A 144179-nucleotide genomic window follows, 5' to 3' on the forward strand; every position below is an offset into this window, starting at 1 on the left:
TACAGACATGTTGCCATAAGAAATTACAATTCTTAACAAAGAAATATGGGAAACGGTTTATGTTTATTAAATTAAATTATTAAAATATAAACATGAGAATGGACTTCAGTCTTCTCATAGAGGTCAGGTTTCCAGACAGTCGGAACTGCAGTAATAACATAGCGCTGCACTTTTTATCATGAAGAAAAAAACTTTAGGCATTTGACACTTCTCCCATGGTCACAAACCAAAAAAGTTTTTATTGGAATTAAGAAGACTATAAGAAATTACAGACAGAGTAAAATAATATAGTTGAATACAACTCTTAGAGATTAAAGAATAAAATCTTAACATTAGGATGAAAAAAAACTATAATATGCAATCTAATGACGAGATACAGAAAAATAGATAATATATATGTCTAACAATAATTAATTTTACGTTTTATAGTAAAAGATAGAAAAGGAAGATAAAAGAACAAAGAACAAAAGATAGGAGAAAAGGTGAAGAAATTAAAAGAAAGATAAGGAAAAAGAAGGAGAAGAAAGGAGGAAGGTATGGAAGTTAGAACAAAGATGAGTGTGAAGATAAGAAAGCAGTGAAAGGTATCCATAGTAAATCAGACTCAATTTTCGGAGATAACGATGAAGAAGAAACAGTAGATATTCTATGTTGATCACAGATAAGATCCCACCATGTTACAGACATCATTCAGAATGATCTTTGCAATAAGTAATTATAACCTTTAAGGTAAGTGCAATAAAAAGGTCAAATAACAGGTTTTAAGGAATGGTTTTGAAAATAATCTGCCATAGTAGTAAGACAAACATTTTGAATTGAGAGAGGGATGTAACATTTAAATACTGTTGAATATTTGGATGAAATAGATTTCCTGAAACTAAAAACATTAAAACAATATTATAATAGGTGTAATAATGTACCATTGGAGAAAGGACAGGGCCAACATAAAGGTGAAGCAGAAGAGTTAAATTTGTGAATACAAGTAAGAGTAAGCACAGCTCTGTTATACACAAAAGATGAAGATTGATTAATATTTTGCAGCTTTGGAGGTAGTAAAGGTTTTATGCCATAGTTTATCCCACTGTTAAGTAGATAGCAATACAGGAAGATCTTGCTCCCATGTCAACTCGATAGAGGATTTAAGTCTACCAGAAATAGGAGCAGATAACAGATTATATAAGAGATGCTTTAGGATTAGAATCACAAACAATTGGATACAGGTGTCAAAGGAATAAAAGGAATAGAATCAGGGGGAAAAATATTAGTTAGTAACAAAGATTGAAATGCATGTGAAAGCTGAGAATTTTGGGGTAAGCAAGAGTTAGGTAAGTCACAGAATTCCTGTAGTACAATAAAAGGAGTAACAGAACTTTGGGATATTAACTGATTAACTTTCAAGTACTTAAAATAGAATGATTTGTGACAAAACTTAATAAATTCACTGTACCAAATAGAGGAAGCAAGAAAAGATTAATAAAGATCAGATTATAAAAGAAGTGTACAATTAGTCAAAAATAACATCGTTAAAAGAGAATTCATGTAGCAAAGAACGTTCAAAATTAATCCAGCTAGATATAGGGGAATCCTGGTTGTTTCTGGTCAGGAATAAAATTGTCGAGTTAGAAAAGCAGTATGATATAATTTAAAATTAAGAATATGGATACCACCTTCTTGGTTAGATCTAATAAATTTTAGGACAATACAAGCATTTTTAATTTACCAGAGGAATTTGGTACATAGGGAGAAAATTTGGGAAAAGTAATAATTAGGAATTTTTCATGGAAGCATAGAAAGTAGAAAAGGGACATGCAGGACTATCATCATTTTAACAGTGTCCAATCTACCCCACCAGGATAAAAGGAGAGAAGATCAGGTATTAAGTAAGTTTGGGATTTTAAGTTTTAGGGCATTCAAGTTATAAGTGAGAGTATGAGAGATAGAGGGTGAGAACCAGACACCTATGTATTTAAACTTGAAGGGACACCACATAAAGTTTGTACTAGAGGACATATATTGATAGCAAAAAGAAATCAATGGTAACATTTCAGTTTTAGAGAAGTTTAATCTATAACCATATATTTTAGAGTATAAATCAATCTCTTGCGAAACGTGAGGTAAGGAGGACAGTGAATTGAATATATAGATCAAAATATCATCCGTATATGCAGAAAGTTTGATTTCAAGCAAATTGTAAAGAAACCCTATTGTAGAAGGATTACAATGAATATGTTTCAAGAAAAAGTTCTAAACAAAGTAGATATAGTAAAGGCTAAAGGGGACAGCCCTGTCTAGTGCCTCCATGTAAATTGAAATAAGGGGAAGAACATCCATTGACAGTAAAATAAGTATGTGGTTCTGAGTACAGTAGCTCAATAAAGGAAATTAATTTAGAGCCAAAACCAAACCATTGAAGAGTTCTAAACATAATTTGCCAATTTATATGATCAAATGCTTTTCCAGCATCAAGTGACAATGCAGCAAGAGTAGAGGGATATTTTTCTCCAATGTAAGAATATTAGAGAACATTCTAGCATTGTCTGAGGCAAGTCTGCCGTTAACAAAAGCAGAGTGCTCAGGTTTAATGAGAGAAGGACTAACACCTTCAAGGCTAGAGGCAAGGATTTTAGCACAAGTTTTACAGTCATAATTAATTAGTGAACTTGGATAATAATTTCTACAAAGGGTGTGCTCTTTCTCTGGTTTAGGAATAATAAAGATAAGAGCATCTAGGAAAGAGCCTTTAGGTTCAGATTTCAATAAAAAGGAAGCATTCAGGCAATTTAGGAGCAAAAAGAGATGAGAAATAAGTAAATAGCTCAATTGAGAAACCATCAGGACCAGGGGATTTGGATTTCTTTAAAGATTTAATAGAATCCAAAACCTCTTGGAGAGTTATGTTCTTTTCAAGAATATCCATAGTGTCTGGCATCGATAAAGGATTAGGAAAGCTGTTGAAAAATTCTTGGATATTATGTTCAGAGGGGTAAGTATCTTCTGTATATAATGATTGATAATAAGATTAAAAAACATTACCAATATCAGAGTCAGAGTGCAATAAAGTATTTGTATGGGGTATCGGATAAGCCCAATATTTTTCTTTTCAGATTTAACTTTTATAAAGTTAGCCAACATTTTGGCAGCTGTGTTTTGACCCCATGATATTTAGATTTTATTTTGAGTAGGATGTTACATGCATCATCAGTAGCTATTGTATTTAGGGAGGATGTAGCTTTTTTTTTTTACAGAGTTTTTATTTAGCGCGAACTTGACCCGAATCGGGTTTTTAGAGCGATTTATATAGCACCAGTTGCATTACATGAGGACACATTCAGTTTTTTGTTAGGCACGGGAAGATTAAGTGATTTGCCCAGAATCACAGGATGTTCAGCGTCGTTGGCGAGACTTGAACCCAGTCCCCCAGATTCAAGGTCGACCGCACTAGCCATAAGGGCAACTCCTCTGATTAGATCTTGTAAATGAGAATGTGATTTAGAAGTGAAGTAAGTATGTTCAAGTGTCTTAATATGTTGTAAAGAAGATTAGTATAGGGAGTTTAATCAGTATTTGTTTCCTGGCAGTATAAACAATAGTGAAGTCTCTAAATGAAGCTTTAAAAGCATCCCAGTTATTATCAACGGAGGTGTCAGTAGGTTGATTAAATTGAAAAAAAATGTAATAAAAGAGAAAGCTCCCGAAATAAAAGTTGGATCAGATAATAGGGAATTGTTTAATCTCCAACAAGCATGTTTAGTAGTATTAAGGGATAATTCAAAAGTAGATAAAACAGGGACATGAGCAGAAATACAAATCATACCAATTTCAGAAGATTGGTTAGAAGGAAGTAAAGATGTAGAGGTTAAAATATAATCAATTCTAGGCATAGTATGATGAACATTCGAGAAAAATTAAAATTCATATGTGTCAGGATTACAAGTTTTCCATACATCAAAGAATGTACCAGAGTCAGTAACAGATTGCAATGCTTTATGCGATTTATCTAGTTTAAATTTACATTTAGATTTTCTATCAGAAAATGGGTCTAACCAATCATTGAAGTCACCTGCCACAATAATGTTAGGATAACTACTGGAAGATCATTTTAATTTAACATTATGCCAGAAATCCGGACCAGATTTGTCAGGGCGTTAAACATTGAAAAAAGTAATTCGTTTTTGAAAGATTATAGCATAAACCATTACCCATAGTCCATTTGTATCACATTTGGTTGCTAAAAGTTGAATATTTAACGATTTCTGACATAAAATAGCAACATCACCCGGGTGTTTAACAGCAGGAGAAAAGGCAACTTGACCCACCCAGTGATGTCTAAGTTTAAGTGATTCAGTTTATTACAATGAATTACTTGAAAAGAGCAATATGAAAATTTGTTGCGATAAATGCTAAGGTACCTTTTGATGCTTGACGGGATGACCAAAATCATGAACGTTCAACAAGACAACTTTAAACATGTTGTTGGGGAGGAATAAGGATACAGGAATAATGAAGACACACGGCAAAAACAATGAGGGAAACAGAAAGACACCAAATATCAACGATACAATAACATGAAGGTGCTGCTAAAAAAACGAAAAATAGGTACAAATAAACACTCATACAATTTTACAGAACGCAGGAAGAGAAAAAAACAAAATGGAAGATATAATGAAATTAAAAAAATAAAGACAAAATAGAAAATGAATGGGCACATGCATCAAAGGAAATTGCATTCGCAAATGGTGCGCATCCCAAAATTCGGCCGTTTGCGAAAGCAATTTCCATTTTTGGGATGCATTACCATTTTTGAAATTTTCGCAATTTAAGAAATCGCAAAATTGTGATTTCTTAAATTGCAATTGCATTTAAGGAATCTCAAATTTAGATTCCTTAAATTCAATGCAACAAACTTTAAAAAATAGCGAATTCGCAAATAAGGGGAGCAAATTACCATGAAGTTGACCTTCATGGTAATTTGCGAAAACTTTGAAAAATGCACTAAAGTGCATTTTTCAAAGTTCCATTTTACACACACACATGCCCTTGGGGCATGTGAGTGTGCAAAATGTACTTCTTAGCCGACCTCAGGGGTGCAACAGGGTGTCCTGTGGACACCACTGCACCCTTGAAATTGCATTCTTAATTTGCGAATTTCTAATGGTGAATTGCAAATTAAGAATGTCTTTCCATTCATTCCTATGGGCCTTTAAGGTATTCCAGCAAGGATTTCCTTGAGTTCAGAGGTGAAGGCAGACATTTTGTGTTCTTCAGGTGAGGAAAGAGGCGATCCATATGAGAGTGGCTCCTTTGATGCCTATGTTCAGCAGCCTTGTGATAAGTGTGTGGTAGGAGACCATATTAAAAGCTGCTAAGAGGTCTAGGAGGAACAGAGCTGCAGTCTCTCCTTGGTCGAGTAGGGCTTAGATGTCATCAGTAGCTGCTATTGGGGCTATCTCAGTACTGTGGTTGCTGCAAATTCTGGATTGAGAAGAGTCGAGTAGGAGGTTCCATTCCAGATGAGAGGAGAGTTCTGTTTTCTAATACTTAGGCCTGGAACAGGAGCAGGGAGATTGGTCAGTAGTTGTTGAGTTCGCTGTTGATGGTTTCTTTAGTAGGGCGTTGAATTCTGCATGTTTCCAGTCCTTGGGGAAGGTGACAGTGGCGATTGAGGTATTGAAAAAGTTGGTGAGTACACGGCTGATTGTGACTTCACCTAGGTCAGAGATGTGGTGAGGGCATGGGTCGGGTGGGGCCCCTGAGTGGACTGAGTTCACAGTGGAGTCGGTGTCCTGAGAGGCAAGCTGGGTCCTTTCAGTTAGTCAGAGGTCTGTGATAGTAGCCAAGTCGCTGTATTGCTTGAAAAAGTTGGTGGCCTTGGGCTGGGGATAAACGTTTCTGTTGAGACTGGTTATCTTGTCATGGAAGACGTTTGGAAGATTGTCATATACTTCCTGTGAGTAGGTAATGTTTTTTGCAGCTGAGGGGTTGGAGAAATCTTTGATGATGTTGAAGAGTTTTTTGCTGTTATTGGAGCTTTGATCCGATGCGTGAGGCTAAGGCCTTTTCCTTTGATTTTCTGAACTGTCTGTGGTAGAGGTTGAGGGTTGTCTTGAAGGTAGTTTAGTCACTTGTGTCCTTTCTGGTGAGCCACCTGCTTCCTTGTTGTTTACAGTGTCGTTTGACTGTTCTGAGGTCTTCAGTGTACCAGCTAGTCTACTTGATGGACCTTCTGTGTGTGTTGTTGCTGATGTGAGTTATGCTATTGGCACAGTTGATGATCCAGTTGTTGAAGTTTCTAACTTTCTGATCTAGATTGTTAGAGGAGATGAGGTGGGTGATGTTAAAGGGATGAATCCATGTCCTATGAGATTTTTTGCTCCAGCTGCGGTGGGGAGCACCGGACAGACTATGGTCAGAGGTCCATGAGCTGGTGATGTTGAAGTGGATGATGGAGTGGTCGGTCCGGGTGGGTTCCATGGTAGGGCTGTACCCGTTGCAGTTGCTGGAGGTGATGATGGGGTCCAGCATTGCAACCTGCGGTGTGTGAGGGGTCATGGATAAATTGGATGAGTGTGAATTTGTTAATGCTGTGGAGGAGATTGGTAGTGTTAGTGTCATTGTGGTAGTTGAGATTGAAGCTGAGGTCACCAGGGGAAATGTAGTTGTTGTAATCTATGGTGTAAGGGGATAAGGTCAGTGGTGAAGTTGTAGAAATCAAGACATGGTCCAGGAGAACGGTCGGCAAGGGTGCCCCTGGTGAAGGTTTTACTGTTTGTTGGGAGTCAGGAGTTGAGGTGCTCCATGGCTAGGGTTATGTCATAATTTGTGGTGGTGCATTGGATTTATTTCTTGTGTAATATGGAAATACCAATCATTGAAGTCACCTGCCACAATAATGTTAGGATTACTACTGGAAGATCATTTTAATTTAACATTAGGCCAGAAATCCGGACCAGATTTGTCAGGGCGTTAAACATTGAAAAAAGTAATTCGTTTTTGAAAGATTATAGCATAAACCATTACCCATAGTCCATTTGTATCACATTTGGTTGCTAAAAGTTGAATATTTAACGATTTCTGACATAAAATAGCAACATCACCTGGGTGTTTAACAGCAGGAGAAAAGGCAACTTGACCCACCCAGTGATGTCTAAGTTTAAGTGATTCAGTTTATTACAATGAATTACTTGAAAAGAGCAATATGAAAATTTGTTGCGATAAATGCTAAGGTACCTTTTGATGCTTGACGGGATGACCAAAATCATGAACGTTCAACAAGACAACTTTAAACATGTTGTTGGGGAGGAATAAGGATACAGGAATAATGAAGACACACGGCAAAAACAATGAGGGAAACAGAAAGACACCAAATATCAACGATACAATAACATGAAGGTGCTGCTAAAAAAAGAAAAATAGGTACAAATAAACACTCATACAATTTTACAGAACGCAGGAAGAGAAAAAAACAAAATGGAAGATATAATGAAATTAAAAAAATAAAGACAAAATAGAAAATGAATGGGCACATGCATCAAAGGAAATTGCATTCGCAAATGGTGCGCATCCCAAAATTCGGCCGTTTGCGAAAGCAATTTCCATTTTTGGGATGCATTACCATTTTTGAAATTTTCGCAATTTAAGAAATCGCAAAATTGTGATTTCTTAAATTGCAATTGCATTTAAGGAATCTCAAATTTAGATTCCTTAAATTCAATGCAACAAACTTTAAAAAATAGCGAATTCGCAAATAAGGGGAGCAAATTACCATGAAGTTGACCTTCATGGTAATTTGCGAAAACTTTGAAAAATGCACTAAAGTGCATTTTTCAAAGTTCCATTTTACACACACACATGCCCTTGGGGCATGTGAGTGTGCAAAATGTACTTCTTAGCCGATCTCAGGGGTGCAACAGGGTGTCCTTTGGACACCACTGCACCCTTGAAATTGCATTCTTAATTTGCGAATTTCTAATGGTGAATTGCAAATTAAGAATGTCTTTCCATTCATTCCTATGGGCCTTTAAGGCCCATAGGAATGGATGGGGAGGTATTCTTCAATTGCGATTCTCAATTAGAGAATCACAAATAAGGAATTTTAAGAAATCGCTATTTTTATAGGGATTTCTTGATGCATTGCAGTTTGCGATTCCTTAATTGCGATTCCTTATTTTTCGCAATTAAGGAATCGCAAAATGCAATATTGATGCATGTGGCCGCAAGAATTAGAAAAAGAAAGAAGTAAAGAAACAGATCAAGGACTAAGGGGCATATTAGGTAGGTGTTTGCGATTCGCAAACGCCGAAATTCGGTGAATTTCGGCGTTTGCGAATCACAAACGGCGTTTTAATATGTAGGTGCCACTTAGCAAAATAAGGAATCGCAAAAAATTGCGATTCCTTATTTTGCTCAAGCATTTAAGGAATCGCAATTTTGAGATTCCTTAAATGCTATGTAGGGGTGCTTTTAAAATTGCGATTTTGGCTTAAGGAATCGCAAAATACCACCTACTTCAAGTAGATGGTATTTTGCGATTTACTGTCCAAATGCATTTTTTTTTTAAAACTCAAAGTGCCATGTAACGCACAGACATGCCCTTAGGGCATGTATGTGTGCCACATGTACTTACAGGCACATTCCAGGGGTGCAACAGGTGTCCTTTGGACACCCTGGCACCCTTGGAATTGCGATTCCCAAAATGCGATTTTCTCATACAAAATCGCAATTTGAGCATGTATCCCCATTCATTCCTAAGGGCCTCTTGGCCCATCGGAATGAATGGGACACTCATTCCTTAATTGCGATGTTAATTAAGGAATGTTAGAGATTCACAAAGAAATTGCGAATTATTACCTACATTCAATTTTGCAATTCTCAAATAGCGATTCCTTAAAAATCGCTATTTGAGAATCGCAAAATGGAAATTACCTACATATGCCCCTAAAGCCAGATCTGAAGTAAAAAGAAAGGAGAATGAGTACACACCATATCAGCACCAAAAGCAAGAAAGACAATGGAGAGAGAAATAGATGAAGATAAGAAAAAAAGAGTAGAGCAAAGTAGAATTAAATTAAGAAATCATCACGGAGAGAAGCCATTCAGGAAATGAGCACTTTCAGAACATTTTGCCTGATTCAAAAACGTAATCTGAGTCAAAATCCTAACTTCACGACTTTTTGTATTTACAAAAGGCATTTAGGAGTAGTAAAGTTAGGATTTTGTCTTAAATTTGTCTTACGTTTTGGTCTTAAGACAAAATCCTAACTTAAGTTTAATTTAAGTTTAACTTAAGTTAGGATTTTTGATCCTTAATTTCCCAAAAACTACTGAATGGATTTCCACCTAATCACAAAAAGCTGAGGGGCATATTATCAAGAAATGCGATACAATTATCGCTGCTTTAGCGGCAGGAAACTGCCGCTGAAGCGGCGATAATTGGCTTGATAATATGCCCTTGTGAATTTCCATAGTAGCCCAGGTTCTGGTGTTAACCTGGGCTGCTTTGGGAATTCACAAGGGCATATTATCAAGCCCATTATTGCCGCTTTAGCGGCAGTTTCCTGCCGCTTAAGCGGCGATCTTTTTATTGCCTTTCTTGATAATATGCACCTATAGTTTTCTAACCAAGGGGCCGATAACGATGGTGGATGGACTTCTGTTGGTCTGCCTCCATGCTGGGGCCAGTAATGCGGTGATCTTGCCATTGAGATTATAATGCAACTGCTACCGTGGTGGTCGCATTGTGTATCTCTGCCATTGCTGCTGGTGCTGCTGGCTGCAGCACCCCCCGCAATGAACTGTTCGGATTTCCCTGCACTATGTTCAGGCACCACAAGGGGCCTGCCACCGGATGCAGCGAAATGTAGGGGGGTACCTACCCCCCCAGTGCACACCCACTTCCCCCAACTCAAGTGGGGCCCGCTACGGGCCTCCAAATGCAATCCCCTCCAGTCTGTGAATGGCGGTTACAATGCCATACAACAGCTGGTAGAGAGGCAGCATTGCAATATGGCGGACAGTGCCTGCTAGGCACCGCCACCATATTGTGGATGCAGGGTGGATCTGCCAGGCAATCGTAGAGATTGCCTGGCAGACCCGTGGTGGACGACTTCGGGTCCACAAGCACATCACCCGCCATTGTGATTTGTCAGCAGGAAAAGTGCTTTACGATGGTGGTGAAACCGCCACTGGCAGGCTGCCGCTTGTGGTCACTGCCATCGTAATGACCCCCCAAGTTACAGCTTCCTACTACATTTGGTAAGTAAGTAAAATCTTTATTGTATGTTTACCTAAAATCTTTTACAAAGGGCAATGTAAATAACGTCATAAAATGACACCAAGTATAAAAATATAAAAAGACAATGTAAATTACAATATAAAATAGCACCAAATATAAAAATATAGAATGTCACAACATTTATCGCCCAGACAAAGTTGACAGCATAAGGAGATGCTACAACCAAGTGATGTGAGAGCAGCAAATAATTAGTGTGGCGAATGCAGGTTAGAACAACGCTGGGCAAAGCCAAAGCCAAAGCCAGGGGGTGCGTGGGCTTGCAGGGTTGTGCCATGCAAACATGCATAGAATTAAATTGTACGTGTGCGTGCACTGGAGTTGGTGCAACATATGATGCGAATTAAAAACAATACTCCTCTCAGATCAATTATGATGAGGTGTTAAAACTGGCAGTACATGTGATGAACATGAGTCTATGTGGTGTGTATTTATGCAAAGAGCCCCACTCAGAAATTGTACCATAGGTAAATAAGACGCTAAGTGTGAGATCAGACCCGCACGCAGGTTTCTTGAGTAGTGCACTCTTCATGCATACCAATGTGTTCCTCAGGGATCTAAGGTGCAAGTTTGAAGTTGATTAGTGCCAATCCATATGGGTGCTCCCCGAGAAGGTATTACTACAGCAACAGACAATGGGTGACTTGTATGTTGCGATCTTTTGTGTTCATTTCTTGGGTTGTTCGTAAAGTCCTTGCTGCTTGTGCCTAAAACCTGCAAATTCGTATGCGTATGAGGATCATTAGTACTGTGGTAGTGCAAAGGAACATTATGGCCTCTTTGCATGTTCTTACACCATTTTGCAGGAACATTGGGGCACATGCTTCAACATAAGGAGTTGCAATTCCTAAATATCGATTTAGGAATTGCAATTCCATATGCATGTATGAATCGCGAAATTAATTGCGATTCCTACACATTTCCAAATAGTGATTCGCAAAAAGAAAATCGCTATTAGCTAATGTCACTACATTCATTCCTATTGGCTTTTAGGCCCAGAGGAATTAATTAGAATGCATTAGCAATTTGTGTTTACCAAATTGGTTATCGCAAAATTGTGAATGCAATTGCAAGGGTGCCAGGGGGCCTAAGGCCCCCCCCGATGCACCTCCCAAAAAGTAAGTGTGCACATGTGGCATACACACATGTCCTAAGGGCATGTGTGTGTGCCACATGTCACTTTTGAGCATGTTTCAAAGATTTTGGAAACTTGAAGGTGATGGTAATTAGCGTTTTAGGAAAGGCTTGATGCAGCTCATTATTGGGAATCACCATTTTGTCTATGCAATCCCTTTGATGCATCGGAAATAGCATTTTATCAGTCGCAAACGTTTGTGACCAGTAAAATGCTTGATGCAAGTGGCCCATTGTTCTTAGGTATAATCATATCTGTCCCAGCAGGACTGGGCAGCAGCAAACCTCGACTGGTTATGTGTCATATTGGCACAAGCAGCATCCCTTGTGTCATGGCAATGTATGTTTCCAGTTGGCCCTTAAACCCATATTGTGTTAGAAGCCTGGTTCTCAGTATGTTCTGTAGGGCTTGCCTTTCCAGCCCTGCTTTCAGATATGGTTGACTTGCTGTGATTTCATGTGAGCAGACAAGGCCTTCTGTGCCAGGAGTATATCTAATCCGTTCAAGATCCTGCTCCTCCTTGGAATGTGCTTGCCTTGTTTCTTTAACAAACTTGTCAGGCGGGCCATTGTTGAGGATGTGTCTGTTATAATATCTGGGGTCAGGCAAAGTGACGCGATTGCCTTCATGAGATACCTGGCCCACTGGCTGATGTTGTCCTGGAAAAGTGATTTTAGCTCTTCCCTAATTGTGTCAGGACCTGCCTTAGTCACGCGATGGTAGAATTTGACTATACCTTTTTTGCATTCATTATCCATCGTTGAGATATTGATCTCCAGTGGAATCAATGTACTCTGTATTGAGTATGAAAGTTTAAATACCTTTTGGTAGGCCATTATGTGCAGTCACTCCAGTTTTTCTAAATCATCATAGAGCTTTGTTGCGTAGTTTACAATTGTAAACTACGCAATTGTGCCAAAGTTATAAGCAAAACAAAAAAGAATTTCCAATGGAAAACTGACCTAACTATAACTACCCTGTGGCTATGTACATCAATCAATCAAGTTAGTAGATTTGTAGAGACTTTCTTGTCACCCGTAAAGGTATTTAGGCAGTGGCAGGGTCAAGTAGATTCGCTAAATAGCCAGGTCTTCAGGGACTTTTAGAACTCTGGAAGAGATGGGGAGGTGCAGAGATAAAAAGGTAGCTTGTAGATCTTCTCTGCTAGGTAGAAGAAGGAATGACCTCCGCATTTGCTACATTGGTTCCGTGGGGGTGAGGGTTAGAGAAAGGTAATCTGAATGGAGGGGTCTTGTGAGATGATTCTTCCAGGGGAATTCAGGATAAGTCTGGCTGCGACATTCTGTATGCGTTAAGAGTATTGCCATAGTCCAGGCAGCTGGAGATGAAGGGCTCAGTTACATTGCATCTTGGGTTTTGGAGTAGCCATTTGAATATCTTACGGAGCATGCGGAGGATGAAGAAGCAGGAGGAGTAGATGAAGTTGAGCAGAATCATCATGGTTGCCTTATTGTCCAGAATGACACCTATGTTCCTAACATGGTCAGTGGGGGTATGAGAAGGTCCAGAGTTCTGGAGGCCACCAGGATGCGACGCATGGGGAGCCTTTGTTTCTGAAGATCAGTACCTCTCTCTTGTCCATGTTGAGCTTCAGTCAGCTGTCCTTCATTTAGTTGGCGACGTCTGTCATGCAGCTGTGGAAGTTTGGTCTAGGTGTTGGTGGTATTTTCAGAGAGGGAGAGGATGAGTTGTGAGTCGTCAGCGTAGGATATGATGTTGAGTCTATGTGTTTTGACAATGCTGGCATGAGGTGTCACATAAGTGTTAAAGAGGGTGGGGCTGAACAAGGATTCTTGGGGTATTCCAGCAAGGATTTCCTTGAGTTCAGAGGTGAAGGCAGACATTTTGTGTTCTTCAGGTGAGGAAAGAGGCGATCCATATGAGAGTGGCTCCTTTGATGCCTATGTTCAGCAGCCTTGTGATAAGTGTGTGGTAGGAGACCATATTAAAAGCTGCTAAGAGGTCTAGGAGGAACAGAGCTGCAGTCTCTCCTTGGTCGAGTAGGGCTTAGATGTCATCAGTAGCTGCTATTGGGGCTATCTCAGTACTGTGGTTGCTGCAAATTCTGGATTGAGAAGAGTCGAGTAGGAGGTTCCATTCCAGATGAGAGGAGAGTTGCTGTTTTCTAATACTTAGGCCTGGAACAGGAGCAGGGAGATTGGTCAGTAGTTGTTGAGTTCGCTGTTGATGGTTTCTTTAGTAGGGCGTTGAATTCTGCATGTTTCCAGTCCTTGGGGAAGGTGACAGTGGCGATTGAGGTATTGAAAAAGTTGGTGAGTACACGGCTGATTGTGACTTCACCTAGGTCAGAGATGTGGTGAGGGCATGGGTCGGGTGGGGCCCCTGAGTGGACTGAGTTCACAGTGGAGTCGGTGTCCTGAGAGGCAAACTGGGTCCTTTCAGTTAGTCAGAGGTCTGTGATAGTAGCCAAGTCGCTGTATTGCTTGAAAAAGTTGGTGGCCTTGGGCTGGGGATAAACGTTTCTGTTGAGACTGGTTATCTTGTCATGGAAGACGTTTGGAAGATTGTCATATACTTCCTGTGAGTAGGTAATGTTTTTTGCAGCTGAGGGGTTGGAGAAATCTTTGATGATGTTGAAGAGTTTTTTGCTGTTATTGGAGCTTTGATCCGATGCGTGAGGCTAAGGCCTTTTCCTTTGATTTTCTGAACTGTCTGTGGTAGAGGTTGAGGGTTGTCTTGAAGGTAGTTTAGTCACTTGTGCCCTTTCTGGTGAGCCACCTGCTTCCTTGTTGTTTACAGTGTCGTTTGACTGTTCTGAGGTCTTCAGTGTACCAGCTAGTCTACTTGATGGACCTTCTGTGTGTGTTGTTGCTGATGTGAGTTATGCTATTGGCACAGTTGATGATCCAGTTGTTGAAGTTTCTAACTTTCTGATCTAGATTGTTAGAGGAGATGAGGTGGGTGATGTTAAAGGGATTAATCCATGTCCTATGAGATTTTTTGCTCCAGCTGCGGTGGGGAGCACCGGACAGACTATGGTCAGAGGTCCATGAGCTGGTGATGTTGAAGTGGATGATGGAGTGGTCGGTCCAGGTGGGTTCCATGGTAGGGCTGTACCCGTTGCAGTTGCTGGAGGTGATGATGGGGTCCAGCATTGCAACCTGCGGTGTGTGAGGGGTCATGGATAAATTGGATGAGTGTGAATTTGTTAATGCTGTGGAGGAGATTGGTAGTGTTAGTGTCATTGTGGTAGTTGAGATTGAAGCTGAGGTCACCAGGGGAAATGTAGTTGTTGTAATCTATGGTGTAGGGGGATAAGGTCAGTGGTGAAGTTGTAGAAATCAAGACATGGTCCAGGAGAACGGTCGGCAAGGGTGCCCCTGGTGAAGGTTTTACTGTTTGTTGGGAGTCAGGAGTTGAGGTGCTCCATGGCTAGGGTTATGTCATAATTTGTGGTGGTGCATTGGATTTATTCCTTGTATAATATGGAAATACCTCCGCCATGCTTGTTGGTGAGGTCATGAGGGGTGATCTTGTATTCTTTGGGTATTGTGGTGGCGATGTCGGTGAGGAGGTGAGGTTGAGCCAGGTCTCAGTGAGAAAGAGGATGTTGGGTGTGAGGGTGGAAATTAGGTTCCAATTCTTGGTGGGGAATTTGCATAATGATTGTGTGTAGAGTAGAGTGCATGCAAGTTGGTGGTTTTGTTCAGGTGTGTCTGCATTGTGTTTGGGGTAGAGCTGGTCCATGGGCTGATGTGTGTGCTGTGCCAGGTGAAGTGCCAGTGGTCACAGGTGGAAGGGGAGACAGCGTTTACAACGCTGTCATTACATTGAGCTACTATTACAACGTAGTTGTTACAATGACTGCTTTGTTAGTACGAGATGCATTTACATCGCAAGTCATTACAATGACTTGCACTAGGGGGCACTGAGGCATTGGAAATGAATTCCACACCTTCCCTACTGTTGTGCAAACTGGAGTAGGAATAGTAATTAATATTATTCCTAAGTCCAGCGTGCCCCCTAGTGGAAGTCATTGTAATGACTTGCGATGTGAATGCATTGCGTACTAACAACGCGGTCATTATAACGACCGCGTTGCAAAAGCACGCAATGTATTACATCGAGATGTAAAGAGCCATATTCAGGTGGAAGGTCCTACTATTGCCATGGGTGGGCATGGTGGCAGTGTATTTTGCAGTGTCCGCTGTCGAGAGTCTAAAACTCGGTGATGGAGTATCTGTGTGGGGCAGGAGGACCAAGGGTTGTGGTGCTGGTTGCAGTCCAGGTGCTGACAGGCGCAGATGGCCTTGCCTTTCAAAGGCCTTTGGTGTACCAGAGGTGCAGTCATTATGCGGCCTGCATTAAGTAGATCCTGAGGTGGGTGAGGCTTCTGTTGGTGGGAAGAATGATGATAGGAAAAACCAGGGCAGAAAATCCAAGGCAGCGGTGATGTCAGATGGTCAAATGGTCAAATGGCAGCAGCAGGCTTGGTGCCCAGATGCCTACTGGTGTGGTCATGCTATGGCCTTCATTAAATATGTCCTGGGATGGACGGGGCTTCTGTTGGCAGGAATAATGGCAATGCTTCTGTTAGCAGGAAGAACGGTGAGCAGGAAAACGAGGGTGAAAAAAACCCAGGTGAGAAAACCTGGGCAGTGGCAGTGTCACTCGGCCAAATGGTGGCAACTAGATCAAGCTGGAACAAGCAGGAAATGGAAGCTAGAGGCAAGATGTAGGCTAGATGCTCATTTGCCTACTAATGCACTTGCGCTGCGGCCGCCGTTCATTAGGTCCTGGGGTGGGCAGGGCTTGTGTTGGAGGGAAGATTGGTTAGCAGGTGGGAAAACCCAGGTGTTACTTGGTCAAACAGCGGCAACTGGATCAAGCTGGAACAAGCAGGTACTAGAGGCCACAGGCAAGTGGCAGGCTAGGTGACCAGGTGCCTATTACTGTGGTTGCACTGTAGCCTGCATTAACTAGGTCCTGTGGTGGGTGGAAGTCTGTTGGTGGGAAGAACAGTGAGGGGCATATGTACAAGGAAAGTGGCAGAGTAAGGCAATAACCTTCCTGGCTTAACGCCTCACTCCGCCACTTCAGAAACGCAGGGCTGTACCATATTTACAAGAATATGGTACAGCCCTGCATTTCCTCCTACACTGGCACTACACTTTACAGCCTAGTGCCAATGCAGGCACCTTTCTACCATAGTGGAGAGTGTCTGCATGAGGGGGACAATTGTTTATGTGCACATAAACATTCTTTATATGCCACTTTGTAACTTCAATGTGTGTTGCATAATGCAGCACACACAGAAGTTGCAAAATGGCATTTAAAATAAATTATTGTTTATGTGCAGGAAGGGGGACCTTCCTGTACATAAACAATCATTGGCCTTTTTGCTGTTTTCATGTGTGCTGTACAATGCAGCACACATAAAAACATCAAAAACGAGGAGAAATGAAATATTTATCCTCATTGCACCAGGGTAGGACCAGGATTTCCCTGGTCTTAATTCTGGCACTCCCTCCTATTTGCGCCTCCCTTATAAATAGGAGGCCGCATCAGAATCAATGGGTGTTGCGGTGGAACGCCCACCGCAACACCCATTGCTCTTCCTTTCACACTAAGCATAGTCTGAAAGGGGGCCTCATTTACAAGGCACCGTTAAGCAATGTTAAGTGGCTTAACGCCTCACAATGTCACTGAAAGTGATATTGTGATGGCGATAGGAGCTTGTTCAAATGCCCCTGAGACAGGAAACCCAGGTGGGAAACCTGGGAAGTGGCTGGAAAAAGAAGGAACTTGAGGCTACAGGCATGTGCCAGGCTGCCTACCCAGGTACCTATATATGTGTATATTTGTAGCAATCAGGTCTACGTTTTGTGAATTGGGCCCAATGTCCTTAACGCTGATTCTAAATTCGACACTTCTGTTAGATTATATGATATTAGATGATAATTGAGGAATTAAGAAACATTTTTGTGAGGATTTGGGTGTATCATATCGTATGGCTGTGTGGCCTTACCATGTAATACACTAGCAACAACTGTCTTGGGTCCAGTCAGGCTAATTTACAAAAAAAAAATCTTCACCTCAACCCACCATAGCTGTGGCTGTGAGGAGCAAGGCTTAATCAAAGGAACTAGTGTAAAACATTTAACAGTACCAAACAACGAAATAGGAAAGCCACATAACATGAAAAAAATCCCACACTAATTTTAAAAATAGAATGTATTTTTATGGATTTCTAGAGACCAAGATGAGCAAAATTCACCAGAGGGTTCCAGAGATACAGAATTTTAAAGAAAACGTCAATCTTGAGTTAACCACAAACAAGCACTGGCAACTGCAAAGTTTGTAAAAAGAGTTTGACAACTCTGGTCCGGCTTGAGCAACCAAATCTCACAGGGAGAAGGTCTGGGGGCCTATTTGTAGTTTATAAACTCGGTGTCTTCAACCAGTCAAACATGAGTAACCAAAAGCTCCCAAACAACTTCAGAGTAGCTCACAGACATGAGTTCATGTTTAAATAAGCACAGGGTAATATTTTCCTTTTAAAGTTATACAGTTAACTGACCACCAAACTGTTTCCAGTCCTGTTCCAAATGTTACAGCATGACCCCATGAAATTCAATAAAGACGTCCTGATGCTACAGATGCAAGGGGGAGTAATGCTAAAGGATGCTCCGGGTGCTGTGTGGTCAAGGGGGGTACCTCTGCATTTATTTGTTAGTCCATGGGTCAGGTGGGGCAACTTTGGCCACAGGGGTCCGAGTCCCTCAAAGACCTCTTTAGAGCAGCAGAAGGACAGCTGCAGCTGGGCTACTGGTCACCATACATAGCCGTCCCAGTGATATTCTTTGGTAGAGGCCAATGAGCCTAGCTGACTCATGAGCAAATTTTGGCCATCGCGGACCGGTCTCTTGGGGCACACAACAGTTGTGGTCATTCTCCTTAAGTGGCTACTGACTTGACAAATTAGGTATTTCAACTTAAATGGCCCCAGTGCAGGCTCCAGGGGGTCAGCTGACTGACCCAAGGAGTCACCTATTAGGTCAGGGGATTGGGACGAACTTTTCCCCAAGCCAGGAGCCACAGGCAGAGTCCTCTCTTCACTCGCCCAAGGTGTGGCAGATGCTGTCCGGCAGACGATGCAGCCTCAGTTTGCCAAGTCCCGGGGTAAGCAGGGCAGTTCTACTTCAGTTTTATTCCCAGTTCCAATGTGATCTGAGGTTCAGGTTGCCAGAAGTGCCATATGTATCCCTAGAAAGTGCCCGGGGATTGATGCAATCACTAGCCAATGGGAAACCAGGTCTCCTCCCACTTAGTAATGTCTTTCCAGGTGTGTGTGGCATCTAGCAATACAGGAGTGAACTAGTCTGCCCACTAGCAAAATGTTGTGACCCTTCCTCAAATGTTAGGAGCTTGGTAACCCACCCTAGAGGGGTTGGTTCCTGTGTGCACAATGCACATAGCAGAACCAGTCTTGCACTGGTCTCCCCTCTCTATTTTCCTGCCAACCTGTCTATCTGAATAAAAGGAAGCCACAGGCACAGTTCTCTCTTCGGTAGCCCAAGGTGTGGCAGTGCAGTCCAGCAGACGTGCAGTCTCTCTTTGCCAAGTCCCAGGATCACCAGGGCAGTCCTTCTGCAGTTCTTGTCCCAGTTCTGATGTGATCTGAGGTTCAGGGTGCCATATTTATCCAATGAAAGTATCCTGGGTGGATGATGTGGTCACTAGCCAATGGGATACCAGGTCCAATTCTACTTGTTGTCTTTAAAGCTATGATTGGAATCTAACAATCCCAGAGTGCACTATTCTGCCCACTTTCAAGATGTCTGGACCCTTCCTCAGATGTTAGGAGCTTGGTAGTCCACACTAGAGGGGTGGGTACATGTGGGCTCCACACCCATGGCAAAATACGTTTGTGCACCGGTCTCCCCTCTCTGTTCCCCCACCAGCCTGTCTATCTGAAAATAGGGTGGCCACAGGCGCAGTCCTCTTTACAGTAGCCCAAGGTGTGGCTGGTGCAGTCCATCAGACAAGGCAGGCTCTCTTTGCCAAGTCCCAGGACCAGCAGGGCAGTCCTAATTCTGTTCATGTCTGAATTCCAATGTGATCTGAAGTTCAGGGTGCCAGAAATGCCATTTATATCCCTAGAAAGTGGACTAGGGGGAACATGCGGTCACTAGGCAATGGGATACCAAGTACCCTCCCAGTTGGTGATGTGTTTCCAGCTATGTGTGGCATCTAATAATCCCAGAGTGCACTATGTTGCCCACTCACAGGGTGCAAGAACCCTTCCTTGGATGTTAGGAGCTTGGTCGCCCACCCAAAAGGAGTGGGTACCGGTGGGCTCCAGGCCCATGACAAAACCAGTTTGTGCACTAGTCTTCCCTCTATGTTCCCCCACTAGCCTGTCTATCTGAATAAATGGCAGCTTTTCAAGAATGTGATTGCCTTTCGCCCACCAAAGGCAGATTCACCTTTCAAGCACGCCTTTTGGAAAAAAACCCTGACTTCCTCATTTCTGTTTGCTTTTTATTGAATAATGGATTCAAGGTAAAAAAACTAAGTAAAATGACAACTTCCAACAGACCCGATTTTAAGACTACAAACTAAAGAGACCATAACAATCTAATGCATGGCCATCTTATCCTCTTTACTTTTTTTTAATTAACTTTATTGGCATTTCGGAGTTGCGGAGACATCATTTCAAAGGAGTATACTGGAGTGAAATCAGACTCCACATCCCAGCCCCCCTCAACCAAGAGAACTAAAGGACTGCAATCCATGAATACCATATACAGAGCATTCCATTTCTCGGATGAGGGTATGAAAAGAGAAAGAAACAATGTTGCATATGACTTTTTTGCAATGGAGATACATAGGTATACATAATCCACCTCTTCATTCTTTCCAAGGAGACCCATTCCAACTTTCACCATGGTAAGGCCCATCCTAACTCCCCTTTCATCCCCCTCCCTCCCCCTCCGTGTCAGGTACCCTGAGTGACTACCTGTGAAGGGGAGGTAACACCTCACCCGGTAGCAGGTTGCTGTTGTTTCTAAGCCTGGGAGTCATTCACACTAATTCCCAGGAAGGCTGCAAGCTGTCCTGTGGCCAGTGAGCAAACTGGATCACAGAGTGACAACTTTCTAACCATTGTATTTCTCTAATAGTCACTTTAAATTTGACTTGGGCATCAAATTGTGTGTAATGCCATGATTAATTTGATACCTTACTGTACCATTTCAGAAGTCTCATTCAGAAGTTAGCCAGGCTGAGTGTTCAGCCGGTAACTCTGTGTTAGCCTATGGAGCTACAAACTCTACCACAGCATAACGACAATTTGGAAAGTGTTGCTACCTGGACATTTGTATAAAATACAAGTCCCACTTGATAGTATACAGCTCCCTGCCTTAGGGCTTGATATGTCTTCTTTAGTAGAGACCTATGTATCGTCAAGGGAAGTGCAGGCTTTGCCATTGGTTTAAATGGCAAAGTTGAACTAGCAATGTTACCAATGCCCTACCAGTCTGCAGTGGCTGGCTTGGAGCCATTTTGTACCTTGTCACCACAGGGTGGCACAATATGTGCTTCAGCCCTGGATGGACAATCTGCTTTATATGCTGAGGGTATCAAATACTAGGCACATATAAGAAAGTATATATCTGCCAATTGGGGCTGGCCAATTTGACAAATACTGTGTAAGGGGTTAAAACGCTGACACTGAGGTCTGGTGAGCAGGCCTCAGTGCACTCTCAGAGTCGAAACACCAGCAGCTAGTTGTCCAAATGGAGGTAAACACTTAAGGAGAGCCTGCAAAAAGCCTGTTTCCTCACAATTTTTTATTACATAAGTGGCTTCCAATTCAGAAAAATCACAGTTCCTGAGATTGCCAAAAAGTACATTTCTAAACCCCCTGTAAATCTCATTGTATTCACCACTGACCAAATGGGATGTATGAACATGTGTGTGAATTAGTGGGGTATATTTTTTGGGATGACTGAGAGTCTAGGTCATATGTACTTGCAGCGGAGGACACACCTTTAGCAAAATGTGGCACTGTTACATGTATAACACAAACATACAATATTTTTTTATTAAATGGACGAAATTTGAGGTGCAGAAAAATAGCCGCAGCTCCTTTATTAGAGCATGAGGGCATTACCCCCAACCCGAATTTTAATGTAAATAAATCTCCAGTTTAAATATTGTTTTCCAGCCGTGGGCGCGGTGCATTTAGTTTTTTTCTGGCCATGGGCTGGATTTATTATTGATGAGTGTGTGGGGCTTACAAAATACAATGAAGGTTCACCTGGTAGTAAAAACATACAATTCAAAGTGTGCATATCAGGTTGGCCAGCATCTGGATTGGCCAGGACTTGTGGCACTAATGCATTGCACAAGGAGTCCATGGAGAGAGTTGTGGTGGTTCCAGAGACGTCCCATCCTGAACATTAATGCTATGGCTCTTGCTGTTAAGGTAACTCCGGAGAGTGAGAAAAGTAAGATTCCAACTATGTACCTGTATACATTACCCTCATTTAAATATTTCATTTGACCAGTAGATGGCACCAGACAATCACATTTGCACACATTGCGAAACACATGCATAATTAATTGCAAATACATTTTTGTGTTATTTATTGGCTTGCATCTCAGTTTTCATTGCTGACTAATGCTTGCATAGATATTGAAGAACAATTGAGCAGTCCTCTTATTCTACAAAAAACATCTTGCTCTCAGTTAGACCTATAATGTTATAGGATACACCAGGGGTTTCCGGCGGCTGTTCCACCTACTGATGTGGCATTAGATAGGATCAGGGGTGTAGCTAGCATTGGTGGGCAGGTGCAGTGGCACCAGGGCTCAGTGAACCTTGATAAATGCTTTCGTTTACTACCCCAGTCAGAGGGGCAGCAAACGTCAAAGAAGCTATTTTACATACTTCCCCAGGACCAATGGCATCCTTGCTACGCTGCTGGACAGTATCAATGAATAATGCGCGACTCCCTTCTCCTTCCCCTCCTCCCAGGCCCAAAAGAGCACGTGTTCCACAAGCACTAAGTCATACGTCAATTCAATTACAGTTAGTGTTGCTGTACCACACCTAAGCCAGACTTTCAACACATTTATCCAGGGTCGTTTACGAATGTGTAATGCTTCCCCTGGGCTTCAAGCACCTCAATACATTATTAATGCTGGTTGTGTTCTCTGACTTAACTGTTATATTCCATAGAGGTACCCCAATATATCCTCTCTTCACCTATATTCTTCTCTACATTACATACATAACAGTTCTTAGGGATTAGACCTTTTACCTAGATATGGCACTGTACACAGAACGCGTGATTTTCCCTGGTAAAGACCTCGTACATTATGCATGAGGATTCTTAAAAACTCAGCAGGACTGGCATCTCCTGTATAATACCTATGTATGAAGTTAACTTCACGCTGCTCCCTGCTCAGAATTTGGTATCGTAGCGCTATACTGCCAGACTGCTCTTTGCCATTGAAATCAATAGCGCATTGCTCGCATTGCTCCTGCAATTATTTGTGCCTGATTCCTGATTATATTTATATTGTTGCGCTATACTGCTAAACTGCACATTAATTATTAATCAATTGTGCATTGCTGTCTTTGCCTGCTTAATTTATTTGTGCCTGATTGTGCCGATGCCACTGCCCATTTCATAGCCATTATTAAGGTTGTGCCCCAATCTCGTCCTGTTTGGCTTTTGGCTTACTGCCATTTTGTTGTTTGTTGTTGTGCTCGCAACCCGCTCCCGCCTCCCAGCTGCTCCTCCCTCGCTCCGCCCCCTCCACTATCCACATATGACAGACGCATTTGCGCGTAGCGTTCACGCGCAGCGGACGCGCCCCATGCGCGCCGAAGGTGCGCCAAAGGTAAGCCCGTCTACGCCCGTCCGTGCCTGGACCGCGCCCAGCGCCAGACCCCCTGGCCCCTGCAAAATCCACTCCACCCGCATAACGTACGACGCTGCAACCCTCTCAGCACTTAACCCCGGCCGACTCCCAAACTGCTACCAAGCCGCCCCAGGACATACCCATGGACCCTTCACCTGCCACTCCTGCAAGTTCGACTGCATCAGGACCCACACCAAATCCACAGACTCCAAACAGAGCTCCGACACTAACCACCTGAAGTGCATCCTGCTCAACACCCGCTCGGTCCACAGACACCCATCGAACTTTGGAACCTACTCGACACCACATCGCCGGACGTCGCCTTCCTTACAGAAACCTGGATGAACACCTCATCAACTCCCGACATCGCCATAGCCATCCTGGACGGCTACAAGATCATCCGAAAGGACCGCATCAACCAAACAGGAGGAGGCATCGCCATCATCCATAAGAACACCATCCGCATCACGACCAGTTCCGATGACAACCTCACAACCGCCGAACACCTTCACTTCCAGATTCACACCGACCCTAAAACCACACTCAGAGGCACCCTCATCTATAGACCACCCGGACCCCGCACACAATTCAGCGAAGACATCACTGACTTCATCAGCCACCACGCCCTCCCCTACAAGGACTACATTCTACTGGGAGACCTCAACTTCCACCTGGAAAAGAACAACGACAGCAACACCACCACCCTTCTGGACAACCTCGCCAATCTCGGACTCAAACAACTTGTTGACACCCCCACCTACTATGCCGGGCACACGCTCGACCCAATCTTCACCTTCAGCAAGCACATCTCCTTCAATCACACCACAGCTCTCCATTGGACGGACCACAGCTGCGTTCACTTCAACTACAAAAAGACTACCACCCACAACCAATTCCCCGGAGAAACTGGAACAAAATTACCACTGACCAGCTCTTCACATCGCTTCACCAAAACCCTCCTGCAAAATCATCGGACCCAAACCAAGCAGCCACCAACCTCACACAATGGATCACCCACAGCGCTGACGAATTAGCACCCTTGAAAAACCATCAAATCAAGCAAGGCAGCAAAAAAGCCCCCTGGTTCAATGATGACCTTAAGAAGTCCAAGAAGATCTGTCGCACCCTCCAGAAAGCCTGGCGAAAAAACCCAACCACTGACAACCTGGCCACCTTCAAGAACGCCACCCGCAAACACCACCAACTGATCCGATCCACCAAGAAATCAGCATTCAAAGTTCGACTCGACAACAACGCCCACAACAGCAAGGAACTATTCAACATCGTCAAAGAGTTCACCAACCCCACCGCCGGCACCAACGACGTCACTCCCTCCCAAGACCTCTGCGACTCTCTAGCCTCGTTCTTCCACAACAAAATCGCTGACATACATAACAGCTTTGGAGACCAGTCCACCCCACCCACCTCCGAACTAAAACCCCCCTCCAACAACCTTTGCGCCTGTAACCCAATCACCACTGAAGACACCATCCGCCTGATGAACACCATTCACTCAGGATCGCCAACCGACCCATGTCCCCACCACATTTTCAACAAAGCAGACTCCATTATTGCACCCCATCTCCGAGATGTCATCAACTGCTCCCTCAACTCCGCTACCTTCCCAGAAAGCTGGAAACATGCCGAACTCAGCGCCCTCTTGAAGAAACCCACAGCAGACCCCACTGAACTTAAGAACTACCGCCCCATTTCCCTCCTCCCATTCCCTGCCAAAGTCATTGAGAAAGCCGTCAACAGTCAACTCGCCGCCTTCCTCGAATCCAACGAATCCCTCAACCCTTCACAGTCCGGCTTCCGAGCCAAACACAGCACCGAGACCGCCCTCATCGCAGCAATAGACGACATTCGAACTCTACTGGACAACGGAGAAACAGCTGCCCTCATCCTACTTGACCTCTCCGCAGCCTTCGACACAGTCTGTCATAGCACCCTTATACAACGCCTCAGCAACGTCGGAATGCAAGGAAAAGCATTGGACTGGATCATCTCGTTCCTTGCCGGAAGAACCCGGAGAGTCCACCTCCCCCCTTTTAGATCAGAGGCCACCAAAGTCATCTGCGGCGTACCACAAGGATCTTCACTCAGTCCCACCCTCTTCAACGGATACATGAGTCCCCTCGCATCCATTGCGCGCCAAAACAACCTCAACATTATCTCCTACGCAGACGACACCCAGCTGATCATCTCCCTCACCAAAGACCCAAACACCGCCAAAACCAACTTACACGAAGGGATGAAAGAAGTAGCCGAGTGGATGAAGAACAGCCGTTTAAAACTGAACTCGGACAAAACGGAAGTCCTCATCTTAGGATCATCCCCACCTGGGATGACTCATGGTGGCCACCGACTCTGGGAACCACACCCATACCAACAGACCACGCACGTAACCTGGGCTTCATCCTGGACTCCTCCCTCTCGATGACCAGACAAGTCAACGCCGTCTCATTATCATGCTTCAACATCCTATGTATGCTCAAAAAAATCTTCCGTTGGATCCCCACCGAAACAAGAAAGACGGTCACCCATGCACTGGTCACAAGCCGACTGGACTACGGAAACACCCTTTACGCCGGAAACACAGCCAAACTACAGAAAAAACTCCAACACATCCAAAACGCCTCAGCCAGACTCATCCTAGACATCCCCCGCCAAGCTCACATTTCCGGTCACCTGAAAGACCTCCACTGGCTCCCCGTCAACAAGAGAATAACGTTCCGTCTCCTCACCCATGCACACAAAGCCCTCTATGACCTAGGACCCGAATACCTCAACACGCGCCTGTCCTTTTACACCCCCACCCGCCAACTACGATCGTCCAATCAAGCCCTCGCCGCAATTCCACGCATCCAAAGATCCACCATGGGGGGAAGATCCTTCTCCTACTTAGCGGCCAAGACCTGGAATTCTCTCCCCACCCACCTCCGCCTTACACAGAATCACCTCTCCTTCAGAAAACAACTAAAAACTTGATTATTCGATAAGTTAAGTTCCCCCCTCCCTCAAGCACCTTGAGACCCTCTGGGTGAGTAGTGCGCTATACAAATTTTAAACTTGAACTTCCTACTAAGTCCGACTAGTGACACAGAGACGCTGAGGTTTTTGCATGCAGATACACCAATCCTACAGTGTATGTTGTCTAAACATGCAGATGCTGTTTAGGTTTTATAGGAATTATGCAACACAATCATGATGGAAACTATTTTGTAAGTGATCAGTTAGGGTCTTCCACAATGCAGAAACTATGCCTCTCTCATTTAAGTGTGTCGGTCTTATGGATATTGTGTGATGAGAGCCCCAGAGGGTATCCCCTTTACTTATTCCAGCTTACTACTTTCCAGAGCATTGATATTCCATATTCTGCTGGACCAATCGTGGGCAGATGGAGAAAGTATTTAGTTTCCACCTCGTGTCTGTCTCCTTTGCTGCCAACAACATATAAAGGCAATGCCCTTTTCACCTCCATTCCATTCCATCAGGTCATGGGCCAAGTTATCACCACCCCAGGATCATCTAGTGTGGAGTGACCTACAAAACTATGGATAGGGCATTGTACTAATTTCTTATAAGAGTGTATCACTAGGGAATTCCATCACAAATGAATATCACCCACTGACATTGCTTCCAACAATATACTTGTCCAGTATAAATGACACAATATTACATACAAAAAACACAGTTGATGGACAGAATGCAGAACAATGTCTTACATTCACCCCAGTACAAAGATCTGGGCCTAAATCCATCGTTTTTTTGCACTCCACACCACCCTGGGTTAGACACTGGCTATATGCAAATCAGCTCTGACCCTGTGCCTCATGGGAACAGTCCAGTCCGAACTACCAAGCCATGTCTTTCCCAGACCAGAATCAAGCATCCAAGGACCGGTTTCTGGCTATCAGCCTTCTTCAGCCTGGATAGCTTGACTCCAGTGGTGTGGAGAGCCTGGGACTCACGTCTGAGTATACTCAGCACACTCGGGGTGAATATTGCAAAAAACACAGTTGATGAACAGAATGCAGAACAATGTCTTACATTCACCCCAGTACAAAGATCTGGGCCTAAATCCATCGTCTTTTGCACTCCACACCACTGGAGTCAAGCTATCCAGGCTGATGAAGGCTGATAGCCAGAAACCGGTCCTTGGATGCTTGATTCTGGTCTGGGAAAGACATGGCTTGGTAGTTCGGACTGGACTGTTCCCATGAGGCACAGGGTCAGAGCTGATTTGCATATAGCCAGTGTCTAACCCAGGGTGGTCTGGAGTGCAAGAAAACGATGGATTTAGGCCCAGATCCTTGTACTGGGGTGAATGTATGACATTGTTCTACATTCTGTCCATTAACTGTGTTTTTTACATTATTACATACAGCATTTCTTGATTCTGCACACTTTTTAGGGCCTTTTGTCTTTGCGTTTGCCACTGTTCTTGTGTTATAACTTCCTCTAGAGCTTCCCACTTGTAGGTCCACTGCGTCAAGCTCTGCATATTTGATAGCACTGCCTGACTGAGGGAATAAGGATGTCTTGTTGAGTCACACGTGGTGACTAGTTTCTTAAGAGGTGTTAAGTTCCTGTTATGTACTCCTTATAAGTGGACGACGTCACTCAATGCATTGTCTACAAGCACTGAAGCCTCATGAATCTCCAATGGTGAACTCTTTTTTACATGTATTGAAAGATTTGAACACCCCCCAGTGTAAGAGGTCTTCCAAAAAGCTCTAGTGTCCATCTCTCCATTATATGAAGACAAAGCTTGCAAAGTCAGGGTTACTGCATGTGAGGGTGAAAAGAGATAGAAATGTTGTAATCCAGGTTTGTTTTGACACATCATTCAAGATGTCTATTAATCAACCTATGACCTCAGGCACATAAGCCCCAGCTGGCTTCTATTTCCATGATCCCACTAGTGTATGTGTACTTTGCTTTAGCTCAAACCTAATAATTTCAGTTTAATTATGCTCACACTGACAAAGATTTGAAACTAATTTTCCTGATATCATGCGAGGGGATCCTTATTTCAAAGCCCTGAAGGTCAGATCACAATATATCCAGAAGATATGCCTAAGAAGGTGGAATCCTTCTTAGTAAAAGCACTGGATGCTTCTACTTTTGTCTCTAAAGTAGAAGACCTTTGCATCCTGCTCTCTGATTCTCACACAAGAGATTTTCATGATGGTTGGACTGCAGCAAATCATTAAATAGCATAAGGGGGTGACCCCTTTGTTAAGGTGTCTGCGGATGCTGCAAGATGTTGGTTCTTGATCAAGGCCTGGGTGGTAGATCAATGTTGCTTACAATATTATTCCTTGTTAAAAAGCTCTCTAGTCTCTACCTGGAGGAATGGTTCAAACTGGCAGTTGAGCAGTGGTGGCTGGGTTATTCGGGCACATGACACCCCAAAGCCAGGACATAAGGCACAACATCCAGCAAGCAAGGTGAACTGTGTTTGAGAAGGAGTGCACAGTGGTGTAGCATCCTCAAGTGTTAATCTGTCAGTGTTTACTTTAGTTTTTCTCACTGACCTAGAGCAGTATTCTAATTGTTTGCTTGATTTGATTTTCACTGAAAGTTTGTTCTCCATTTATTTGTTTTTATCGGGCGGACTTGCCACATTGGTTGTGTACCTCATTTCCTCCCATCTTCACTGCCATCCTGTATATTGGTGGTTTAGTCTTCCTAAGCCAAAGAAATAATCAAATATGCCGGATGATATACATTCAATGTCACTTGAAATTGCTGTTTTACTGGCCATATCTGTTATACATCTGCCGCCCTGTACTGTGTGTGTTAAGGAGAGCTTCATTGGGAACTGTACAAACAGTGATAGAAGCCATTGTCTGTATAACTTGCAAGATATACAGGTAATATATAAGATGATGAACAAGAACAATTTTAATTTAGTAAAATAAGGAACATTTTTATGTGTTTCAATATTTTAAGTCTACACTTTCACAATTGCTTTATAAACCTTCTTACTTACTCAAATTTGTTCGCAATTACACCATTTGCCCACATCTTTTTCAAAATGTTCCCAGGGAGAGAACCCCCCTTATGACTGTCAGGTTTGTTCTCTATGCTCACAGGGCACTCATCCCTTTTACGCCCTACCACTATCAAATGCCACCAACCATCACTGCAGAAAAACGTTCTGCCAAACTTTTCGTACTATAGAACAGTTTTCTGCACTTTAAAATTGTCTCATTTAAAAAAAGGCTGTCTTTTTCAGTTATACTTATGACACAGTGTCTACTGGTCAGTGGGCGTAAGGAGCCTGCTGTTTGTAAAAGCAACACTTTTAAATGGGAGAAAATCAAAATAAAGAGTTAACTTGATCATTAAGGTAACTAATCATTTTAATTATCTTCCTTTTAAAAGCATTCAGAAATATTATTTTGTTCACAGCTCCAGTATTGAATTGACAAGGACTTTTACTTAAGAGTTAAAAACGTCAGTGCTTCAGTTGTTCACCTCTGAGACCCATCTGAAATCTGACTGAGCACTGCCTACTATCAGGCCCAGCTATCTGCAGCCTGTTGATAATATTGTAAAATAAACACAGCTTTCTCTTAACTTTAAAAGGAAAATATAAGTATGTGCTTATTTAAAAATTATCTCAAGGCTGTGAGCTACTCTGAAGGTGTCTAGAAGCTACTGGTAGATCACGATTGCACCAGACTCATAAACATCTATCCATTTTCAGCAGTGTTATCCTACCCAAGCTTTTTATTTGGCTATCCCGGGTCACTTTCCTCTGTGTATTTATTTCTTCTCCTTCTCTCTCTGCTCTCCTAACCTAATACATTTGTATACAAGTTTAAAAATATTATAAAAAAGATAAGACAAAATGTTCTTTGTAAAGATCTTTAATACATATTCTAGTCACTAAGATACATTTGTATTTTGCAACAAATCTGCTTGGCATTACAGTAATATTTCATGTTTTACTGTGCTCCCATATAGTGACCTGTGTGTATCCAGAGAAGGTGCTATATTCTTTATTCATCAACTTGTTTGACTCTGAGGTCATAGAATGAGACTCCTTTCCAAATGCCCGAGACGACTGTTTCATGCCCAAAGACTGTGCAGACTTTAGCCGTGTAGGGCACGTCTATAGTGGCTTTCTTGGCTTTGGCAATTTGACGGACAGACTTTCCAGGTTCAACTTCAAAGTCTGATACCATTTTAAAGTTTGTCTGCAAAAAAAGAGTTGGTTCATAAATACATTTTAGACAGTTGTATCACATGTTTGTACTAGATTTTGCAAACAACATTAACCCTTTTTCCTGTTGGTGAGGAGATACTACAATGACTTGCATGAGGTGCCAGATAGCCAAAATTGAATTACCTAATTAAAGACATATTGGTTTATATAATTTGTAGTGGAATTTGTAGTAGTTCACTTTTCAAATAGACAGCTTATATATGAATAATGCTGAATGTGCCTTTATGTGCACTGCATTGGTTCGCATATGTTGTATTGGTTTGTATGCACTATACTGGCTGATATACAGGAACACTGGTTTCATTCATCAGTATGAAGGTTAAAGTTATGCTACTGGTACACAACTCAAGGGTATTGAATTGCATCATAAGGCATTAGGTTTAAAGAATACAGTTTTTAAACACAACATATTAGTTTCTATTACTAATTTACTAGTTTAATGCATTGGTGTATGCACGGTAAATACCTGTCTTTGTATAATACAATGAGATTCATTCACAATACACTGGCTATTGAGGAAATGTTAAACCATTTGTTCCTATGGGCCTAAGGGACAGATCTGCAACCATTATAGCTCTCGCAAACAGAGATTCGGCAGGCAGGGACCCACGGATCATTGCCTACCCTTACAAAATGGGGCTGCATTTTTTTTTTAAAGTTGCTTTATTGAAAAGTAAACTCAGACATGGTGGTCTGCAGTCCTCGGCAGACCACCATCCATGTGTTATTGCCCATTCCCAATGGGTCGCAAATTGAGAATATTGATGAGGCAAGGCAATTGCGACCCCATTGAGAATTGCTAATGTGTCTGAAACACATTAGTATTTATTTATCTATTTAGACTTTTACTTAGAGCGAACATTACCCAAGTGGGTATCGGGGACGTTACAGTAGACCAGGGTGAGGGAAACAGATGCAGCAGATGAAAGTAAGCTATAATAGCAGTCACAATAACAATACAGGAAGTAGTAGTACTATGGCGGGTGAAGAACACCCTCTAGTCCAAAAGGGATAAACAGTGCAGGTCATAGTGACAGGCGGCAGATCGCAAGTGCAACTCATGTGCATTATTGGTGCCAGGGCGTATGTATGTATGTATGTATGGAATTTGTAAAGCACAGGAATCACCCCCGTAGGGGTATCTCCACGCTATCATAGAGAGGAAGTCAGGCAGACAAAAACAGACTAGGATAAAGCCCTAAATAATTCAGTTTTTAGGAGTTTCCGGAAGTGGAGAAGACTAGCGCATTTGACTGAGAAGGATCAAGAATGGCGTGGGTGTCGAGGTAGACCATTAATTGAGTGTTAACATAGCTCTCCGTCATTTTGCTCATCAACGGGAGGAGCGAAATGGGGCGATATTTGGAGAGCACTTCAGCAGGCAGCTGCTCTTTCTTCTTAATAGGTAGCACTTGAGCGGTCTTCCAGTCAGGTGGCAGAATACCTTCGCTTAAAGAAGTATTCAAAATCTCAGCAATTGGGGCGTAGAGATCCTGAGAGCTCGAGCAGGCATTTGTTCATCAATAGCACTTTCACTTGTTTTTTGAAAGATGCAGGCAAAGGGTTAACTCTAATTTCAGAAGGAGGGCATTCAAGATTCTCGAGGCACGGCCAGAGAAGGTCCGATTGTAGGTTTTCTTAAATTTCAACAGTTTTAATAGTAGGGACGTAGCGCTTCTTGAGGTTCTAGCCCCGCCAGATAGCTTCAATTTATGTGCAATGTACCTCAGGGTCTTGGAGTGTAAGGCTTTGTGTGTCATGCAGGCAATTGTTAACCAAATTCTTGCCTTGAAAGGGAGCCAGTTTAGTGATTTCAAATCCGTTGTGCTGTGGTTATCATGTTTAGATCCAGAAATGAGCCTTACAGTTGAGCTAAGGGAGGCCCTTTGATCTAGAAATTTCATTTTAAGAGTCTCTTGTTAGTCGCAAGAAAATCGTAATTAGAGATCGCAAAATCGAATGTTCGTACATCTGGCCCCAAATGCCCATAGGTAGAAATGGTTTTCAATTGCCAAATTTTCAATTTCTTAATTCGAAATCACAAATGTATAATTTCAAAGCCAAGAATGACTACCACTTGATGAACACCCCAAAAAAAGTGGTGCACATGAAAAGCACACACAGGGCCTAGGGGCATGTGTGTGCTTTATGGTACTTCCAAAAAAGCATTTGGAGTGTTTTTTTTAAATTGCACATGGTTACCAGCGACTTGGATTTCCTAGATGCCCATTTCTTATTTAAGAAATGATGTGTACATGTGCTAAGAAATTGTATATACGAAATCCCTATTTGCAATTTCCTGTTTAGGGAATCACAAACTAAGTAGAAATCGCATTTTGAGATTTCCTATCAGCTTTGGTACATTAGAAAAGGCTGTTTTTCTAAGTGAAAACCCTTCCCTAAGGCTTTGGGAGAATGACGTGGACCATTGTATGTTCATAGAAAAGACTGTACACCTCTCACGAGGCTGCCCTAACAAATATGGCAGAAATGGAACACTTACAGGGGGGACATCTGTGAGCCACCGAGAGACCTACCACTATCAAACGCTGAGTAAAGCTTACCTGTCTGACGTCTTGTGCTACCTTCTACCCCGGTGGGGATAAGACTTTGAAGTGGAAAGTTGCCGATTGCAATATAGTACATGATATTGTCTGTAATGTGCTATTTATGTTTAATTTGTTATTAATAAAAAGAGCATTAAAAACAAAAGGGAAAAGGCTGTTTTGTATTTCATAACAGGCCCAAATTGTGATTCAGCCCATTAAGAAAAGCAAGAAGCTTGTGTGCATTGGGCCCTTAGTGTATTACTTCTGCAACTCTAGTTGCCCGTGTGTCTGATTTAGTCTTGATTTTGACTGGATATACTTTCTGATGTGGAGTGAATCCCTGAAACCGGTCCTAGGATGCTTGTTTCCAGTCCAGAGAGGACCTAGACTGGCAGTTCGGGCTGGACTGCTTCCATTGGTTGCATCTGGAAGTATCCAGGGCTTTTATTTAAAAACCTGAAAACCTGGTTCTTTCAACAGACTTAGCTTTTTTCCTCTCTGACTTTTAGCTTGTAGTGCGCCGGGACACTCCTTGAAGTAGCTGTAAGCAATATAAACGGTATATCATATCATATCATATCATTAAATCATTTTAGAGCCAGGAGGGGCTCCTAGATTGCTCAGGCAAGAAAGAGTCCTATGGAGCAGAGACTATAATCTAACTGAACTCAAATGGAAGTGACGTATCAAGCTCTCAAACATTTTTCAAGAACAATAGACAACAATTCTGTACTCCTAAGGACAGACAGTATGTCAACAAAGGCTTAATAAGTATGGGGACCCAAGGTTGAACTCCTTGGTAAAGTGTGTAAAACACATCTTTCAGGGGGCAAAGGCACATTAAGAGAGGGTTACAACAATTCATATTCAGAGGATTCTAAATGAGAAGGCAGATCAGCTAAGCAGGGTATTTCGTTCTTCTCAGAATTTCCATATGAACCCTGTGGTATTCATGAAGATTTACACGCGGTGTGTTTAGAAATCAGAGGAATACTTTGAGAAAGAATAAGTGACCTATTGTCATTGAGTGCTGACTCCTAAGCTGCTTGAGACATAACTTGCGGCATCATATACAATCCGATGATAAACTGCTTTAATGTTTGAATACAGAATATTGTGCACTGTTTGTAAATAATATTTCCCAATGAAAGCAGGAATTTTCTGAAGCTATAAAGATTAGGTTCGCTTTCAATCAAAAGCACTCTTTAAATCATGAAACAAGAAACCTGTTATGTCACACTGAGAGAAGTAACTTGTATGTGAGACTTTAGTTTCTAGGGGCAATTTGAGTTTCAACCAAGGACATTCATCTTGAGGGAACAGTACATCAGCATCAGGTTCATACACCCTGAAGAACAAAGGCTGGTTTGTAGAGAGCATAATTGAAGCCAGCACTTTCCAAGCAAGGTGTGTGTAGCAATTAGTGATCTGCTACTCTGTACCTGCAGACAAATGTAAACCAACATTAGTGGAGCCTGCTGTAGGGAAGAACTTCCAAATCCAGATCCAAGACTCCACATTTGAATCCAGCATTACATTACAGTTGGTATGTGCAAGCATGAGGTGATTGTGAGTCTTTTTTGTGGATTTGGGGTTTGATGTCAGGACTGCTAACTTCTCAGTTGTTTCCCTCACACAAAATAAAAGTGCACCTGCTTGTTTATTTTTTATTGTATTTATTGTTTTAGTTTATTATTTGTTGCCAGCCACCATGACTTCGCCATGTAGACACTGTAACTATATCATCAGTGTTGATTATGTGATCTCGGTGGACCGCTCTCTCCATGCTGCCTCAACAATCTCACAGAGAAAAGAAAAGCATTTTCATAGCTACAATAAGCAAGCTGTATTGCCATGTGAAACACTGAAGGAAAACCAGTGTCACAAAGTCTCACCACACAGATTGGCATTGCAGATCCTTCTCTTTGCTACAATGTTCCAACTTTAGTGGTGTCTCATAGTCCTGTGTTTTGAGGAAGCATTTCTTCCACAGAAGTCAGTCAAACATATAATCATCAACATAGTACTTCTTAGGGTGCTGAACACTAGTCGTGCTGTGGAAGGGCTTTTTCGCTTCGCATGCAAGTTAGGCCACAAGCCAGTAGCAGAATTGATTACTTTATATAAATCAAAATGCTTGTCCATTGACAGAGCAGTCAGTGGGCACCTTTCCTCAAGCAAGGTTCAAGGCAGCTGTCCTATCAGGATGCAGAACATCCAGGTTCCTGTTGCCAAACTCGACAATGAGAGTTGCCCATCAGTAGCCAACCGCTTTTCCTCAGTTGCTTTTGTTGGTTTTCTTTGGTGAGGTCTCCTGACACTGGGCAATGGGAAATTCTAACTAAATAACCTGGAGTTTTGCTTCATATGTATACTAAGTCTGTAGACAGCGATTTCGGACCAATTTTAGAATGTTCCCAACTTGTGAGTATTCCTTCCATATTGGACAAACCTATGGAGTGAATATAAATGATGGGTGGGCTGCAAGCTCCCTGTCAGGGAAACCTAAAATAAAAGAGAGAGAGGCTTCCTCACTTAGTTATTCCCCAAACTGTTGGGGGTTAACACATCTGAGAAAGAATGGAACAAGAAGGTAGTTAAGATCATCCCTACATTTCAAAAGGACACTTTATCTCCTATCCACCTTTGAGTATTGTGCTTTTGAAAAGATATAATGAATTCTTTAGATTAGAGCTGCAATTTCACACTTTTTTACAAGTTCACACTTTTGTTCTCTGGCATGTATGATGAGCCACCTACACATAGGCTATCCAAAATTGATTCAAGGGCTGAAACAGTCAAGCACAACACATATTCTGCACATTCGTCCTGCTAAACATAGATAGTGTAAAGACTCATACAACATCCATGTCCCTCTGGTTTGCACTCTGTATCAGAGCTGGTCTCTTCCCTTGGGGTCCTATTCCTGTTGAACAGAGTTCTCAATAGTGGAGAAGTCTGCAGAGGGAGACTGGTTTAGGACTACCTTTTCCTTTTTCACAATGGCAAAAGCAACAAACAGATGATCATCAACATAGTACTTCTTAGGGTGCTGAACACTAGTCGTGCTGTAGAAGGCCTTTTTTACTTTGCATGCAGGTTAGGCCACAAGCCAGTAGCAGAATTGATTACTTTATATGAATCAGAATGCTTTTCCATTGCTACTTACAGGGCAGGAGTATAGGGAGATCATAAAAGTAGACAACTAGTTTTTTAAAAGATTGTTGATGATCCCAAAAAGCGCCTCTACAGCACTCTGAGGTAGGGATAGATTGCATTGCAGATCGGATTAATATTGCCCCACTGATTCTTTGGGCTAAAGTCTGGCTGTCAGAAGACTTAAAGCTCACAAGGGAAATTATCAAGGATTGTATGACGCTGGATAATACTGAGGCTATCCCATGGCTTCATTATGTGAAAGGAAAATCCAATGAAACAGGCCTAGGGCATTATTATAATAATCCTGCCAGCATCGATACAAACATGAAACTGATTATAAAAGATGCATTTTTTGCGGCGCTTGATAATCGCCGGTGGCAATCAGGGCTGCATCCTCAGTTAGATCAGCCTCTTTTGCAACAGCAATTTTACTTGTCCTTTACCACGAATGCGCAACTCAGAGTTTTATTGACTAGGCTTTGGCTTTCCACAGTGCACTTTTTTAGTGGCCTTTTCCAAACAGGCTGGATGGTGCAATAACCTCACCCCTTGCCCTTGTGATAGTTCAGCACTGCAAAGCACCCTGTAATCTACTCTATTCTGCACACTTTACAAAGAGACATGGGCACGGTTCCTTATTCTACTTTTAAGAGAAACCCGACCCGTAATTACCAGGAGGGCTTTAATCTCTTACGCTCCTTGTCCTCTGCAGTTATTGGTACTGCAGTAACACATTTTATTAGAATTGCATTTTCAATATGGAAATGATATGAAATGTAAATGAAATGGGTGCTTTCCTTTTTAGAAACTTGAATTTTAAACTTTTTATAAATTGTTGCTGAGTATCTGAGTCAAGTGACATATCATTGCATACATGTTATTCATTTTTAATGTATTTAATACTTGTATGGTCCATTTTTGAACCGACTAAAGTTATTCATGACTCGACTTGACTACTTCTTAGTCCTATCAGTAGAAGGCCTTGGGGAACTCTTTGGGTTCATCCAGTGCAATTGATCTTCTTCCTTAAAAAGATCTGGGAAGAGTGAAATGCAAGAAGAATAATTTACTGACCTACATAAAATATTGATACCACTTTTGGAAGAAAGCATGCATATATTCAATGAACCAGTGTGTTTAGGGACTAAGGTTGTATACAGAAGTTAAGCCAACAACGCCTGAATTCTGCTAAAGTAATCCAAAAAAGGGATTGCAAGGAGGAACACAGTTTTCGCAGTAACAGGTAGAGCAGTGTAACTGTGCAGAGGTTTAAATGGTTCACAAATCAGAAAGGTCAATATGAGATTTCATTCCCACTGTAGCATGATAAAAGGAGCGGGGGATACATGTGAGAAAGTTCTAAATAAAGTTACAACAAAAGATGACTTGAACAAAGGGGGCTGATCATACAGAATATAAAAAAGGCTAAAAGTGGCCAAAAGCTAACTTAAATCATGCCCACAACATAACATGGTTGGTCAGGTCAAAGGACATATCAAGCAATAGAACTTCAGACATGTTTGCCTGTAAGGAGTCAGTATTCTCTGCTCACCCACAGAGGAATATGGAAGGAGTATAAATAGTGTATGATCAAAGGGTGGCAAGTGGTCCGAGTGACATAAACTACTTCTGCTGAAAGTTAGAAGGCTTTCAGCTAGCTCCAGCTGATCTTCTGCATCAAGGCATAGGATGTGAAGGTCCCGGTGAAACATGCTGCCCCACTAAGAACAGACCCCACTAAAGAGGAAGTCGAAGTGGATGGCTGAGGTCCAGGATCAGAGTTTCAGAATATCAGACCATTTGAGGCCACTAGAATCACATGTGAATGGTATTGACTCACTTTCAATAGAAAAGAATAGAAGAAGAGGCAGTGGCAGTAACACATACAGGTCATTAATAATGCGTACCTTCCAGACCATGGAAAGAATGCCATAATTCTAGGAACATGTTCAGAATGTGCAGAAAATTAATATACAAAGCCAAAGTCCCACCCAAACTGCTTTCACATTTGGAGGTACTTCATCCTTTTGTAGGCATACCTAAGAGACCTTTGAGGGTAGAACTGAAAAACGCAAAGCAAAGGCTTTGACCATTTTGCAAAGGGGCAAAAAAAGTCCACCCATTGCCTGCCCCTTATGGCAAAAAATTATTTAACAGTTTCTGTGTATCAATGCTGTAAATGGTCTACATGATGGCCCCTGTTGAATGTATCTCCTCAGAGGTACTCACTGTGTGCAAAAACCTCAGAAAACTAAAGGCATGTGAGCCCAAGCCACCCTGCTTGTTGCAGTAGCACATAGCAGTCACATTGTTGCTGAACACCTGGATCGAAATGTCACTGATTAATGGTACAAACTGCTTGAAGGCCAACCATATGGAACGCCAGTCCAAAAGATTTCTGTGGTGACATTGTTCCAACGGGGATCATAGACCCTGGACTTCCACTCTGTCCAAGCAACCTCCCTTTTGAGAGATGATGCATCAGTTACTATTTGATGCATCTGTTATCACTGTGGCCACTTGCAAGGGAGGACAGATTAGCCTGCCTCATGTCAGTTTAGTGCCAACCATCCATCACTGAAAGCCCCACATCAGAAATGCTGATCTTGGAAGGGCAGGGCTGGTGAGGCATAGAGGCAGTGGCATACCCACTAAGCTCCTGCACCATTTGGGCAATGTGAGGACATTTGTCCTAGTTACCACCAATTCAATTGGTCCAAATTGTCTGTCCAAGCATGGGGAAGATGGCATCTGATCCCTGATGATGAGACGCAGCTGTTTGGTGATTGAAGATGGACAGGCCTGCAACACTGCGGCCCCGGGAGGAAACATGGCACCAAAAGATGGGGAGCCGGGCGTGGCCTGTGGACAGGCTGTGCGGAGCTTAGACCGGGACCCAAGCGGAAGGCAGAGAGCGAGGGCAGAGAGTCGGCCACCAACAACAATGCACATTGGGACCAGAGCCCCACACGAATGCTCCCTGACAGTGTTGTAATGCGGTAAGCCCTTGAGGGCCCCGGAGGAAACAATTTCAAAGCCACAAATGAGTGACGGGCCGCTAGGGCACTTAGCTCTTTGAAATTTCAGGGTCTGGAAAATGTGGGATGATTGGAACCCCCCATGGTGGAGTTGAGATTGAGCAAGACTTGCATCGTCCAGTGAGAGCAGGTCCACGGAAACTGTCCAGTAGGCACCACCACTGAAATTAGGGTCTCAGATAGAGAGTCACTGCTTTGGCCCCAAGAATTTAAACTACTAGACACATAGTAATGGCTGTAGAGATGGGGAGCCCTGCCGCCCCCATCAGCCCCTGGCTCAGTGGAGGTGAACCTGCCAGGTACTGCAAGGAGATGCAGGGGTGATAAACAAGAGGAGGCACCAACACAGCACCCAAAGGAGGCCAGGGACTGATCCTCAACTCCTTCTCAGTAACAGACTACACCTGGAGAGATTGTCAGAGCCAGCTGTATGGTAAGAGGTGGACGGATCGGGTTGGAGAGTGGAGTATGCTGATGCCAATTAGACATTGGCCACAGGAACTGTGAGGACAGATGAGAGGTACTCGTGCACAGGGAGCAGTGGTTGAAATAATAAAAGCAGGTCATAACCCTGTGCAAAAAATGCTGCCCTGTCAGAAGCCACCCTGATTATGCGTACCTCACAATGAGATGGCAAGCCCGTCCAAGTAATCAAACACTCTGCAGGCAGTGCCAACAAACTAGAGGAGAAGACTGATTTTCATAACCTGGGAGCTGTGAAAAGGAGAGGTTGAGTAACAAACCCACGCGGCCACCGTGGGGAGAGGACGTACAGGGAACACTGGTGGGGCCTGCTCAGCTCCAACCGCCAGTAGTGGAGAGAAGACTGGGCTCTCACACAGCGATAATCCTAACAGCTGTTAAAGACACTAAAGAGGTGCTGAAAATTGAAATGGTAGTGTCATATAGTTAATGCTTTTCTATATATTGTGTTAAGTTAGCATGAGTTTATTAAATGTTTAAACAACATATTTTCCTTCGGCTTCAGTTTGCACACAGCACATAATTGTTATTGTAGCTTTCAACCTAGACGAAAGATGTGATTTATTGAGAATAATATGTTATTGCTCTGATATCAGTCATGCTTGGTACACTTGGTACACTGTCTGCACACTGAGATCTATAGCCTCTAAGAATAACCTAACACAAGGTTGCTGGGAGGCCTTATCCTCGCACCACATTAGACATAACACAAATAATGTTGCTGCCAACATTGGGCTCTACGCGGTTTTAAGATAGAGTTACTGAGAATGCAAAAACACACTTGATGGTGCTTCGCACGAAGAGAGTTGGTAGCTGATGATGTGATCTTCTTCTGCTGACATTTAGAGGTATGGGCCCGCCCCGCTAAAACCCAAATGAGACCTTCTTAGATATAATATAGTATGCTAAATAGGGTGCGCAAAATATAGGTGATACATATTTCTATAGATTTTTGCATTATAATATGCTATCACCAGTTCGCTTACTATGGACTAGTGACTATGCTGATAACTCTGATTTTTATAATATGTATGTTGGTATTATATAAGATACTGCGTTTGAGAACCTTGCATTGAAAAATAAATATTTCAAACTTGCACATGTGTTCTTTTACTCCCCGTTGTGGTTTGAAATGATTATAGAGCGAAAGAGTGTTCATGTGTTCCACGATACCTGAGGTACCCTAAGTTCATGTTCTGGATTGTCTAAGTCATTGGGAGTTTGTTATGACCAATGAGACACTGTAGCTAGCTAGGTAAGGGGATTTCTGATACTAAGGTGAGTTTTGGGTCATCCTAATTCACCCAGGTTATAGATCTCTGTGCACAGTTCTGTGGGAGAACAGAAACCCTGCTACATGGCGCCCAACGGTTGTTGGCCTTATATCATGACACTTTAGTAGTTTATCATTCTGACCTTAACTCCTTCATTCCCGTTTCCGGAAAACGGCGGTGTCGGAAAAACCTTCCTAATTTTGAAATAGGTCTTTTCAAGCTTGAATCTATCTAAAAACGGTTTCCTTGAATTACTACCCAGTTGTGCTACAAAGTAATCTTTGTTTTTTCACGTTCCTCTAACTCAAAAGAGGTCTGGGAGGGCCTAGAGAGCTGAGGGTATCGAATCCCTCCAGGAGAACACGAAGATCGCTTCACATCAGAATTGAGAAAAGCAAAGACACGACGCAAGCTGTGGAGGAGACTGACCCAGAGGCTGTGCCGGGACCAGGCGGAGATTAAGAGAGCAAAATTGGTGAAGGTGCTACACCGACAACAAACCTCAAATGTGGGCACAAGATGCGATGTCCTCAGGGCAGTGGGGGAGTCAAAGTCTGGGGCCTCAGGATAGGAGACACCGGCCCCACTGGTGACACTGACTTTGGAGTAAATAATACAATCTCCACAAGGGCACCGGCAACATGGGGGACTGCCTGTTCCCTACCTGGCTAAGGCAACAGCAGGTTGGAACTGCCTAGAATCATTGTGGAGGAGCACATGGCTGGGAGAGGTATTCGGTCTTTGTGGTTTCTGTCAGTGAGACATAATAGTGCTCAGTACACAACAAAAAAACTAAAACAAAAAAAAAATACAGACAAAGGAACTGTCCAATTAAAATGTTAGATTAAGCAGAAGAGAAGGTCATGGTATTGGTCAGACAGATACTTCTGTCTGTCCAATGCTGTGACCTTCTCTGCCATCACAACAAAAAAGGAAGGAACGACAAAGACACGTTTTTGTATCAAAGTACTCAACACAATCAAAGAACATTAAAAGAATCATTCATCAGAAAAGGGAGCTTATACACCATGAACCAGACTTTAATGATTTATTTGCCAAAAAACCCTTATTTGCATCGAAGACCCTCAAAGAAAGACTGAAACCACCATGAGAAATTTCTACAGCTAACTTGACTGGAATGAACCACTGCCATTATTCCATACATTGCAACAAAGTGATCGTTGGAGACAACATTTCACATCCCAGATCAGGGGCAATCATTAAATTACAACATTGAACCACCTGGGACTCAAAATTTTTTATATACAGCATCAAATGTCCCTGTGGTTAACTATACATAGGTAAAACAGAGCTCAAGGTAAAAATTAAGTATGGGCGGAAAATTTGTTCCGCTCGCGGAATTTGCGGATTTTCGACGATTTCGCGATCCGCGAATCACGCGAAATCACGGCAAAATCCGCGAATCCGCGAGCGGGACGAATTTACAAAATGGTTACAAAGAAAATACCTTCAACTTGGGCACCTGCTGTAACCCTGTAAGTGCTTCCAGAGCGGTGCCTCTTTGCCTACTTGCAACTATTCTCTGACCCTGCTCTGACCCTCGAAGCAGGGTCAGAGAATAGTTACAATTAGGCAAGGAGGCTCCTGTCACAAAAATTAAACCTCAGCAGGAAGCACTTACAGATATAAATAAAGCAGGTGCCCGAGTTGAAGCTCAAATTCAGCAACGCATTATTAATCAGCCCAGGAATCTAGTGAGCACGGTCGATGCTAGGCAGGTGTACTTTTTTCCCAGATCTACCTTCTACAATTAGCTGTAATCCGTGATGGGAGTCTAGGCATCCACAAGTTTCTCAAGCGCAATCCCCCTGTACTTCCAGTGACCAGCACTTACTGCTTTCTCCTCATTTGCTGCTCTGATCGGTCTTGAACCTTTATAAACAAGAGGCATGTGAACTCTCACAGAAGCCCGGCCCCACACACACTAGGCTATACAACCTCTTCCTGCCCTTTCCCCCACTGTGATGGACAGCTCACTTGAGGGACCTCAGCGCCTATGGGCGCGGTGGCATAGTTACAGACACACGGGGTCACTGAAGACAACTCTTCTGGGCCTTTACGCAGCTGTAGTGCAGGAAAAGCATGATACATTTACCCAACGAGGTAGCACTTACTGCTTTCTCCTCATTTGCTGCTAGATCAGTCTCTGACCCTTTATAAACAAGAGGCATGTGAACTCGCACAGAAGCCCGGCCCCACACACACTAGGCTATGCAACCTCTTCCCGCCCTTTCCCCCACTGTGATGGACAGCTCACTCGAGGGACCTTGGCGCCTATGGGCGCGGTGGCAAAGTTACAGACACAGGGGGTCACTGAAACAACTCTTCTGGGCCTTTACGCAGCTGTAGTGCAGGAATAGCACAATACATTTACCCAATGAGGTAGCAATTACTGCTTTCTCCTCATTTGCTGCTCTGATCAGTCTCTGACCCTTTATAAACAAGAGGCATGTGAACTCGCACAGAAGCCCGGCCCCACACACACTAAGCTATGCAACCTCTTCCCGTCCTTTCCCCCACTGTGATGGACAGCTCACTCGAGCGACCTCGGCTCCTATGGGTGCGGTGGCAAAGTTACAGACACACGGGGTCACTAAAGACAACTCTTCTGGGCCTTAACGCAGCTGTAGTGCAGGAAAAGCATGATACATTTACCCAACGAGGTAGCACTTACTGCTTTCTCTTCATTTGCTGCTCTTATCGGTCTCTGACCCTTTATAAACAAGAGACATGTGAACTCGCACAGAAGCTTAGCCCCACACACAATAGGCTATGCAACCTCTTCCCACCCTTTCCCCCACTGTGATGGACAGCTCACTCGAGGGACCTCGGCACCTAAGGGCATGGTGGCAAAGTTACAGACACACGGGGTCACTGAAGACAACTCTTCTGGGCCTTTACGCAGCTGTAGTGCAGGAAAAGCACTTTACATTTACCCAACAAGGTAGCACTTACTGCTTTCTCCTCATTTGCTGCTTTGATCGGTCTCTGACCCTTTATAAACAAGAAGCATGTGAACTTGCACAGAAGACCGTCCCCACACACACTAGGCTATGCAACCTCTTCCCGCCCTTTCCCCCACTGTGATGGACAGCTCACTCGAGGGACCTCGGCGCCTATGGGCGAGGTGGCAAAGTTACAGACACACGTGGTCACTGAAGACAACTCTTCCGGGCCTTTACGCAGCTGTGGTGCAGTATAAGCACAATACATTTACCCAACCAGGTAGCCCTTACTGATTAGCCAGTAGAGAGTACTCCAGTTGAGTATAGTGCAATTGCCCACAAATCCGCGATTTCGTGGGAAAATCCGCAAATTTGCGGATTTGTTTGCGAATTCACGCAAATTTGCGAACCGCGAATTTAAAAAATTCGCCCATACTTAGTAAAAATCTGAATCACATAACATAAGAGTACTATTAGGAATCATTGGACAGGATTGCATCATTCGATAACACAGTTTAGGTTTCAAATTATTGAAAAGGTAGAATAAGCTCAGGATTTAGTAATGCTCAAATTCTTTCTCAACAAGAAATCCATTGGATTAAACAGTTAGATACCCTAATACCTAGAGGTTTGAATGATCAAGTAGACATGTCATGTTTCTTGTAAACACAATTTCCAACTGCAAGTTAATGTACATTGTTTAACCCATGTATTAATAATAGGACAGCAAAACAAAAATGACCACAACATGTAGAGAGACCTCCTTTTCTTCTTTTTCTTCATCTATCATCAAACATTATTTTGGGTGCTTTTTTGACTGAAGCACATTTTTTCAGATTTGGGTTATAGGCCTACCAGCACAGCAGCACATTATTTTGGGAGCATTTTGACTACCGCACATTTTTTCAGATATGGGTTATACACTTTTCAGTACAGGAGCACATTTAATTTTGATTTGAGCACTTTTTATTTTTATTCTTCTGATTCTTTTATCAATTTTCACTTGTAGACTTCCACTATTCAACTGCTTCGTTCAGCAATTAGTTAGAGCAACTTAGATAATAATAGAGGGAAATAGTCAGATTCAGTAAGCGGAAGTCCTAGTCCACAATGATTAGGTTCATTGGCCAGTTAGGACTTGTTTAGCACAGTTGAATGAAGTTGTACATTTATAAAACTATTGTAGATGTGCACAAAGTAGATGGAAACCATCTGTTTTATAATTACTCTAATAGGATTACAGAGCAGAGGATGCCTCTATGAAGATGGCGACCATAGAACTACATTATAATGATCATTCATGAGTGCGGCAGGTTTAGTCCTACTTTCAAGTTAGGCATTTAAAATTAGTTCCTGAATGCAAGTTTCTGTAAACTCAATTACACGCGATATACTGAGAGCGTCAGCTTTTGCCAGGAAGAGAGGTGATTAGATTTGTTTGGAACATTGAACGGAGTTAGTATTACTGGGATTTGACAGTTCGATGGTTGATTTTGTGAATATGTATATTTTTAGAGATTACCATTTCAGCTGATCGGAGAGTGTCGTCGCTTTGGTTAAAGGGTGCCATTGGGCATTGAAAGGTTCAGCATTTCGTTGAGTGTCGCTACATCAGACACTAGAGCACATTTTTACTATAAACACACACGGAAATCTTTCGGGTATTAACTACGCTTTCTCATATTTTTATTTGATAGATATTCGCACTAGGTGAGTATTCAGGAGCCAGTAAGTGTTTAATCATACGTAGTCTATATATGGTAATACATGGGGAGAGAATGTGGCCTAACGGCAAGGGCGGTCGACCTCGGAGCTGGGGAACTGGGTTCGAGTCTCTGAAGGGACGCTCAACATTCTGTGATTCTGGGCAAATCACTTAATCTCCCTGTGCCTAACAGAAATTAAAGTTTCCATTTGTAAAGTAATGGGTGCTCATGTAAAGTGCTCTGATACCTTCGGGTCTAGTTTGAGCGAAATAAAACTCCACAAAAAAAAATTGGCATCCACATTAGCACCTGTTACGGTCATGTTGTTGGAGCACCAATACACAGCTTTCTGTTTTCAGAGTCGCAGTTTCAATTAAGTTCTATCTCGATTTCAGAATATTTTTGTGGTCACTCAGATGTTGAATCAGGGGAAAGCATTTAACACAGTGGTGTATTTTCACTTCTGATCACTTATCGGACACTTAGATCTTTTTGATTTTTTATAAAGTTCAGATTTTGCAACATTGACTTGCTTTCCTATTACTGAGGACAGGGTCAGTATTCCGATATAACTGGATGTTGCGCAAATAAGAATCAATTTGCCTTCTGTTAAAAATGCTGATGTCTGTATTATTCATTAATTTTTATAGCCAAGATTTCATTACAAGACCAGAGACTACCGTTATGTATATACTTTTAGTTGCTGCCCCAACATGCAGCCCTTTAAAGAACATTAATACATCATAAACATGTAGAATGTTTGTGAAGAATTATAACTTTCCAGTTCACAGGGCTATCTTACTCTTTTGTTAGCTTATCACAACATGACAAGTATAGCGTTCTTTTGTCTTCCTTATATTTATAACGTTTTACTTCTATTATGCTTTCATTACTTATAAATGAGTGCAGGTATCGCTTAATAATTCCTCAGACTGTGTGATTATTTGTAATCTATATATTTTAGTACTGGAAATGTTGTTTTTGACCGTTAGCGTCTACATAGACTACAGTCTTATGCAGGTTTCTTCATCTACAATAAATTATAGGTTTGTTCCCTTTCTAATTTCCAGCCTTACAATATATGGTTTCGAAAGAGAACAAGGAGGACCTTACTCACATGGGAACCAGGGCATTAAATTATAGCAAAGACCAACGGCTCCTGTGGTCTAATACTGATAATATATCATTAACTATGTAGCTAAATAGCAATTCAAAGCACACAACAAGGGCTAGCAGAGATGTCAAAAAAGGTTACACCAACAATTTGAGAGAATACTCAATACTGTTTATAAACCAAATCACAAATCACAAAATTGTACAATTATATACAGCTTGTCACATAATCATATAAACACAAAAAGAGAAAAGGTGCACAGTGTCCCAAGTGTACATGTGAAACCAAAAAAGTTAAATACATAAACAACATATATTAAGTACAGACACAGAGGTTTCTCATAGAATAACAAGTAGAAAGGAAAATGACCAAAATATTGATAATTAATTATTCGTAGTGTCTATATATAATCATAGGCACTAATTGTTGGTTCAGTTCCTTATGGCGTCAACGGCGTTTCGACCCTTAGAAATATGGGTCTCATCAGGACAGGACAATGGGGGACATCTGAATGATAGCTTGTTCTCTCACCATACGTGATAAAAAATTGTAAATGACTTACAGGTAGCCCAGCCGAGTACACTGTAGTGGTCAAAAAATTCAAGGGCGTGAAGCTTTCAATACGTAGAGGACGAGGACTTATAAATTCGAAAGGGCGCCTGATAGCGCACAGTATGTCCACATCATTGGACTTAGCTCGGATAAGTAGAGAATTATGGACAGGACGGTGCCTGAATCGGTAAAGATGCCACTGAATGGCGTTTCCGCAATTCAGCTTTGCTGGTCTCATCAGATGTCCCCCATTGGCCTGTCCTGATGAGACCCATATTTCTAAGGGTCGAAACGTCGTCAACGCCATAAAGCCATTGATAGACTTACATCAGGAAGCCCAAAGTGTAGCCCCACTACAGCGCAACACAGCAGCTCCTCTGACAGCCAACTTAAGCATACCCCAAGCTCTGCCAATAGTCATTAACTATAGCTCCCAGATGAAACCACCACCTATGCGCATACCTCAGGCATCACCTCCAGTAGTTGCACCACCCAGGCTAGTGACGCCACAGCCAGACATAGATAATTTGGATCTCCCAAACGTGCTTGAATGGGCAGAAAACAGGTGGAGAAGGCAGAGAAGAACAGAGATAGAAAGACTTGAAGTGTTAGGTAACCATGGGCGATCTGATGACATCCCACAAGAATATGATGTATCAGGTACAGCACGTCTGCACACAACCAGCTCTAGAGCACTGCACCGCATGGCCCTTAACAAGCCAACACCGTCATTGACCAACAGTCTGATGCCAAACTAGATAGTAATACTTGGAGAAGGGTCTGACTACTATGTCAATCCATTCTCAGATAACTTGGCAGGGTGGACAGAAGCTAATGTACCACAAATGAATGTCTGGCCTCGAGAAGGGTCTTTAGAGCCAGAAGCAATGGCCACTGCTGAAGAATGTATTTTGCAGGGGGCAGGAGACGATGATTGGGACTATGATTACATGTGCCAAGGCCTAAGGGTCAGGCAGAAATATGCATGTAGATAAAACCACACAAGTCTCACAGGGGTAACATACCAGCTGCCCCTGTTGTTTAAAAATGTCAATGACCCCCCTTTATGTCCCTTGGTCCCTTATGGACAAAGACAATTTGAAGAAGCAACTCTCACTCCTAACAGAGGGTGCTGGGAAGTGGATACAAGCCTTTGAAAAGCACACTGCAGGTGTTGTATTGGTTATTAGGAATGCAAAACGTCTGCTCACCTCCCTGATTGGAGAGGATGCAGAGCATATGTTTACACGCATTGACACAAGACTTTCCGCCACTAATGCAAAATGTGACGGTAATCCTTTCAATAAAATCAGACCAGCCATATGGAAACAGCTGCGCAGAAAGTTTCCTGATGTCCCAGACATCGGATCTCTGAAGTCACAAACAATGCAAACCAATGAGGATCCAGTGCAGTAGATTTCAAGAATGAAGGAAAAATGGCATCAGGAGTTAGGAGAGAAATGAAACGTGACTGGGGGTAACTGTAGATTCTTTTACCACACAGTTAAAAAGGGACTGCCTACCACAGTACAGGACAAATTAGAAGGAATAGTAGCGATGGAATACAAACCATGGCCAGAAATACAACACCACATCATTCATTTTTGCAAAATGAAGCAGGAGCAAAAAGCAGGAGAAAAAGAGGCAACTGGCAATTGAAAATGAAGCTGCTAAATTAGTACAGCAAAAGTTTAAGAAAAGAGAGGCTCCTGACGCATTTATAGTAGCCACACCAGTGAGTCAAATGACTGCTGTCACAAATTTTCCACAAAGTGCCCAGAATGCACTAGGAGGTGACACACAGGTAGCAGCACCACCCATGCAGGCACAGCGCATCAATGACTATGCACAACAACAGATATACACCAATGGGCAACAACAGCAGTATTATGGTAATGAGCAGATGAGGCCTACAAATACTGGGGTGCGGGGAAAAGGTAGAGGATTAGGCTGCTAAAGACCTGCACTACAGCCACGAGCACGACATTGTTTCTACTGTCAACAACCAGGACATTTTGTGAGGGCTTGCCATATTAAAATGCAAGATGAAGCGAGGTTAACAGTCAGAGGACACCCACAGCAAGCTCAGGTGCCGACACAATAACTTCAGCAGCAGCCACAGCCACTTCAACCCCAGGTAGTGTACTCCTATCCTTCTCCAGCACGGCAACAACGAATGCAGCAGCAGGTACAATTACAGGCACCTGTGATGGCTCAAATACAGCCCCCAATTCAACAAGCACAGCCACAGCTGCTTCAGTCCCAAATGCCTGTGTACCAAATGGTGCGGCAGAAACAATCACTTATACCACAGGGAGCCACAGTACTGCCCCCCACCAATTCATTTTCACAGGGGACCATCCAGCAGTACCAGGCTGGAGGGTATTCAAGTTAGGACAGCCCACAGATAACTCTAGTGTTTCGAGTGTTATCATACCTCACAAATATTAGAGAGGACCCAGTTGTCACGATTAACAACAACACGTATAGTTTCTTGATTGACACAGGTGCTACACATTCCTGTATCAGGGAAGGAGCACTGCTCATCTCCAATCAGAGCGCAAACACACAGGGTTTCTCTGGGGCAATAACAAGGGTCCCTTTCACCGAACCAGTACCAATAGAAATAGTAAGTAAATGTATTCAGTAGCATCTACTTTACTCAACACAGTCCCCAGTAAATATCTTGGGACGTGATCTCATGGCCAAGTTAAATATGACAATATATTTCAATGAGAGTGGCGCAATAACTTTCTCCATTCCAGATACACCACCGACCAGAATGATGGCTGTCAAACAAATATTTCTCAAGATATATAATATTTTTCGATCATAGGGCTGAAGAATGCCTTCTTCAGTGTCCCATTGCACCCTGACAGGCAGTTCCTGTTCACCATCTCCATAAGTTGACTTCAGCATATCACCCACAAAGCAATGGTATTTGTGAGCACCTAAACGGCCTGCTCAAAGCCAAAATAAGTAAGATAAGGGCCACAATTAGACAGAAATGGCTCTATTGCCTTCCCATTACTCTATTTACACTCAGAAACACTTCACAGTTCTGATCATCAACTCACACCTCACCAGCTTGTCACTGGCAGATCAGTGAATGTGATTGTTCCCTCCACCAGACCTGAAGTAGACACTGAAACCTCTTCTGAGATTGTGAAAGCTGAACTGTTTGACTATTTGTTTGCCCTAACTTGTGCTGCTAAGTTTCTTTCTATTCAGAAATCAAAGACAAAGTACAAGGGCCCTATTTATGAGGAACTTCCACCTATCAGCCCTGGGACACTGATCTTCGTAAAGAAACAACTCCGGAAAGTAGAAAGACCTCAAGTTTGAAGGACCATTCCAAGTGATAGACTCTTCACCCACTGTTGTCCGAATAGCCGAACGAAGGACATGGATACACCGGAGCCACGTGAGGATCCATCCGGCACCATCCAAGATTTAAAGGATGAACAAGAGGAGGGCATTGTGTTTCCACTGATTATCCAAGAGCATAAGCATGTAGATCGTATGGTGGTCTATGGACTGAGACGCAGTAACAGACCCACCCCTCATACTGAACTTTCATTTAAAAAGATAAGTACAGTCGCCATTATTTTCTTTGTTACATTTGTTGTTTCAATAGCTGTATTCCACTGGTTTGCAGTACGTTCAGAAGGTGAGAGAGGTGCTGCTAGCAATATTAGACCTACTACCACCACAGGGCACCCCATATTCAGGACACTTCCTGGTAACAAGCGAACTAGGAAAAGCACCAGCAGTAGCTATGACACCCATGTACAGCCCACCCTGACATGTTCCACACCCAATGCCGACCCTACAGAATGGGGCATGATTCTTGATCTCACCCTGAATCCCCCTGTGCCAGATACCACTAAACGGTCCTACCAAAATAAACAAAGCGTTAGATATAAAATGGTTCGCAAGAAAGTGCCAGTCAGGTATACATCACATACCCCACGTAAGAAGCACCGGCCCAGCCAATCTTAGACTGGGTCAGTGATCTCCAAACACAGTTGTTTACACTTTGGACCAGCACTCTATGCATGATTTCCACTCCCAGCGCCCTGATAAGCCAGCAGAGGATAATGGGGCTCACAACGCACTATTAGACAACATGTGGTACAGGGACATGAGGGAGGTTGGAAGAAAGGTCACAAATGAGTCCTGCTTTGTGAGTTCACACATTCCTCACGCTGTAGGTGCAGATAAATTGATCTTTCCCAGAGAAGGCCCACCTCCAAATGTCTCTTACACCTGTTTCTTTGCCGCATACGTAGTCAGATACAGCTACAGTCAGCCGAAATAGATGATACATTTGTGAATGCCACAGAGTGGGATAACAAGTATATTACGTTTACTGTTGTTACTGATCCATTGGAGTTTGAAAGGGTAATGGAGGTTTACCATGGTATGAAAGTGCCTTCCAATTTAATGCAGGTCTGGGACCATCACTTTAAGAGACTACGGTACTTCACCTTCCCAACGCCCCCATCAAAATGCCACTCACCCTAACATCACCAAGCCAACCATACCAATGCCAAATTCCCTTGTCAGTGGAGACCAATTCTGTGCCTGAAGGCGAATATTTATTTCAACAGCAAGTGGAATGGCCCACATGACTTGATATGTAAGGCAGCCTCCTTAGGAAGCCCAATTGTAGGACAAGAGTACAAACATTATATCAATCAGGTATTGGGAGGTATTGTGCTGAGATATGGGCACAGGAAACTAGAAGATACACTTTCAATGAGGGTACAACATACAAACCAAAAAGAGCATACAAGCTAAAAATCTCCTCTCCTTTGCTTCCTAGGTAACGGTACAGTTCCTGTGGGTCGGAACACTAATTGCAGCAACACACTTTTTAATTCAGACCTTCAATACGGCACCTCCAGCCTCATGGACATCTATTGGGCCTGCGGAGAACACATTTATCTGCAGCTGCCTCCCCACTGGCAAAGACGGTGCTCCATTGTCATGATTCATGAACTGCATCTGGTTGTTTCAGCAGCGAACATTTCCCAAAAATCCATACCCACCCGATCGCACGTGATGCCACCCTGCTCCACCACCAAAAAAGGGACATCAAGAAATATTCCTCAGATGGCCCATTTCACGAGATTCCACAAAAATGCTGCCTTTTCAACTATGCTGAAACTTTCTTCGGGGGCGCTATCCCTCTGTTCCAGACCAAAGTCAATGCCTGCTGGCTGCAGGTGACCAGATATGAGCTACTGCAGCTCGTCAATAACACCTGTGATGGGTTCAACACTGTGAAAAAAGAACTATGACCTTTGCGACTTATGGTTCTAGAGCACCGATATGTTCTAGATCAGTTAACTGCAATGAATGGTGGTGTATGCGCCAAAGTGGGGAGATCCTGCTGCACTTTCATTTTGGCCAATGATGCAGACAATGGAACACTTACAAAGGCCTTTAAGGACTTGGACAATTTGGGGAAACAGATGCATGAGGAGGGAGGTGCTGAAGCAGACATTTTTCCTAATTGGTTCAACTTGGACTAGATGCCTTCATGGCTGTCTGCTGTACTAACATTTATATTGCCTATCTTTTGTGTGTTGTTGCTGTTATGTTGCGGTACACAGATTTTAAGCCATTGTATTAAGAGATTCAGCTCTAAGGTAGTTGGGATGAACTACGCAGACTCAGGAGTATATGCAGGAATACGCAAGGAACAAGGGGAGGGGGAAGAAATAGCTATGTTAAATATAGTAGAGCTCACCATCCCTGACTCCAACACATTACAGGTTCCTCTTCATAGTCACTACCAGGCCCAGGCACCTGGTAGCCCCCCACTTTCCTTGGGGATAGACTTGGTACACCCATATGAGCCAATGACTGACCAATAAGGGGGACCACATGGAGATTTAGAAGCTGACCTGAGTAAGAGCCCTGAAAAGCCGCTTCTTCATGACACACCCTCGCCACTGCCCCCACCGCCAGCTACATATGCTGTACTAATGGTGTTCAAAAATGAACAAGAGGCGGGAAATGAGAGAGGGACCGATTTTTCCATATAACAAATACCCTGGGACATCCTTATTACTCAGCCAGCATAAACCCCTGTGAAGACCCTTCTGTTCAATATGTAGGCCTTTTGTTAAATTGACCATAGTTCAATTTTTCTGTATAGCAGGCTGAGGGCATGTCTGATCAAAATCTTATCCAGCTCCTCCCTCTGTGAGGCCTCCTGCTCCAAACAAAGAGTCCCCACCCCACCCGTGTGCGAAGTTCACTGTCTCAAAAGTTCAACATCCCCTTGTTCTTTCGACATACAGCAGAATGCATCCTGGGCCAGTACTTGAGATTAGGGAAGTGCCTACAGCAGATGTGTCAAGCTGAAGCGATGAATGTGGCAAGACACAGTAAGATGGGATGAGAATCTGTCCTTCCTGCCGCATATACAACAGCTCACTGCTGGCTGCCTGCACAAACTCAGAAATTTGCGTAAATTCCTGTCCCTGCTACCAGTGAATGTCGAAAAACGATTGTTCACGCAACAATCACATCCCGACTTGATTATTCAAATGGCCTCTTTCTTGGTCTGCCCAAATATGCGGTGCAACGCTTACAAATCGTGCAGAACGCGGCTGCGAGATTGATAAAAAATGTCCCTTATAGGCAGCATATCTCTCCGCATCTGCACGAGCTACATTGGTTGCCAGGGGCAAGCCGAATTAAGTTCAAGGTGCTTACCTTGGCTTTCAGAGCGCTAAAAGGCACCTGTCCCAATTATCTAAAACTTCGACTTCCCCGCTACAACCAAAATCGAGAGCTGCGCTCAAACTCATTGCTCAAGCTAACTGTCCCACGCGTGAGGAAAGCTAGACTTGGAGGCAGGTCCTTTTCGGCCGGTACGGCGAAACTTTGGAATACCTTGCCCCCTGCCATCCAATCTGCCACGACGGAAGCTAGCTTTAGGAAGCTCTTAAAAACTTGGCTCTTTGTGCAATAATCCTTATCTTCCTCCTGACTATTCGCTTTTTCTGCAGGACTCACTAGCGCCGGGACACCTCACCTGAGGTAGCTGTTCGCGCTCTACAAGCATCTGTATTATTATTATTATTATTAAGACAGGACGTGCAGATTTATATATGTATATTTAAAATCCCTTTACAATACACATTTTTCTTCTTGCCCGATGCAATTTTCTGACACGCGCGTAGCCTGAGATATGAACTTTCACCTAGCTTACGTGCCACTGTTACAAAAAAGGCGCCACCATATGTGGAGAAAAGTGCAAACCATGCTATAAGTGATATAGGTAGAAGTGGCCTGAGATGACGTTACCATAGACTTCTCACCGCCTTAAAGAATATAAAAAGGGGATCCACAGAAACATTGTTGGACTACCTTCTCGTCTGTATGTAGGTGACAGATTGTGTAGGTTTTCCCCAAGAGCTCTTTCTTGTTCATTTATTTTAAAGTGCACTGTTCTATTTTATATTCTGGTTGTGTGCGTTACATGGGAAGTAAACGCATCCTTGCACTTGGGCACACAATATGGTTCGTTGAAACACAGACTCCAATGAGATTTTTTAGCAGTTGATTATTTATTCATCAATCTTGCAAAAGTTTTTGTTCATGATTTCACAAAAATTTCTAACATGTTCATAGAAATGTTCCAGAGAGATACTCCATACTCCGATGCATTTCGGGCTGGTTTTGCCCTTTGTCAAGGAGTTCTGAAAGGAAAACAAACTCTTTTACCTTACGAATCATAAATGGTAGAACATAAAATGTAAACATTTAAATTACATAACAAGTGTCATGACATAGTTACTAGCAAAGAAATAGGTGATTTGCACAAAGAGGTGAACCCATGTGATGGCGTGAGCTGGGTGGAAACTGGTGAAAGTTAGGGGAAACGTGATAAGGTAAACGTGATACACTTACGTGTCACGGTCGTGAATACTTGGCTCTCTGGGGAGACAAGAAGAAGGGGGTTAAACGGGGTGAATGCCCGACGTTAAACGTGGTAACGCGGGTCTCACTAGGAGCTCCAACTTACTTGGGACTGAATGCAAACAGCAGCGGCTGATGTATTCTCGGAACGTTGGCTGGAAAGTTCACGGAGTGGCGGTGGAGTTCGCCGTTTTATAACACTACGCGGAGTTGGGTAATGGATGCAAAGAAGGGACTAGGGAAATGTGAAGATGGCGGCCATCTTGAAGGGGGGAACTGAGTGAAGGGTGAGTAACAATGCAGCAATAATAAATGTTTACAATGAAGGTGTGAGAACAGCACACACTAAAGATCAAACATGAAACACATATACCACAGGGGGTATTCATAAGAAGGCACTCAGTTCTATCCGGTCATTAAGGCCGTGTGGCTTCATTGACTGTAGTCTATATATCCAAGCGGTTTCGCGCTAGAGAAGGAATTTATTATTGCCTTTTCCTTCTTTTTTTGAATCATCTCAAGCACCAAAAACTTGAGTCGGGCGACGTTGTGGTGAAGTTCATTGAAATGGATGGCAATTTGCGATTTTTGGTTCTTGGTCCGGATGTTCGACTTGTGTTCGTTAAGACGAGTCTTTATTTTTCTGGTGGTTTTACCAACATAAACCATGCCGCACGGGCATTTCAGTAGATATATTAAGTTAGTGGAATCGCACGTGGCATTGACATGGAGTTTGATGTTGAATCCTCTCATTGGATGGTTGATGTTAAACACTCTAAGGAAATCAATGAGCGCAAAATACCCAAATTTCGTCGGGACACCCTCGACTACAAACTTGGGGAGGTCTACACCTGGGCCGATGTGTACGCACAACGCCGCCGCAATAAACCTTTCAATCAAAATACAGACAAGTCTTCTTCCGGTAGCGACAGCTCTAATCGCCCACCCAAAAAAACCACCCAGGAACGCGCCTCATCCAGAGAATCTCGAGACCCTAAACAAGCAATTCAATCAACTAATGAGGGCCCATCTACCCCTGGGCCTTTTTTAGAGTCTGGCCCCGACGAAGTGGACGACCCCGTCGGGGAAAAAGAACAAGAAAAGACTCAAGATTTAGCCCAACCTCAGGTCACAAAGAAAACCAAGAGGAAGAATCGTTAGTGATCAATATATCCGACACAGCACTAACTCCACATGAAACACAACTCTTACAAAAGGGCACTACATTTATTCCTACGACCTCTACGAACCTCTTAGAATTGGAACTTAGCACGTTCAAACTAACTCGCAAACTGCGACTCAGACATTTTTTTGAGAACGTACTTCCACCAAACACAGATACCAAACCGGATCAACTTCTTGGATTAAAAACCACCAGCACCTACATGCCACCATGTAGTTACAAAAGTATAGACATTTTTGAAACTATGGTTAAGCAAGACATATCTAAGATCAATTTCCGACAAAAAACCAAAGTCCAACATCACCGTCAAAGATAGAGACACCTTGAATAAGATTGCTGGCAATAAAACCATCAAATCCCTCAAAGCCGACAAAGGCGGTGCACTTGTCGTGCTCAGCACTAGTATGTATGATGCTAAGATCAAAGAACACATCAATGACCCAGAAACATACATGCGGCTTGACATCAAACCTGGTGTCCAAAGCACACGAGAATGGTACAATTGATGACCGCACAAAAAAATACTTAATCACCGAACATCCTAGAAGTCCGACTATCGTGATGTTACCAAAAATACACAAGAACCTCATCGACCCCCCGTTTCGACCGATCGTGTCCACACGGGGATCCATTAACGAATCTACGGGCACATTTTTGGACCGTCATCTACAACCCATTGTAACTAATCTTAAAAGTTACATAAAAGACACCACATCATTTCTTCAAAAACTTTCTGAAATAACACTCTCCAAAGATGAAAAGATTATCCTGTGCACCGCTGATGTCAAAAGTCTCTATACGTCCATTCCCCACGGCGGTGGGATTGAAGCTATTGAAAAAGCGCTGCTTAACAGCAACCTTTCAGAATCCCTTCAAACTTTCCTAATGGAACTTCTCATCTTCACGTTATATCACAGCTACTTCACCTATGAACAATCCCACTATCTTCAGATGTCTGGCATGTCCATGGGCAATTGTGCTGCACCGACTTACGCGAACATTTATATGTCAGAGTTCGAATCAACCTACATCTATGCCAATTCCAACTGGACAGAGAACCTCAAGTTATACGTTCGTTACATTGACGACTTATTTTTCATTTGGAGTAACACTCGTGACAATCTAGAATCAGCATTAAGGGACTTAAACTCCAAAGACAACCGCATTGCTCTTACGTGGGACATCAGTGAAAAAGAAATAACCTTTCTTGACGTGTTAGTAAAAATCACAGAAACTGGGCTAACAACCGATTTGTTTAGAAAGCCTACAGACCGCAACAATACAGTCCACTACACCAGCTTCCATCAACAATCACTCAAAAGGAACTTGCCATACAGCCAAATGCTCAGAATCAAAAGAATAGTTTCAAATCCTGAAACATGCACACAGAAAATGGAGGAAATGGCCAAAAGATTCATCAGCAGAGGATACCCTCAGGAATCGCTCGCTGAAGCCATGAAGAAAGCCAACGCTATCTCACGTGAGGACGCTCTCAAAGGCTCCTCGAGAAAAGATGAAAACAGAACAGTATTGGTATCCAAATACTCAACTTCCAGCATCAAATATAAAAAAATCATTTTAAAACACTGGCGCATTTTAGCATCGGAACCTGACTTTGGCAACCTATTTGAGAATCCACCCATCTTTGCATATACCAGATCTGAAAATATAAAAGAAATCCTATGCAAAGAACCCATTCAACAAACCTCTTACACTGGCACGCGTCCGTGCCACAATTGCAACAATTGCAACAACGTCATCATGGGCAATAACATCAACCATCCAATGAGAGGATTCAACATCAAACTCCACGTCAATGCCACGTGCGATTCCACTAACTTAATATATCTACTGAAATGCCCGTGCGGCATGGTTTATGTTGGTAAAACCACCAGAAAAATAAAGACTCGTCTTAACGAACACAAGTCGAACATCCGGACCAAGAACCAAAAATCGGAAATTGCCATCCATTTCAATGAACTTCACCACAACGTCGCCCAACTCAAGTTTTTGGTGCTTGAGATGATTCAAAAAAAAGAAGGAAAAGACAATAATAAATTCCTTCTCCAGCGCGAAACCGCTTGGATATATCGACTACAGTCAATGAAGCCACACGGCCTTAATGACCGGATAGAACTGAGTGCCTTCTTATGAATACCCCCTGTGGTATATGTGTTTCATGTTTGATCTTTAGTATGTGCTGTTCTCACACCTTCATTGTAAACATTTATTATTGCTACATTGTTACTCACCCTTCACTCAGTTCCCCCCTTCAAGAAGGCCGCCATCTTCACATTTCCCTAGTCCCTTCTTTGCATCCATTACCCAACTCCGCGTAGTGTCATAAAACGGCGAACTCCGCCGCCACTCCGTGAACTTTCCAGCCAACGTTCCGAGAATACATCAGCCGCTGCTGTTTGCATTCAGTCCCAAGTAAGTTGGAGCTCCTAGTGAGACCCGCGTTACCACGTTTAACGTCGGGCATTCACCCCGTTTAACCCCCTTCTTCTTGTCTCCCCAGAGAGCCAAGTATTCACGACCGTGACACGTAAGTGTATCACGTTTACCTTATCACGTTTCCCCTAACTTTCACCAGTTTCTACCCAGCTCACGCCATCACATGGGTTCACCTCTTTGTGCAAATCACCTATTTCTTTGCTAGTAACTATGTCATGACACTTGTTATGTAATGTAAATGTTTACATTTTATGTTCTACCGTTTATGATTCGTAAGGTAAAAGAGTTTGTTTTGCTTTGCTTTCAGAACTCCTTGACAAAGGGCAAAACCAGCCCGAAATATGGAGTATCTCTCTGGAACATTTCTATGAACATGTTAGAAATTTTTGTGAAATCATGAACAAAAACTTTTGCAAGATTGATGAATAAATAATCAACTGCTAAAGAAATCTCATTGGAGTCTGTGTTTCAACGAACCATATTGTGTGCCCAAGTGCAAGGATGCGTTTACTTCCCATGTAACGCACACAACCAGTTCTCTTCACGACGTACACGGACGGTTACGTCTCTTGCTGGAGCACCTTAAAAAACTAACTAACCCACAGTTAAAACATTGGCAATCTCACCACAAACTAAACCGCTGTGCGCCACGCTACTAAACCCCCGCTATTTTATATTCTGCCATATGAAATGCTATATATTTGCAATGTTATTTTCTAACCATTGTTTTCTCCTTTGTTACATTTAAAATGTTTATATTGTCTCCATGGTGCATTTGTGTCTCAGAGGTTTAGAATCTCTCTCTCTCTAAAAGTTTAAAAGATTTCATTCAGTAAATGCAAAATAATCCATGTGGCTATCTGAGAATGCAGAGCACTGGATTCAGAACTTTGTACTTTTTATGCCCTTATCTTGAAGTTTCTTGAAGTTGCAGCTTCTTAATAAAACTGTTAAACTTTCAGCCTCGGTTTCCATGGCTGACATATTTGTTTTCTTCATTTTTAGGCTCAAATTAAGGTGCCCCTTTTGTCCCTAACTCACTCGGTTCCCCAAGCTCTGTGCTCAGACCCCCTGCCCTCTTGCCCCTTAAATAAATCTCCTTCCAACATTAAGTAGCACGCTACTTCAGACCCCAAGATTAAAGGTTAATCCAGTAGGTATTGTTGGTTATAGTGATTACTCATGTGCTCTCCTGAAAACATTATATGCATTTACTCCAGTCACTTTGTGATGGATTATATTAATACCAGTTAGGCGAGATCATTAGTGGGGGCTCTGTGGTTGCAGGAGAATGATTGGTGAGATAGATAGGCTGGAGGATTTGCTAATGTTAGGTTACAGAGATAGGGTTTCAAGGAAGAGATGCGGTGATCTATGAAACTAGGTATCAGGCAATTGCAGAATTACAATAATAAGGTTTAAGGCAAAAAAGCATGTGACTGAAAGGAGTCTGTACTCAGAAATAGAAGGCATGCAGAGGATGGAATGTAATTAGAGAGTCACTCTGAAGAAAGACAGTATGTTAAGGCCATTTTTCAATGCAGGGATTTAGGAGTACAGTGGGAGAAGGCTTTCTGAGTTAGCAAGCAAAAAGAGAATGTAAGCTGTAGAAAGAAACAATATTATGCATAGTGCTCCATATTCAGGGCAGAAAGCTTAAACATGTGATTTTGAGTGTACACATCATTTAATCCTTAAGAGCCTGTTGTGTACCAAGCCTAGGAAAGGTCTTTTGAACACAGTCTGGAGTATACCAACCTTGGCACAGGGCATATATGCTGCACTAGGTAAGCTGGCCCGCACAGAAAAAGAAACATTTCCTTTAAAGATCTTCTCTCACTATTTTGTAAATTCCTTTTTTTTAACTTACTTACTAAAAATAGGTTACTTGGCACTGGCTGAGAGTGTCTTGCGAATGAACAGTCAGATTTATAACATGTTTAGTCGCCTAATCCCTTCTAAGTATATGTTGTGCTTATATGTGTATGTGGCTATTGTAGTATATGTATTCTTCTTGTTAGAGAAGCAGAGTGATGGAGGCCTGTGGGTTCCATTTAGAAGTCATTGGCCTGTTCATGTGCATAAGTTGGGTTTGATCTTGTTTTACCAGACAGTGTAAGTGTAAGGAGCATGGAATAAGAAATAAGGAGCAATTAATCAGAGTGACAATAAAGTCAACCAATGGCAAATACCAGGCAGGCTGCAAGATACTTCAGGTCCAACCTAAAAACTATTATTTTGAGCACCTAAACTAGTTTTAAAAGAATACTTATTTGGAGTTTACGAGTGATTGGAAGTGAACAGGATTGAGTAAAAGTGCATTTGTGAGTGTTTTGCGATTGTCAATGAGAGTGAAAGTGAGTGAGAATCTGAGTTTGAGTGGGTATGAAAAAATTAAAGAGTGCATTTTAAGGAGTATGTGATTATAGGTTATGCAAAGAAATGGAATTGAGTCAAGAATATAGCTATGCATCAGGTGCAGTTGCAACAAGGCCAAGAGTCGGTGAGTGTGAAAGAGTCAGAGTGTGTGTAAGTTTATTTGTAAATTAGATTAAGAACCAGTGAGTATGAGTATGTTTGTGTGTGATAACAGTGAGTGGATGTGAGAATGGGTGCTTATGTGAGTTAGAGTTAACAAGGAGGAAGAGAGTAAATGTGAGAAGGAATGGGTATGATGGAGGCAAATTTTGAGAAAAGAAAAAGAGTGAACTCCTGGTAGGTATTACGCCCTACCACATTCAAAGATCATTGGCCTCCACTGGAAATGCGGTTCCATGGATTCCAATTGCCATGTGGTTTGTGTGGCATCCACATTCTGCACATACAACTTATACTAGTTCTAAACTATTGCTGAGTTTTTCGTGCTCAATGTCAGTCTGAAGGTCGCAACGTCCGTTCTGTAATTATAACATTAAAGCAACAGCTCCACATTACAACTTTCAATCACTAATATGCTGCAGTATAGTTTAACGTCACAACATTTTCCGTGAACTTCCTTCTAAGCAGCTGACAGGGTACAGAAGCACACCTACCTTCGACTGAGCATTTGGCTATGCACTGCCAATTGAAGCAATTTTTACATAGCATGATCTATAAAGATCCATATCAAGACTAATCTACAAAATTATACTGACAATGTATCAATAAAAAAAATAGACAGTAGACTTTTTACATAGCTCAAACAGGAGAAAAAGACCCAAAGCATTATCTGCTTACAAAACCATGCTGACACATTGAGGGATATTTACAATAAAATGTTGGAGCGAGGTGTTACAGCAAAATTCGTAATGCTGCACTCCGACATTTTTTCAACACAGGGATGCGCCGTATTTACAAAAAATATGGTGCACCCTTGCGTTTTCCCTATTGCTGGTGCTAAAACGGCTGCATAAAGTCAGTGTAGGCACACTTGCACCATGTTGCAAGGGTGTCTGTGCCCCTGTGGTGATTGTTCATGTGCAGGATGTGATGCCTTCCTGCACATAAACAATCTTTAAAGGTCATTTGCTGTTTTTCTGTGGGTTGCAGAGAGCACCACACATAGAAAGAGCAAAATACAAGGAGACAATAATAATTTCTCCTCATATTGCCAGTCTAAGAGTAGGTATTCCCTGGTCTTAATTTTTGGCGCTGCCTCAGCCTTGTAAATATGGGGCAGCCTCAAAAAGCAATGGGTGTTGTGGAGGAACGCCCACTGCAACACCCATTGCATGCCCCTTTCACGCTAAGTAAAGTGTGAAAAGGGGCCTTATTAACAAGGCGCCATTAAGCCACGTTAAGTGACTTTACTCCCCTGTAAACATGCCCATTTATTTGTAGGAGCAGACAACCAAATAAATACATTAGGGTGACCTTTTAAAGATATTTGACATGCTGCTTTATGGACGCACAGGTAGTAAAGGTTCCCTTTGACTTACAATTGCACCCCTCTCTGATCAGTGCGTTAAAACCGTGCGCTGGTGGTGCGGCTGCTGGTACGCCTTGTACCTTCCATTGTCAGAGATCGCGCTGTACGACAGCTCACCCGGGAAGCATGAGCCGTAGTAAGGCTCTTCCCCGCAAGCCATACAGAGCGCGCAGGAGCGTTCTAGGAGGACCAACGACCCGCACCACGCTCACCAGTGAACCTGCCCCAGTATGCTGAAATCATACTGCAGTACGAGCCGCACAAGTCTGGTACGGCTCGTACCCCTGCAGCCAGCCAGCATCGAAACTGAAGGTAACCTGCGGGGGCCGCCATCTTTAGGAGCGCACTAACAAAGAGGGGTAACAAGGAGATAATGTGAGAGAAAATAACTCCAGGAAGCCCGAAATAAATATAACTGATTAAAAAACGTACGAAATAGGGGCTCATTCTGGAGAGGAAAACAGAGAAAAAAAAAGGGAAACACAAATAGCGGAACTGCACTAAGCTCAAGCACTCTTTTGGCCGTCCCCTCTCCGAGGGGCGCCTGCAGTTCCTGCAGTACTTAGCGCATCCACACCTTCAAATCCTGTGACGCCGGCACATGATTGCAATTAGCCTCACTGCTTCGAAGCTGCCACCCTTTGCTGGTCATTGCATAGTCCAAAATCGTGTTCCTCTGTACCAAACGGTGTCTCTTACATCGGAATAGTACAGGGAGTGTACCTCACCTTTCCTGGAACCCAGCTCAGGAAAAAGGAGGCCCCGCTCTGTCCGGCGTTGTCTCATCGCAAAGCTCGGGTCCAGCTCTGTTTGGACTATTTATGTATATCCTTTACAGATTGTCATTACGTTCACTTTATGTATGCAGTAGCTAATGCTTAGAACTCTGGCCCTGAAGAAAGCCATGGGATCTTGTCCCTACCGGCTGAAACATGTTGGCCTTGTATATGCAGTTATATGTTTAGACTGCTTCCTCTGCATTGTTCTTGTTTGTTTGAGGGAAAGGACAAATTACATTAGAGTTCTTCACCTATTGATCCTTTTACCCCTTGTTTTTAACTCACACATCTTTTGATTTTTGCACTGCACTCAATCCCATCTTTATCATTTGTTCATGGGTACCTTAGCGATTGATGGTGCGACCCAATTGAGTAAGGGCGATGGATGGGTCTCATTGATCAAGAGACATACCACCCCATTTTTGGATGACCAAATGAGAACACTTGATCTACATACCTATTTGATGGGAATCCAACACATCTCTGTACGGGTCTTACCAACAATCTCAGTAGGTCCTTCGACAGGTTTGTCCTGGCACACATTTTGATATAGAGACTTATGTAGCTCTATTAGCGCCTAACTCACTTATGTAGGAGTTTTGCAGCAACTCGGAGTACTTGAAGCTCCGTTATAGACCCCCGGTTCTTTTGTTGTTAGGATTACAGTTAGGGGGATATGAACTGGGCAGGTCTTTAAATTTTCCTCAGACCCTCCTTCAATTGTTTGTGTTTTACTATTCTATACTTAGGAATGACAGAACTGACAGCACGGGGAGGTGTTGCAGTCATCTTTAGAAACTCCCTTCAACTTAAGGCCTTTCCTATCAGCTCCTCCCACACCTTTGAATGCCTTTCTCTTGAGTTACAAGTGCACCATCGTTCACCCCTCAGATTCCATGTCATTTACCGCCCGCCTCGTAGTGGCCCCTCGTTTTTGGAGGGACTCACTGACTTCATCAGTGACCAATACTCGAGAAGTGACAATCAGACTTTTGTGGGTGACTTCAATCTCCACTGGGGCTTACCGCAAGACTCTTCCTCAAACTCCCTAGCCACCTACCTCTCTGCAAATGATCTCGTCCAACACTGCACAAAATCAACTCACTCTAAGGGCTCAATCTTGGACCTTGTTATTTCTAAAGCAGGCTAGCTTTCTATCACTACCCCCATATATGTAGATTGGTCTGACCACCTCCTCATCCCATCCTCTATTCAACTATCACACTCTATAACTCTTGGCCAACCCAAGAGGGCTATCTCCTGGTTCCGTGATGCTAAAAATATTGATGTCGGTCCCCTCTGTGAATCAGCTTTGTTATCACTTCCAAGGCTAGACCGAAACCTAGATGTTAATGAACTCACCTCCCAATGCCTCACAGTTCTTGCAGTTGAAATCAATAACGTCGCTCCACTCAAAAGCAAAAGGTTAAGGCAAAACCCCTTCAGCACCTTAGTTCAACAAATCCCTCTATGAAGAAAGGAAGCAGCTAAGATTCCTGGAGAAATAATGGAGGCAAGTGCCCTCCACCGATAACTTGTCCACGCTTCGCTCCGCAAGATTCAAGTACCACAAGCACATCTACCTTGGGAAAGCGGAGCACTTGAAAACCCTCCAGGACTTAGCCAAAAATAGACCCAAAAAACTATTCGATCTCATCAAGATTCCTGACTGCTCTCCCCCATCCTCCAAGTTGGAGGATTCTGCAAAAAGAGCAGCGGGTTTCGCTATATTCTTCAATGAAAAAGTGAAATCACTAGTGGATCAGGTCGCTCATCCTACCCCTCCAGAGGAGTGCAAATCCTTAGCCATTTGGCAAAACTTTGACCCCATATCTGAAGATGCCCTTCTCAAGTGCATCCGCGAAACAAAGCCCTCCAACCGTCATCTGGACCTCATCCCCAGTGCCATTGCCATTGACTTTTATACCCTTTCCCTCTCCTACTGGACCACTCTGGTCAACCTCTCCCTCTATCAAGGCACCCTTCCTGTCTCCTTCAAAACTGGGCAGGTCACCCCGCTGCTTAAAAAACCAACTTCTGATGCGTCTGACATTAACAACTTCCGTCCCATCACTAACTTACCCTTTCTTGTGAAGATTACAGAAAGATGTGAAGCGAAACAACTCTCTCGTCATATCAAGGACAATAATCTTCTTGACAATTTCCAGTCTGGCTTCATTCAAAACTGCAGCACTGAAACAGCCCTACTGCAAGTGGTTGATGACGCGCTGAGGATCCGGGTCCTGTCTTCTAACTCTCCTTGACCTTCCTGCACCCTTTGACGGTACAGAGCAGGAATATCGTCGTAAAAATATCGACTAACATAAATATCGCTGCAAAAATATCTACAGGAAGAAATATCGATGACAAAAATATCGTCTGACCAGAATATCGACAGACAGGTAAGTAATATCGTTAACATTAATATAGTTGTAATAAATATCGTTTACAAAAACATAGTTTACAATAATATCGTTTTTTAAATAATTATAAGTAATGTAGTGTTTTTAATGATTATTTTTAGTCAAAGTAGTATTTTTAGTAGTATATTATTATTTAATAATGTATTTTCAGTTGAATTTAGTATTAATAGTTCCGTAGCGGGTTGTGGGTTTATAGGGGAGTAGGGTGGGAAGTAATTTAAATATAATGAAATAATACATTAATTAATGTTTTAAATGAATATAAATAGTGTAATAAATAATAGTTAATTAATTTCAATTAGTTAATTGAATAATAATTATGTAATTAATTATGTTAATTTTTTTATTATTTTTAGGTGTGTGTACAGGATTTTTTTAGTGAAAATGTTTTTGGGTAAAGTGGTATTTTTAGGGTTCAGGGTCAGTTTTTAGTTTTTGGGTAAAGGGGTATTTTTAGGGTTCAGGGTCAGTTTTCAGTTTTTGGGTAAAGGGGTATTTTTTGGGTTCATGGTCAGTTTTCAGTTTTTGGGTAAAGGGGTATTTTTAGGGTTCAGGGTCAGTTTTCAGTTTTTGGGTAAAGGGGTATTTTTAGGGTTCAGGGTCAGTTTTTAGTTTTTGGGTAAAGGGGTATTTTTAGGGTTCAGGGTCAGTTTTTAGTTTTTGGGTAAAGGGGTATTTTTTGGGTTCAGGGTCAGTTTTCAGTTTTTGGGTAAAGGGTATTTTTAGGGTTCAGGGTCAGTTTTCAGTTTTTGGGTAAAGGGGTATTTTTAGGGTTCAGGGTCAGTTTTCAGTTTTTGGGTAAAGGGGTATTTTTAGGGTTCAGGGTCAGTTTTGGGTTTTTGGGTAAAGGGGTATTTTAATTATATATATGTATTATTGTTGTTATATAAAGTAATGTGTAAAATTAATTTATATGTCCACATTTATTAAGTTTATAATTAAAAAGTGTAGTAAATTTTTTTGAAATAGTTAAAAAATAAAAGTAATGTAATGTATTTTGTTAATAGTACTTATATTTATTTATTATTTAATGTAATTTTAATTATTTTAAAAAGTCGATTTTTTTTACATCTATATTAATTACAACGATATTTTGGAGTCGATATTTATGTACTTACCTGTTTAAGTATAGGGTGTCGATATTTTTGTAAACGATATTTTTGCAACAATATTTATGTCAGCTATATTTTTGTTATCGATATTTTAACACCCTACCCCCTTTGACACTGTCAATCACAACACTCTCCTCAATATTCTTCAACAGAGAATGGGCATGGAGGGCACTGTGCTTAAATGGTTTGCCTCCTTCCTCTCTGATAGATCCCAAATGATCAAAATAGCGAACAGTCTTTCATCTCCTGTGGCGGTAGGTCAGGCTGTTCCTCAAGGCTCTATACTTGCACCCACATTGTTCAATCTCTCCACTAGGAAATCTGCTAAGTAAATCCGAGATCCCCTATCATCTCTATGCAGACGACACTCAAATCTACCTCAAAGTTGCCTCGACTCACGATCTCTCTATCCTAAGATCTACTCTCGACTCCATTCAAAACTGGATGTTTACTCATCAACTGATTCTGAATCCCTCCAAAACTGAATTCCTCCTCTTCTCCTCCTCAATCTCTCCTCCCCCGGTGCAATAATGGATGGATCAGTTGAATCTACTTAACACTAAACCCATCATTGCCGACAGCGCAAAATCCCTTGATGTCATACTCGACAAAAAACTAAATCTAATCCCCCACATCAATGCCATTGCAAAGTCTGCTCGATACCACCTGCGCCTTCTTTGGGGAATCCGTCGCTTCTTCCCGGAGCAGGACCTTATAACCCTGGTGCAATCGCTGGTCCTCTCCAGACTTGACTACTGCAATTCTCTTCTTACTGGCCTCCCCAAATCCCACTTGTCCCCCCTTAAATCTGTTTTCCATTCAGCGGCTTGTTTCATTTATGGGGTCAAAAGAAGCGACCACATCAGACCGATGTTATCCACCCTACGCTGGCTTCCCATCGAGGCTAGATCTATCTACAAGACTGCTTGTATCACCCACAAAGCCTTGCACTCCTCCTCTCCTAGCTACCTGGCGAATAACCTGAAACTTTCTGGAGGATCTAGACCATCTTGTAATGCGGAAAATCTTCTGCTTGAACCTCCCAATTTCAAGAAGGAAAGAACGATGGCCCAATCCTTTTCAGGCAACGCAGTGAGAATCTGGAACTCCCTTCCGCCCCCTCCTCCCAGGCCTTCAAAACGGACCTCAAAGTTCTCCTCCTCCAAAGACACCTCCAAAAGTAATTCACGTCCACTCTATTATCTGAAGGAAGACCTCCCTTTACTGAAAATTCTATTCTCCTTGACTATGGAAGTGCCTTCCCGGTGTGTTCTTGTGGTTGGAGTGTTTAACATTCACTGCTGTATTATCCTTGTACTTGTGTTTGGTACTTTTTTGTAACTTGCACACACCACTTTTCCCTTGTAACACACAGTATGCTACCGCTCACATTTTGTTTGCCTTTGACTCTTGCACAAGTGCCACAATTGCCTACGTTACATTTATTCTTGTGCCTGAGTGTCTAGCATATTTTGCAGTATTACACCTCTAATTGTACTTTGTTTTCTCTTGTAACCTGCACACTTGTCACTTTTTCCTCCTGTGCACTTTTTGCTACCTCATGTATTTTGTTTGCTCACAATTGCCACTTTTACCTCATGTAACTTAACATCTGCTTTTGTAATCTGTTCACATGTAATGTTCTCCTCATGTGTCAGTTCTGTTCCTTTTGTGAAGCGCTCTGACGCCTTCGGGTAAGGTCCGCGCTATATAAAAACGCATAATTAAATAAATAAATAAATAAATACATTCAAGAGCCCCCCTGGGAAAGTAAATTTCTCTTTAGCTGACTTCTGTGTATTTTTGTATTGTAACCTTTAAGGGCTCACACAATATTGTTAGGCAATGTAGGGCTTGAATCAGTAAGAAAAAATAATAAAATTCCACATTGTTCCAAACAGGGGTCCTCAAAATCGCTAAGATACCTTTGGAAAACGTAAAAGAAGTCTCACCTCAGTTGTATTGACTTTTGTAAAATTCCAGACATTGGACGTAGTTGCCTTTGAGGACATACGGATGCCTGCTTTGCCCACTGTTGGAACGTTTGTTTCAAAGGTGGTCTCAGCCTCCATGCTACACTCAAAGCCATGGTCGTGGGTGAAGTGGCTCTCGGCTGAGTACACCTTATTGACCCTGAAATGAGGAAAGAGAGAACATTCTAGGCGTCGAATATGTCACAAAGGAAAGGAAATGTACAGCACAAGCCCCCTGCAGCCCAAACAACGTTTACAGAGGGAAGAATAGAGACAATGCTAGTGAGGCAGAAAGAATACTGGGCATAAATGTGATGTGATGTGATGTGTACCTATAGAGCGCTCTGTCATCTGGCAGGGTACCCTGGGCTTCCTGGCACATCTGCAAAGCAGAGCCCTGGACAAATCTGGCGGTCCTTCAAACTACTGTTCATTAGTTTTCGACACTAATATCAGCCGTATGTTTGCCTTGTGCCATAGTGAAAGGCACAAGGGCTGGTATGGAAAAAAGAATGAGTGAAAATGTTCAATAGAATTGTATAAGCTAGCGTTTCTCCAATTGTTTAATGAACATTGAAAATTATTCAGAAAGCGTGAAGACACTTTTAAGTAATTTCTTCATTCGAGAAATGCCCGATTTTACTGCTTTTTCCCATATTGCTTCGGGCAGAGACTTAAAAATACAGGCCAGGCCTGTAGAAAAAATCCAGCTAGCATTCCTGGACCAATAGGCTGAAGGAGCGTTTTCCACAAGGCCCAGATACAACCAGGCAGAGCTTAATTTGTTCTGCCAATCCCAGGGGCTGGCGCTATCTATGACTGGTCTTAATGTGCTCATATGCCTCTTTGCCCCTCCAGCAGATGCCTCCTCCCCCTTATCTCGCTCTGCTTTCCTTCACTGTCACTGTTTTTGCATCCTTCTCCTCCCATCTTTCCCCATTTTGTATTTTTCTCCTTCTTGTTTTGGGTCAAAGTCTGATGAGGAAATACAAGTTCCAGTCCTCAAAAAAGAGTGCCAGTGTGCCCCACCTGCAACCACCGCCCAAGCACCGAAGTCAGAGGTTGCAAGAGGTAAACTGTGTTCATTATGTAAGTAAATCATACAGATGTACAGGTAAAGTGAAGATTGCTCTTTTTATGGTCATGGCAATCCGTGGTAATCCGCAATCCTTACATACGCAAACATGGCTCCACTTGCCTTCAATCAAGTATCTGCAAGTGGAAATGTGATAAAACTAATGATACTAACGATTGTAGGAGTAATAATAACTTTATATAGCGCTTCAAACATGCTTCTGTTTCTTAGCGCTTCAAAATATGTATTACTATGGGGCATATATACAAGGAGTAAATGCCACCAGAACATCACTTTTTGCGACGTTCTGGTGGCATTAAGTCATTTGACGTATTCACAAGGTGGCATTAAGCCACTTAACGCTATGCAGTTTTTTTAGCGCCAGCATCAGGGAAAATGCAGGGGTGCACAGTATTGTTTGTAAATACAGCACATCCCAGCATTTTAAAACTGTTGGAGTGCTCCGTTTTTGGAGTAACACCGCACTCCACCAGTTTTTTGTAAATATGGCCCTGTGTATCTTGGAAATATAGCTACAACTATATTTATTTTCTTCTTCATGGCCAAATTTACTGGAGAATGGAATGTGACAACTGGTGTAAGCGTTAGTTATTATAACAATAATTGATCATCTATGATTCGTCTAAACCTTACAAGCGTACTATAGCTCTGGATAACAGATGGTGACGTTTACCAAGCTCAGTGGTACTCAAGTGAGTAGCCACTGAAGACTGTAGAGAAGAGTAAGCCTCTGAAACTGACCTACAGGTTGTGAAGCTGAAGTGCAGCCGAATAACGCATGTGGTAGCGTTCTGGCTGTTGCACTGTGGAAATGTTCTCGGCTGGCCACACAAAGGGTTTGCATGGTTGAAGGACAAGGAATAGGACACATTACAACGCACAAATTTACAACACATGCCATTACAACGCGGTCATTACAACGACTGGGTTGTTTCGACGCATAGCATTACAACGCAAGTCATTACAACAACTTGCTGTAGGGGGGCGGTGGAGTTTGGAATAGTATAATTTACTATTCCAACTCCAGTTGTGCAACAGTAGGGAAGGAGTTGGATTTAAAAACCATCAACTTCTGCATTGTAACGGCTTGCGTTGTAACGGTATGCGATGTAACAACGCAGTTGTTATATTGACCACGTTGTAATGGCATGCATTGTATCGACTTTGTTGTAAATTATGCTTCTTGTGGACAAGACATGTATGTAAGTGGTGAAGCTATGGGTATCAGAGCTGGATCAAGTATGATCTCTAAGCACATTCATTAAATCAACCTAAAATGAAAAGGTATGATACTTGCTCAAAGGTTGCCTTAAGGGGGGTCGTGCTGCCCTTGTTGTCATAGACCTTCTCGGTCACCACCTCCGGCTGCATCTCCAGGACCTTCCCGAGGTCCGTCAAGAATTCGACACTCAGCACCTTCTTGATGGTTTTATCGTCTGCAAACGCCAAACATTTATACTTGTGGTAGTCGCAACCCAATTTTCTCGCTCTTGTCAACCAGGACTCATCCTTGTTGGTGGGTGGTCGGGCTGAGTATATGACCCCATCATCACGAGAAACACACCACAGATTCCCATCAGAGCTGAATCCCATGAAGTAGCTTATCTGATCCCAGCCACTGGCTCCAACGACGATGCTCTGTGCCACCCAGTTGCCGTCTGTGGTAGACAGGGGTTGATTTCTTCGAAGTGATCCTTCGTAAACACCCCACATGCTGCCATCTGGGTCATAGCACAGCGCATCAAGCAGTTGCCATCCGCTGCCACATATCTTAGCTGCCTGGCGAAAGATCCAGGGCACTTCTGCGTGTTCAGGCTCAGGCCCCGTGTACCAGGCGCCGGCTTTGGTCACCGCAAAGAGTTTACCAGTGGGACTGAAATAGAGGAACTTACACTGGTCCCACCCACCTTTGCCGACACATTTGGCCTGAGAAAACCAGTCGCTCCATGGCGTGCAAGGTGATGGTCCCTTGAAGAGCTCATCTCCCCGCACAACAAACATCTGACCTTTTGGATTGAAGAAGACATGGCTGGAATTCTCGAGCTTCCCCAGGAGCTTGGCTCGCTTATGGTAATCATCCTCACTTGAAAGGGGAGGCAGACCGATTCTGCAGTTGTTGTCATTATCAATGGTGAACAGGACGGTCTCTAGGAAGCAAAATATAAACACCTGTTACTCATTCACCCTTCCAGCAGCTTGGAAAAGTTGGTGTGGCAATAGAGAATCCACCCGGCCTTCCCCCTCATAGCACCTACCCTTGAAACCACATTGCTCTGGTATATGTCAGGAGTAGTAAATACAAATACAGAAGTACACTGACAACCACATGACTGGATTTCGCTCCAGTTTACTTTCTGGCCTTGCCAGACCTTTCCTTGCCATACACTGCCTCTGCCTTTCTTCTGAAGAACGTTGGTATCTTAATGTTTATTACAGTGGACATATGTCATAGATTGGCTGTTTGTTGTAAGCTATTCTAATGTAGGCATGACTATAATACAACTATATTTTTTCTCTAATATTGGATACTCCGGCCCAGATTTTCTAAGAACTTGCGTTAACTATATAATTTCTTAAGTTTGTTTAGTTTAAGTTGGGTTTGTATAGAAAGAATAAAGTTTTCTTAACTATAACTTAGCTTTAACCTTTGCTATTTTCATTCATTTGAAATGGTTTTTATTTTTGTAATAAAACTCTTAGTGTCAAGAGTCATCAAATGGAGTGTTGTTAAGTGCAGTGTCATAGAGTATAGTAAAGGACAGTGTGGTACAGCGTGGTACAGCGTAGTGTCATAAAGTTAGTGTTCTGGGGTAGAATACAGTGGTGGGGAGTGGCGATGCATATAGTGGAGTAAAGTGTTATATAATAGACTGGCGTGGCGTGTCCTATAGTGAAGTGGAGTAGTGTGTTGTACAGTCGAGGGGCATGTTGTACAGTACAGTTGAGTGTCGTTCAGTGTAGTATCTTCAACTGTAGTGTCTGGGAGTCGAGTGTCATGGAGAGGAGTGATATCAAGTGGCATAGAGTTGAGTAAAGTGTCATAGAATGGCATAGAGTGGAGTAGAGTGATGTACAGTGCAGTGCAGGGGCATACAGTATACTACGGTGTCTGGCAGTGGCATAGAGTGCAGTAGGGTGGTGCTGGGGCAGTTTTATGCTGTAAAGTTGAGTGTTGTAGAGTGGAGCAGAGTACATTCGAGTTAAATCCCTCCCCCCCTCTGACACTCCTGAATAACTCTCTTAAACTGGGCCTGGTTCCCAGCTCTTTTAAAGTCGCTGAGGTGGTGCCTATTCTTAAAAAACCCAACGCTGATCCATCTGTTATGAGTAATTTTAGCCCCATTTCTTTACTTCCCTATCTTAGTAAAGTCCTTGAGTCCCATGTCACTAACTCCCTGAGCCTTTTTATCGAGCGTTCACAGTTCCTCGATTCCCAACAAGCCGGTTTTAGACCTGCCCACTCCACTGAGTCGGTCCTTCTCTCAGTGATGGAGGAACTGCGGAGGGGAGCTGACTCCAACATCAGTCAGGTCCTGGTACTCTTGGATTTGTCGGCCGCCTTCGACACGGTCGACCATGATATCTTGGTCGACCGTGCCAGGGAGGCCGGCATCCAGGGATTGGCCCTTAATTGGGTCTGCTCTTTTTTGAGCAACCGTTACAAGGCTGTCCGTCTCTCCCAGTTCTCTGCTGAGAAAGTTGGGATGACTTGCGGTGTCACACAGGGCTCTTCCCTTTCCCCTCTCCTTTTTAATTTGTACCTGACCCCCCTCATCCGCTCTTTAAGAAGCAGCAAGGTCACCGCATTTAATTATGCGGATGACATTCAGCTGATCTTGGACATCAACCCATCAGAACATTCTGTTTATAATTTTCAGTCCACCTTGTGTCACATCAGTGACTAGATGGGGGCAAATCACCTCAAACTTAACCCCGATAAGACCGAGCTGGTTCTTATCGGGGGTGCTTCTAACCCATGGAGGTCTCATTTCAGGCCAACTAGTTTGGGTCTTCCCCCCCTCCCTACCAACTCAGCAAAAAGTCTTGGGGTGATCATCAGCAACGATCTCTCAAAGAAGCCCCAGATCAATGATGTAGTCTCTTCCAGCTTCTTTCATTTACGCAAAATTCGTAAAATTGCCCGTTTCCTCACTACTGATGCCCTCACCTTGACCCTTTTGGCTTTGGTTATTTCTAGATTAGACTACGCCAACTCCCTCTATGCTGGCATTCCTACCTATCAACTGAATAGACTACAGCTGGTTCAGAACCAGGCTGCACGGTTGATTTTTCACCAGCCCAGTCATCAGCATGTGCGTCCCCTGCTGAAGACCCTCCATTGGCTCCCGGTAGCAGAACACTGTTGTTTTAAACTAGGCTGTATCATCTTCAAAGCCCTAGCTGGTCTTGGCCCGTCATTCATCTCTTCTTTACTTCACCATATTGCTCCCTCCCGCAACCTTCGTTCTTCCCACCTGGCCCTACTTAAGACCTCTGCTTTTAAACGCAAGAAACATGGAGGGCTTAGATTCTCCTTTCTAGCCCCATCCTTTTGGAATGCACTCCCCTCAGAATTTAGGTTTACTATCTCCTACACCCACTTTAGGTCCCTTTTTAAAACCCACCTGTTCCGTAAAGCACACAACTGAGTTCCCTCCTGATCTGCTATCTCATGCTCACAGCGCCAAGAAACCGTCTTAGTCGCACTTAATAAATATTTTTACATAACATAACATAACATTAAATACAGTGGTGTATAATGGGCTAAACTGTCATACAGTGTAGTTGAGTGGCAAAGCATAAAGTGAACTAAAGTATTATATAGTAGAGCGGTGTCTCGTATTCTCCACTGCTGTGGAGTGTAGTACACTTTAGTGGTGTAGTACACAGTAGAGTAAAGTGTTATAGAGTGGAGTGGAGTGGCATGTCATACAGTGGAGTGGTATGCCATGTTGTAGAGTGTGTGGAACTGTCATTCATTGGATTACAGTGCAGTGGTATAGAGTAATGTGTTGTATAGTGTGGTGAGGTAGAGTGTGTTGTACAGTGTGCTATAGTGGAGAGGAATATAGTGTTGAAGAGTGTAGTGGCATACAACGCCGTTGAGTGTAGTGGCACTGAGTGGAGGGGAATACAGTGGGAAAGTGTAGAGTAGAGTATCATAGAGTAGAGTGGCACCCAATGGAATAGCATACAGTGTAGTGGCGTATAGTGGAGAAGAGTACAGTGCAGGGCCGGATTGGCCATCGCGGGCATCCAGTGTTTCTCCGGTAGAATGGAAGAGTGGGGGCCGGCTTTGTAGCGGTCAAGGCCAGTTTTGCAGCAGTGTTGCAATATCAGCCCCTAGTAACAAAATCAGCAGTGCTTTACACTTACCCCCACCCCACTTGTGGGCTGGTCCGACAAAATTTCCAGGTTTGCTTTGGGTTCCCAGTACGGGCCTGGTCCAGTGGAGTTGCTTATAGTGGAGTGGCATTGACTGGACTGGTGTACGGTGAAGTGGAGTAGAGTGGAATGCATACAGTGGAGTGGGGTACTTTGGATTAGCATACAGTTGAGTGTCATAAAGTCAAATTTTTTGGAGGGTGAGTGGTGTAGAGTGGAGTGCCATACAGTGGCATAGCAGAGATTGGAGCTGCGTACAGTGCACTGCCATAGGATGGAATAGTGAACAGAGCAGTAACGTGTAGTCGAGTGGCATTGGCGTACACTGTAGTACAATACAGTGGAGTGGCACACAGTGGAGTAGGGTAGAGTGAGATAGCATAGAGTGGAGCAGCATAGAGCTGAGTTGTTTACAGTGGAATAGCAGAGTAGATTGCCGTCGGCTGCAGTAGAGTGCAGTGGAGTGTCGTAGACTGAGGTGGCATACAGTGAATTAGCGTACAGTGGAGTGGCAGTGAGGTGTACAGTGGAATAGCGCAGAGTGGAATGGCATGGAGTGGAGTGGTGTAGAGTGAAGTGAGGTAGTGAAGTGGAGAGCAGAATTGTGCGGTAGAGTAGAGTGACATACAGTGGAGTAGCATATGGTGAACTAGCATACATTGGGAGGCATCCAGTGGCGTGCCTTACACTAGAGTGCCATAGATTGGAATAGCATACAGTGGAGTGGCTTAGAGTGCAGTGGTGTACAGTGGAGTGGCTTACAGAGGAGTGGGATACAGTGTAGTTGCATACAGTAGAATAGCCTAGAGTGGAATAGTTTACAGTGCAGTGCTGTACAGTAGAATAGTGTATAGTGCAGTGGTGTAGAGTGGAGTGGCATACAGAGAAATGGCACTACCTCTAGTGTCAAACACTGAAGTGGCATTGATTGAAATAACATATAGTGGAGTGAAAAAGAGTGCAGTGTAATACAGTGGGGTGGCATACAGTAGAGTGGGGCATAGAGGAATGCCGTACAGTGGAATAGTGTACAGTGAGTGGCGAATAGTGGAGTTTGGTAGAGTGGAGTGGCAAACAGTTGAATAACGTAGAGTTGAGTGGCATAAAGTATAGTTGTGAGCAGTTAAATAGTTTAAAGTAGAGTGGCATACAGTGGAGGGGGGCGCAGTGGTGTGATGTCGAGTTTAGTTGTGCAGAGTAGAGTGGTGTACAATATCGTAGCATACAATGAAGTGATGAAGCGTGGCATAGAGTAGAATGGAGTGTGGTAGAGTGTAGTAGCATACAGTGGCATACTATAGATTGCAGTGGCATAGAGTGAAGCAGTGTACAGTGGAATGAGGTACATTATAGTGACATACAGTAGAATAGCATAGATTGGAGTGCTGTAGAGTGGAGTGGTGTAAAGTGGAATGGTGGGTAGTGAAGAGGCATACAGTGGAGTGGCATAGAGTGGGATAGAACACAGCCGGGTGACTCAGAGTGGAGGAGCGTAGATTGAAACAGCACATAGTGCAGTGGAGTACAGTGGAGTGGCATAGAGTGTATAAAGTACTGTGGAGTGTTGTAGAGTGGTGTGGCAAACAGTGGAATAGCATAGTGTAGTGGCGTAGAGAATAGTGGCATAGAGAGGCATGGCATATTGTGAAGTGGTATAGAGTAGAAAAACTTTGAGTTTACTGACATGCTGTGTAAGGATGTATGATGGAGTGGTGTATAGTGGAGTACCACGGAGTAGAGTGGTGTAGAGTAGAGTGATTTACAGTGGAATAGCATAGAGTGTAGTAGCATGGACTGTGAGGATTTAGAGTGGAATGGCGTAGTGTGGAGTGGCAAAGAATGGAGTGGTGTACAGTTTAATTGCATACAGTGGATCGTCGTAAAGTGGAGTGGAGTAGAGTGGAGTGGCATACACTTGATTACTGGGTGGTGTACACTGAAGTGGCGTACAGTGGAGTAGCATAGATTAGAAAAGCATAGAGTGGAGTGTCGTAGAGTTGAATTGTGTACAGTAGCATACAATGGAGTAGCGTACAGTTGAGGGGCACACAGAGGAGTGTCTTAGAATGGAGTTACGCAGAGTGTAATAGCTTACAGTGGAGTGGTGTGGAGTGGTGTGGCATGGAGAGGAGTGGAATGGCATACATTGGATTAGAGTAGAGTGTGATGTAGAGTGCAGTGGTGTAGCCTGTAAAAGAATAAAGTGGATCTGTGTAGAGTGGAGTGGCATAGAGTGAAGTGGCGTAGAGTGGAGTGTGGTAATTGAAACAGATTTATTATGAAAGTGTTTGAACGGATGCAGATTTAATGTGTTAGGAATATACATTATGAGGTTTATATTTTAATTTGTGTTAGTATGTTTGAAAAGTGTAAGTAGTGCTAAAGTTATAAGTCTGAAAACAACATAGTTAGATATTGTGCTGTGGTATACCACAGTAAGTTTGCAGTATACTGAGGTACATGCAGATGATAATTCAGCATGTGATTTGCTAATGGCTGTGTTTACTAAGGGTAATATTCAGCCATGTAATTTTTCTCACAGTTGGGCTGTATTCTGGGTTTGCGACAATCTGGGTTCAGATAGAGTTCCAGAGGGAAGTGTTCTAGCTGAAGAATTCCACTTCTGTTTTGTCTGTGCTAAGTTTCAAGTGGTTGGTTTTCATTCAGCTGTAGACTCCGGACATGCATGAGGTGAAGGTAGTCCAGATGTTGGATGTTTTGTCAGAAAGTGACAGGATAAGCTTGGTGTTTTTGGTTTAGGAAATTATGTTGATTTAGTTGGATGGGATGATGTTAGTGAGCAGTGCCATGTTTGAGTTGAACAGCATGGGGCTGTGTGATGATCCTTGGGGTACATTGCAGATTAGTTTGGTGGCAGCTGAGATGTAGGATGCAGCGCTGACCGAGTACGTGCAGCGAGGAAAGACCAGATCCAGTCAATGGCGAGGCCTTGTTGTAGGAAGCTGGCTCTGTATATACTATACAAAAATGAGGTATAGTGTGCACAGAGTCCAGTGGAACACCAAAGGTAGGCAGAGGTAAAAGTAGATAGCACCATACTCTCTATTTGTGGTAGTGTGGGCGAGCAGTAAGGCTTTATCAGAGGGTAGTGTTAAGCATTTGTTGCACACACTAAATGAGCAAATGATTGCACACACTCAGACTAAACTGAGACCAATTTGCTTTGTTTAAAAATATTATTTAGTTATACTTACTTCTTAGAACCAAGCAAGCCTGGCACAGGTAAGTGATTTATACTTTGCAGTAACAATACAGTTTGAATTGCAGTTGAATATATACTTTGGTTTGGTGACAGTAGAATTACTGGAAATGCAATACCTTGAAATATTGTACATACACTTTATAATGACTTTTCAACAGCAGGTCATATAAATTACTTTGCAGATTACTTTTCTTACACTGTGTAGTATACCTGGATACTGCACTGGGACATTTCCTGTAAAAAGGTTCGTAAATGCGTTTTGGTTATTTGTACACAGTTGTGTAAACTTTTATAGATTTTCAAACTCCAAACTTAGAAACTTTTTCATAAAAAACGGTTGATGTTATCCTATGGGAGGAAATAGAGTTATCGGTTAACAGGTAAGTACTTTGTTGGGGGAATTGGTTTTCTGGGGTTAGACTCAGGGGTCTCCCAGGGTCGAGGATGCACTCTCAAAGCACCCTCAGCAGCACTAGGGCAGCCGGGTGCAAAGTGCTGAGGCCCCTTTTTTTTCCAACGGAGGACAGGGGGCCTCTGGTTGGTGGCTTCTGAAGCACAGGCCACAAGGTTGTGGGAACAAAGCTCCTGGACATTAGCTCAGGGCAAACGGGTGTTCAAGTTAGCACCAAAAGTGCACCCTCAGCGGCACTATGGCGGCCACTCTTTTGGCGCCGGGTGCCCAGTTACTTTTAATGGGGATTCTCTGGTTTGTAAAAACACTGCAGACTTGGGGGTAAAAGTCTTTGGGGAGCAACCACCTCTTGGAGATGTAAGTTGGGTTGCTGGGGTTGGCTAGACACCAACGGTTGGGCTACCTAAGGCCGTGGGGCGTCAGGTGCAGAGGTGTCTTTTAGGGTAGGATCTTCTTACTAGCTCCTGGTAGTGGTTAGCGGGACCCTCCAGATTGAGGTGCAGGTGTTGGCTTGAGGTTTGAAGCAGGTCAGGGATCACTGGGACTGGGCTCAGGATCACCAGGGAGACCTCCCCGTTGTGTTGGGTCACTAGAACTCAAGCTATGGGCGACGGGTGCAGCGTGGTGCAGACTCAAGGATTCTGCCAGAGCTGGAGTCTGTGGGTGAACAAATCCAGTGTTCGCAGGAGACATAGTCTTTTCTATGGAACGTGGGTCATGTCCTCTGGGTTCTTGAGGTTTCTGGCTGCAGGACAAACCGGAGTTTTGCTTCTGCAGGTTCGAGGTGGGGACCGGCTGGTAGGGCTGTGGCCAAGTCAGTGAGCGCTCTCATCTTCTTACCTTAGGCACAGCTGTTTGGTCCTTCTTCTTTTTTTCTTGGTTGTTGCTTGTCTCAGGAGGTAAGGCTCAAGGGTGCCCCAAAATACTAGATTTAGGGGTGTTACAGGTAAGTAAAAAGTTGGGACCAATGGGTCCCTTCCTTGGGGTGGGAACATCCCGTATTATGCCATCCTCCAGTGGGTTGGTGGCATATGCCTCACTCTGGTTGGCTGGGCCCCCACCTGTAAGATGGCAAGGACTGAGCATTGTGTTTCACCCCGCCTCCTCCACTGGAGGGATGGGGCTGGCAGAGGTGGGCATTCCTCCCTTCCTCACTTGGTTTTCACGCCGATTCTCCTTCCCAAAGTAGGGGTCAGAACCGGTGGTGACCAGTTGCTGGAAGCAGCAAAAGGCCTGGGGAAGATCACAAAGGCGGCACCTCATCCCAGGATGTGCATTGTTTCAGACCCCTGAGAGCAGCAGGCTCTAGACCCAAGGGTCCAGAAACATGTCTGATAGTGGCAGCTGGGGAGCAGCCACTCAGCCTGTGCACTGGTGTTAGGCCATTTTTCAGCTGGCATTTTCATTAAATCCCACACTGGCATCAGTGTGTGTTTAATGTGCTGAGAAGTTCGCTACCAAACTTCCCAGTTGTCAGTAAAGCAATTATGGTTTGTAATGACAAACTCCCAGCATAATATACTCTTAATGGTATTACTGCACTTACAATGTCTAAGAATTGGCTTAGGCACTGTCTGGGTACATGGCTCATGCACCTGTACCCACACCACTGGTGTAATGTACCCAGCTAGAGGTATGGCTTATCAATGTAGGAAAGTGGGTTGTAGGCATGGCACACAGGTATGTGTGCCATGTCAACTCTTCACTTTGTTCTGCACCAAAGCACGTCTCATCGGGCAGGTAGACTGTAATAGTAGACGGGTCCAGCTTGTGTTTTAATTTGGTGTAGATGTTGCTATAACCAAAATAGTGGGAGAGCTGGGTGATGGTTCTAGACCTGTAGGTGAAATCCTTTATGATGCAAAAATGTGTTTGTCCTGTTTTTGATGTATTCAGTCAGTACTGACTGCTTGGTGGATCTGTTTTGCTGGTGGCAGAATCTCGGGCTGATTGGTATTTGCTTTTTTATCTTTCACTGTGGGTCTCTCTCCATCTATGTTCAAGTTGCTTTCAGTGATGTTTGGTGAGTGCTGGTTCTTACATGGCCCAGCTTGCTTCATCCTGGATTAGATAGAGTTAGCGGTTTTGAGCGGAGCTAGGGTGTCAGTGACAGAGGTGATCAAGGTGTTGAAATATTGATGGATTGCAAGAGATCATCATGGTGTAGTGATCAGTGGATTCAGAGCTCTGTGGTCCTTTTTTCTTCCTTGTTCCATTTTCTTTGCATGATTTTTGCATGTTTTGGTCAGCGCTAGTGTATGACTGCGTGGTCAGTCCAGACAATAGCTTGTTCACCAAAATTTCATTGAAGTTAGTGAAGATGGGGTCAAGGAGATGTCTGGTGGTGTAGGTAGGGTCTTTCACTCATTGGTCAGGTCTACGAAGATGTTGCTGGTGAGGTTCTCCTGGCGGTAATTGAGGCCACTGAGGAGGATCTAAGAGCTCGGGTTCAGCACCATGGGAGCATTTAAGTCTGAGATGGAGTAGCCAGAGTCGGATCATGAGCCAGGAGCCCTGGTGTTCTAGATGGTTACTAGTGGAGGTAACTGAGGAGTGTATACTTTCTTTGAAGATAATAGCTAGTCATGTACCTTTCAGTGAGTTATGGCCTGGCTTAAGATCTTGCATCTATGGGATGCTAGGTGCTATTGTCTGAAATGAGCCAAGTTTCTATCAGGAAGAACAGGTCTGGTGAGATTTCATGCAGGAGGTCCAGCTCTTCAATGGCATGTTGGCCAATCAAGCCGGTGTTGAGGAGGAGGCAGGTCATAGAATGCTGAGAGTTGCGTGGGGGTGATGTGGATTTTACTGTTGCATATGAGGATGGTGGCAGGGGGTGGATAAGGTTGGGGTGGAGGAGAAGTGACAGGAAGTGCAGGAGAATGCACCTTTTGTGTTGGACAGGTAGGCCAGGGTGCTGTTCTGGGAGAAACGTCTGGTGTTCAGGGCTTGGAGAGCTGCTGTAGAGTAGTGTCTGAGAGTGCAGTGGGTATGTAGAGTACCAGGAATTAGGCACTGGGTACGAACGGGCTCAGGCAGGCTTGCCTTTGACATACCAGTGTGGCACCTGTTGTGTGCATCTGCCAAGCACCAGCACTGAGCTGCGACTAAGTAAGAGTGATAGGGTGCAGTAGGCAAAGCTAGAGTGAGAACTAGGAGTGGCAGAAAAGCCGGTGAAAGCATGACATGAGTTAATACATGGGAAGGCCATGGCCTGATGGGTGCCAGTGGTTACATCTGGCAAAAAGGGAAAGGAAAAGGACTTTTTCGACAAACCAAAAAACATTAGTGACATAACTGACAAACATATGCAAAATGATTTACAATATGGTTCAACTAGCTCCCTAGGATGCCTTCACAATAATTTTAAATAGGGGGAGTGACTAAAGACCTGAAGGCCATTTATCTGGTTTTTCTAAAAAGTCCTTTTCAAAGTTTGTTGTTATGAATTTGATTATATAGCAGCCATATATATTTTTGACAAGAAGTTCAAAAAATATATCTTTGTGTGAATATAAGTATATTGTGTGGTGTATCTCTCATTCTTGTCATTTAAGATTACATTTGAATTATTTTGATAAAAAATCCTCCAGTGAGGCAAGATTACAGACTGTGTTTGATGTCCTCTCAAAGTCCAATAGCCATTGCATCAGGCCACGCTGAGGGCTGGTTTTGGCACGAAAAAAATCAGATTGGAAGAAATGCAAAATTAGTGGTTGCAGAAGTCTTGTCTATGCACCTCTGTCTGTTCAGGATTTCTACTTTAAGACTTAGGGCACAATTACGATGCGGGCTGAAATGGCTAGGACCCTCATTTGTAGCCCTTCAGCCTGCATCATAATTGGTTAGTCGGATTCTTTCCCGAATGACCCATTTTGATGGGGTCGGTCGGAAGGGAATCGAATTTGGTTTCTGAATGGCCCCTGATGGGCTCATAGAGCCAGTCTGTAATTTGGAAAGCCTTTAGCAATCCCTCGCTCGGCTCTTTCTGGTCAAGGAATTACGATGGAAGATTCAGCCTTTCTGTGCCTGCTTTTCCAACACAGTCTATGAGGCACCTATGGTACCCACCTGTTGATCCCTGCACCGTAGCAGGAACTTTTAGAATGAACTGCACCTCTGCTCGGAATGCATGCTCCAATTGTAAAGTATAGGATTGTGAATGAACAGGGTTCGGTCGCATCCTTCTTGTTGGGCTGGGACCGATGACTGGAGGTCATTTGGTTCAAGTTACTAGAGATGCCGGATGACTCGGGTCTGTCCGGCATCATAATCTGGCTCAAATTCCTCCAGTGGGGCAAGCGTCACATCTTTATCTGATGAAGTCACAAGGTCCTGCTGATGCTACAGGTGTGTTAGAAGACTATAAATTCTCTAACTCCCAACTTGACATGCTTTCTAGAACAGTTCCTTTCGGGCTCTTTTAAGGCTCTTAGGACATCAGTGACAGCACCTAGGGTTCAGGTGTCACTCTCTAGCAGAGGTCACAAGCAAGGTTTAGTCCTGATCCAGTTGCTGCAGGTCATCTGGGTACTTGTGGAAAAAGGCCCCTAGAAGCGTGTTTTGTACCATTAGCCATACAGGCACCGGCCAACTGACCCTTGGAGTGCACTTCTTTGTCCTGGATACAAGAGGGAGCATGTCCATTTCTTCAGGGTTCCTCTCAGATCACAGACCATAGGTCTAGTCCTCTTCTGATCTTCCCAGCTCCAATTTTTTTTCGGGTGCAACATTTATTCTCAGCTTGAGGGTGGAGGTGACACCCGGGCTAACCATAAACAGCATGGTAAAAGTTTCTGGGCTCAACTCTACCCAGTTTTTCAGTAGTTCCTCTATACCTTAGTGAACCCAGCCCCAAAATATGATGCAGCAGCAAAATTTCAAGATGGCAAAAGCCACACAAAGTTTAGGCTCTGAATGCTGCGGGGGTATTTGTGAGTGTCATAGGGGAATCACCAGTGTCCTTTCACATCTAATACTAAACTCTACTTTGAGACAGACACTGTACTCACAAAAACCCAGCGACAGATTTCTGCCAGGTCAAAAGCAGGGTCCTTCAGTAACCTGACCGGGATCCACAATTACCCTGCATTCCTGTTTTTCTGCTTTCATGAAAACCCAAGTGCTACATGTGGCGTACCAAACCTGTAAAATAGTACTTAACAGTGTGCTGAGCCCCCACCCTGCATATTCTGTTCTCACAACAGCCTATTGCTTGGTCTTAGGAGGCATCTCACACCTTTTTCTTTACCTATCAAGGCTGAGTAAAGGTTTAGAGCTGGCAGAGACGTAATCTAATTTTTTAAAGTTACTTTTCTTTAATATTTATAAAAAATCTGACTTCATCAATTAATTGGAAGTAAGTAACTGTAAAAAAACAGTTGGGTGATTACTTGTATTGCTGATCCCTTTCCTGAGATATAGTATTAGTATTTCAAGCTGTACTCTGTTTTTCTACATAGTGCAGCTAGGCCTGCCATAGTGAAAGTAGCTTTAGGAGCTTTGTCACTGTAGGTACAGGGTAAAATGTACTTTCTTCATGTCCTGCAATGCATCCTATCTTGTGGGATTAAAGGCTTAAATAGGGGTGACTTAATATCTAAAAGCAAAGTCTTTATGTGCCAAACTGGGTTTATTTTCACAGGCCACGGTGTAAGCTTACCCTTCAATAATAAGGCTTCCCCTTCTACGCCTGAAGTCATGTTTCCACAGCCACTATAGTGGATTGCACAATACGATAGGTGCTGCAGTCCACTAGTGGCAATTAACTTCCAGGCCATGCTTACAATTTATACACCATATACTAGGGACATATTGGCAAGTAAAATATACTAATGAGAAATGGGTCAGTTTAACTATGTTTGAAAGAGGAGCGCATGTTCTGTTCTACTGATTAGGAGGGGTGAATGGAGTTCTAAAACCAGCAAAAATATAGGGTCCAGCAGAAAGCAAAAAATCAAGGATGACCATGGAGAAAAGGTCGATTTCCTAAAGTCTTACAGACTTTTGATACCACAGTGCCTGCAGCCAGAGGTAAAGGGAGGACATGGAACATAATCGCAGCTGCATTTTAAACAAGGAAAACAAAACCGGGCTTTTACTTCTTCTGATATTTTTTTCTAAAAGGAAAAGATCAAGAGAAGGCAGATATTTATGGCAAAGTGCTAACTGCTTTTTGGAGTTTTAAATTACATAACACAGATTCTTCTTATATTATTCTTGTTTGCAATGACCCTGAAAAAGCAAGATATCAAGATATCAAGGATTTAAGTGGTTTGAGGGAAAGGCAATGGTTGAACCTTGTTACTATACAGCAAGAGGTACTTTATCCCATATATTTCACGTTACTATGAAGCACCACTCACCGGTATTTGGATTTGGTGAACTGCTGCTTACTTGTGCCTGGCGAGGGATCTCTATCTCCACCTGCTGATTGTATCCCGAGCTGCTGTGCCTGAGCTGACGCTCTCTTTCTTCATTGCTCCGTGGTGCGCCTCCCCTTGACTCGCTGGTGTGAGCGTGAGCTGCAATCCGCACGCTCTGTCTATCGCTCCCAGCTGGAGTCAGAAGGGTAGAGGCCGGGTGAAAAACTACAGCGCGCCTAGCCTGGGGGACTGCGAGGACCAGAAATCCAAGCTGGGATCAGCTGGTTCCTCTTCCCCCAGGCGACACGCCCACGGACACGGCCACTGACGAGGCAGGACAAAGCTTCGTGACACCCGCTTCGCGGGCACCACTCACCGGTATTTGGATTTGGTGAACTGCTGCTTACTTGTGCCTGGCGAGGGATCTCTATTTCCACCTGCTGATTGTATCCCGAGCTGCTGTGCCTGAGCTGACGCTCTCTTTCTTCATTGCTCCGTGGTGCGCCTCCCCTTGACTCGCTGGTGTGAGCGTGAGCTGCAATCCGCACGCTCTGTCTATCGCTCCCAGCTGGAGTCAGAAGGGTAGAGGCCGGGTGAAAAACTACAGCGCGCCTAGCCTGGGGGACTGCGAGGACCAGAAATCCAAGCTGGGATCAGCTGGTTCCTCTTCCCCCAGGCGACACGCCCACGGACACGCCCACTGACGAAACGTAGAAAAATCAATTAGCCTCCCGCGACGCGGGACGCGCGCGGGACCAAGCGCGGAACGAAGCCCGGACAAAGGGCGGGCCGTCTGAGGCCGTCCGGGGACGACCGAGGACGGGACAGGCCACCCCACTAACGTCCAGCATAAGAGGAACTTACTCAGCCATACTCTGAAACTGATTTGAAAATATCTCCCAATCTTTACTGATCAATCCTTAACGCAGACTGTGAAACAAAGTCACTACAATTACACAAAACCAGCTGCGACTACTATAACTAAAAAGTAGATCTCCGGCCCCAAATATGAGGGCTTTAAAAAAACTACGCTCACAAACAATCTACATGAGGCGCATGGGGACAGACGCAGCTGTTAGAAAATCTGTAGACAAATCATTGAAACCTGGTCAAATATCAAGTACTCCAGCTATAAGTAAATACTTCTCTACCCTCTCCAAGAAAAAGTATCTATCTCCATACTCAACTGATGATCAAAATAAGCTGGATCCCACAATAAATAAGGTTGAACATGATTCGTTACTCTTCTCTGATCAGAAATCCTATAAACAAGGACAGACAACAATTGAAAGTAATTTGGCAAATATCTCTCTCTCTGAAGAACGTCAAAAATCATTCCCAGATACGTCTCAAATAACATCTATAACACCTATAAAAAACCAGGACAACGATTTACTCTTCGATGTGTCTGTAAATCATAACACGAAGACAGAAGAAGAAAAAACAGAAATATTATTAAGTCAAAAACACCCACTAACCAGTTCACCAGAAAAATCACCTAACCTTCACTCTAATCAGGCCAATCTCACTGATCCTAATTTTATTAATTTAAATTCTGGAAATACTGCCTCTCCCCTGTCAAAAGCACTCTTTTCATTGCAAGAAATCTTGGAATCAGTACTAACTCACCTTGGTCAAATTCTAGCTAACTCTGACGATACTTTAGACGTACAAATAGGAATACTTAAATTCCTGGTTGAAGAAAAAAAGAAAAAAGATCAAACTAAAGTTACACCAAAACAACCCGGAGCTGTCGAATCACAACAAACTGATGATTTTCAAAAAAATGGAAGTACGACTCCAAAACAACAGGAAGCAAGTTCGCAAACGAACGACGTAGTAATAATCAAGACTAAAACCAAGGAACTAAGAAATAAGAAAAAACCTCTTATCACATATTCTCTTAAAAAACTGTTCAAAGAAGAATCGGAAAACATCACCGAAAATAAAACTAAGCATTATCCTATCTTTTCGAATAAAGTATCCGACAACAACCGAGATCAGATTATCGGGGAAAATAAAGCAGAGTCATCGGGAGTTACCGCCGAACAGGAATGCAGCCAACGAGGACAGTCTGAAAAAAGTAATGCCAGGGAAAAAGCAAGGGGGAAGAAGAAGAGAAAACCTTTGAGAAGAATACAGAGAAAAAAAGGGAATAAGCTTAAATTTCAAAAATTCACTCCCCTAAACTTGGTGATCTCTCCAGAAACTCAAAAAACACGGCCGGCAAAACCCTTAAATCCAAAAGCAGATGAATTTTGTCCACCGACAGAAAATAGAATAACAACGCAAAATATCATGGATATAAAAGAACTACATGACAATAAATCTCAATCATGGGAAGGAATTCCATCTAAACACATAATTATTGAAGAACTATTTCCCACAGATAAGATGCCGTTTAATCATGGTAGAATAATCAATCTTTTACAAGAAATACCATCCCTGAACTCTCTGACAAGCAAAGAAATCGACCTAGTACTCTTTCCAAAAAAAGAAAATTATAAATTAGTACAGGTATCCTTTTATTCTCCAGTTTTGCCTGGAATAATAATTAGAGAGAAGGAAATTCTACACAAGAATGGCTATGACGTAATCTCTGTAGTAGATCTTAAAACCAACAATCAAAACAAAGGTATATTAGGACAAATTAACAGAAGAAAAGAAAATATCAGTTTTAATTGGGGAGATCCAGCATCAAATATTATGAGGAAAGACTCACTTAAAATACAAGTAATACAAGGTGAGAGGTCAGTATGGTACTGGGACTCAAGCTCTAGTAATACTGAGAACTCAATAAAATCTTGGGCATGGTTATCAGAAACTTTAAACAGCAAAAAAACGGTAAATCCACAACAATATCAAGTTTAGCAAAGGTCTGACGTTACTGTCCTGGAATTTGGCAGGGAAAACTGATACAAAAATGAAACATGCAATTAAAAACTTCCCAGATATCATTGCCTTCCAGGAAACATGGTTAACTAATACCTTTACACAAAAAGGATACTACGTATATGAAACTCTGGCAAAAAGATCTAGAAGGGGACACGCCAAGGGTGGTCTGGCAATATTATTAAAAGAAGATCACTCTTGGTCACAGGAAATAATCGATACAAACATAGACAATCTACAATGTTTAAAAGTATCTCTTAGAACTCAAACGTCAGCCACACTTGAAAAAATATTACTTTTCAATATCTACGCACCCCCCAGTAACAACAGTGATTTGCTGTTTGACCGCCTAATGGAGATCATCACTCATATCATTGAAGATCAACTTCACTTGCCATATATTATGATGGGAGACTTGCACGCTAAAATTTCAAACTGTGAGATAAAGAAATGGGCTCGTCTTTTCAAAGAGGAATCTTTGGAAACATCACTCCCTGAATTCCCAAAAGGATCTAAATCAGATAAGAGAGGACGCGCACTATTATCATTTCTCTCCAGTATTAATGGGACAATATTAAATGGTAACATCAACGGTGATAAACCAGCATCGTACACAAGGCAGGGAAATGGATCTCCCTCTATCCTGGATTATCTTATATGTAGGATTGAAGAAAAAGAACAAATGATTCAACTTTCGATTATATTCAATGAGGAAAGTGATCACGCTCTTCTAAACCTTTCAACTCATTGGATTGCACAGTCTTCTTTCCAGAACCAGCCAATATTTCATACAACCAAAACGGAAGTAAACATAATGAGGCGTCGTATTTATTGGGGGACAGAAAATCTGGACCATCTGAGGCTATTAATCTCCCACACCAATATGTTGACTACCATATATTCAGTCGATCTTATAAAGAACTTTGAACATTTAACAAATAATCTCAAACAAGCTTTACAAAGTAAGTTAGAACACAACAGATCAGTAAAAAGTAAATGGAGAAGTAAGAATAAAAACTGGAACCAACCAGTCGTAAAGCAACTCAATAGGTTGATCCGAGCCCAGTATCTGAATTTCTCGCCTATAAACAAAAAGGAAATCAATAGATTAAAGAACCAAATACGACGAGAAAAAACCAAACAGAAAAAACTGAAGCAGGACTCCAACTGGACTGAAATCCAACAAGCAGCTAAACAAAACAACCAGCGCAAATACTGGGCCCTGATTGCAATAATGACAGGATCCAAAAAAAAGCTGGAAGCAACTCCTGTTTCGGAAGAAAACTGGGATATTTATCTTCGTGAGCTATATAAACAGAACAAGTCTATTAAAAATGAAGAGGCTGAAGAACAAATTGTGGAAACTAATGATATTAAAATCAACAAAACGTCGGCAGTGTCAGTCTCTATGAATATCAGAAAGGCAAGGAGTACGGGTGCATCTGGCCCCGATCAGATACCTATCAAGGTCTATCAAACCAACCATAAAGAGTGGGGACTGTTGCTCTCGCCGCTATTTAATTATATATTCGACAGCGGCAAAATGCCAAACTCCTGGAAGGGAAGTATTATAATCCCGATTTACAAAAAAGGAAAAAGAAACATGCCGGGAAACTATAGGCAAATTGCCCTCATGAATGCTGCCGGGAAGATTTTTGCAGCAGAAATTCTGGATAGGCTGAAAACTTGGGCTTTTACACTGGGTTTAATTCCTAAGTTTCAGTCTGGATTTCGCTCAAACCACTCAGTCACCGACAATGTAGCAATCTTCCAAACCATCTTAGATAAGTATGTATCAGGGAAAAAACAAACTATTTATGCAGCGTTCATCGACTACTCGACAGCCTTTGATCGAGTGGATAGACCGACCCTGTGGTCAAAGTTAAGAAGAAGGGGCATTCCGGAACAGCTATTACATTTGATAGTGAACCTACATAGTGACACCTGGTGCCGTGTCCAAATGGGGAGTGACAAGGGCCTATCGAAGATAATACGAACATCAAATGGCCTGAAACAAGGGTGCCTCCTGGCTCCAATTTTATTTTCTCTGTATTTAAGTGACCTACCATCCCAACTACAACAAGAGATATGCACTCCTCCAAAGATAGCCACTGAATGTATTCACTCCCTGCTGTACGCGGACGATATAGTCATGTTTGACCTAACACCCTTCGGACTTCAAAATCTTCTAGATATTTTACACCAGTATTCTATAAAAAAAATTTTAAACCCAAATATAAACAAAACAAAAGTGGTTGCTTTTTCAAACCAGAAGAAAAGGGTAAGGTACGAATGGAAGTTGGGAGGTGAGAAGCTAGAGCAGGTAAAGGAGTATACAAATCTGGGCAGAATTTTCTCACAAAATATGAGCAACATCAATCAAATCAATCAACTGAAAAGGAAAAGTGACCTACATGCTGGGGCCTTGTCTCGCCTATATTCGGCCACTGGACATAGGCATTTCTCTGCACTAATACAAGTCTATCGAGCCAAGATCACACCGGTCCTGTCTTACGCTTCGGAATATATTCCTTTTAAACAATGGACCTATATGGACTCAGTAGAAGGTAAAATATTAAAAAATCTACTGAAAATCTCTACATCTACCCCAGTACAGGCGTTGAGACTGGAATGTACCATCACGAGTGCATATGCTACAGCCGTAGCTAGTATCATAAGGTGGGCCTATAACCTTCTCCATTCAAAAGAAGGCACTCTACGAAGTTTATTAAAAGTAGAGACATTCAAGATCAGCTCTACCCATCTTACCTTTTCAAAAAATATGCGAGAGGCCTTACAGCTTGCAAAAGTCAGTGTGGAAATTTTGTCTATGTGGTCACCAGCTCAACTCAAACTTTTTCTAAAAAACTTCACCCCCAAACTGAGCTACGAGATTGACCACTTACATTGCGATAGACTACCGTCGTATAAGATCTATGCAGACTCCCAGGAATATAAACAAAGCCAGCCCCCATTGGCTCCCGCTAATTAATTAGGCATTGCCCCCGGGACCTCGCCCACCCGCGTGCTTGTAGAAAACAAAGCGCGGAAGCCCGTGCTTCGGTTTTTTATTTTGTCCAGCTTTCCGAATCCAGCGCGAATTCAGCAGTTTTTTTTATATGTTTTTTTGGACTGGTTAGCAAGCCTAGGGGGTCAGGGTGTTTCTACCCTGCCCGCTTTTCTTGTTTTCACCTTTTTTGTGCTGTTTTCTTATGCCTCGGTTACCGAGTCACAAGATGGCTGCCAACACATTTTAGTTTGTAATGTTAGTAGCCAATCAGAATTGAGCTTGTGCTTGGGAGGGTTCGTAAACCCTCTTCGGTGCTCAGCTATTGATATATATTTTTTTTAATTTCTCAGGAAATACTGAACGGATTTACAACAATTTAAAAAAACATCGCTTTCTGGGCCAAGACCTACCTCTTGCCAAATTTGGGGTAATTCCGATCAGCAGTTCGGGCTGCAGCCTGTCATAAAATTTCCTCCAGAAATTATTATGGGGAAAACGCGTTTTGGGACCCCTTTTTTTCTCAGCCCCCGCTTAATGAATCAATCACCCCGAAACTTTCAAGACAGGAGATGACCTGAGTAAAACTTTTTATTTTTTGGAAAATTTCCCAAAGATTCATCAAACGGTGCCAAAGATATTGACAAAAGAAAAAATGCTTTTTGAATAGAAATGAGTTCCTAACTATATCTACCTACTGGCGACCGCCAGTAAGTAATGTATATATATATATATATATATATATATATATATATATATATATACATTACCTACTGCCGGTCGCCAGTAAGTAGATTTAGTTAGGACTTAGTTTCCATAGGAAATCCACAACATTCTATTTGGAATAACATTGGCGCTGGTGGACGAATCTTCGCGAAATTCTCCAAGAAAATGGCCAGCTCCGCTCCTTCCCTGAAAGTTTGGCCGGGATTCGTGAAGTGGGGGCCGAGAAAAAAGGGGGGTCCCAAAACTTGTTTTCCCCATGCAATTTTCCATAGGACCTTTAGCCAGGGCTACAGCCCAAACGGTTGAACGGAATTACACCAAATTTGGCAAAAAGGTAGAGTTCGGTTTGCAGATTGTGCTTTTTGTTAAATGGTGTAAATCCATTCAGTATTTCTTGAGAAAATCAAATGTAAAATCATAGTGATAATTAGAGACGAAGTACCGTACTCTGTACTGTACTCTGTACCTTCCCGAGCACGAGCTGCATGGTCATTGGCTGTCAACTGTCAACACTCCCAACCAGGAAGTGTTGGCAGCCAGCTTGTGCCTATGTAGAACCAAGGCACAGGAAAGCAGTGAAACAAATGTGCAAAACACGCAAAGGGGGCAGGGTAGAAACACCCTGACCCCTTAGGCCTGCTCAGGAGGTCCAACAAGGCCCCCAAATTTTTTATTTTATTTAAATCACTGGGTATGAAGTACCGTACTCTGTACTGTACTCTGTACCTCCCTGAGCGCATACTGGAGGTTCCTGGTAGGCTAGTTGGCCCCCAGGGACCTCCAGTATGCAAGGGGAATTAGTTCCCCCTCTGCAAACATGCCAGGGGGCTGCGTTGCAGAGAGGTGTAAAAAGGGGCTTGGCATCATTACACCTCTCTGCAATGCAACCCCCTGGTGCATACTGGAGGTTCCTGGTGGGCTAGTTGCCCCCCAGGCACCCCCAGTATGCAAGGGAATTAGTTCCCCCTCTGCAAATGTGCCAGGGGGCTGCGTTGCAGAGAGGTGTACAAAGGGGCGTGGCCTCATTACACCTCTCTGCAATGCAGCCCTCTGGTGCATACTGGAGGTTCCTGGTGGGCTAGTTGGACCCCGGGGACCCCCAGTATTCAAGGGGAATTAGTTCCCCCTGTGCAAACACGCCAGGGGGCTGCATTGCAGAGAGGTGTAAAAAGGGGCGTGGCCTCATTACACCTCTCTGCAAGGCAGCCCCCTGGAGCATACTGGAGGTTCCTGGTGGGCTAGTTGGCCCCCAGGGACCTCCAGTAAGCAAAGGGAATTAGTTCCCCCTCTGCAAACGCACCATTGGGCTGCGTTGCAGAGAGTTGTAAAAAGGGGCGTGGCCTCATTACATCTCTCTGCAACGCAGCCCCCTGGCGCATACTAGAGGTTCCTCGTGGGCTAGTTGGCCCCCAGGGACCCCCAGTATGCAAGGGGACTTAATCCCCAAATTAGAACATGCTACAGGGCGCATTTGAACAGTGGTGAAGGTAGGGGGCGGGGCTTGAAGTGATGTGAGTGCAAACATGCCCTGTGGCGGGTTTTAAGTTGGGGAATTAATTCCTCTACAATCCAGAGGTCCCCTAGGGGGCAACTGATCCAACAGGTATCTCCAGTAAGCTCCACAGAGTTGTGTTGCAGAGTGTTGTAAAAAGGGGGGTGCCCTCTGAACACCTCTCTGCAACACAGCTGCCTGGCGCATACTGGAGGTACCTGGTGGGCTAGTTGGCTCACAGGGGACCTCAGGATTGAAGAGGAATTAATTACCCAATCTAAAACGTGCCACAGGGCGTGTTTGCACACATGTTACCTCAGGCCACGCCCCCTTCCTTCACTATTGAGCAAAATATTCCTGTAAAATCAGCCGAACTACGAATTCGGATTTACTCACTTGTTATCGCAAGAAACGTCAGTGCTGCATCTTTGAGCACACTACTGATCCTGAAAAGAAATTCTAACCAAACTTACAGTAACTTGAACTTCCTTCCATAGGCTAAGATTGAATGGTTTCACTTGGAAATTTTTTTAAGTGTGGAGTTTTGGAACTTTAAAAAATTCCTCTAAAATCAGCCGAACTACGAATTCGGATTTACTCACCTGTTATCAGGAGAGATCTCAGTGATGCATCTTTCAGCTCACTACTGACCCTAAAAAGTAATTCTAATCGTAGTTACAGTAACTTGAATTTCCTTCCATAGGCTAATATTGACTGGCTTCACTTGGAAATTTTTCTAAGTGTGGAGTTTTGGAACTTAAAAAAATTCCTAAAAAATCAGTCGAACTACGAATTCCAATTTACTCACCTGTTATCAAGAGATACCTCAGTGCTGCATCTTTCAGCTCACTACTATTCCTGAAAAGTAAATTTAACTGTACTTACCAGTAACTTGAATTTCCTTCAATAGGATATCATTGCCTGCTATATAAAATATATATACATTTAAAAAAAATTAATTTAAAAAATAAATATTACAATTTCAATATTAAAAAAAATGTATCTTTAAAATATGTAATGTAATTTAAAAAATAAAATATCTAAAAATAAATACTTTAAAACAATGTAGTAAATTAGTATAAAAAATATAGCAATTAATACATTTAAAAATTATCATTTACATAACCTTTGAAATTCATTGAAAAAACCATAGGTTTCAGCCACCTTATAGTTAGGAATTAGCATTTAAAAAACCTTTGAAATTCACTGAAAAAACCATAGGTTTCAGCCACGTTTTAGTTAGGAATTAGCATTTCAAAAACCTTGCAAATTCACTGAAAAAAAACATAGGTTTCACACATGTTATAGTTAGCTGGACATTTCACTCATATAAAACCATTGAAATTCCTGTTATAGTTAGTTCCGCTAACTATAACTCGCGCACCCGCAATGCACTGCTGATGACGTCACATATTACATCACTCATGACATGGACAGTGACATCACTCATGATATCACTGATGACATCACTGATGACATCATCCTTGTGAAAGAGTGGCAGACCTCCTCTCACCCTAATATAACCTTTGATACACACATTCAAAAATAGAACCTAAAATTTTCACAAAAAAATGGAGATACCAATACCAGTTAGAACAACTTATTCAGTAATTCCAAAATCTACATACACATCCACTCATTCACCAATAGTGCTATATAGTCACTCATACATGTACTCATACACCTATACATCCTGTTACACACCTACACTTAAACATAGAGTTATTCACACATATACTCACACATGCAAATAAACTATCAAACATCCATTTACTTGCATATACAGCTCTACGCACACCACTACACTTATTTCTACAGAACCGTACACATGCTTACTCTCTTAAACAATCAGTTACAGAAACACATACCTATTTATACAGGAACTCTTCCAATCTGTCACTGTCATATATCCTTACTTATATACATCAATACTCACATATACTAGTTTAAAACATATATACTTACTCATAAAGACACTATTGAGTCAGTCATTCACTCACTAACATACCCATACACACACTCATCCACCCATACAGTCCTGCACACATGCTGTCTTTAAAACACATACAAACAGTGAGTCAGTCAATCATGCATCTGTGCGCTAAGTAATACACCACCAAACCATACAGACACTAATTCTGACACTCAAAAAAACAACTAATAACCCATATAGACACTTATGTAGCTACTCACTAACCCATGCAGCCACGTATACACAAAGTGATACACTGATACAGACATTTACATATTTAAACATTACTCGCTAATCTATGTATTCACTAAGATATACTTAATAAGTCAGTTATACAATCAATTTTACAACAAAAAAACATTTAGACACGTATTTTACCAGTGATGTCATTTGAGATGTCATCTGTGATGTCATGAGTGATGTCACTGACCATGTCATAAGTGATGTGATATGTAACGTCATCAGAAGTGCATTGCCAGCGCGCGAGTTATAGTTAGCTGAACTAACTATAACGGGGGATTTTCAATGGTTTTGTATGAGTGAAATGTCCAGCTAACTATAACATGTGTGAAACCTATGGTTTTCTCAGTGAATAGTGAATATATATAGATATATAGATATAGATATATATATATATATATATATATATATATATATATATATATATATATATATATATATATATATATATATATATATATATATATATATATATATATATATGTATAAATATATATGTGTGTGTGTGTGTATTTATATATATACTAGCGGCCCATCCCGACTTGTAATGTAATGTAATGTAATGTAATGTAGTGTAATGTAAAATGCCTTTTGTATAGCGAATTCTATCACTCCAAGGAGCATCTTGGCGCTGTGAGCCACCCCAGAATAGAAAAGGGTGAGTGGGCTGGAACAGCTCTCAGAGATGAATCATTACACCAAAGCCTCACAGGCAGTGTCAGTGAGCATAAAAACTCGAGTCTTTAAGGCTTTCCTAAACAGAGATTCTGTTGAGATTTGACGAAGTGCGGGAGGAAGTTTATTCCAGGCTCTGGAGCCTAACACCACGATGGATTTTCCACCTTTGGTCGCTAGTCTGAATTTTGGGACCACTAGCAGGTTAAGGTGGGAGGATCTCAGATTCCGAGTTGGAAGATGTTGTTTGAAGTTGTTGGAAAGATATCTAGGTCCTTGTGCATGATAAGCTCTGAAGGTGATGTCCGGGTATGACAGAAATGTCTGCAATTCGAAAGCGCCCCAGCGATATGTGCCTTCTGACGTCCTGCCATGCACATTGTGCATCTGCTGATTAAGGAGCTGACGCGCGTGTACCTGCTCTGAAGTTCTGGCCTCACAGTCTGCAAATGCGCACAGCCGTCCTGCCGTGCTTATCGTGCCCGGGTGTCTTCTGTTTGGCCTCTTCACACACTTCATGGCGCGTACTAAACAGCATGGCGTGGTGCACTGAGACGCCACACGTCGCGTCAACATCATCCGACGGCGTACTCAGCCGCCACACATTTCTAACGCAATAGAACTCTATTCTCACGCTCCGCGGCATACTCAGCCGCCACACATTTCCAACGCGATAGAACGCTATTCTCGCGCTCCAAACGTACTCACACACCCACCTCAGAGCTAGTGCTACTTCCAACGGACTACTTTGCCCCACAACGTGCTTTGTCCCTTCCAAAGCATATGTGGCGCTAGTCTATAGCCTATGTCCATCTGCTTTGCCTCACCTTTCCAATGTGGTATGCAATGTTCCGGTTGGCGCAGTGGTTCCGGAGCTTACCCGTCTCAAAGGTTTGGTCCCTCTCTTCATATTATTAGTATGGATATATATATATATATACATACACAGTTTTATGTTGTGTATGAATAGTAAAATACTTTTTTAGGCTAAGCGCTGTCTGAACAATCTATACAAATATAATAAAGAGAGAGCCCAAACCTTTGAGGCGGGTAATCTCAGGAACCACAGCACCAATCACAACACCCAATACAGCGTTGGAAAGGGCAGTTGCAGCAGAAGGACATAGGCTATGCAGACGCCCACCATATACATTTAAAAGGTAAAAGAACTGTGCCAGCAAAGTAGTCCCTTGTGGGCGTGTCTGCGTTGTGCTGTGGGCGTGTGCTGGGGGCATGACAAATATGGGGGCATGTGGTACGTTCCGCCCTTCATGCCATGTCTCATATCGTGTGCTGATCCCACCCTCCTCCCTTTAAATACCCCTGCACCCCATAATCATAACCCACCCTTACTCCTTAAAATACCCCAACACCCTTAAACACTAACCCATCTAAACCCTATAAATATACCCTGTCCCCAAAACTCAAACCTATCCCATTACCATAAAAATACCCCTGTACCCCAAAACCCAAACCTAGCCCTGAACCCTATAAATATCCCTGTACCCCAAAACCCAAACCTACCCCTGAACCCTAAAATACCCCTGTACCCCAAAACCCAAACCTAGCCCTAACCCTAAAAATACCCCTGTACCCCAAACCCCAAACCTACCCCTGAACTCTAAAATACCCCTGTACCCCAAAACCCAAACCTAGCCCTGAACCCTTAAAATACCCCTGTACCCCCAAACCCTAACCTACCTCTGAACCCTAAAAATACCCCTGTACCCCAAAACCCATACCTATCCCTGAACCCTAAAAATAACCCTGTACCCCAAAACCCAAACCTACCCCTGAACCCTAAAAATACCCTTTACCCCAAAACCCAAACCTAGCACTGAACCCTAAAAATACCCCTGTACCCCAAAACCCAAACCTAGCCCTGAACCCTTAAAACACCCATGTACCCCTTTACCCCAAAACCCAAACATACCCCTGAACCATAAAAATACCCCTATACCCCAAAACCAAAACCTAGCCCTGAACCCTAAAAATACCACTATACCCCAAAACCAATACCTATCCCTAACCCCTAAAATTACCCCTATACCCCAAAACCAAAACCTAGCCCTGAACCCTAAAAATACCACTATACCCCAAAACCAATACCTATCCCTAACCCCTAAAACTACCCCTGTACTCCATAACCCAAAACTATATCTGAACGCTTAAAATACCCAAACACCCACAAAACATATACCTCAGTACCCCAAAACATATACCCCTATACCCATACTTACCTTATCCAAACATTAAAAAAACATGCTTTTACCATTCATGCATTTACAACGAATTTCCTTGTAAATGTATGCGTGCAAAAAGCATATAAATGTAATGCCATGCGTTATAATGGCATTGCGGAGTCATGGTACTTTCGTAATGAAAGTATGCGGAGTGATGGTATGCGGAAAGAAAGTTGCGGAATAATGGATGTTTACCCTCCCCCGGTAAGTACATTGGTGGCACGGCGGCCCACATCTCCAGCAACATACTCATATTTTTTCACCACCCATTTGAAAAATGCACAGGTCTCTCTCATTGATGGCCAGCACCAACATACACTTTTAGACACACCTCCTTCAACAAGTTTAAGAATTGCGAACTTTAGAGCTGGCCGGGGAGCTACGTTCGAATCTCGGCATCAGCTCAACATCCCTTGATTCCAGGCAAATTGCTTTGTCTCCCCGTGCCTACAACAAATGAATGTGTTCTTGTGTAATGTAAATTGTGCTCATGCCATGTTGTCGAGTTCGCGCTATGTAATATTGCAAGGAAAAATAAAGTAGGGAAACTCGAGTTCACACACTACCGAACGCGCACTCTTAAGTGCATCAGCAGTGCACTGTGAATCGGAGCTTTTCACAGGCCTGTCACAGTTAAGAAATGCTATCAAAATGAAATCCTACAAAACAATATACTACTGGCCGGCAGCAATTCATACCCGGACAACGTCGGGACGGGGTGCTAGTGAGTTATAAATTACGATGGATGGTGTAGTCTGTAGTGGGTTATGAGTCTGTTAGTCTTGAACTTTGTTACGCTCAGGGACAACTGCTAAAGGTGTGCATATTGTGCTCATTTTAGGTCATGAAGTAGGGTTAAGTCCCAAGACACCAGTGGCAAAAGGCTGTGCTTGTAACAATTTAAGCCAAGCAAATACTGATTTCCCTAGAACTCCAGAAGAAAGGTTCTTGCAATCCCTTTCAAAATCTGGGCTCCCATTGTTCTGGACTCAGCCTTGAGTAAGGAGAAGCTCATACGTTCTTGGTGCACAAAGTGGTTCTGCGTGTTTTGAGTGGAGCTGATGTCATCTCCACCATCCATGGAAAGCTCCGGAGTGCATTTAACTATTCATAGACACCCAAAACTAAAATGGGTGGATCGACAGTAGCATGCTGGTGGCAGCAGGCCACTCACCCTCCAGCCACTGGAATGATGGCATCACGTGCTTGAGGATGGACTGAAAGGCCATACTTACTTTAACATTCAGAATTGGGGTTGGTGAAGGCAAAATGAATGACAATGAGCATAGTCAGTTGGAAGTCAGCAATGCAGTCAGGTGTCTTCCTTGCACATTCTCATGGGTCTCCCGAACATCTGTTGAGACCAGTACTGGGTTAATGTAGGCTCAGAATTACTGCATCTTTGAGTACAACCCTGACAGACAGGCCTTCCTTTATGCAAACATGTAGCCTGAAGAAACGGCAAATGGCTGTGGGTAGCATAGGTCACACATGCACAATTACTCTTTGTGAATGGGGCATCTGCAACTTGATCTCTTTTTGGCATAAAGCAAACACAAGTACAGAAAGACATTCTGTCACTCAATGGTGAGATTGTGTGAGTGGCAACAGCTTTAGTGGACTGTGCTGAGCTGCAACAGTGCAAGCGAAATGTAGACTGATAACACTCCACCTGGGTACAATGCAGCTGTGTTGATAAATAAACTCACAAAGTACTGTTCGGGTAAAAGCCAGCACTGGTGGCTTAGTGGATTAATGCTACCAGTGTAGGAGCCTGTGTTTGACCATATGGTCATAGGTTCAAAACCTGGTGGGTCTGCTCAGCCTTTCATCCTTCTGAGGTCAATATATTGAGTAGCCTTGAGGTGGGTACAATAAAAATATGTTATCCAGCAGCAAGATACCCTTCTGAGTGAACGTGTTCTTTACGAATACACGTTATGCTATTTTATGTTAAAAGGTGCATCAATGAAAGACATTTCAGGAAAAAAGTGATGAAAGAGGGTGCTGTGGCGAAAGAAAGTTGTATCTGTACATTTCAAATACCATGCCAGGACTGCTATTCAAGCCCTCGCACTCTAGCATCTAGATGGTTCGAATGTCCACCTCAATGGTCCCCCAGACACCACACAAGCAATGACACGCAGCTGTGTAGATCAGAGCGAGCTGTGCAAGATAGAAAGATCACAGCAGTGCATGTTGAAAGCAGTGCCGCGGCACCGTACTCTTCGGACATACAAGATCAATGTTCTTACAAATACATGCAACATACATTAGCAAAAAAGTGCTTGCAAATTGTACACCAGCGTCTTGAGAATGGAATCACATTTTGCAAGCCAAAATACTGACTTATAGGTCAGTTCACAAAATAAAGAATTTGTAGGGTGTCACAGACCACCCAGCCTAATGAATCTGTATGGAGGTTGAAATCTGTGACTCATTTTTATTGGTCACAAACACATGGATGATGGCCTGATAGAGTAAGCTGACCACAATGTCTGTAATTACCTTTAAATATATCAGAATTTTTTATATAAGGTCCATTTTCCTATACGGAAACAGGCCTGCGTTAAAAAAAGTCTAATTTTTCTTCAAAATTTGTTTTAGAGTTTGCAGTGGTCCCCTGAGCCCCTGCCTGCTTCCCGCACTTTTTTTTTTAACATTCACAAAATGGAAGGGAAACCAACGACTCTTTCCCTTTTGCAAATGGTTCACCACCACACGCAGGAGTCTGTCATTTTTCAGTATTTTGCTAATGGACTACAGCTGCAAAACTTTTATATATTGCATACTAATTCTCACTTCCATTTTAGGTGATGCCTAAAGGTAACTGACTCCTAAAATGGAATTAGTATGAAGTTAAAACTTATTGTGCACACATAAATGCACTTACTTTGCGAATTGCAGCATTTGCAACTACAAACTAGTTTAGAAAATCAGTCCCATGATTAGTATGGTTTTTGGTAAACAAGAGAGCGATCTATGACTTTTTTTTTTTTACTAATTTACATACACTACATTAACACCGAGTCTACACAAGCGTAACTTACGCATACATACATCACAACTTAACATTTTACCATTCACGTAGAAAGAAAACTTTCAGTGAGTTTTGCGACCCTGTAAAAGTGTATGTAAGGAATTACTTTGACTAACTAAGCGTAAAGTTAGGAACTTATGAACTGAGCATCTTTTCTGTACAATTCGTACTTCTTTGCTCCTGGTCGACATACAACTTGGGAATGAGCACCTAGCTGTAAGATATATGGTACCAAAATTGCTGCATGGTTTTCAAACTCTAGCAAATGCTCCTGGAGTTTACTTTTTTATATACACTGACAAAATTGGCATCACATCCCTTAGCCTCTCCTCTGACTGGGCATCTTGAAGCCCCACCCTTCCACACCTGCTGACATTCAATCAATGGATTATTACCTTATAGTTGAGGACATTAAACGTGTAGCACAGACAATTTTGAACAACCACAGACACAGCAACATTGTCCAGCAGTAAGGCTTGAACATAGCCTCAGGAACTGCCCTTTTGGTTTTAAGTAAAATATAAGAATGGTGATTTAAGGGGTTCTTAAAAGATGCTCTCTGATTCAGAGTATATGGGGCAATTCCTCAGTCACAGTTCGCAGTATAAAAAAGTTATTGAGACATATATAAATCTTACACCTGTAATTACATTTTTTGGTCTCTGCAGTGTTAGAATCTGTATGATCTTTTATGATGATATTAGAGACTTTCTACCTTAGATTTCTCACACACGTCCTGCAGAACACAGAGGCATAAGCCAGATATACTAAGCGTTTGTATCCCACATTCAAACAGAAGGGCACATTTACTAAATAGTAATGCAATGCAGCACAGCAAAGAACGTTCCTTCATTTCTAGCATACGTTTTTAATATACTTCCAGTACAAAAAACGAAAGCTTTACCAACTTTACTAACATTTGGTGCAACGCAGCAAGAATAATTGCTGCGCCGCATCAATGGGAGAGAGCAGGAACGCACCATATTTACTAGGATATGGTGCTTTCCTGCTCTCTTTGCTGCCTAGTGCCAATCCTGGCATTCTCGTGCCATGGTGCAAGGATGTCTGAATTACAGGTTGGTTTGTTTATGTGCAGGAAGGGGCACCTTCCAGCACCAAAACAGTTCTCATTGGCATTTTCCTTTTTCCTGCAGAATGTGGTACTCAAAGCACGATTAAATAATGGAGAAAAACAAATTATCGTTACGCCTCTGTTAAGATGGCATACCACTTTGACGCATTCTCAGGTCTGCTATTTTAGTAAATCTGCGAATGTGCCAAAATCCATGGGTCGATGCGTGAGACACCCATACTCCACTCATGGATTGCATTGGCAACATATGAGTAACACAAGGCAGAGACTTGTGCTGCGTTGTATTATTCTAGATTTATGAAACCAACAAAAAGCAACCTTTGGCTTTGCGTGGCTTAGTAAGTCTGACATAAGGCTTGTGTTGCCTTGAATGACGCCAGGGTGATGCAAGCCCTTAGTAAATCTGGGCCTCAGTTTAAACATATTTTAAAACTTTGCAACCATTGTATGTGTGCTGTACATTGCAGCACACATGGACATTTTGAAAAGTTTGAATAAATAAAACTATTTGTCCAACTCTCGGTGTGCCTTAAGATGGTGTAATTTTGTTGTGCTAATTTATAGCTATAAAAGTTAATAATAAGTTGTGACAGAAACTACAGGGCATATTTTTAAGGAATTGGTGTAGAGCAGGGTCGCAAATCATTTTGCTTCACTACCCTACGTCAATTCGAAAGCACAGGAATGCACTGTGTTTACAAGATACAGTGCATTCCTGCCCTACCAACCAGCGCACATTTTCCAGCAGTGCGCCAATGCAGGTACGCTTGCACCATGATGCAAGGGTGTCTGTGTTGTTGACACAATTGTTTTTGTGCAGGAAGGGGCACCTTCCTGCACACAAACAATCAGTAGAACATTTTCCTCTTTATGTGTGATGCAGAATACTTGGATGTATCACACATGGAAAGAGAAAAAAAACAAGGTCTCCTCAAGGGAGGCGCAAGGTTTTGGAGCTGCCTCAGCTTTACCAGATGTTATAAATTTGGGCCGGTGTTAAAAGTACATGGGTGGCAACACCCACAGCAACACCCTTGGAATGTCTCTTTCATGCAGAGTAAGGCAAGGCAGCAACTTACGCTGCTTCACTTTACTCCATATCTACAATGCCATGAAAAACCATGCAGGCGTTATGTGGCCTTGTAGATATGGCCAAGCCTGGTGCGCCCCTGGAACATCACACAAATTGACATTCGGCAGCACACTGGGCTTGTAAATGTGCCCCAAAGGAAGGTAAGCAGAGCAATGCCCATGTGATCCATGAAACGTCACCATTTCATCTTCAGCCTCCATTTAATTTCAGCCTCGGTATCCCTCTCATTTCAGACAATTTATTTTCCAGCACAACACATTTGCGCTGGAAAGTAAAACCCAATTGAAGACTGTGCCACGGTTTGCGTCTTGTGTCTCACTTCTGGTAGCTTTACCCAACCCTAAAGCATTGATAAATCTGGACGAGGTTCTCACGGTGCTGCATCCCTGCCAGCTCTTAGCATTTCTCTGTATTTTAAAGTGCAGCGCTAAGCAAAGTGGTTATGCAAAATTAGACCTATATGTTTCTCCTCATTGTTGTTTGCTGATAATGTTTGTTTTAACATCAGGGAAATTACCAGTAAATACCGGCCCAGCAGACCATAAATCAGGGCCACAAACAGCCAAGCATTTGCCCAGGCACCGATGTGTGGGACCAGCCCTTCAGGCTCTGCCTGATTGGCAACTGACCTGTCAGATCAACCCTCCAGGCTCTGCTTGATTAGCCCACTGACCTGTCAGAACAGCCCTCCAGGCGCTGCCTGGTTGGACCACTGACCTGTCAGATTAGCTCCAGCTGCTGCCTGATTGGCCCAGGGGTCTGTCGGACCTATGAGGGAGCCGCGGCGCGTCTACTCTACCTGCTTTCGGCATGGCGACGGGAGGCCGCGCTCGGAGGCTTCACGCTGGCAGGAGGGGCAGGCGAAGGTACCGACGGAAGGCGGGCGCCCGAATTTATCCTAACACTGACTCTACATTTACATACAGTCAACAGCCGCCGGCGCCCACCTGACTCTCCCCTCAGCTGCGCCACCCGTTCGCTGCCGTCCCTGGCGAGGGCGGACGGTGACCCCGCCTCACACGCGGCGCGCGCCTCCAGGCCCGTGTGGCGCATACACAATCACCGCGTGTGATTCTCGGTACCCCTCCTCGAAACGGAGCCCCTCGTGCCATCGAAAGCTGTTTGTATCCAGAGTTATTGACCACGACGCGTCCGTTGCAAAGACCGGGAGAGTGAGCATGGGAAGGCGGCGACCCCGGCTCTGCACGGCGGGGCTTCGGAGGGGTGACCCCCTCTCTCCCAGAGGACCCCGATCGGGATTTTGGGAATAATATCACAGATTTCAACACAGAGAACTGTTGGGATGAACTCTGTGGGCAAATGAGATGGAGGTCGAGGCTGAAAGGGGACGAAGCCCGAGGCAGAGGCTGAAGCGGGATGAGGCCGAGGCCCAAATGGAAGGAGGCCGAGCATAACATTTGATAAATGTCTTAGCCGAAAGGGAAGGGAGACCGAGGCTAAAATGCGGCGGTGGCTTAGGCTGAAATGGGGGCCGAGGTAGGGTGACCAACTGGCATGGGTGCAAATTCAGGACAGTGAGTGCAAAAGTTCAGGACAAAGGGTCGAAATTCAGGACAAAAATTCAGGACAGAAGGTCAGAATTCAGGACGAAAATTCGGGACAAAAGGTACGTTTTGCATACACATCAGAGCAAGTCACGCAATAGTGCATAAGTAAATCAACAACTAACGCAAGCACAAGTCAAAATAAGTTTCTTTTAGCTTGAGAGAATCTTGCACCCATGCACTAAATACATCTGTTGTGTATGCGAGTGAAACACCTGCGTTTGCATATTAAAAAAAAAAAAGTGAAGAAAAAGATCAAAGCTGAAGGCTTCTCGGATCTTACTTGCCACCTCTCACCCACTGAAAAAAAAACACGGGATACGAAATGCTGTCACTGGGCAGAGAAGCACATTATAATTCTGTATGTGATAATTAGACCAACATACAGAATGATAATGGGCATGATACCAGTCTGTGCTAGGTCGGGGAGGGGCTGCTGCAGGCCACAGATCACAGCAGGGGCGTGAGCTGCCCCTGCAGTGAGAGTTACAGGCTGCTAGCAGGGGACAGCTCACGCCAATGTCTGAAATTACGGCCAAAAAGGAGTCCGTGGAAGAAACCCTTACGGACAACTGACAAAGGAGGCCCAAATTACGGGCAGTCCGTGAAATTTACGGACAGTTGGTCACCCTAGGCCGAGGCCTAGGTTGAAGTTAGTTAATTTATGAGGGTATGCATTATGCGACGCTCTCCATGGGCATTCGTCAAGCATAAAATTCCCTTTGGGACAACTTACTATTAGAACGTACGTTCTCACACAAACATGAATCAGGACAACAATATCAATGTGATACTAAGCTAGCGAGGCGAGATGTACACACAAACAAAATTATGAGAAAATACTAAACAGTTTATTCATCCTTGCAATACATCATAAAATAATTCAAAATAGTTTAAAACAGAGACAGACAGTTAAAATAAGGAAACAGATAGGGTTCCTATTCGTAAAAAAGGAGGCCAGAAACAAACAATTCAGCAGAGCGTCAGAATTATCTTCAGCAAATGTAGGACACAATCCTCCTTTGTTATTGCATCGACGCGTTTCGGCGGACCTTCTAAGAAAGCCACCTTCATCAGGAATACATATGTCTTCCCAGTTAATTCTTACACACTAAATCTAACACATGTGCCACTTCGGGGGGAGTACCTCCGATCCCCTTTCGAAATCGCTCGTCCTGCGAGAGGCAATTATTCCAGACCGGTAATCTTATGCGGTACTTATTTCTGCTCAAGTATTTAAAATACCAAATCCAAATATCTGATACCGGAAAGAATAATTTGTATTATAAAAGTTCACTTTAATCGATAATTTAAGAATTAGGTAATACCTTAACACACGGTAGACACTTTAGAGTTTCAGTTGAATTTTTTTGGTCACACTAACACATTATATCTCATATCAGTGTGTTGGCGGTTTCTTTTCTTGTTTGAAGCGGACGAATGTCACACTAAAACACTGTCAAAACGGCAACGTAATGGTAGATATCCTCATACGCCTTGTCTTTAATAGAAACGAATACCACCGTAATTCCACAGGTAGTCGGCGTCCCGCGTGTGAGTACATTCCAGTATGAGAATATCGACCATTACGTTGCCATTTGACACTGTGTTTTAGTGTGACATTCGTCCACTTCAAACAAGAAAAGAAACCGCCAACACACTGATATGAGATAATCTGTTAGTGTGACCAAAAAAATTCAACTGAAACTCTAAAGTGTCTACCGCGTGTCAAGGTATTACCTAATTCTTAAATTAACGATTAAAGTGAACTTTTATTATACAAATTATTCTTTCCGGTATCAGATATTTGGATTTGGGATTTTAAATACTTGACAAGAAATAAGTACCGCATAAGATTGCCGGTCTGGAATAATTGCCTCTCGCAGGTTGAGAGATTTCGAAAGGAGATCGGAGGTACTCACCCCGAAGTGGCACATGTGTTAGATTTAGTGTGTAAGAATTAACTGGGAAGACATTATATATATTCCCAATGAAGGTGGCATTATTAGAAGGTCCGCCGAAACGCGTCGATGCAATAACAAAGGAGGATTGTGTCCTACATTTACTGAAGATAAATCTGACGCTCTGCTGAATTAATTGTTTGTTTCTGGCCTCCTTTTTTACGAATAGGAACCCTATCTGTTTCCTTATTTTAACTGTCTGTCCCTGTTTTAAACTATTTTGAATTATTTTATGATGTATTGCAAGGATGAATAAACTGTTTAGTATTTTCTCATAACTTTGTTTGTGTGTACATCTCGCCTCGCTAACTTAGTATCACATTGATATTGTTGTCCTGATTCATGTTTGTGTGAGAACGTACGTTCTAATAGTAAGTTGTCCCAAAGGGAATTTTATGCTTGACGAAAGTCTATGGTGGTACTCCATCTCTTTGGTTACGGGGTCCCTCTCTCTTTTATTCGAGCTCTCCATGGGCACGCAGAGATTAAGTTATTGGCCCAGAATCACGGGATGCTAAGCCGATGCCGAGACTCGATCCACAACTCCCGAGGCGGTGCTCTGGGCGGAATTGGGAGGGAGGAAGAGACTGAAATGGGTCGGAGACTGGGACTGAAATGAGATGGAGAAAGGAGAATGAGGATGCATTGAGAAGGACCCTGAGGCTGAAATGAGAGGGAGGCAGAGGCCTAAATGAGATGTAGCCTGAGGCTGAAATGGGAGGAAGGCAAAGGCTTAAATGAGATAGAGCATGAGGTTGAAATGAGATGGAGCATGAGGCTGACATGGGAGGGAGGCAAAGGGTGAAATTAGATGGAGCTTGGGGCTGAGATGAAATGGAGCTTGATGCTGAACTGTGGGGGAGGCAGAGGCTGAAATGAGATGGAGCCTGAGGCTGAATTGGGAAGGGGTAGAGGGTGAAATGAGATGGAACCCGAGGCTGAACTGTGAGGGAGGCAGAGGCTGAAATGAGATGGCACTTGAGGCTGAATTGGGAAGGGGTAGAGGGTGAAATGAGATGGAACCTGAGGCTGAAATGGGAGGGAACCTGAGGCTGAAAGAGGGAACCTGAGGCTGAAAGAGGGAACCTGAGGCTGAAATGGGAGGGAGCCTGAGGCTGAAATGAAAGGGAGCCTGAGGCTGAAATGAAAGTGAGCTTAAGGCTGAAATAGGAGGGAGCCAGAGGCTGAAATGGGAAGGAGGCAGAAGCTGAAATGGAATGGAGGCTGTGGCAGAATTAAGACAGACCCACAAGTGGGATCGATTCACTGACCGAAAGTGGATGGAAGCTGAAGTGGGACGGAGGAAGAGGCTGAAATGAGATGGAGCCTGAGGCTGAAATGAGATGGAGCCTGAGGCTGAAATGAGATGGTGCCTGAGGCTGAAATTAGATGGTGTCTGAGGCTGAAATGAGATGCAGCCTGAACCTGAAATGGGAGGGAGGTAGAGGCTGAAATAAGATGTTGCCTGAGGCTGAAATGAGATGGAGCCTTAGGCTGAAATGGGAGGGAGGTTGAGGCTGAAATGAGACACAGGCAGAGGCTGATATGAGACGAAGCCTGATGTTGAAATGGGATGGAGGTCGAGGCTGAAATTGAATGAATGGGACACAGAAAGAGATTCTTTCCAAGCCGTGAGGGCAACGGCTCATCATACCTGCTTCCTGCCGTGAGGACAACAGCATCTTCACCCTTCTTCCCGCCATGAGGGAAACGGCTGCAGGGTCACCACGCCGGTCCTGGTAGCATCGGGAAAAACTACAATTCCCAGCTGTCCCGGGGTCCGGCTCAGCTGCTAGGACGCTCCCGACGTGCCCGCGCCCAGAGGCGGATTAAAAGCAGGGAACGCCTCGCGAGACACGTGCGGGCAGCGCCGGGAGATTCCCGGGACAAGGGCGGGGCCATCTGTGGCCATCCGGGGCCAGGAGAGGCCGGGCTGGGCCTATCCTCTTTCATCTCTGATGGGTAAGAGAAAGCAACAGATGTCCGGGACACAGGAGGGCAAAAATGCTAAGGTCCCTAGGAGAACCGATTTCCATAATATCCTACTTGACTTCTGCTGTTGGGATTCTCAGTAAAGAAATAGCTAATGCGGAAATCGAACTTGGACTGGGTTCCGCAGATAGTGATCTAGACAAAAATGACTTAGTGCAGACTCCTGGATTACCGTTGGAGCCAAACATTGTTATCGTAAAACCACAGTCAGTTCTTGCCTCTAATCTTATTCCCTCTGTTGTTGCAAACTCAAGCGCATAAGCGTAGGCGGATTAAGAAACCCCACAAAAGACTAATTAAATGTATTGCACCTGCACGTTCTGACACTATTAGCAGGCATCTTGTGGCTCAAGTGGTGGAGGAATTGTTTACTGCAAGGTTGGAGCCAGCCTTAATTGCTATTGCCAAAGACATCGTAGATACACTAAATGAGTGCGTGGTGGGTTTGCTAAAAAAATGTGAAAATATTGATCAATTCATTACTCAACAGAGAGCCAATAATTGTAACCCAACCCAGACAAATGTTTCCCAAGGAGATAATCTGAGGGCGGCAAACCCACAGAAGACCTCACATGATCTAAGGGTAGCCAAGGGAGTTAATCTAAATCATACTGTATACAGCCAATCTGGCTCTGTAAATAATGTTAAAGAATTGGAACATACATCTTGGAGCAAATAACATTAAAACCATAGTCCCGCCCCACCCACGACAAGGGAATATATATGATTCTATCTTGGATTTACCACCAGCAGCTGCACCATTTGTAGCTGTCTTCACGGGGGTCTCCCCAGTGGGGGAAGGCGCTTTCGAATCAACACATGACCTTATGAGGACAGCTGGGCCGTCCCGGGGGTGGGAGGGCTACCGGGCAGACCGAAGGGAGGTTTACTTTTCCTAATCTCACTGAATATAAAAGGTGTGTTTAGAAGGCTGGAATTAGAGACCCCCAATATTTTGATACTTGGGTGGAGTTGTGTAAACTCACAAAAGTATCTTTTAATAAATTTTTATAATTCCATAGCCGGTTCATATCGTAATGAACATATAGGCATTTTGGATAAATTTTTGTCAGTATATAGACTTAATCAAAACACTGCTTTCGAGTTGATCCTAATGGGAGATTGTAATATACATCCATGTAACTGGGAGTGCAATAAGGGTGAGTCCTGTGACCCACCTAGGGCAGTGGTTCCCCACTTTGAGCACAGTCCCCAGGGTGAGGCCCTCGAAGAATTTTTAGCAAATATGAATTTATTTGAACCCAGTGGCCAGGAAGGGCTGGAAAGAGTTCCCACGTTTGTAGGAAGAGGGTCCTCTACAATTATTGACTATATTTTCATTTCGTCTGGGATATTAGGCAATGTCCGAGTGTACAGGACAGTCCTCTCAACATTTAGTGACCGCAACCCGATTCTATTGGAGATGGATGTGGGGGACTGGAGTAGCTCAAATGGGTTGGTAATGGGGGGGGGGGGTGGAAATGTTGGTTACATCAGATCAAGGAAGAAGGATCAAATGGGACAGAGTGGTACCAGCGTTTTTTTGGAGGAACTGGCTATAGAGGCTAATATGAACTTGGAAACTTGCCTAGATAGCACGGCTCCCAGCTCAGAGATCATTGGGGCATATGAAGATATCTGTGGACAGATTGCTAAGAAGTTAGAGTTAGAGTCCAAAAGCAACCCTAAAAAGGAGTATAGATGGTTCTATAGCAGCTGCACAAAGGCACATGGGGCCCTGATACAAGCCTTAAAGTCTAAACCTATGGATAGGTTCTTGGTTGCAAATGCCCGTAAGTCCTACAAACTAGCCATAATTGCGAGGAAAAATCAACTAAAGGAGGAAGCGTGGGATAACCTCCTCGCTACCGAGGTGCTGCGTGACAGCAAGAAATTTTGGTCCACCATAAACCAACCGTTCCTCTCTAGCCAAGATAACGCTGATATGGACTGCGTCATCCCTAATGAAGGGTGGGTCAGTCATTTTTAGCGAAATTTATGGCGGAGGACACATGGATGCACTGGCTAACCATAATATGGTACCCGATGGCCCAGGTGTAGGACCATTAACATTTATGGCTAGTGAGGTAGAGAAAGCTATAAAAGAAATGTAAAAAAAAAAAGGCACCGGGTCCTGACGGGGTACCAGCAGACCTACATTGTTCCCATCCGGGTTTCTGGGCAAAGATCCTAACCAATGTTTTTAATGCCTCCAGTACAGTGGGATTTCCGACATCTTGGTCTAGATCTATCATAGTCCCAATTTTTAAAAAGGGGGACAGAGGTGACCCGGCTTGCTACAGGCCAATTTCGCTCCTGGACTCTGCAGTGAAAATCCTTGGCAGAGTGATCCTACAAAGGTAGAGGGATTGGCTTGAGGGCAGGGGGGTCCCCTCCAATCTACAATATGGTTTTAGAGAACGTAGGGGCACCCTTGACCCATGCTTAAATTTACACCTCCTTATTAACAAGTACACTTGAGCGAAGGAGGGACATTTTTATATGGGTTTTATGGCCCTCTCGTCCGCATTCGACCTAGTCAACCGATCGAAACTGTGGTCTATTCTACTTAATATAGGGTTGGACTCCCCACTTGTTAATTTCTTAAGCGATTTGCATAGGGAACTCTTATCCGCAGTCAGGGTGACTAGAGAAGGTCGATGTACCAATCATTTTAATTTCAGAAGGGGAGTTAGACAGGGGTGTATCCTGGCCCCTCTTCTGTTTACGATATACATTAATGCCCTGGAGAAATCACTGGGGGTGGTTACACCGGATGTGCTGTGTATAGGGGATTCGGTTATCCCGGTCCTCCTATACGCGGACGATGCGGTTTTACTCTCATGTACTGGCATAGGTCTCCAGAGGCTGCTGGATAATTTCGGTGGCTTTATGGATACTTTAGATTTAAAAGTAAATGCTAAAAAATTGCATGTCATGGTGGCACGGTCCAGCAGAAGGAAGGTCAAGACAAAATCCTTTACCTGTAACGGTTCTGTATTATCAAGAGTCCCAGTTTTTACTTATCTTGGGGTCCTTTTTGACGAAAAAGGCACCTGGGGACCTTAACACAAGTTGAGAAGCAATACGGTAGCCAGATCAACAGCGGCTCTTTTGGGGTTTTGTAATCGGCTTGGAGGGAGACCAATGGAAGCAATATTAAAAATATATAAATCCAAATGTCTGGCCATTGCGTCCTATGGTGCTTCTCTATGGGGCTACACGCCAACATCCAAGTGGTGGAAAATAGGTTTCTCAGTTCTCTACTGTCAGTTCCCCATTCGACCCCTACCTATTCCCTACATACTGAACTTGGTTTGGGGTATATTTCAGATTCTTTAAAATTGGCACCGTTGATTGCTTGGGCAAATATATGGCTTAATGAACTTACTCTAAATCACCAAATATTGGGGGATTGTCTTAAATTGGATATGGTAAGCAGGGTTCCCTGGCTGATGTACGTTAGAGCGGCGTGCATCAAACCCGGGCGTCCTGAACTGTTCTCATCTCCCGACTGTATAACTAAAAAAGACATAAGCTGGATCAAGCATAGCTATCGGAACATGTTAGAAGGGGAGCCGGAAAATCTGGAGTTAGAGAAGCCATGTGTCAAAGCCAATTATTTGTTAACAACTTTACCGAATATGGAACCATATTCAAAAATTGTGACAAAGCCATTCCATCGCTACTTGCTGGTCAGGTTCCGGCTTAATTTGATACTTTTAACTCTGGGGGATTATCCCCCTTGGGGAAAACCAGAATTGGTAAAACATGTGCCTGCGATAACTTTTCGCAACAAGACTCCATGCATTATGTTAAGTTCTGTGACTTCTATTCTGAGCCACGCAGGAAATTCCTAACCCCCATGCTGAGAGAAAAAGGCTTTGTTCAAGTTAGGCCGGCCCTGATGTATTTACAAATGCTTAGGAGTACACGAGATATTTATAGCGTGGCCAGCTTTCTAGTGACCGCTGCCAGGCTCAAAAACAGAAGGGGTGTACATGTAAGCTAACTGTGATTCTATATATTAAATAGATATTAATGCCTTTTTCTATAACCGATAAGATCGCACATGGATTTTAATTTTTGTATTTGTAGGGATTTTATGTATATCTGTTTTTTTAACGTGATATAGAGTGTTTTAAACTGTTTTACAAATGTTTTACAAGTGTCTTATATTGTCTTTTATGATTTTAATTAATCGAATAAAGTGTTTTGACTGACTGAATGAATGCACTGACTGAAATGGGAAGGAGCCTGAGGCTTAAGTGGACGGAGTCAAAGACTTAAATGGGATGGATATAGAGACTGAAATTAGATGGAGGCTGTCTGAAGTGGGGCGAAGGCAGTGGCTGAAATGGGATGGAGGCCGAGGATGAAATGGGGTGGAGGTGGAGGCCGAAATGGGATGGAGCCTGAGGCTTAAATAGAATGGAGGTAGAGGCTGAAATGGCATGGTGGCTGAGGCTAAAATGGGACAGAGGCAGAGGCTGAAGTTGGACCGAGGCAGAGGCTTAAATGGGACAGAGGCCGAGGCTTAAATCGTATGAAAGCACTGGGAAAAATGAGGAGGCAGAGGCTGAACTAGGACGGAGGCTGAGATGGAGGCTGAGGCTGAAGTGGGACGAACGCAGAGGATGAAATGGGATGGACGCTGATGGTGGATTGGGATGGAGGATGAGGCTCCAATGGGACAGAGGTTGAGCCTCAAATGGGATGAGAGCACTGACCGAAATGGGAATACACAGGTTATGTTATGACTTATCACCATTATGCATGTTCACTTGTTCAACTTGTCCCTTCACTCAGTAATTCCGAGGGCATGTTCAGATTTTCATCATCACTTACTCCTAACTGCAAAATCCTATAACATGTTCTGATTTGTGTATCACTCAATGATCATCACTCGTCACTGTCATTTGGTAACAATCAGTCCATGCTCGAAGGTGCACCTTCCTGCATGCAAACAATCATTAAATAATCACAATATGCTACTTCACTGTGTGCTGCAGAATGTAGCACACATAGAAGTAACAAATTGGCTTTATTGATTATGTGCAGGGAGGTACACTTTCCTGTAACTCAACAATCATTCCCTGAAGAACAGGCACCCTTGCCCTATGGTGCAGGGTGCCGGTGCTGGCGCTAGGCAGCTAATCTTAGCACCAACTCTAGGAAAAAGACAGGAGTGAGCCGTATTTTTTGGTAAATGTGGCACATCCCTGTGTTTTGAAAATGGCATAGCATGGCGCTTTCAAATTTGGCACAGCTTTGCGCTCATACATATGGGGATAATAGCTGCTTACTCGATGTTCATTTACGTTGTTCCTGTGGTCCCTCAATGGGATTTTTACATAATTTAAACTGAGAGAAGGCGATGTGGCATAATGGTGTAATTTCAGGAATTATACACAGCAAGTGTAATAAAATTCAGGAAATTACACAACAATATGCCAGCAGAAGCAAATTTCACACAGACTTAAACAGCTCAGAAAATTACATTCTGTTTAAAATGTATGTATGTCGGATGTAACCTCACTAGTAGGTCAGGTGGTAATCAGCTCTATGGAGGTTAGCTATCCTCTCACTGTTTCCGACTTCTTCTGTCTAAAATGTATGCATTAACTCCAAGACATTCTGAGATATATGTTTGAACTCTAGATGTCACTGTTGTGTAAACTAAGACTCTGTTTTTCCAATACAAGGTTTGTTCTCACACCCACAGGTGTCATGAGTGAACTTAGTTTGATGCACCAGCGTTTGAATGTGAAGAAGCAGGCTGTTTTAGCCCCACAAAACCTCACTCAATGCATAGTTCAAATGGTGTCCGTGTCCTTAGGTTACTAATAGCACAAAAACAGTTGTCTGCAGTTAGAGTGGTAATCCAGAAGCCCATTTTCATTCTTTACAATAGCCGACACAAGAACTGCACTACAAAAGGATCCTTTAACTAAAAAAGTGTTTATTTCAACAGTCTCATGCTGTTGCTTAGCACATCTAAACTGACCACAAAGAATGTTATTGAAACAGCAGAAATGCACTTTGCAAACAACGAAAATAATATAAAAATGTCTCCCATTGTTTAAAAATCTTCTAGCAACTTTCCCTCCTAAAACCAATTTCTATTTGCTATACTTAGAGAGCATGGAGTAGCCTAATTTGCATCTAGAGCTTCTTGGGAGATGTACCACACTAACCTATTTATAGCAAACGCTGCAATTATCAGTAGTTGGGAGCTAGTATAGCCTCAAAATACCCTCAAAAGGTAAGCACACATCGGCATCAGTTTCTTTCCTCCTGGACTTGGCTAGGTATCAGCTTTCATGCAATTCAGGATGCAGTAGCGTCACAGCAATCTAAGATTCTGGCAGTAACTTGCACAATAATCTAGGGCGATATACCTCCCCTCACAAGTGGTCAATTGGTGAGCCTTTTATACTACCTGAGATTGGAACTTCTGGGATAACCTTAGGAATGTCTGAAATAACCTGTGAGAATCAATATGCTAGTCTTAGACTCATTCTCATAAACAAGCTGAAAATACATGAATTTAGACTGCTCTCCTTATATTATTATTATCTGACCTTGAAATAGAGATAACAAGGCACTTTTTACAGACTGATGTTGCATCAGGTGTCTTATGGGAGTCATTGCTTGCATATCAGGTGTCGTATAGATGCCATTCTAAAAGTCGGACATGTCAATGATTATGCAAATATCGAGAAATGGGAGTCTCGGCCTACTCAAGATAGAGTTGGGCCTTAGGGGCTTTACGTCACCTCAGACTCTTCTTGTTTGACTGTTGGATCCACCTTTGTCTGACTGCCTTCCTCATCACCTATTGCTGACACCACAACATCTGTTTAACCTTTCACTTTAAGTATGACTGTCTAATGGGCCTCTCATGTATACATTGAAGTCACGCCTACCTCTGCAAATCAACTTTCAAATATGACGAATTTGAGATAAAGTGTGCAAAAATATAAGAGTCTGGGATAACAAATGCGAAATGGAGCAAATTTAAAACAAAATATTGAGTAAAATAAGATCGAAAAAGATCAAAGTGTGGAGTTTACTTGAAATAAGGTTAAAAATAAAGGAAAATATGTTTACCACACCGTTGTCATCATTGGTTCCATCAAAATAGATCATGTGATGCAAATGTAGAGGCAGTAAAATCTATCAATACCGAAAATACAGTAAACGGCAAATGCTTTAATATTTGCACAACAGGCTATCTTTTCAAGATGATTGCCAAGTCGGCTTCATGTAGGACACAAGTGAGGTGGTGATGTTATGGACTATTATTTTATACCGCTGTTACCTGGCGATTGGATTGAACCATAAGTCTGTTGCCTATTAATTATTACTTTCTTTCCAGAGAGATACATGTAAGAGCTATTACAGAGCTATTCATTGTGTAAGAGGTCTATATTTAGCTGGACATGAAGAAGAAAATAACTCCAGACAATGGCAAGGCGTGGCCATCTAGTAAATAGTAATGCTTGTAATTGTAAAGTGAGTGCATATACACATGCACAGAAATATGTACAATCATAAGTGCATTAATTAAGCTAAGTTGTTTGCAGTCAAATATACAGTAAAATTAATTCTGCATAAATCCATTTCTGTTAATATAATCAGTGTCAGATTGGGACAGAAAGTAGGCCCAAGCACCAAAAACTAAAAGTGGTGCCACTTAAATGAATTAGATAGCTGAAAGAAAGGGCCCATGTTTGTAAATTAGGGGAATTTTGAACATGTAAAGACAGACTGTGTAATTATTTTGCAATGTATGGAAGAGTACATGGATTTAAACTTGATGTAGGCAATATTTGTTTTAATAGGGAAATCAACAGTAAAAACCGGCCCAACAGATCATAAACAGGCGCACAAATGTCCAAAAAAAGACCAGAACACTGACCTATCAGACCAGCCCTACCAAATCCTTTATAGTCAGTTCAATCCTTGAGTAAAATAATATAATAAGATTTGCAGAAATCAAACTTTTTAGGAGCTTCATTGTGTGACACAGAGATATGGCTGAGATACCCGCCACTCCCTCTCAACACAATCCCCAAAGATGGGAAACCGGAAACGGTTCTGAACTTTTGGAAGACGGGAGGGAGTGACCCTCCCGGCCGTATTTATTAAAATATGAAACAAAATAAAACATTAAATTAACAGTTTCATATTATGTACAATTTCATTTCCACATTTGCGATGTTTGGCTAACCTTAACATATTCTCTAATACAAAGGTTCACCTAGCCGAACTAACATCCTACAAAACATTTAACTTGAAATTGTACATCCTAACGTTTAAGGGCCAACGGCAAGGTCGTAACCGGTGTCAGATCCCTAAACCAGAAATATCCCCCTCACTTGTGAGGGGCGACCGCACAGAGGTGTACCTCAAGTGCATCTACCAATTTCCCTTGACTTGACGGGGGCCCCAACAAACTCGTCGCCATTTAAGGGTCGTCCGAGGACTCGTGTGAGGTGTCTAGAAGGTAGCGTAAACCCCCTCCCAAACCCCACACAACTTACCACATCTGCCGTCGCAGATGTCCTGGCCCCGGGAAATTCCCCAGGAGGGGGCTGTAGCCCCTCCTACCCAGGAAGGGGCCTTGACCGCCTTTCCTTTCCTTTCGGCGGCCCATCCTTAGAAGGGACCGCCTCTCCGTTGAGGGGCCAATGGCCACCTCCCCCGAGCGCTCCCATCCGTAATGGGTGACGCCCACCCATAGGGATCTTCCAATTACTGCTCACCGATCATGACCTTACCGCCCGACCAAAATAAATACGACAATTCTAACTAAATTACTAAATGACTAAATTACTCAATGACAGTAACAATTACAACTTATTAAAAAGCATGATTACTGATCAACACTAGTGCAGAATTACTTTATTTGCAAAACATACTACCAAATGACCATTCTTTATTGCATATTCAAAGTTATCACGATAATCATCACCACCTGCAAGAAATAGAGTTACCACATCAAAACTTTATTCAAAACCACTTGCTGTCCTCAGGGGCTGGTGGGTGGGTCAAAATTGGCTCTTCGTTCCGTCTCGAGCTCACGTGCAGCGAGGAGGTGCAGCTTCAGAGCACAGGAACAAGAGGATGCTTTCTTGGCTTGTTGCTCCTTTTATCCGTCTTCAGGGCGGGCGTAAACCCGCCCCTGCCTGCCCCAAGGGCGTGGCCGGCCGCGTCAGTGTCTAGGCCAGCCCACTCCAGGGCGGGAAAAGGCGCACCCCGGCTACGCCGCTTTGGGCATACCAGCCGAGACGCACCTCCCGCCCAAGATGGCTTCCCGGGGGGATCGTGGTACTCCACCATACGTTCGGGGGGACCGAATGGTCGCCCCTTTCCATATGTTGTGGTGCAGCCTAGGAATATTTGGCGGTATAGTATAATTAGTTTGTTTTTAATGCATGTTACATGAATGTTTTCTTTGCTCATGAAACTACATTGTTTTTTAATGTCAATGATCATCCTTTTGATTATGGGTACTCACAAACATTTTCCCAGGGTCCACCAAGCTTGGTCTCCGATGTGACGTAGGGCCACATTGATGCCAATAGGGTGGCATTCAGGAGTTCTGGCCATTGGCAATACATTGGGTGTAGGAGAAGCAAAGCATATACTTCCCTTCCTTTTTCACTATCACATATGAGGATCTCGAAATACATAACTTCAGGATTTGTGCTGTAAAAAGCCTACTCCTGTGTTTGACTAAATAAACCATCATGTTGTTCATATATATCTTATAAATCCAGCCCACCCAAAGAATGCATGTAACACCTGACTTGCCTTTTAGTTCACTGTTGGCATTGTTGGTGTGGGAGTGGAGGATAAAAGTTTCTAAAATCATTATGAAAACTAGCGCTTTTAAAATATATAAATATATTTCTCAATATAATATCTGATGGACTAAGGTGAAACAGTTCTGTATGTTAATTATATACACTTTTGAACAGACTTTATCATACTTATTTTAAAAGGTATTTCTAAATTTAGGCTGTGGAGGGCAATTTAACGACTTTATTTCTTAAGCTTAATTTAACCTTGAAATAAATAAATGAATGCCCGTTTATTTAGCGCCTTAATGTTCTTTCTGAGTCGCGACCCAGGGCTGCTGTTGACCTGGGGGCTGCACGTAAAGGTCAGGAGGGCCGCATGCTGCCCCCAGGCCATACTTTGAGTCTCATTGCTTTTAATGATGTTTGAGGGCTGGGCTAAATTTTGGCTTTTTGCGGAAGACCTTTTGCTGATTTTGGGCTACTTTCTAATAGTGTAGTGTTAGATATGAGCTTTCTGATTGTCAAAGTATGCACCCTGTACAAGCAGGAGCCACCAGGGTAGGCTAGATACACAACAAAAGATAACCTGTGCTCACTCCCTGCCAGCTTGGCACAGACAAGTCAGGCTTATCTAAAGAGGCAATGTGTAAAGTATTTTTAAAACACACATACACAGTAACACAATGAAAATACCACAAATATACAGGGTTAGAGGAATAGCTTATATTTTTGTGAGTACAACGAAACAAAAACAACAAAAAACCAATTAGTATAATTGGAGTTATACATTCGTAAATATTAAATCCAAGTGTAGTGCTTAGAGTCATAAAGTGCGAGCTGGGGACATCGGGTTCAGGCCGACCGCAATGGAGCGCGGGTCGGATACAGTTCCATTCAAGTTCTGCTGAAGTTTTACCTTCTCAAGTTGGTGCTAAGAGTCCTGTTTGCCGGAAAGAAGTTTGTCAGGAGCAAGGTGAGCATCACTGGCAGTTGTCCTTTGGTGCAATGAGCCACCAGGTATCGCAGACAGACTGGCTGGGGCCTAACAATCATGAGTGGCAATTCTGCTTTGTAAAGAGACATGCTGATCCTTCATGTGAGCGACAAGGTCCAGGAGCAAACGGCCCTGTTTGCAGTCATGAAAAGTCCAAAAGTTTTGTTTAAAGAGCTGCAGGTCTTTTCAAGGGTCCAGGGACCTGAGCGGCACCTCATGAAAGTCAGAACTCTTAGAAACAGGTCCAGGAGTGGGGGGGAATCTGTCATATCCCTGAGGCACAGATCAGGAGGCCAGCAGAATAGTCCTATGAGTCACTCTGGGGTCATATGTTTCAGATGGTTGTAGTACTTGACCTCAGCAGGACAGAGAGCTGTAGGGCAGCACAGCAAAGCAGAACAGCAGTTCTTCCAGAACATCAGTCAAGCAGAGTAGCAATCCTTGTAGCACAGTATTCATTATTCCTGGCAGAGCTCTTTACAGGTCCTGTAGTGTATTATCTTGGTAGGGTTAGAGCTCCAGTGCTTATACCCAGTTGTAGCTTTGAAGTGGGGGTGACTTCAAAGCAGTCCCTTGGAGTGCGGCTTTCCTCCTTTCACCTCAGCCCTGGCTCCAGACTATAAGTAGGGAGTAATCAGCCCTTTGTGTGGGAAACAGTACACTACCTATTCAAGTATAAGTGTCAGCCCCCCCTCCCTCTTCCTGGCCTGAAAGAGCTATCAGAATGCAAATTAGTTTTCTGCCACACCCACCCTTCCTGTGTTTGCGGCTGTCTAGAGGGAATGCACAAAGTGTAGCTGTCACCCACCCCAGACGTGTATTAGAGACAGGCTGCAAGGTACGCAGGGCAGTAAAAGCAGAGAAATATCCACTTTCTAATATAGACATTTATGAAATAGTAATGTTAAGCCCAACTTTATCATTAAAGAGCATTTATCCTTACCGTTTCAAAGATATGAAACATGCTACTTCTTTCTAATCAGGAATTTGAGCTTAAAAATCTATTAAGAAATTCCAATTGAGAGCCTATGAGAGGAGTAGGCCACACAGTAGGGAAAACAAATGTCATTGTTTATCACTACTAGGACATACAAAACGTACATATCATACCTTTTACTGCCACAGCATGCTGTCCTTTGAGCTACCTGGGGCCTACCTTAGGGGGGCTTATGTGTAATAAAAGGGGAGTGTAAGGCTTGGCAAGTGATTTTAAATGCCAAGTCGAAGTGCCAGTAAACACACAGCCCTAGTGATGGCAGACCTGCGGCAGGTTTGAAAGGCTACTTATGTGGGTGGGACTGCCAGTGCTGCAGGCCCACTAGTAGCCTTTAGATCACAGGCCATAGGTATTAGGTATATGGTATACCTCTTTACAAGTAACTTATAAGTAAACTAAATATGGCAATTAGGTATACACCAGTGTCACTATGTTTAGGGGCGGAGCGCATGAAATTTACCACTGGTCAGCATTGGTAATATGCTCAGAGTCCTAAGGCCAACAAAAAAATACAGCAAAAAGAGGAGGTAAACAGGCAAAAAATTTCAGGGAAGACCACCCTAAGGAGGAAGGTCTAACGAACGAGGATTATGCTTGCTTAATATTTCACACAATAGATGTTTTAAGGCATGGGCAAAGTGGGCAATAGCCTATAACACCCACCTTCTAAAGGGTCCCAGAGACATATCAACCTTCTTTCTATAAGACTCACAGCATACAGAGGCCTGGTGCTGGGTTCAAGGGGGTTAGAGCCTTTTCCGTCCCTGATGTTCTGATCAGGAGTAGCTGTTGGAGTTCCTCTAATCGTCCTGGGTCCAAGATACAGGTCCAATCATTTCCACTCAGGCAGAAGAGTAGTAGGGCAGAAGAGTAGCAGCCATTCTTGCAGCAGAGCAACACAGCAGTCCTTCTGAGTCTTCCACAGGTCAAGTGGTGTATTGAAAAGCTGGCTCTGAGTGTTCACTTTTTATCCTCGGCGCAAGTTTTGAAGAACCTTCTGGAGATTCCCACCCCCAGAGCTGTTTGGAAGTTCCTGCATCCTAACCCTGATCCAAGCTAGTCTGGGGGCACAAAAGTCATTGTGAAACCCTTTGTAAGAATGGTGAGGCAGTGCCTTTGTGATGTGCCAGTGTGGTAGGTGACAGCTCCGTCTCTCTGTTGTAATTTGGCAGCGATTGAGTTAGCATTAGCAGAAGCCATCCTGCATTTAGAGGCTATCTTGTCCGTTTTGTGGAATCCATTTTGTATTTCTGGCAGCCATTTTGTTTGTCATGTGCTACCATGTGCGTGCTATGTGCTCTGTCCTACCTTGCTGTTGTCTGCTCATGAAATCTGCCTAGAGACAGGTTATATTTATCCTCTTCCACTTTGCACATGCTCAGTTGAGCTTGCAGCTGTCCATGCAGCTGCTGTTAGTCTGTATATGTCAGGATGTGTTCACCAGAATTAGCAACTGTTAGCTCCTCTCACTTGTTGACTGTACATTTTCTGTATGACCTTATATGTGCCTAAAACCTATTTCTTGTACTTGTACCGCCTTCTTTTGAGCCCCTGTGTGGGTACAAAAGGGATCAAGCTCCTTCCATTCAGTGTGCTACTTCATACATTGCCGAAGGGTGTTGTGTGAACGTAGTTTCACCTCATGAGCTTAATAAACTTTGTAGTTTCTATTCCAGTTTCTGTGCCAACTTCTATCCTATTGGTCTGAGGACTTGTGCAGAGAAGGGCGAACCCCTTGCACTGGTAGGCCTTGCTGAGGCTCACCACCACACCACTATAAAGCCAGAGAGGGCTTATCTTGCCAACAACTATTCCCCCTTTGTCTCACTGTCTGGGAGCAATCCACAAAGAGCAACTGCCAGCTATTTATTTATTTCAGACTTGTACCGCGCTAAGAATCGACTCCCTTGGGAGTATCTCCGCGCCCTTGGCAACATCAGAAAGCAGAAGCCCTATCATATGTTATTAATATTCGGCAGTATTAGTAGTTAAACAGGAAAGTTTTAAGCTTTTTCCTGAAGGGAAAATGTTCCCTGCATGTTCTGATTTCCAATGGAAGTTCATTCCAAAGTTTCGGACCTGCCACTGACAGAGCTCTTCCACCTTGTCGTGTCTTCCGAAATCTGGGAACACATAATAGTTCATGGTCTCCGGATCTCAGGGTTCTTGCGGGAGTATATGGGATGAATTTCTTATTTAGGTCCTCCGGGCCTCTACCAGACAGGCACTTGTGAATAGTGCAGCAAGTCTTAAACAGCACTCTTTGTTTTATGGTAAGCCAGTGAAGTTTTTTGAGGAGCGGCTTTGAAGGAGTCCTGGCCGGGGCATTGAGAACAAGGCGGGCAGCCGTGTTCTGCACGACTTGAAGTCTAGCAATGACCCCTTCATTGGTGGCCAGCAGCAAACCATTACAGTAGTCCAGTCTGCTCAGCACGAGCGACTGAACTAAAGTTTTCCTGGTGGAATCAGGTAGCAAAGGGAACACCCTTCGGAGAAGTCCGATAACATGGAAACAGGAGCTTACTACCTGAGTAGCATGATGTTTTAGGGTGAGCTCCTGATCCAGTTTGACTCCCAGATCCTTTACTACCATTTTTGGCTACAGCTAGTTATATGACCAAGGATACAGACTGTAGGCACAAAATGGTTGGAACTACAAAATGGCAACTTCCTAAAAGTGGCATTTTCAGAATTGTGACTTAAAATCCAACTTCACCATTAAACAGGGTTTTAAATGACAGTTCTTTAGACAATGAACTTGATAGTCCTACCTGCTTCCAATTAAAAGTGATCACTTATTAAATGTAATAAGGTAACCCAATGTTATCAAATGAAAGCGGCAGGCCTCACAGTATTGAACAATGAATTGGAAAAAGTATCAGGAAATATAAAACTTAAAGGTCCAACTTTTTAAATATACTGTACCCTGTCCTAGGGTCTGTGTAGGGCCTACCCTAGGGGTGACTAATTACCCCAAAGGAAGGTTTAGTTCTGGCAAAAGGTTTATTTTGTGAGGCTGAAATGGCAGGTTAAAATTTCTCACGCTAGCTGCAATGGCAGGCCTAAGATATGTTCAAAGGGTTACATAAATGGGTGGCATGGTAAGTACTACATGTCCATTAATAGCATTTAAATTACAGGCCCAGGGTAAAGGTAGTACCACTGTACTAGGGACTTACAAGTAAAATAAATTTGCCAATTGGTTGTAAGCCATTTTGAAAGAGTCAGAATGGATTTCAGCTACAATTCGTTCTTGGGGAATAATGCTTTATGATTCCTTCGTCTGGTCCTGATGTTTATTACAGACCAAACGTGACAATGTTTCTGACAAAAGTTGTTTGTTTCCGGGGCGATACGTAATAAAAAAATCAAATTCACTAAAGAATTGCAACCATCTCATTTGTCTTAGTGTGAAGGCCTTCATAGTGGAATAAAATTGTAAATTCTTGTGTTCAGAATAAATAGTAATTGTATGTTTAGCTCCAAGAAGATGGTGTCTCCATTCTTGAAACACTCCCTTGATTGCTAACAGCTCACGCTCTGCAATGGTGTAATTCTGTCCGGCAATCAGAAGTTTACGCGAATAGAAGGCTATAGGATGTAAATACCTTGTCTCAGGATCTTTTTGCATTAATACACCACCGAGAGCAGTTTGTGAGGCATCCGCCTCAACAAAAATTGGCCTATCAGGATGTACTAAGATAGGGGCAGAAGTAAATGCCTTCTTTAAACTACCAAAGGCTTGGTCAGCCTCTTCTGTCCATTGAAACTTTTTTCCTTTTTTAAGTAACTGTGTAATAGGTGTCACTATTTCAGAAAAGTTGGAGATGAACCTTCCATAAAATTTGCAAACCCCAGTATTCTTTGTGTGTCTTTTATAGAGGTTGGTCCTGGCCAATGAAGAATTGCTTCCACTATTTTAGGGTCCATGATGATCCCTTCTGGTGACAGCCAGTATCCCAGGAACTCAACTTTTGATGTGTTAAAAACACATTTTTCTAGTTTCACGAATAAGGAATTATCTCATAAGCGCTGCAGAACGTTTCTGACCTGTTGCACGTGATCCTCAGTGTTTTTGGAATAGATTAGGATGTCATCAATGTATACAATACAACAGACATCCAGCAAATCGTGTAGTACCTCGTTTATGAAATATTGAAATGCGGCCGGGGCGTTACAAAGACCAAACGGCATAACCGTGTATTTGAAGAGGCCAAATTTTGTTCTAAAAGCGGTTTTCCACTCATCGCCTTCCTTAATGCGAATGAGGTGGTAAGACCCTCTTAAGTCTAGTTTTGTATAAATGCTGGATCCTTTGACCTGGTTTAGCAATACTGGAGTTAATGGTAAAGGGTATCTATTTTTTATTGTACCTTTAAGAAGAGGGGCGATGAGACTGGTGATGTAGAGTGGCGAATAAATCTTATTTCCAATAACTCAACTCATCCAGGTATGATCTTAAATATTGATTCTCAGGTTCCATTAACGCATATATTCTGCTACATGGTAACACAGCTCCAGGAATTAAATCAATTCTACAATCGTAGACTCTGTGAGGTGGTCGTGCTGTGGCTTTCACTGGGTCAAACACATCAGAGAAATCTAGATACTTTGTAGGGAGCGGTGTAGTTCCAGATTCCAAAGCAGCACAAACTAAGGGCATTATTGGGTCTTTTGCCTCCTGATAACAGTGTAGTTTACAGTAGGAGGATTCTAATTAAACTGTACGTTTTAACCAATCAATTTTGGGGTTGTGTAATTCAAGCCAAGGAATGGCAAGTATTACTCCAAAGGTAGGAGTATCAATAAGATCAAAGACGGTGTTCTCGGTATGTCCATTGTCAGCTACTATGGTTAAAGGTTCAGTATGAAACCGTATTAGACCAGAGGATAGAGCCGAACCATCCACAGCCCTTACTGGTTCTGGTTCCTTCTTTGGTACTTGAATACGTTGTAACTTACTGACAAGTTCTAGATCAAAAAAGTTACCAGTGGCTCCCGAGTCCATGAGTACTGGTATGCTATGTCTTTGTTGTGTAGAAAGGATAAAAATCACTTAAATGATAAAATGCTTGGGGATTTGATTAATCACATTAGGAGCATACTGAGAGATCTTGGACATGTTTCTTGAAGAAACGATCTCTTCTTTCTCCGACATACTTAGTTTTCGACAACGCTAACGAGCTCTTCTCAATTACTAAGGCTTTTTTCTTCACTGGTTTTGCTGAGCACTCTCTTGCAAAGTGACCTGCCTTTCCGCAGTAAAGATATAAATTACCTTTTCGTCTCCTCTCTTTTTCTTCTGGGGTTAAAGGGCCCTTTAACCCACCTATCTGCATAGGTTCTGACACTGACGTTTTATCCTCAGACTCCTTCCTGTCTGTTTTAAAGATTTTGTATGTCCCCTCTGGGCCTTTCATTCTTTTGTTCCCCTAGTCTATGATCCAATTTTACTACCAAATCTTGGAATACAGCAAAATCATCAGGTAAATTAACTATATGTGCTAATGAATCTTTCAGGTCGTCTTTAAGACCCAGATAAAAGAGAAATACTTTTTTCTCTTCAGGCAAATGAGTTTCAGCCAAAAGCCTGTTAAAGGAAGTGATATAAGTGATAAGATCTTTTGATCCTTGACGGAGACCAAGGAGTTCATTGTCCGAAGCTTGAATAAACACATGCTTAGCAAACAGGTTTGACATAGCCTCTTTGAAATGTCGTAGATTATGAAGGATAGGATCGTTTGTATCGACTAAAGGCATAGCTCAGCTTGCAGCCACGCCTCCTAAATAAGAAAATATAAAATCCACCTTAGCAGTGTCTGAGTCAAATATCTGTGGTTTACACATAAAGTGCAATTGGCACTGACTCATAAACGTATTGAACTTATTGCTATCTCCTGTAAACCTTTCAGGGTTAGCTAAAGGGACTGAACTAGGAGTAACTACCGTAACTAGTACAAGCTGTTCAACTGCTTGACTATCATTTGACCATGACTGAAACTGAGTAGTCCCAAATTTAGGAGGAGCTAATATGGGCTCTCTCTCCTCTGTGGAGTCTCTCCATGTAGTAAACCCTGTTCTGGTGTTATCTAACTCTTGTCGCAAGGACTGGTTTTCTAAACGCAATTCCTCAATTTCAGTATTTAATTTAACAACACGTTGGGTTAATTGAGGTATATCCATTGTGCAGGGAGGTGGAGTAAACGAAATAAAGAGGAAACAAGTGTGGCTTCGCTTTCTGTTGCGGAATCACACACGAGACACTCCGATGTTTCCTTCTTGATGACGCTTAGTCCCAACCCCCTAGAGAACCAGTTACCTCAACAAGGATATCAACTCTTGATGAGCCAACTTGTCCCCAAGGGAAAGGGTAAGTGGAGTGAGAAACAAGACAAGACAAGCACTGGTCCTCGTCTCTGGGAAGCCAGGTTCTGTTTCTCTGTTGAATTGTTCTGGGTCTTGATCACTCTGGTTATCAGCAAGTCTATGTGTTCTGTTATAAGATAAAGAACAACCATACATCAATATTCTTTATAAGTGCTCACCGTGTTCTGAGATTAATTTAGATCTTGACAGTACACACCAGTAATCTATTGACCCATGCCCACACTTCTGTACTTCTTGAGTCTTGTAGGAATGACTCTTGACTGAGTTTTGATTCCTTTGGTAGACTCCGAAGCAGGTATTCTTTGGGATTCTTTTCTACAATAGAGAAAACACACAATGCAGAGCAAGACACCTAAAAACTCTATAAGGGGCCTAGAGTACTGTCGCAGCATGTATCAAAACATACAACAATAGAATGACACCTATAACTACGTTGTATAAGCAATCTTAATAACTATTACACATTGCAGTGGCCAATGCTTGTTATACTTTTAGCAGATGATTGTATCCTTATCAACTGCAACTCAACCAAGTCCTTTTAGTTTGCAATGTACTTGTTGACTCGTTTGAGAAATGTCCACGCATTCTGTGAACCTCCTTTTACATTGTACAAGGCTTGTTTCTTTTACCGGAATTAAATAAACAAACTATGGCCGAATCTTTCGCAATCAACGTTCTCTACAAGCCTGTTGCTATGTAACAAAAATCTTACTATCCTTTTTTCGGTTTCCAGGAAGTGCTGCTGAAGACGGGGGCTGGTTCCGGTGAAGTCCTGAGCCTCGGAGCTTGTGGAGGAATCGGGAAAGCTGAGGAGAACCGGATCAGGTAAGGAGGGCAGCGAAGAGGGAAGGAACGAAGGTAGGTGCAGGGTAGGGTCGTAGAACACTTGCGGCAGGATCGGCTCTGGAGCGCTGGTTGTGGTATGATGCAAAGAAGCGAAGCATCGGCACATTGTCGAGCGCTCCTATTTATTCTATTTAGTGCATGACGGTTCCTCATTTGCATGCGCTGCGCGAGCCTCATTTACATGCGCAGCACGAGAAAACCACAAAACAAGAATACACGTGAAGAAACACGTTTGAGCAGGAAGCCATGCACATAGTCAGCAACAAGCATAGCTAACTGTAACCACTGAAGGAGCAAACAAGCATTGTTAACAGCAATCACTAAAGTCTATGTACATGGAATATGGTTCAGCCAAACTGGTTAAGCCAAGGAATAACCAGTCTAACCAAGAGCAGCATGAGCAACATGGATTCCCCTAACAGGTATATTGGCAAAAGGCCTTCAAAATTGCCCATGCAATGAAGAATAGTCATGGTTAGAATTATATGAGGGCTTAAACACAAAAGATCCAATGAAATTTTCGAACCTTGTAAGCAAAAAATTGAATCAAAATATCAGGAAAAATTATCCAGCGGTCACAGCCCAGCAGTGGATGCAATATATCCAGAACCTGTAGAGCCTTTGTAACACAAAAGGCTACCAGTAGGCACTGCTCGAAGAATGTTCTGACTGCTCCAGTTCAATTCAAACTACCTCAATATGGGCCAATATCACATTCCCTAAACAAGAGTCTCCAATCTTTTCTGTATTGAGAGCTACTTATGTTGCATGAAACGCATTGAGTGCTAAAAATATTATTAATGTTGTAAAATAATTTTTTTTATATTCAATCAAGCAAAATAGTTCTAATTTAAAAAGCTGTGTTGCACAAACGAAAGCTACTCAGAAGTAGCAGGAGAAGTAATGAAGCTCATGAGCTACTGGTTGGAGACCCCTGCTTCAAAGCATCAATTAAGTACACCTTAGCTTCTTTTTGAGCTGTGGAAGCCACCAACCCAAACGACATCCCTACAAGGATTTTTAGAAATAGTGAAGAAGCCTGGGCTGACCTTCTCAATCCTCTTTTTATAAACTACTCAATGGAACACACATTGCCAGACAGTTGGAGATTCGCTATACTTACCCCAATCCATAAAAAGGGACCTTGTGATAACCCCACCAACTTCCCACTTATTGCCTTACTGGATGTGGAAGGCAAGTGCTTTGCAAAAATTTTAAACAAGGCTCTATGAGAGTGTTCCCACACTGAGGCCCATATTCCCACATGCTCGTGAGATTCTTTTGACGTTCGGCAATGCGGATCGCATGTTCAGGGGGAAATATTGCGCAAACTTCACCACGCAGTCGCCAGTGGGCGCGGCCATCTTGTTTTCCTAGTCTTTGCATGGTTCTGGGGCCTGTTTTTCATCCCTCTCTAATCTTTTCAATCCTTTTTTAATTACATTGTTTTTCTGATCTTTTTTTAATTATCTATCCCTCTCTCTCCCTAAGTGTATATTTTGCATTCTATTTCTACTTTTCTGCGTTTATGAAGTTTTTCTACTGTTTTATATCACTTGCTTTTTTAATTTCCGTCTTTTTCTCCTGACTTTATTTTTTATTCCTACATTTTCTTTTCCGGCCCCGTCAACCCAGAACCATGGCTAAGGCTATCTCTAGTAGTAATGGGAAGGGCAAGGCACCTGCACCCAAGCGCCGGCTTCTTTGCGGCAGGCGGTGCCCAGAAGGGGTGCAGTCCTGGTCTCTTTTCACCGAGGTGGAGGTGGTGGCCCAAATTTTTTTGAACAGCACCACCTCCCCTTAACCTAGGCGACAGGCCCGGCTCCAGGTACGCCACCAGGAGCATCACCGCCGGTGGGTGAGGGTGTGCCAAGCAGTGTTTCACTGCTCTGGGGTCCGGCGCACCCAGAACCAACTGACTCACTGGTGGTCAGACATCTTGGACTGGGAGCAGGACCTGCTTGACCTACTAGGTGTTGAGGTTGTGGGGCTTGGTGAGTAGCTAATTATAGCAGTATTGTGTGTTCTGTTCTGTGTTATTGTGAATAATATTTTTTCCCAAATAGCAAGAAAGCTGCTGCTTACATGCAGGTAAGTTACATTTAAAAATATTATGTGATTGTTATTCTTCTAGACACTAGACAGGTGCTCGACGCTACTAATCTTGTTTGCAACTTTGCGCTCTCTTGGGTGGATTATGTATGACAGTTTAGAGAACTTAAGTTAGATAATGCTAGAGAGACTCCAGTCCTTTCCTTTGTCTTCCTGTCACTAAGATAGTGGTGGATTGATGGGTGGTTTAAATACTTAGTAGTAGTTAGCAATTTTTTTGCGGTCCGCGTGACGCGTCCTCAATCACGTCATGGTCTGCTGAGTGCTGACTCCAGTCCTTAGTAGAACCTTTTGTAGTTTGGTAGTGAGTGAGTAACATAGAAACTAAGTCATCAGCACATCAGAGGCAACCAACCAACAATTTGGTGTATGCAAATGTATGCATGCATCCATCTATGCATTTTTATGGACTCAAATAAATGGAAATGCAGACTCAGTGAACAATTGGCTCATCAAAGGGTGTTGATTCATTGATTTCAAATGAGATTGAAACTTAGAAGAAGCATATATATTTTTCACAATTCATTTCCAATGTCTTTGGAATAGATGGGCTGGGTCAGGTGGTACTTAGGTTTAGGATTCTGAAATGCAAGGGTGTACACTGTACTGTTGAGAGAGACTAAGTTGTTGTGAACAACGGTTGAAGAAGAAAACACCCTTAGCACTAGCAATAGCATTAGAGGCGGGAGTTGAGTAACTGATGGCCTCTTCTATCTGACTTCAACTCAGCTGGGAAAGTTTTATGGAGAAGACTAAGAGTCAGACGACCTTGATGGATGGGTTGAATACAAAGGGAAAGAAGGATGGAAGGAGGAAGGCCGAGCGAGATGTAATATATGACTGGCAGAGAAGGATGCGTGGGATGCATAGGTGGCTGATAGGAATTGGACGCATGGGTGGTTCATGAAAGAAAATATGCCTACCTGGGTGGGTGAAACTGTATGGGTGATAGGAAGAATCATACGGGGGGTTTCATGGGTCAAACTTGAAAGCAAGCAAGGAAGGATGCATGGGTGTTGGTTTGAAAAAAATGTATGCCGTTGGTGAAACTAAGGTTTGTTGAGAGATTAAGAAGAATGATAGAAAGGTTTACTTTGAATGGATGGATGCCTGGTTGGTAATCAATCATCATAGCATAGGTGTACATTGTCAATGGATGAAGAGAATGTAAAAGAAAATATAATCTACGCCAGAGTAGCAAAGCCATGGAGAATAGAAGATTAGAATTAAAAAATATATAATGCTAGAAGAGCAATGCCATGATTGATAAATTGACAAATTGCTGTGAAGAGAAACAACAGGAATGTTTTTTTGGTAAGGTTTTTAAAACAAAGCTGTATTTTCAGAATACTCCCTTGACTCACAGTAGGTTAAAAGCACAGCATATATATTGTGTAGGTCTGTTATCAAGCTCCTCCCTCCGACTCTGAGGTCCACTCATTACCTATGTCGTTTATTTTCAACTGTGTCAGCCTGTCATGGGTGGCCTATCGGCTGAATGGTTAAACAATCAATCAAAAGAACCTCATGTTGTCCCATATATAATCAATGACCATTTGGTTCAGATATCATCTGCCTTGCTGTATTAGTCAGAGTGAAAGTGAAATTGAGCAGGTGCCATTGATGGAACAGAGGATGACCACCCATAATAGAAATATAAAAGCTTCCCCACCTGCAGACAGTAGTAAATAAAAATAACGTGAGTCTGCGACACAAGTATGTTTGTCTAGGGCGCAAGCTGGCTGAGCTGGCATGCCTACAACAAGGTTTGTTTAGCTAAACAAGAGAGAGAGAAGAAGAAGACTTGTAGTAGTAATGCCTGAAACTCCCTCAAATGTTAGAGGCCAGGGTGCCTGACTCTGGACCACGGGGTTCATGGTTCGATTCCTGGTGCTGGTGGCAGGTTAGCCCAGGACCATGTGACATGGGCAATAGCTTTTGCTTAATCTTGCTGACGGCCCCCAGCGCCAGGACACCTCTCCGGAAGTACCTATGTGCTTCACAAATGCTGGTATTTCATTTCATTTCATGCCACAAATGGTATGTACTGTGCTTGCTAGTGCTACTGTGCCTCTATGTGTCAAATTAATGTTGTATTACTGTTTCGAGTATTGGTTACAATTTTCTTTTTTCTTTATTGATATAGCTACTCCTTCCCAACCAAAAGCGCAACCAAACAGGAAGGAGTTGGCAGCCATGGCCCGGCGAAGGAAGCTGGAGGCCATCAGCAAAGAATATCGGCGGCTGGTGGTACCGGCCAAGGAGGAGGAGGCGGTCCAATGCCCCAGGCCCCAGCCAGGCCCCACAGTGGTACGGTACCACAATCTGGCAGCCACCTGCCGCATTTCATTGAACACTGCTGCTCCCCTTGGATGAAACTGTAAAGCATTCAAGCGCTGCATGCTCCTCCGGATTGCAAGCCTAGAGGAGCGGATAAAGGTCCTGGAGGGTAACAAGAGCTTTTAAAATCTTTTTTTTTGCTGGGTGGGAATTTGGCATTGGGGAAAAGTTGGGGTTTATATTTATTATGGGCAATGAAGTGGAGATTAGACTCTATTTATCTTTGGACATTGGTTGGGGTTAGGGAGATGGGTGGGTCTGGTGTTATGGGATTTTTACATCAGTTTATTTTGTTAGGGGAATACATTATTTATACTTAAAGTTTACATATGATGTAAATGTTTTGTGGAGGGGTGACTCTTTTACTTCACACAGTTTCCCTTGCTGCTGCAGGGCCGCAGCCAGTTTTTGATTGAAATAACCTGCCGATAGTGTTAAACACAAACAGATAGATGCAGTACCCTCAGTTGTGAGTGACTTGTCCTACTAGTACTCTCAGTCTCTCCTCCTAGTCTATGCAGTCCGCAACTGGACTTGGAAATGTGTGGGTGTGTGAATTAATGAATTAATTTCCATATTATTAATTATGCCTCCCAAACATCTTCTCTTACCTGTACCACTAGAGGGCCAGCACTGCATATAAAACAATCCTTGTGACTCATGCACAGCCTTCCATTGCCGAGGTTGACCTTTGAAAAAGTTTGATGACAAACGAAACGCGTCAGGATTGCCCTTTCAACTGCTCAAAATAAAGTAATGGTATCATTTGTGCAGCGAGTTCGGCTCAACTTCTTTCCAGATTGGGAGAGTAAATGCAACAATATATAGCGCCATGGTCCAGTCTCAGAGCAACGAACCGACAGCCAGAGCGCCATGCTTCCCCACCCCGGACCAACCCAGAAGACTCGGTAAAACGAACATGGGAGAAATGGGCTGCCACCAAACACTGGAGTTTGGGATGTTTCCTCAGCAACCTTTTAAAAATACGGGCTGCACCGAGGAGCTACACAACTGGGAACTTTTGTCCCAGTGAGACAGTTAAAATATCGGAATTAACCTACTGGAGGGCTGAGAGACCACAAAGACCAGCATGCTGCGCCAAACACCAGACAGCGGGTGTCCACTAGAGGGCCGGCACTGCATATAAAACAATCCTTGTGACTCATGCACAGCCTTCCATTGCCGGGGCTGACCTTTGAAAAAGTTTGATGACAAACGAAACGCATCAGGATTGCCCTTTCAACTGCTCAAAATAAATTGATGGTATCAATTGTGCAGCGAGTTCGGCTCAAATTCTTTTCTTTATACATATATTTATATATATATATATATATATATATATATATATATATATAATATATAAGCACATTCTCAGCATTCTCTCACCAGGAGCCCAATATCTGGATACCTGCGGCTCAGAAGAAGAGAGGAAGACCCAAAGTGCAGTGGTTTTATTTAATGGCGTGGAAGGCCCACCTCGGCATAACATTTTGGCCTACACAGAGGCCTTGGTCACATGACGCATGGGGAGGAAAGGCAGAATTTAAAGTGCAAGTGCAGGATGACTTGAACCATGATTGGTTGCAATAATCAGATCATGTTAAAAAGAATTCATAGACATCAATGACATACAATGCGGCTGTTGAAAGAATTACGGGATAATCCCCGTGTAAATAGCTCTACATGTGCAAAATTAGGGTATAGACAGTTATATCCAACAGTAGGGGTTTTATGTACAATCCTAAGGGTATATGTTTACCTGAAGAGAAATAAATAACTAAATTTCATTCAGAAATATACACATGTAATAATAATAAATATATATTAAATTAGAGACCGTCAATATATAAAACCTGGATAAAAGCCATACAAAAGTTAAAATGCAAAATGGCAACTAAACTTATGATAGAAAAAATACACTAAAATACATATTTATGTATTGCACATTGATATATTCACTGAAAATACCATAGGTTTCAGGCCTTATATAGTTAGGAATTAGCATTTAAAAACCCTTTGAAATTAACTCAAAAAACTATAAGTTTTAGGGGTGTTATAGTTAGCTGGACATTTCACTCATACAAAACCATTGAAATTGCTCCTATATAGTTAGTTGTACTAACTATATTTCGCGCACCCGCAATCCACTGCTGATGATGTCACATATTAGATCATTCATGACATGGTCAGTGACATGACTGAGACAATATCATCATGGTATTGCCTCTGAAGAAGTGAATAAACGAAACGCGTCAGGCAAAAAAGTGATTTGCATTTATTTTCTGCTTGCAGGCGGATGCTGCCCGTTCCAGTGATTCAAGGAACAGGTTGAGCCTTACGCAGCTGCTCGTGTGCCTTCCAAACTGCGTGTGTCAACCAGGAGCTTGATATATATATATATATATATATATATATATATATATATATATATATATATATATATATATATATTCAAACAGAACTCCCAACGCGCTACTTCCAACCTTCAGATCAGCGAAGCGCACGAAGAGGAGACGGACCACAAAATGGATGACAGGTATTTTAATCCAGATTAAGAAGTTTCAAGCAGGAAATGCATAACGCGTTTCGGGCTACAAGCCCTTGTTCACATGCATAAAATAGTCTGTCACACTTTTGCTTTTTATAATGCCTGGTGAAAAAGTTAGTGCATGCCCCTCCCACACATCATGTGGTCATAAACATGATAAACACACTATGTGTTGTGACATATGGAAAACAGACTGGATACATAATTTAAATGCCAGTATTTACACAGTAAAAGATTTTCTGTTAACACAAGTAAATAAATACACATTATTTCCGGATAAATCCATTAGTAACTCTGGTTCCTATAGAGTATATCACCAGCAAGTACCCATGTATATCACGGGTTGGGCGAACCCTTCTTCAACATATGCCACTAGCATATTTAGTGGTGGGCGTAGTGCAGAGAATAGAGACTAAAGTGCTAGAAAAGTGTGCAAACAGTGCATGTCCTAAAGTGCAAAACACATCAAATTGCTATTTTATTTACAAGAGAGGAAGTAAAGTGCATGATCCATGATAAAGATTACCTGCATTAAGAAATGAATAATTCATGCTAACTATACAGATGGACCAGAAGTCACATTCTGTAAGATAAAAGCTTGATAAAAAACATTTCATTTATAGACAGGGTTCATCATAAAAAGTGATAAAATGTGGTACTGACAACACCCTGTGTGTAAAACAGTGCTAAAATATACAAATGTTATCAAATATTAAGTTAAATGACTATATACAAGAGGGTTGATATTACAAGGGGATTGGAACCCTGGCTAACAGGGATCCTGACTAGCCAGGGCCATCAAAACAAGTGTAAATTCATAACTGATAACTCTAAAGACTGGTTCTACAAATCTTTTGGTAACAGGGAACCTGACTACCAAGGGTAACGTAATTCAAAATAATGAACAGGAGAAGCCCCACCGAAGTCAGACAACAATAGACAAAGGCCAGCCTACAAAAAGGTATGTAAGTCTTCCGTGTTGTTGAGGCCGTGCGGCCACTTGCTATCGAACTCCAGGATCATGTTGGATTCAAGTTGTCTGGGCCTCAACTCTCTGTTACCGCCTCTTCTCAATTTAGGCACTGCCCCTACAACAAAGTATGTGAGACAGTTAATGTCCTTGTTATGTTTCATCTCAAAGTGTGTATATATATATATATATATATATATATATATATATATATATATATATATATATATATATATATTCCAGAGAAACAGAGCCCCACTCCGACTTCCGTACAAAACAAAAGACTTTATTCGTCTGAGGCAGCATTTAAATAACTCGTAGTCCTGACCGGTTTCGGCGTCACCACGCCTTGCTCACAGGTGAGTTACATTTCCCTCCATGTGGTCACAAGGCCTTGCAACTCAACTACAGGCCCCAGCATGCACCATGGTGGTTTAGTTTGAAATGGGCATTGCACAGTGTTCATTTTTTGCCCAAGTGGCGTAATATAAGCAATGTCCAAACAATCATCCAAGGCGTAGGGTGCACACTAAAACATTTCATCGCAAGTGCACAGTTATGCTGCCCCCATCCATGATAAGCGTTTGTACTGCAGAGCTTACAAGAGGAGAAGCATCTCCCCTATTCCCTTTCTCTTGGTAGCGCTACCTATACCTGCGGCAGTCCTTCATGTGGTGCGCTCCAGAGTGTGTCATGCCCCCTCCATAAGATTCAGAAACACATCCTCTGTTTTACTGGGGGCCACCGACTCTGCAGGGCGGGCTCTCAATTGCAGGAGCGGAGAATCCTGCATGCATGAAATTCCAGAGAAACAGAGCCCCACTCCGACTCCCGTACCAAACAAAAGACTTTATTCTTCTGAGGCAGCATTTAAATAACTCGTAGTCCTGACCGGTTTCGGCGTCACCACACCTTGCTCACAGGTGAGTTACATTTCCCTCCATGTGGTCACGAGGCCTTGCAACTCAACTACAGGCTCTAGCATGCACCATGGTTGTTTCGTTTGAAATGGGCATTGCACAGTGTTCATTTTTTGCCCAACTGGCATAATATAAGCAATGTGCAAACAATCATCCAAGGCGTAGGGTGCACACTATAACATTTCATCGCAAGTGCACAGTTATGCTGCCCCCATCCATGATAAGCGTTTGTACTGCAGAGCTTACAAGAGGAGAAGCATCTCCCCTATTCCCTTTCTCTTGGTAGCGCTACCAATACCTGCGGCAGTCCTTCATGTGGTGCGCACCAGAGCGTGTCATGCCCCCTCCATAAGATTCAGAAACACATCCTCCGTTTTACTGGGGGCCACCGACTCTGCAGGGCGGGCTCTCAATTACAGAAGCGGAGAATCCTGCATGCATGAAATTCCAGAGAAACAGAGCCCCACTCCGACTTCCGTACAAAACAGAAGACTTTATTCACCTGAGGCAGCATTTAAATAACTCGTAGTCCTGACCGGTTTCGGCGTCACCACGCCTTACATTTCCCTCCATGTGGTCACTAGGCCTTGCAACTCAACTACAGGCCCCAGCATGCACCATGGTTGTTTCGTTTGAAATGGGCATTGCACAGTGTTCATTTTTTGCCCAAGTGGCGTAATATAAGCAATGTCCAAACAATCATCCAAGGCGTAGGGTGCACACTATAACATTTCAACGAGTTATTTCTAAGAAAAATAAAGATGACACACCAAGACTGATCTTAAATTACAGCAAAGAGGCTCAGAAAATACGAGGATGTGTTCAAAAATATTGGCCAATATTACAACAAGATGCTGATCTAAATAAAATCTTAGACAATGAGCCAAAATTATCCTTCAGAAAAGTACCATCCTTAAAAGACATGCTCGTGAAGAGCCATTTTGAAGCCCCAAGCAAAAAACTACCAATTGCTTGATCAACAACAAAAAGGGTTCAACAAATGTGGATACTGCAAAGCGTGCAAAATTGGCAAAAATGTCAAAACATTCAGAGATCCAGAAGGACGATTAATTGGAATAAAAGGAAAAATAACTTGCACTACTCAATACGTAGTATATATAATTCAATGTGATTGTTCACAAATGTACATAGGCAGTACTATCTGTGCCTTAAAGAAGAGAATGCTTGAGCACATAAGAGCTGTGAAGAACAGAGACATGACATACGCCACAGCCAAACACATGCTCGAGTGCCAAGGTAGAGATTTCAAGAAAATGTGCTTTTTTGGAATAGACAATGTGGAAGAACATGAGAGGCTGGGTGATCACAAATTGAAGTTGCGTCATCTAGAATCAAAATATATAATCCGCATAAAAACCAAGATCCCGAGGGGGATGAACATGGATGAGGAACTTTTTGTACATTTGCAATAAAAACTGGATCTCTTTCTACATTATAATGAGGAACATTAGCGCCCTGTACGTGATAGTCAATATCTGACCAAAGGAACAGAACCAAGAGACTGGATTAAAACAGATATGTGAACAGCCATGTATAATTGATTGGAGTCATAGGTGCTATACCAAAATGTTTAGTTATAAGTTTCTGTAATCAAGAACTGTGGCTAACCGGTGTTAATGCAACTGTTGCTATATACATAATGCTTAAATGGTAAAAGGTACTATACCTACAATGACTAACAGCTAATTGTGATTTTACCAGCGCAGTTGCAGTACAAGGAAAGTGTCTCATAATTATTTACACATTCATATCTGTCATAAAGTGGTGACTTTGTGTTAAAAACGTATTTAAACTACCAATCCCAGAATGCAATGGGACGGGTAATGATGCATAGCCTTTATAAACCAGTAAAAAAGTAGTGCCACCTACCGTGAGAAAGGGCGTGTGCCCGAAACGCGTCAGTGTGACAGACTGATGATGGTGGAGTTTGCTGAATAAAGCCAACTTAATTACAATTCCTGAGTGCGGCGTTTTGTTTTGCTGAAAAAAAATATATATATATATATATATATATATATATATATCGACGAACACTTGCTTTTCTTTAAAAGAAAGTAGACGGCACTCCAAGCTTGAGATATTAGAAACGATTTATTGGCAGACCCCCCTGCCCCCAAGATGACAAAATATTCAGGCTGCCTTTCTAAAATATTGCCTTAATAAACGTTTGTGTTATTTTACATGCACCTGGATTTGTTTTATTACCTCGCCTTAAGGGAGTGCTGGGTCTTTGCCTCATCATTTGGGAGTGTTACTCAAACATTTATTATTTAAAGGTGAAGTGGTATATTTGCCTCCAAAGTGGGAGTGCAGGGTTTGGGTGTGGCGTATTGGTGAGAAGTCACATTCATTACAGAGACCCATTGTAACTACCAAGGGAAAAGGGTACTCTTGACAATTGAAAACAAATGATCCCTGGAAAAAGCTCAACTCACATTCAAGTCGTACCTATAATTAAATATGATAATACAGCCCATGCAATAGACTCCTCCAATTTTTTTTTTTCAGTTTATATCATAACACCCAAAAGTTATCACAAATACTCTTTTTATTTAAAAAAACTTTTTTACATATTACAGTATTTCATCAAAAGATCGTCACACATTCTATGTCACCAGTTTATATGAATTTTTTTAAAAAAAGACACAACACATATGGTCCAATAAATTAGCAAAACATTACATAACATAAATAGAGAGAACAATTAGACAATATACTTTGTCATTCATAAAACATATCCAATGGAACAATTTAATAACTAGGCCTGGATACACTGTGTCTTTTGGTGTCTACAGATCCAATTACTTGCATGGATTATGTTAGCAATGCGGTTTTATTAATATTCCATCTTTTTCAAGACAGTAATTTCCAGCCTCTCTGTAAAACCTTGTAGTATAGCCCCTGCTATAAATCCTTCTTTTTTAGAAAGAAAACTTCTGTGTACATATAATAGCTCCACCGCCTAGAAGTTCTCTTAATATAGACTTCTGTTTATGCATACAATGTATTTGGATGTTCTGCTTAGTATGATCAGTATAGTCTGCCCCAGGGACTTAATGACTGATACTGTCATATGGTTACTGCGTTTCTATATATTGTGTTAAGTTAGCATGAGTTTATTAAATGTTTAAACACCAGATTTTCCTTCGGCTTCAGTTTGCACACGACACCTAATTGTTATTGTAGCTTTCAACCTAGACGAAAGATGTGATTTATTTGAGAATATTATGTTATTGCTCTGATATCAGTCGTGCTTGGTACACTTGGTACAAATTTCTGCACACTGAGAACTGCACCCTCTAAGAATAACCTAACACAAGGTTGCTGAAGGCCTGATCCTCGCACCACATTAGACATAACACAAATAATGTTGCTGCCAACATTGAGCTCTACGCGGGTTTAAGATAGAGTTACAGGGAATGAATCAACACACTTGATGCTTCGCATGCAGAGAGCTGGTAGCTGTTGATGTGACCTCCTCCTACTGAGAATTAGAGGTATGGGCCCGCCCTGCTAGAACCCAAATGAGACCTTCTTAGATATAATATAATATGCTAAATAGGGTGCGCGAAATATAGGTGATACAAACTTTATATAGATTTTGCATTATAATATGCTATCACCATTCGCTTACTATGGATTAGTGACTATGCTGCTAACTCTGATTTTTATAATATGTATGTTGGTATTATACAAGATACTGCGTTTGAGAACTTTGCATTGAAAAATAAACATTTCAAACTTGCACGTGTGTTCTTTGCCTCCCAGTTTCGGTTTTTAATGATTATATAACGAAAGAGTGTTCATGTGTTCCACGATACCTGAGGTACCCTAAGTTCATGTTCTGGATTGTCTAAGTCATTGGTAAGGTATTACTACCGATGAGACACTGTAGCTAGCTTGGTAAGAGGATTTCTGATACTAAGGTGAGTTTTGGGTCACCCTAACTCACCCAGGTTCTAGATCTCTGTGCACAGTTCTGTGGGAGAACGGAAACCCTGCTACATGGCGCCCATACGTTGTTGGCCTTATATCATGACACTCGAGTAGTATATCATTCAAACCTTAACACCTACATTCCCGTTTCTGGAAAACGGCAGTGTCGGAAAAACTGACCTATTTGTGAAATAGGTCTTTTTCAAGCTTGATTCTATCTAAAAACGGTTTCTTTGAATTACTACCCAGTTGTGCTACAAAGTAATCTTTGTTTTTTCACTTTCCTGTGCTGACATGGCACAAGCCGTGGACATCCCGCAGCATAGTCGCATTGCGGTGCGTGACCACTTGCGGGCTTATAATGTCCCTGTGGAAGGCTTGGCTGTTGTTCTAGTGTTGAGTGCGGAACATGCTTACCCGTACAAACTATTTTATTCGTGGGTTACATTTCCGGCGGTGAACGCTAATTCTGGTGTTTTCCACTCCTACACTGCTACGGCTGTACCGGCTGCGTATGCTCCGTACAGAGCACTGGAAGTTCCTATAGACGCTTGGCAGCATGGAGTTTGGTTTGTGGCGCCCTACCACACGCTTTAACCGCTCCGAGGTTGGGTCCTTTGTCCATTCCGGGCACACCTTGTCCCGCTTTGGCTGGATTCACTCCTCACCCTAATCGCGCCACTTGTGGCATAGCTGATCTGCGGCAACTTCATGAAGTCGCAGTGGCAGTGATTAGAGCGCTTGTTCATTACACTAGCCGTAATGTTCAAGACGTAGCCTCTAGGGGCGCACAGCTTCGTGCAGAACAGGCTGGTTTGAAAATCAATCCTGTCATGGTGAATTCCGTGATGGGCAAAAAGCCGCAGGATAAGGATGATTTTCCGTTCTGGCTTGCAGAGAAATTCGGCCAGCTAGAAGCTGTGTTTCCTAATACGTATCCCGGTGATAAGCACCGGATTCTTACACGAAGTTTACCGAAAGATTTGGCACCTGAGCTTGTTGACTGTGAGACCTGGGGTAAGACTTTTGCGGCGGTCTATTCGATGTGCTACGGCACCCCGTCTGTGACCAATCTGGGTGCGGTCCTTAAACGTGTTCAAGACGAACACGGACCGGAGTCGGCGGTCGAATTGGGTATGCGCCTGTGTGGCACCTTTGATGTAGTTTGCGATCTGATCCTTGCAAATGTCAAGGGAGATGCAGTGAACTTTCAGGTTGCTAACGCTTTGGCGTTGGTTCCCGAGGCCGAGAAACCCCGTCAGTTGGCAAGGATAATTGTGGCGGCTTATAAAATGGTTGGCCGCAATGCGAAGGGGCTTAAAGCTTTTACTGACAAAGAGAAAAAGCAGCCCCAGGGTCAGTCTTCGGAAACTAGTGGTCAACCAAAGTCCAAGAAACAGAATTGGCCTAAAAAGCAGAATCAGGGTAAGCAACAACAACAACAAACACAGGTTTCTGCTCCTGCGTCTCCGTTGCCTGCGCAGTCGGATCGTGTTTATGATTTGCGCGACCGCGCAATGATTAAATCACCTGAAAGGTTTCAGGCTTCTGACAACGCTCTCCTCTGTCCTTTCAGGACTCATCGGCTCCGTCAACCGGTGGTGGAGGGGGCGGCAGGGGCCGGGGTGGCCAGCAAGGACGTGGTCAGCCCCGCCCGCGTAACGGTGGAGAGCAGCAGGAAGGCGCTACGCCCAAGAGACCACAGTTTGCCACGAAGAAAGTCGCCGCCCTGACAGCGCATCGTTATGCCCCAGATAGTGAGAATGGGCTTCGGAATCTGACGTGGGCTCTGACCTTGCTGGACAGCGCAGCAGAGATTACCATAGTGAGAGAGGCCCTCCGTCCACTGTTGAAGGTGACAGCGACTGACACTTATGTTGTAATTGAAACTGCTGATACGCATGTTGCTCCCCCTGAATGTCTTTTTGAAATTGTCCTGTTAATTGAAGGTGACATGCAGCGAACTGTAAAAGGGGTATTTTGGGAAAATCTTTCGTATGACATTCTGCTTTCGGAGGCTGACTGGCCCCCACCTTTTGTTCTCGCAGCTCCGCGAGGGGAGGAGGTGATCCTCCCCAGTTTCGCGCACACTGTATCGAGAGTGGAAGCGCTGCATTTTGCAGAAGAGTGGGCTCTGGCGCTTGCGCCGGCTGTGTACCGCAATCAATGTGGCTGGGATAAATTGTCTCCAAGCCATGAGATTCCGTTACGGTCTCAGCCGCAGCCTCAACCTCAATATCCCATACGGCGTGAAGCCAAAGCTTCAGTCGCGGCTATCCTTGAAAAATTGGAATATCAAGGTGTAATTGAAACGTGTGTGTCACCGATGAATAACCCCCTTTTTACTGTAAACAAGCCGGACGGCTCATATCGTTTGGTTTTGGATTATAGGCATTTAAACTTGCATTGCCGTAACTGCGCAGTACAGAATACTCATGGCTCTGCGTTAGTGAATAGTCTTGAGCGTAAACGGTTCAAAACCACGCTTGACATTTCCAATGGTTTTTATGCCCATAGATTAGACGGTCTAAGTTCCCAATGGACCAGCTTTACATGCAGCGGTGTGCAAAAAATGTTTTGGCGTCTCCCAATGGGCTATAAGAATAGTCCTGGAGTATTCTCC

At 42.9% G+C, this 144179-nt stretch overlaps 1 protein-coding gene across 1 annotated transcript; it reads right to left on the reverse strand.

Moving 5' to 3' along the window:
- Nucleotides 1-30210: 30210 nt before the first annotated feature.
- Nucleotides 30211-105034, reverse strand: LOC147725953 (uncharacterized). The gene is made up of 4 exons (XM_086960078.1): nt 104955-105034; nt 71595-72444; nt 69181-69361; nt 30211-30556 (listed from the first exon to the last, which is right to left on the reverse strand). Exons 1-4 carry the CDS (start codon nt 104965-104967, stop codon nt 30359-30361), a joined length of 1242 nt encoding a protein of 413 aa, XP_086816204.1. The 5' UTR covers nt 104968-105034; the 3' UTR covers nt 30211-30358.
- Nucleotides 105035-144179: the final 39145 nt, after the last annotated feature.

The sequence above is a fragment of the Lissotriton vulgaris genome, chromosome 3_1 (assembly GCF_964263255.1).
Source record: "Lissotriton vulgaris chromosome 3_1, aLisVul1.2, whole genome shotgun sequence".
NCBI classification, from domain to species: domain Eukaryota; kingdom Metazoa; phylum Chordata; class Amphibia; order Caudata; family Salamandridae; genus Lissotriton; species Lissotriton vulgaris.

Bases quoted from the DNA above. Each gene is read 5' to 3' on its own strand.
- LOC147725953 (XM_086960078.1), bottom strand. The intron at 69,362-71,594 runs GCAAGTATCATA...TCCTCATTTCAG, and splicing joins CCCCTTAAGGCAACCTTTGA to GGTCAATAAGGTGTACTCAG. The intron at 30,557-69,180 runs GTGAGACTTCTT...CTTTTTTTGCAG, and splicing joins CAAAAGTCAATACAACTGAG to ACAAACTTTAAAATGGTATC.